This window comes from Myotis yumanensis, unplaced genomic scaffold (genome assembly GCF_028538775.1).
Source record: "Myotis yumanensis isolate MYYU_CA2020_CCGP unplaced genomic scaffold, mMyoYum1.0.hap1 SCAF_9, whole genome shotgun sequence".
NCBI classification, from domain to species: domain Eukaryota; kingdom Metazoa; phylum Chordata; class Mammalia; order Chiroptera; family Vespertilionidae; genus Myotis; species Myotis yumanensis.
In genome coordinates this window covers 5356546-5478441 of record NW_027223760.1, presented here as the reverse complement: position 1 = coordinate 5478441, position 121896 = coordinate 5356546, and the positions used below count along the sequence as shown (strand labels likewise).

The 121896-nt window shown below is 42.6% G+C and overlaps 4 protein-coding genes across 7 annotated transcripts; 2 read left to right on the top strand and 2 right to left on the bottom strand.

The window, feature by feature from the left end:
* Positions 1 to 814: 814 nt before the first annotated feature.
* On the top strand, positions 815 to 28016 carry LOC139016091 (GTPase IMAP family member 4-like). The gene is made up of 3 exons (XM_070423703.1): positions 815 to 889; positions 22964 to 23035; positions 26240 to 28016. The coding sequence occupies exons 2-3, from the start codon at positions 22978 to 22980 to the stop codon at positions 27175 to 27177; spliced, it is 996 nt and encodes a 331-aa protein (XP_070279804.1). The 5' UTR covers positions 815 to 889; positions 22964 to 22977; the 3' UTR covers positions 27178 to 28016.
* Positions 28017 to 40259: 12243 nt separating this feature from the next.
* On the bottom strand, positions 40260 to 47885 carry GIMAP6 (GTPase, IMAP family member 6). The gene is made up of 3 exons (XM_070423704.1): positions 47699 to 47885; positions 45614 to 45698; positions 40260 to 42853 (listed from the first exon to the last, which is right to left on the bottom strand). The coding sequence occupies exons 1-3, from the start codon at positions 47810 to 47812 to the stop codon at positions 42060 to 42062; spliced, it is 993 nt and encodes a 330-aa protein (XP_070279805.1). The 5' UTR covers positions 47813 to 47885; the 3' UTR covers positions 40260 to 42059.
* A 7614-nt stretch (positions 47886 to 55499) lies between these two features.
* GIMAP2 (GTPase, IMAP family member 2) lies at positions 55500 to 61826 on the top strand. Of its 2 annotated transcripts, none has more exons than XM_070424951.1 (3): positions 55500 to 55768; positions 59369 to 59404; positions 60522 to 61826. In XM_070424951.1, the coding sequence occupies exons 2-3, from the start codon at positions 59377 to 59379 to the stop codon at positions 61499 to 61501; spliced, it is 1008 nt and encodes a 335-aa protein (XP_070281052.1). In that variant the 5' UTR covers positions 55500 to 55768; positions 59369 to 59376; the 3' UTR covers positions 61502 to 61826. The 2 variants fall into 2 exon arrangements, with proteins under 2 accessions (XP_070281052.1, XP_070281054.1); XM_070424953.1 differs by lacking the exon at positions 55500 to 55768 and adding an exon at positions 58839 to 58861.
* Positions 61827 to 99001: 37175 nt separating this feature from the next.
* On the bottom strand, positions 99002 to 113207 carry LOC139016089 (GTPase IMAP family member 4-like). 3 transcript variants are annotated; one of them, XM_070423700.1, is made up of 4 exons: positions 113106 to 113207; positions 109823 to 109953; positions 104627 to 104698; positions 99002 to 100790 (listed from the first exon to the last, which is right to left on the bottom strand). In XM_070423700.1, exons 2-4 carry the CDS (start codon positions 109866 to 109868, stop codon positions 99862 to 99864), a joined length of 1047 nt encoding a protein of 348 aa, XP_070279801.1. In that variant the 5' UTR covers positions 109869 to 109953; positions 113106 to 113207; the 3' UTR covers positions 99002 to 99861. The 3 variants fall into 3 exon arrangements, with proteins under 3 accessions (XP_070279801.1, XP_070279802.1, XP_070279803.1); XM_070423701.1 differs by lacking the exon at positions 109823 to 109953; XM_070423702.1 differs by lacking the exons at positions 109823 to 109953; positions 113106 to 113207 and adding an exon at positions 109656 to 109786.
* Between the last annotated feature and the right edge of the window lie 8689 nt (positions 113208 to 121896).

Here is a 121896-nt window from a genome sequence, read left to right as displayed (position 1 = left end):
TGCATTTCTGACACCTCCACAAAGATTCTTAGTCACTTAAGAACACACCAGAAACAAAATAGTCTAAAAAAAAATGTTGCCCCTTTATCTTCAGAGCTGAATGAGTTCAGCTCATTTATATGGCAAAGATTATTTTTGCTCAAACTCTCAGCAATTCCAATTGAAAAGCCAAAATCAAAACCAGCCACCCATTTTTTTCCTCCAAGCCCAGCTTAGCCTGGGTTCTGTCAACCCTTAACCTGGGGTTCTGTCAACCCTTAACCTGGGGTTCTGTCAACCCTGGTTCCACCTCCAGGATTTTAAAACAGCTCAAATAAAGTCAGACCCTCTACCAAAGCAAAGGGAAGGTCCTGAATCCGAGATAACTCACTCATGTTCACCCAATAGGTGGAGAACCTGCAGGCTCAGTGGGCCCTTTGCTGGATCCTAGCACTGAGTGCGAGTCCAGGGGATGGTCCTGGGTGAGTTTCTTTGGAATCTTGCCATGACTATGCCAAGCAATGTTAACATCAAAAAAAATAAATAAATAAAAATATTGAAACCTGTAAATATTTTTGTGAGTTTATTTTAACTAAACTGTCGACATATGCCAGGAAGCAAAACCTCAACAAATTGAGATAATGCTCCCCTAAAGTCCTCTCTCTCTTTAGGCCAGACACTGTGGACTCTCCGGGACTATTCATATTTTTTTTAATCCTTTGTACCATTCAGGGTGGGATCTGGGTGTGGCTGTATTGGTTGCCTGGAGACTGGAGGGAGGGGCTATCTCTTCTTGGGCTCAGGTATGACTCAGCACCAGACTCGCTGCCACTCGTCCTGGATCTCCACTTCTCCCCAGTCTCTCCCCAGACTCCACAAGCCCGCACCTTCTCCCGCACCTCAGCCACAGGTAAGTGTCTGTATCTGAAAGGTCCTATGAACTAGGTTCAATAAAGAAAGGCACAGGCCACAGAGAGGGGAAGGACTGCACCTCTGAAAGCTCCTCTCCTGAAAACACTGTGTGGTCTGGTCAGGCCTTCAGGCTTCCCCTTCTAGGCTCAGCCTTTCGTGACTGTGGACCCAGATATAGAATGCCCTGCCTCCAGCGGTCCTGTGGACCTTCTTTCCACAGTCGACGCTGTGCCTGTCCCCAGGGACATGGCTCGGTGCTGTGCGGTTTCCTCCTGACCCTCTGGGCTCAGAGGTCTCGCAGACTCTCCTGCCCAGATCCTTGATTTTACTTTTCTCCAGGGGTCCTCTGCCCTTCTCGGCTGCAATTGTCTCACTAGCTGAGTCTCCTTTGCCAACTCAAGTTGGATGTTATTCATTTCAGCTGCTCATTCTATTTGCTCCAGGACAAATCCGTCTACTCAGCCGCCATTTTGTCTCCTCCTAATATTCTGTTTGCCATGGTGAAGAAGTGAGTGAGCTTGTTGTTTTCATTTTCCCAAAAAGAAGGAGTTCCAGCTAAGGTTGTCCCCATAAGGGGCTGAAAGGGGCCTTTGGAATTGATCTGTGTAGTCCCAGTGGTGATGTCCTAAATATTTATAGAATGTATGAGGTCGTGGGAGGGGAGTTGGTGGCCGTTTGAATATAATTGAAAGTTGCGACTTTGCCATGGGAAATAGCTAGTGCAGGAAAGGGGTTGCTCTAAACAGAACTGGGAGGTATCGGTCATTGGGAAGGTCTCTGAGGTGATGGGCCAGGTTGAGAATCAAACAGTTTTTAGAAAAGGGGCTGTTTGGTGACAAAATAGCTAGCCCAGCTGGAGGAAGCTGAAGGTTGAGAGTGAAGTTGCATAGGCATTGATCAAGATTCCCTAAACCTTTCCTGCAGGGAGTGTTCTGTTGATGCAAAGAGGAGCCAGTGTTGGTTGTTACTGGTCCCCACTGTCCTAAGAGGGGACTTGTTTGATGAATGTTTGGTTATGTTGTTAAGTATGACTGGAGTAATTGAACGGCACTGCCTGTGAGTGTTCCTCTTGTCATTTCTGTAATTTGGAAGTTATAAAGATAATTGAGGCACATGAGTTGGAATGGGGGCCCTCTGTGTGTCTTTTAGTGGAAGGATAGACTGGAGTTGGCCCATGTGTCTAAGGAGGTCGGAACTGCTGTGTAGCTGGTTGATGAAAGGGGAAGAAAGGGCCAGCAGTCTCCAATGAGAGTGGTATTGGTGGTTGAGGGAGATGTAAACCAGTGGAAATTACATAAATTTTTCCTAATGTTTTAGTAGCCACCCAGTGATTGTAACACCTATCTTTAACATATCAAAGCCTAACGGTTATCTACATTTTTATCTTCCTCTTATACAACAAATTACTTTGAACATTTTAATTCTATTCCCACCCTCTACCCCAATTATATATTACTCGAGGCCCGGTGCACGAAAATTTGTTCACTGGGGGAGGAGGGGGTCCCTCAGCCCGGCCTGTGCCCTCTCGCAGTCTGGGACCCCTCTGAGGATGATCACCTGCTGGCTTAGGCCCGCTCCCCGGGGGAATGGGCATAAACTGGCAATCAGACATCACTCTGGCAGGCTGGGAGCCCTCAGGGGATGTCCACTTGCCAGTGGGGACCAGGCCTAAGCTGCAGTCTGACATCCTTAGTGCTGCTGAGGAGGTGGGAGAGGCTCCCACCACCACCGCTGTACTGGCAGCCTTCAGCCCGGCTTGTGGCTGAGCAGAGCTCTGCCTGTGGGAATGCACTGACCACCAGGGGACAGCTCCTGCATTGAGCGTCTGCCCCCTGGTGGTCAGTGTGTGTCATAATGACCAGTCAATCGCAGTTGTTCTGCTGTTAGGGTCAGTTTGCATATTACCCTTTTGTTATGTAGGATAGAGGCCTGGTGCACAGGTTGGGGCTAGCTGGTTTGCCCTGAAGGGTATCCCGGATCAGGGTGGGGGTCCTGCTGGGGTGCCTGGCCAGCCTGGGTGAGGGGCTGATGGCTATTTGCAGCTGGTCACACCCCCTTCATGGTGGGTGTCCCCACTGGGGTGCCTGGCCAGCCTGGGTGAGGGGCTGATGGCTGTTTGCAGGCTGTTCAAGCCCCCCCTGCGGGGATCCTCACCCCATGGAGGTTTGGCCAGCCTGTGTGAGGGGCTGATGGCTGTTTTCAGACTAGCCACACCCCCTTTAGGGTGGGAGGGGTCCCCACTGGGGTGCCTGGTCAGTCTGGGTGAGGGGCTGAGGACCATTTTCAGGCTGGCCAAGCCCCCCTGGCGATGGAAGCTCCCAGCCTCTCCTTTTTTTCTTTTTTATTCTGGGATTTATTTACCTTCTATAATTGAAACTTTATAGCCTTGGGAGGAGCTCAGAGCCAGCCAGGGCAGGAAGGAGGGAAAGCCTCCTGCTCGCTCCAGCTCCGTGGCCACGGCCGACTGAAAGCAGGTATCTGGGGTTTATTTACCTCCTATAATTGAAACTTTGTTGCTTTGAATGGAGCTCAGAGCAGCCACGGCAGGCAGGAAGTTGACTTCCTCCAACTTTGGGGCAACCAAGACTCCTGCTCACTCCAGCTCCGTGGCTGCGGGCCGCCATCTTGGTTGGGTTAATTTGCATATAGCCACTCTGATTGGCTGCTGGGCATGACTTAAGGCATAGCGAAGGTATGGTCAATTTGCATGTTTGTCTTTTATTAGTGTAGATAAAATAAAATTTAATAAAGCTGTGAAATTGCAGCCATTTAGGTACAATTGGATGTAACTAGAATATTCAGTTGTGGTAGATTGATTGTAAAATGGGCCAAAAATTGTCACACTGCCTTCTGTTGGTGCCCTTTTACAATGTGAATGTGTCAGTTCCTGTCTATTTCTGCACCTATTTTTTTAATGTATTGATTTTTTTATTAGAGTGAGAGAGAAACCAGTTTGCAGTTCCACTTATTTATGCATTCAGCATTTTACCTTATTTTTTTTTCCTTTTATATTTTATAGGTTGTTTCTATTATTTTGTACTGTTTATGTTAATTTAGATTTACTCTTTTCTTTTTAAATCTCTGATTTACTACTTGGGACTACTTTCCACTTGTCTCAAATACATTTTTTCAAAATTACTTTAATGACATTGTTAGAAATAAGGTGAGCCTCCCAAGTCAGGGGTCCTGGTAGAACACAAAACATACTCAGGAGCCAGGCAGCGAGGCAAATATCTTTACTTCTAGGTAGAAGGATGCCCACACATGGTCTGGAAGCACATGCACACCGAGCAGGTGGGCTGCTTGCCGTTATAACCTCTGACGCACGTGACCTGTCCTTTGCTCTTGATTTGGAGCTCAGGCACACAGTCTTTCGCGATTGGCTAATTCAAAGGGAGGGGTTGGCCTTTGCTGTTTTAAGATGGCGGCTCCCAGGGGAGCTGCAAGCCATGTGGCCAACATAGCGGCTGTCTAAACTGTTCTTTGACAGAAAAGATGACTTGTTTATTCTCACAACAAGGGAAGAGCAAACCAAAATCCCTAGAAGATAGACAGCCAACATTATATTGCACACAAACAGGAATCTCACTAGCTGTTTCTGGTGGCTGAACTCTGAGAGGGAGAGCAAGAAGAACCCCCAAGATTAAGAATTCTTGGCAACTGCTGGGACGTTCTTGCCATCTCTCTCATGCTTTCAACCCCACCACACATAACCAGGCTTCCCCAAAGCGGGACTTGCCTCTTCTCTAAATAAATTGAACAACAACAAAGAGGCACAAAACATCGACACTCTTATACAGGCGCGCGCAGAACACACTAAAAGTTTACGCCAGAGAATGTCCAGCATTAAAAATTACCAAAGCAGTGTCCTTTGTCCCTGGTTCAGGAACTGCCCTCTCTAAAATTTCAGTATATTCCCAATGGGCTATTCAAAAAATGGGCTGGGGTGTTTGTAATGTACCCCGCCAGTAATAAGCAGGACGCAAAACCAAATCAATGAGTCATTTCATCAATAACGCAGTCCCAAATCTTGCTGTCCCGAATGCCCATAGCATTAGGCTTATATAGGCAAAACTCACAAAGGTAGCAATGACATCTTTAACATTGGTATGTGGAATTATTATGCAAAAGCAGTGTGTGCAGAAGCAGAATTGAGCAAGGTTAGTAATCTTGAACAATTATCTATAGTCTTGGTTCCTGGAACTGGAACCAGAGCCACTGGGTCACTGGAGAATAATTATGTCCTCGGGCACAGGAGAAGAGTGTATTCTGAGACTCAGCAGCACCTGGGCTGATGACTCAGCCCAGGGTGTATTTTTTTCTATTCTTTTCCTTAGAAGCTTCTAATTTCCAAGTCAAGATATGCTTCCCATATACTCATTCAGTTTAATTTCAGAGCCGGCATTTTCTAATTTCTGCATGCAAAATATTAACATAGGTGTCCCCCAAAAACTGCATTTTGGGCCATTTCTGTTAATATTTTCCAGTTAAATATTCCCATTTCTGTAAAGTACTTGCAAGTAAAGGCTTCCTATCAGGAGTATTAAATGAGGGCTGGGGTTTTGGGAGCTTCTGGCCTTGGAGGCACAATTTCCCATGTTAATTTTTTTATCTCTAGCCTGAGCAAACTTTCTAGGCATGTTATGTAGTGGCTCAAATGTAGCCTCAGTGTCTCTCCCGGCTGTCTAAAACCACAGGAAAGGTTTGGGGCCCGGGCAGCCAAAGCTTTATGGTGGCCCCCCAGATGAGTCATTTAGTTCATTACAGTTGCATTGGGACTTCCAAATGGGGCTCCTGCATTTCTGACACCTCCACAAAGATTCTTAGTCACTTAAGAACACACCAGAAACAAAATAGTCTAAAAAAAAATGTTGCCCCTTTATCTTCAGAGCTGAATGAGTTCAGCTCATTTATAGGGCAAAGGTTATTTTAATTCTATTCCCACCTTCTACCTCAATTATATATTACTAGTGGCCCGGTGCACGAAATTCGTGCACGGGGGAGGGGGGTGTTCCTCAACCCGGCCTGCACCCTCTCCAATCTGGGACCCCTCGAAGGATGTGCTATTGCCGGTTTATAGCAATAGGGCCTAAAGTGGCAGTTGGACATCCCTCTCGCAATCTGGGACTGCTGGCTCCTAACTGCTCTCCTGCCCACCTGCCTCCTCATTGCCCCTAATCACTCTGCCTGCCATCCTGCTGGCCCCCATCTTCCCTCCTCACTGGCCTGCTCTCCCCCAACTGCCCCCCTCTGGTCTGTTCACTCCAAACTCCCCCCTGCCCCCCCCCCGCTGTCCTGATCACCTCCAACTGATCCCCACTGATGGCATGCTTGCCCCCAATTGGCCCCCTGCTGGTCTTCTTACCCCCAACGGCCCCACTCCCCACCAGCCTGATCAGCCACAACTGTCCTCCCCTTTTGGCCTTTAACCGCTTCTACTTTGGCCCCACAACCATGGCTTTGCCCAGAAGAACGTCCGGAAGGTCTCTTGGATGGTCTCCCAGTCTACTTAGCATATTGCCCTTTTATTAGTATAGAGAGAGGCCTGGTGCACGGGTGGTGACTGCTGGTTTGCCCTGAAGGGTGTCCCAGATAAGGGTGGGGTTCCCATGGGGCGTGGGGCAGCCTGGGCGCGGGGCCTGTGGTGGTTTGCAGGCCGGCCATGCCCCCATTGGGTAAGGGTCCCCACTGGGGGGGCATAGCCAACCTGGGTGAGGGGCTGAGGGCTGTTTTCAATCTGGCCACACCCCCTTCAGGGTGGGGGTCCCTGCTGGGGTGCCTGGCCAGCCTGGGTAAGGGACTGATGACTGTTTGCAGGCTGGCCAAACCACCAGAGGGGACCCTTACCCCATGAGGGTGTGGCCGGCCTGGGTGAGGGGCTGATGGCTATTTGCAGGCTGGCCAAGCCCCCCAGCAGGGACCCTCACTCCATGTGGGTGTGGCCAGCCTGGGTGAGGGGCTAAGGGCTGTTTTCAGGCTGGCCACGGCCTCAGGCAACCCAGGCTTCCAGACCCTTCTTGAGTGGAGGCCAGGCCAGCTGGAAGCAGGTATCTGGGATTTATTTGTCTTCTATAATTGAAACTTTGTAGCCTTGAATGGAGCACAGGGAGGCAGGGCAGGCAGGAAGCTTGGTTTCCTCCATCACCAGGGGCAACCCAAGCCTCCAGTTCACTCCTGCTCCCTGGCCGCCGCCATTTTGGTTGGGTTTATTTGCATACTCACTCCTGATTGGCTGGTGGGCATGACTTGTGAGTGTCGCAGAGGTATGGTCAATTTGCATGCTCCTCTTTTATTAGATAAGATTGTGTATTTTGCCTTAATTTTTTTCTTTTTATATTTTATAGGTTGTTTCTATTATTTTGTATTGTTTATGTTAATTTAGATTTAATCTTTTATTTTTAAATCTCTGATTTACTAACTGGGACTACTTTCCACTTGTCTCAAATGCATTTTTTAGAAATTTCTTTAATGACATTGTTAGAAATAAGGTGAGCCTCTCAAGTCAGGGGTCCTGGTAGAAAACAAAACATACTCAGGAGCCAGGCAGCAAGACAAATATCTTTACTTCTAGGGAGAAGGGTGCCCACACATAGTCTGGAAGTGCATGCACACCAAGCAGGCGGGCTGCTTGGCTTTATAACCCCTGATGCACATGACCTGTCCTTTGCTTTTGATTGGAGCTCAGGTGCACTGTTTTTCGCAATTGGTTAATTCAAAGGGAGGGGTTGGCCTTTGCTGTTTCAAGATGGTGTCCCCCAGGGGAGCTGCAACCCATGTGGCCAACATGGAGGCTGTCTAAACTGTTTTTTGACAGAAAAGATGACTTGTTTATTCTCACAACATTGTGCTGGTGGCAGGGACTCTCATCTTTGTTGTCTGTGATGTACTAGTTTTAAGTGCATTTCTGACAGCTATTTTCCCTGAGTATAGAGTTTTCAGCTCACTGTTAGCTTCTCTCAACACATTGCAAATCTGCTTTCCCAGTTCATTGGCTTCCTTTGTTACTAATAAAACATCAGTGCAGTTCCAACATCTCCTCCTAGTTAAGTGATGGCAAACCTTTTGAGCTTGGCGTGTCAGCATTTTGAAAAACCCTAACTTAACTCTGGTGCCCTGTCGCATATAGAAATTTTTGATATTTGCAACCATAGTAAAACAAAGATTTATAGTTTTGATATTTATTTTATACTAGAGGCCTGTTGCAGGAAGAGATTCTTGCAAAAGGCCTTCCCTTTCTTTGGCTGCTGGCACCAATTTGCCCCTGGCATCGGGGACCCAGGCCTTTGCTCAGGCCAGGCTCTGGCCGGAGCAGCCCTGGAATCGTCAGGCTTCGCTGCTCTGTCCCCGGGGCCATCAGGGTTCACTCCACCTCTTGGAGCCTACATATGCAAATTAACTGCCATCTTTTTTGGGTTAATTTGCATACTCTCCTGATTGGCTCATTAGCATAGCGAAGGTACGGTCAATTTACATGTTTGCCTATTATTAGGTGAAATATTTAAAAGCCATTTAACAAAGAAAAATCAACCAAAAAATGAGTTTGCATGTCACCTCTGACATGCGTGTCATAGTTTTGCCATCACTGTCCTAGAATGTCATCTGTCTGTTTTTCTGGATGTTATTAAGAACTCTTTGCTTTGATGCCCTACAGTTTCACTCTTATGTGTTAAAGTGTGAATTCCTTCTTAATTATCTTCTTTGGGATTTGTTAGATATTTTTGAAATTGGACAAGAGTGTTTCAGAAAAACACTCAATCATTACTCCTTTAAATATTTTCTCTATGGTCTTCTCTTTTGTGTTTTCTCCACAAGTATCTTTTGCCTGTTTAAATTGTATTCTGGCCTGTTTTTGTTCTTGTTTTCAAATCTGTCCTCCACTCACCAGAATATAATAAACACCATAAACTGATGAACAAAAATAGTTATAGAGACAGAGAAGCATTGAACAGACTGTCAAATTTCAGTGAGAAGGCAGGGTGGAGGAGAAGGGTTGAGATAAACCAAATGAGTGTATGCATGCAGATAAGCATAACCAACGGACACAGACTAAGGGGGTGAGGGCATGTGCCTGGGTGTGGAGGTGGCCAAGGGGAGGTCAGTGGGGGGAAAAGGAGACATATGTAATACTATATGTAATATTTTAAACAATAAAATAAAATTAAAAAGTCACTGACATTATTGAGAAGTTAGCTCTTTGGGGTTTATGGTAAAAGTTCCCGTGAGACCCCTTTTGAATCGGCCCTGGCCTTTGACTCTCATGTCAGTGTGGCTTTGAGGAGCAAAGTTTAAGTCCTCCATGTTTGGTAAAGTCCACCCAGCTGCTACACTTCACCTATGGGTCTGAGTTTCCACCTTCACTTTGCTACATGCCTGAGAAACTTCATTTTATTGCTCGCTCATGCATGCTTAAAAAAATATATATATATATTTTGATATTTTTAGCTGACTTCAGTGGGATGGTTAATAACATAGATACCTGAAAGAGAATTTTACTTTTATTTGTTTGGTTAATTTTTCCCCTGTTTTTGTTTCCTGAGTTAATGGCTCCCTTTAAGGTAATATTTTTCTGTTATCTTTCTCTCTTCCCTTTCTCTTTCAAATGTCAGTTCTCCCTGGTTGCCTTTCATGTTGAGAGTAAATGGTTAGAGGAGCTACCTGGAGGTAAGGTCTGAGGGTTGTTACTGCAGGCTTTCCCTGAGGATACAGGGCAGGAGAGGCTGTTATGTCAGAATGCAGACGTTTTCCTTTGGAGATGTTCTAATGTTTAGAAAGGACCCCTCTTCAAGTGTGGGGTTCTGAATTGGGGAGAAGAGAGGAGATCATAGAATCAGCTGTCTCATTTTTATATCTTCAGCTCATTCCTTCTGTCAGCCCAGGTGTCCTATTGCATTGTAACTGAAATTTCTGGAGCCCAATCTACTGGCTGCTCCAGTCAACACCTGTAGTCACCTCAGCTACAGAGAGATTGTGTTGACTGTGGATGATATGCCCCAGGTCATTCTTCATCCCTGTCTGCCTTGCAGAAACAGGTTGAAACCTCTTGTCAATGATGCTCACACTCGCAAGTATAGGAGGAGATGCTGAGAAATGAACTAACATCAATGGTAGACCACAGACTTCCTGGGGACTGTGGTGTGATGTGTGTGAAAATCATCCTCTGGTCTCTTTACCATTTAATTTCTAGTAAAGTGGTATAGGTACTTTTATATGCATGAGAAGGTAAGACATGGGTTGGAAAAGGGTATAAAATTGTGAAGAAAACAGGAAATGTTTGCAACACTGGAAATCATTGAGAACAAAACTGCAAAGACTTTAATGTTTCCAGCTTCAAGTTGTGCAGAAATACCCCTGGTGAAGCAGCCCATTTGGTGAGAGCAACATCTTTCTACCCAAGGTTGCAGGTTCGATCTGAGGTCAGGGCACATATGAAAGCCACTGCTGAATGCATAAATAAGTGGAACAGCAAACTGGTTTCTTTCTCACTCTAAAAAAAATCAATACATAAAAAAATAGGTGCATAAGTAGACAGGAACTGACCAATTCATTTTGTAAAAGGGCACCAACAGGAGGTAGTGTGACAATTTTTGGCCCATTTTACAATCAACCTATCACAACTGAATATCCTAGTTACATCCAATTGTACCTAAATGGCTGCAATTTCACAGCTTTATTAAATTTTATTTTATCTATACTAATAAAAGACAAACATGCAAATTGACCATACCTTCATTATGCCTTAAGCCACGCCCAGCAGCCAATCAGAGTGACTATATGCAAATTAACCCAACCAAGATGGCGGCCGGCAGCCACGGAGTTGGATCAAGCAGGAGGCTTGGTTACCCCAGTGATGGAGGAAGCCAAGCTTCCCAGCTGCAGCTGGCTCTGAGCTCCACTCAAAGCAACAAAGTTTCAATTATAGAAGGTAAATAAACCCCAGATACCTGCTTTCAGTTGGCTTTGACCATGGAGCTGGAGCCTTGGGTTGCCCCTGGCGATGGAGGAAGCCAAGCCCTGGATGGTTCTGAGCTCCACTCCAGGCTACAAAGTTTCAATTATAGAAGGTAAATCAATCCCAGAAAAAAAAAGAAAAAAAGGAGAGGCTGAGAACTTCCGAGGCTGGGGAGGCTTGGCCAGCCTGAAAACGGCCCTCAGCACCTCACCCAGACTGACCAGGCACCCCAGTGGGGACCCCTCCCACCCTAAAGGGGGTGTTGCCAGCCATCAGCCCCTCACCCAGGCTGGCCAAACCTCCATGGGGTGAGGATCCCCACTGGGGGGGGCTTGAACAGCCTGCAAACAGCTATCAGCCCCTCACCCAGGCTGGCCAGGCACTCCAGTTGCACCCCAGTTGGCACCCTCACCCTTCTGGGCAAACCAGCCAACCCCCACCCATGCAACAGCCCTCTATCCTATATAATAAAAGGGTAATATGCAAACTGACCCTAACAGCAGAAAGATTGGGAATGACTGGTCACCATATCACACACTGACCACCAGGGGGCAGACGCTCAATGCAGGAGTTGCCCCCTGGTGGTCAGTGTGCTCCCACATGGAGAAGCTCTGCTCAGCCACAAGCCAGGCTGATGGCTGCCAGTACAGCGGTGGTGGTGGGAGCCTCTCCCGCCTCCTCAGCAGCACTAAGGATGTCAGACTGCAGCTTAGGCCTGGTCCCCGCTGGCAAGTGGACATTCCCCAAGCGCTCCCGGACTGCCAAAGTGATGTCTGACTGCCAGTTTAGGCCCAATCCCCCAGGGAGCGGGCCTAAGCCAGCAGGTGGTCATCTCCCGAGGGGTCCCAGACTGCTAGAGGGCACAGGCCAGGCTGAGTGCACAATTTTTGTGCACTGGGCCTCTACTTCTAAAGAAAGTAATGAATTTTATTTTATACTAAAGGCCCAATGCATGAAATTCGTGCAGTGTGGTGAGAGGGGGTGTGTCCTTCAGCCCAACCTGCACCCTCTCCAATTTGGGACATCCCTCTCACAGTCTAGGACTGCTGGCTCCCAGCCGCTCGCCTGCCTGCCTGCCTGCCTGCCTGCCTGCCTGAATGCCCCTAAACGCTTCTGCCTGCCAGCCTGATCACACCCCAACCACTCCTCTGCCAGCCAATTGCCCCCAACTGCCCTCCCCTACTGGTACAATTGCCTCCAACTGCCCTACCCTACCAGCCCTGTCACCCCCAACTGCCCTCCCCTGCTGGCCTGGTCCCCCACAACTACCTCCCCCTGCCAGGCTGAGTGCAAATTTTTGTGCAATGGGCCTCCAGTCTGTATATATAAAAAGCTAAGTGACGGAAACAACCGAACAGACAACCAAACAGGCTGTGTGGGGCACAAGATGGCTGCCACTATGTGGGCACAAGATGGCCAGCAGAGGAGGGCAGTTGTGGGCAATCAGGACAGCAAGGAAGGGCAGTTGGGAAGGACCAGGCCGGCAGAATGAGGTAGTTGTGGGGGACCGGGCCGGCAGGGGAGGGCAGTTGGGGGTGACAGGGCTGGTAGGGTAGGGCATTTGGAGGCAATTGGACCAGTAGGGGAGGGCAGTTGGGGGTAATTGGCTAGCAGAGGAGTGGTTAGGGTGTGATCAGGCTGGCAGGCAGAAGCGTTTAGGGGCATTCAGGCAGGCAGGCAGGCAGGCAGGCAGGCAGGCAGGCGAGCGGCTGGGAGCCAGCAGTCCTAGACTGTGAGAGGGATGTCCCAAATTGGAGAGGGTGCAGGTTGGGCTGAAGGACACACCCCCTCTCACCGCAGTGCACGAATTTCATGCATTGGGCCTCTAGTATAAAATAAAATTCATTACTTTCTTTAGAAGTTTCAATAATCAATTTTGTGAACATATTTCCAACAAGTCTTGGTATTTCCAGTTAGCTTACATATGTGTATATACTGTATTTTGAAATGTGTATTCATTTTATATTATACTAGAGGCCTGGTGCACAAAAATTTGTGCACTAGGGGTGTCCCTTAGCCCAGCCTATGCCCTCTTCCAGTATGGGGCCCCTCAGAGGATGTCCACCAGCTGGCTTAGGCCTGCTCCCTGTGGGATAAGCCCAAGCTGGCAGTCAGACATCCCTCTGGCAGCCCGGCAGCCCTCAGGGGATGTCCACTTACCAGCAGGGAGCAGACCTAAGCTGCAATGTGACATCCTTAGTGCTGCTGAGGAGGCAGGAGAGGCCACCACCATTGTGCTGGCAGCCATCAGCCTGGCTTGTGGCTGAGCAGAGCTCCCCTGTAGGAGCGCACTGACCATCAGGGGACAGCTCCTGCATTGAGAATCTTCCCCCTGGTGGTCAGTGTGTGTCATAGTGACCAGTCATTCCCAGTCGTTCTGCTGTTAGGGTCAGTTTGCATATTACCTTTTATTATACAGGAGTGCCTGGCCAGCCTGGGTGAAGGGTTGATGGCTGTTTGCAGCTGGTCACACCCCCTTCAGGGTAGGGGTTCTCACTGGGGTGCCTGGCCAGCCTGGGTGAGGGCCTGGTGGCTGTTTTCAGGCTGGTCACACCCCCTTCAGGGTGGGGGTCCCCACTGGGGTGCCTGGCCAGCCTGGGTGAGGAGCTGATGGCTGTTTGCATGCTGGTCAAGCCCCCTCCAGTGGGGACCCTCACCCCATGGAGGTTTTGCCTTCCAGGGTGAGGGGCTGATGGCTATTTTCAGACTAGCCACACCCCCTTTAGGGTGGAGGGGTCCCCACTGGGGTGCCTGGCCAGTCTGGGTGAGGGGCTGAGGGCCTTTTTCAGGCTTGCCAAGCCCCCAGGCAACAGAAGCTCCCAGCCTCTCCTTTTTTTCTTTCTTTTTTTATTCTGGGATTTATTTACCTTCTATAATTGAAATTTTGTAGCCTTGAGTGGAGCTCAGAGCCAGCCGCAGCAGGCGGGAAGCTTGGCTTCCTCCATCACTGGGGCAACCAAGACTCCTGCTCACTCCAGCTCCGTGGCTGCCGGCCGCCTTCTTGGTTGGGTTAATTTTCATATAGTCGCTCTGATTGGCTGGTGGGCATGGCTTAAGGCATAGTGAAGGTACGGTCAATTTGCACGTTTGTCTTTTATTAGTGTAGATTTTATTTTAGTTTTTACCTTTTGGTCCCTTTCAACCATTTCTCCCACTCTTGCCTCTGGCAACCACCAGAACATTATCTGGATCTATGGGCTTGTTATTTTTGTTGTTGTTGTTTTTGGTTTTTGTTAATCCTCACATGAGTATATTTCTCCATTGATTTTTAGAGAGAATGGAAGGTAAGGGAGAGACACAGATAGAGAAACATCGTTGTGAGAGAGACACATTTATTGGTTGCCTCCGGCACACTCTGCAGCCAGGGCCAGTAATCGAGCATGTACCTGCTAGACATCTGTATGTCCTCAATGGAAATATGTCTATTCAGATTTTTCTCCCTATTCTTCAGATCAAATTGTTTCTTTTTGCATTTGAATTGCATGAGTTCTTTACATAGTGTGGATATTGTAAATATTTTCTTCCATTCAGTACGGTGCCTTTACATTTTGTGAATGGCTTCCTTTTCTGTGCAAAATCTTTTTAGTTTGTTGTAGTCCCACATGTTTGTTTTTGCTTTTGATGTCAGATTCAAAAAATCATCACCAAGATCTGAGTCAAGGAGTTTACTACCTATGTTTTTGTCTAGGAGTTTCATGATCAGGTCTATGTTTTTCAAGCCTTTAATCCATTTTGACTTAAATTTTGTGTCTGGTGTAAAACAGGGGTCAACTTCTATTCTTTTGCATGTGACTGCCCAGTTCTCTCAACATCTGTTATTGAAGAGACTGTTATTTTTCTATTTTATATTCTTGACTCCTTTGTCATAAATTAATTGCCCATATATGAATAGGTTTATTTCTGGGCTATTTTGTTTCCATGATCTAGGTATCTGTTTGATGCCATTGCCACACTTTTTTAATATTATAGTTTTGTAATTAAGTTTAAAATGAGGTGGCATGATGCCTCCAACTTTGTTCTTTCTGAAGATTGCTTTGGTAACTCCAGGTCTTTTGTGTTTCCATACAAGTGTGAGGATTATTTGTTCTATTTCTTAGAAAAATGATTTCTGTCACTATAGTTTTGTCTTTCCTAGAATTTCATACTATTGTAATGTAGAAGAAGCAATCATTTGTACTCATGAGTTTCACTTAGCATTTCTGTTAAGATTCATCCATGCTGTGTCATGTATATCTTTTTGTTCTCTTTCATTGCTGACCAGAATTTCATAGTATGTGTATTGGTATCCTAGGGCTGCTGTAACAAACTACCACAAATTGGGTGACTTAAAACAACAGAAACTTATTCTCTCACAGTTCTGGAGGCTAGGTGTCTTCTTGGCCATGCCATCACCGTGGGCTCTGGGAGAGAATCTGTTCTTAGCTTCTTTCTTCTTTTTAAGGTTCTGGTGTTGCCAGTAATCCTTGGTGCTCACCGACTTTATATTCATCATTCTGGTCTCTGTCTTCATTGTCACATGGCATTCTCTTCTTGTAAGGACACCAATCATCTTATTAAGGCACTACCCAGCTCCAGTATGACCCCATCTGAACAAACTATGGTATATCTCTAAAGGACTGTTTTCAAATAAGAACACATTCTGAGGATTCAGGTGTAAAAACTCTAATATATCTTTTGAGGGGCCACAATTTAACCCACAACAGTATGGATATAGAAAGATTTGTTTATTCATTCATCAATTGAAGAACATTTGGGTGCTTACAGTGTGAGCTATTATGAATATTACTAGAAGCCCGTTGCACGAAGATACGCACAATAGGCCTTCCTTCCCCTTGCTGCCTGCACTGGTTTTCCTCCAGCACGCGGGACCCAGGCATTTGGTCCGGCCTCAGTGGATAAGCCAAGCCTCTTCAGTCTTCAGTCTTTAGTCTTCACTCTGGCTGGAGCCTTCGGTCTTTGCTCCATGCCTGCGTATGCAAATTAACCACCATCTTTGTTGGGTTAATTTGAATACTCATCTGACTGGCTGGTGGGCATAGTGGAGTGACACCAATTTGCATGTTTCTCTTTTATTAGTGCAGATAATAAGGAGGCATTCACATACAAGTCTATGTTTTTATTTTACTTAAGAAAATTTCTAGAAGAGGGATAGCTGCTTTGCATGTTTAATTTTATGAGATACTGTCTACCCCCTGCCCCCCAATGTGGTAGCCTTTTCTTTTTCTTCTTTTCTTTATTGAAAAATCTTTATTGTTGAGAGTATTGCAGATGTTCCACTTTTCCCTGTATTGGTCTCCATACACCTGGTCCCATCCCACCCCTGGTCTTCACCACCCTATTGTCTGTGTCCATAGTTAATGCATATATGCATGTAAAATCTTTGGTCAATCTCTTTCTGCTCCACCTCCTCCCTTCCCTCTGAGATTCCTTCATCTGTTTCATGTTTCCATGCTTCTGATTCTATTTTATTTATCAATTTATTTTGTTTATTAGATTTCTTGTTGCTTTATTTGGATTCGTAGATTCAATTGTTAATAGATATGTATTCATTGACATTATCACTAAGAGCCTTGAAAGTGTCACTAATGCTCTGATGCTTTCTTTGAGTCCCTTGAAGCTCTCATTAAGATCCTTGAGTAACCTTATAGCCATGGTTTTGAACTCTGTATTTAGGAGTTTGTTTGCTTCCATCTCTTTGATTTCACATGTTTCTTTGTTTCACATGTTTCTTTGTCTCCACATTTTGGATTTCTTTCTATGTATTGTGTGGAGCTGATATGTCTCTTGGAATTGGTAGAGTGGCCTTGTGTAGTAGATGTCCTGTAAGGCCCAGTGGCTAAACCTCCCCAGTCGCCTGAGTTGAGCACTGTAGGTGTGCTCTTGTGTGGGCTATGTGCACAATCTTGTAGTTGAACCTTGATTGCTGTTGGTGTCCCTTGATGAATTGACTCCATGCCAATTGGCTGTGAGGACCAGCTGTAACTACAGTGGAAGAGAAGCTGTGCAGGAGATACCCCTAGGGATCGGAACTTGCTTCAGTGGGGCTTTGTTGCTCACTGAGTCTGCCACTTGAGTGTGTTGCTTATGGATGTGTAGAGTTGTAATCTGGTATGGTCTGAAGCTGTCTACTAGGTGCACTGGCTCTGTGGTCACCCAACAGGAACTGAAAAGAAGTCTGTAGATAGCTGCTATCTGTACTGGACTTGTGAAGTACCCAGGCGAGGCCCACCTGTGAAGTAAGGCAAGCTGGTGCTAGTGCTGATTCTTAGGTCTTTTATTGAAAGTTTGGGGCATGCTGATGGCAGCTGTTGCTTGTTTCAGAGATTTGAACAAAGTCTGAAGCCTGAGGGATTGAGTTTGAGTAAGTTTGTGCAACAAACTTTAAAAGCAACACCTGGGTCTCCAGTAACCCCATGTCACTCAGCCACAATCCTCCCTGGGTTTTACAGCCTGAAGTTACCTGGACTTGTGTCCCAGCTCTGGAACACTGGGGTGGGGGTCTGGTTTAGGACTGGGACCTGTTAATGTTAGCCATTCTGGCAGGTGTGAGGTGACAACTCATTGCCATTTTAATTTGCATGTCTCTGACAATGAGTTACTGCTGAGCATTTTTACATATGTCTCTTGGTCATTTGTATGTCCCCTTTGGAGAAGTATCTAGACAGGTCCTCTGTCCATTTTTTAATGAGGTTCTTTGTCTTCCTTTTGTTGAGTTGTATGAGTACTTTATATGTTTTGGGAATTAACCCCTTATCAGATATATTGTTCTCTCATAATATGGGTTCACTTTTCATTTTGATACGGGTTTCTTTTGATGTACAGAAGCTTTTAAATTTACTCGAGTCCCATTTGGATATTTTTTTCCTTTGTTCCTCTTACCCTAGGCCCATAGTCGGCAAACTGTGGCTTGCGACCCACATGGCACTTTTTGGCCCCCTTGAGTGTGGCTCTTCCACAAAATACCACGTGCGGGTGAGCACAGTGTGATTGAAACTTCTTGACCCATGTGCAGAAGTCTGTTTTCGTCCTGGGCGAGTCTATTTTGAAGAAGTACTGTTGATATTTGGCTCTGTTGACTAATGAGTTTGCCGGCAAACTCATTAGTCAACAGAGCCAAATATCAACAGTACAAGGATTGAAATTTCTTTTGAGAGCCAAATTTTTTAAACATAAACTATATAGGTAGGTACATTGTTATTAACGTAATTAGGGTACTCCTAAGGCTTAGGAAGAGCCACATTCAAGGGGCCAAAGAGCCGCTTGTGGCTCGCAAGCCGCAGTTTGCCGACCACGGCCTAGGCCATGTGTCTGTGAAAATTCTGCTATGTGTGATGTCTGAGATTTTGCCTGTATATTTTCTACTAGGATTTTTATGGTTTCACAATTTACATTAAGGTCTCTTGATCATTTTGAGTTTATTCGCATGTATGGAGTAAGTTGGTGGTCTAGCTTCATTTTTTGCATGTATGTACTTGTCCAATTTTTCCAACATCATTTATTAATGAGACTCTCTTGACTCCATTATATGTTCTTGTCTCCTTTGTCAAATATTAACTGAGCATAATGGCTTGGGTCCATTTCTGGGTTCTCTGCTCTGTTCCATTTATCAACATGCCTGTTCTGTGCCAGTACAAAGCATATTGGATTACAGTGGTTTTGTAGTAGAACTTGATATGCAGTATTGTGATCCCACCAACATCTTCTTTCTGAAGATTGCTACAGCCATTAGCAATCTTTTTTTTGGTTCCATATGAATATTTTTAGCATTTGTTCTACATCTATGAAATATGCAGTTAGTATTTTAATAGGGATTAAATGGAATCTAAAGATTGCTTTGGGTAGCATGGACATGATGTTAATTCTACCAATCCATGCACACGGTATATTCCTCCTCTTGTTTATATCTTCCTCTATCCCTTTTTATTAGCGTGCTGTAGTTTTGTGAGCACAGGTCTTTTACCTCCTTGGTTAAGTTTATTCCTAAGTATCTTAATTTTTTTTGCTGCAATGGTAAATGGGATTGTTTGTTTATTTTCTCTTTCTGAGATTTCATTATTGTTACTAAAAATGCCATGGATTTCTGGTTGATAATTTTGTATCCTGCTACATTGCTAAATTCATTTATTAAATCTAGTAGTATTTTGGTGGAGTCTTTAGGATTTTCTATGTACAATATCATGTCATTTGTAATAATGACAGTTTTACTTCCTCCTTTGGAATTTGGATGCCTTTTTTGCTTTCTTCTTGTCCGATTGCTGTAGCTAAGGCTTCCAGTACTATCTATAATAATAAAAGAATAATATGCTACTTAGACTGGAAAACCAAATGACCTTCGTATGTCCTTCTGGATGACCTTCCAGATAAAGCTGGGGCTGCGAGGGCTGAGACCTTGCAGGAATTTCATGCATTGGGCCTCTAGTGTTGAATGAGAGTGGTGAAAGCTGACATCACTGTTTTGTTCTTGTTCTTAGGGGAAATGCTTTTAGTTTTTGCCCATTGAGTATGATGTTGACTGTAAGTTTGTCATATATGGCCTTTATCATGTTGAGGTATGATCCCTGTATTCCCACTTTGTTGAGAGTTTTTATCAAAATGGGTGTAGGATTTTGTCAAAAGCTTTTTCTGCATCTATTGATATGATAATGTGATTTTTGTCTTTTAATTTGTTTATGTTAGTGGACGGCAAACTCATTAATCAGCAGAGCCAAATATCAACAGTACAAGGATTGAAATTTCTTTTGAGAGCCACATTTTTTAAACTTAAACTATATAGGTAGGTACATTGTTATTAACTTAATTAGGGTACTCGTAAGGCTTAGGAAGAGCCACACTCAAGGGGCCAAAGAACCGCATGTGGCTCGCAAGCTGCAGTTTGCCAACCACTGGTTTATGTGATGTATTGCATTTATTGATTTGCAAATATTATACCAGCCTTGCATCTCTTGAATAATCCCACTTGGTCATGGTATATGATCTTTTAAATATATTGCTGGATCTCATTTGCTAATATTTGGTTGAGGATTTTAGCATTTATGTTCATCAGGGATATTGGGCTATAATTCTATTTCTTTGTAGTGTCTTTATCTGGTTTGGGAATGAGAGTAATACTGGCCTCATACAAAGCAGTTAGAAGTGTTTCTTCCTCTTGGATTTTTTTTGAATTATTCGAGGAGGATGGGTATTAGCTCTTTTTTGAATGTTTGTTAAAACTCCCATGTGAAGCCATCTGGAGCAGAGCTATTGTTAGTTGGGAGTTTTTAAAATTACTTCTTCAATTTCATCAGTTGTTATTGGCCTATTCAGATTTTCTGATTCTTCCTGATTCAGTTTTGGAAGATTGTATTTTTCTAGGAATTTTTCTATTTTATCCAGATTGTTCAGCTTATTGGCATATAGTATTGCAGAAGACCAAAGAAAAACCAAACAACTTTTAGAGAAAAGGAGGGACCCTGTTTATTAACACTAGCGGACTCAGGGAATAACTTCCAAATCTGAGTAAAGAAACATGCGGGGGATTCTCTTTTTATATCCTTCTGGGGTCTTTGTCCTACAGCTATGGATTATGCTTCTGGTCCCTTTAGTGGGTTTGGCAAGTAGGCCCCCAGCTGTTGGGGGTCTCCAGGCCATATCTGATGGTCTGGCCTGGCACCAGAGATAATAACCCTACCTCCAGGGCAGTGCACTGTTCACAGTTTTATGGCCTCTGTATTTAGATAACAAGTTCTGCAAGACCAGTTTCTAGGACAGAAGTAGTCACTTAATTATAGGTTATCAAGAATGTACACTGAGCTTGCTGGCCTGGATTCAGATTGCTAGACCCCCCCAAATATCAGGAGCCTTTTAGCCTCCTCAATAGTTGTTCACATCTGTATTTCTGTGGTGTAGGTTGTTACTTCACCTTTTTCATTTCTCACTTGTCTTATTTGGGTCCTCTCTCTTTGTTTCGATGAGTCTGTCAAAAGATTCATCAATTTTGTTTATTTTTTCAAGAGCCAGCTCTTGGTTTAATTGATGTTTTGTACCCTTTTTTAAGGGTTTTTTTTTGTTTGTTTGTTTTTGTGGGTTTTTTTTAGTTTCTGTAACATTTATTTCTGCTCTGATCTTTATTAATTCCATCCTTCTACTTACTCTGGGATTTTCTTGATGTTCTTTTTCTAATTATTTTAGATGTAGTGTTAATATTTTGTTAGAACTTTTTCTTATTTTTTGAGGTAGGACTGGAATGCTATGAACTTTCCACTCAGGACTGCTTTTGCGATGTCCCATAGATTTGGGGTTGCTGTTTGTTCATTTTTGTTATAGTTTCCAGGAAGTTTTTTCTTTCTTTTTTGATTTATTTATTTGGAAATGCATTCATTGCTTAGACTCCATGGGTTTGAATGTTTTTGAATGTTTTTATTGTAATTGATTCTAGTTTCATGCCATTGTGATCCGAGAAGATTGTAACTTTGGGATGAAATATTTTATAAATGTAAATTAAATTAATCTGATCTAGTGTTTCCTTTAGGGTCACTTTTACCTTGTTGATTGTCTGGGAGATCTATGCAGTGATGTCAGTGGGGTGTCAAAATCCCCTACTGTGACTGTATTGCTGTCAATCTCTCTTAACATCCTCTAGAAGATTTAAAAAATATGTTTAGATGCTCCTTCTTTGAGTGCATATTTATTTACCAGGATTATATCCTCTTGTTGTATTGATTCCATTAGTGTTATGTGGTGGCCTTCTTTGTCTCTTGTATCCTTTTCTTTGAAATCTATTTGGTCAGATATAAATATTGCTACCCTTGCCTTTTCTGTTTCTATTTGCATGGAAAAAATTTTCTTATCCCTTCACTTTCTGTCTGTGTGAATCATTTGTTCTGAGGTGGGTATCTTGTAGACAGACATATATATGGCTCATGTTTTCTTATCCATGCAGATGTTTGTGTTTTCTGTTGGAGTATGTATTCTATTTACATATAAGGTCATTATTGATAGGTACTTATTTCCTGCAATTTTTTTTTTTTTTTTTACTGGTTTATGTATTTTTTTTTATTTTTATTTTTTATTTTTATTTTTTTTATTTTTCGCTTAAAGTATTACAAAGGGTATTACATAAGTGTCCTTTTTTCCCCCCTGCCCTTGACACGCCCCTGCCCTCCCTTACCCCCCCAGTGTCTTATGTCCATTAGTTATGCTTATATGCATGCATACAAGTCCTTTGGTTGATCTCTTACTCCCCTCCCTCCTGCCGCTTTTTCGCCCTCTTCGCCTCTGGCTGCTTGTTGCGCCGGCCGCATCCTGCAATTTTTATTTATGCCTATGTTCTTTTCTCTCAATTTCTTGTTCTTCTTAAATCATTCCCTTTAACATTTTCCCCATTGCCACTTGTTTTTAAGTTGCAAAGAGATAAGGTATTTAAAACATAATAGAATGTTTTTATGACTCTAAGCAGGTGATGGCGAACCTATGTCAGAGGTGACACGTGAACTCATTTTGGGTGACACGCATCAACAGAGACAAAAAATTGCATAATTCAAATATTTGTCTCTTGCAATGGCCAGAGTTGGGCATCACTCGAGTAATATTATTACTCACGTTACTCATGATCAATAATGCAATTCTAAAACCGGATGTAAACATGTACATCGGTATTGCGTAGCATAGATACATAGTGAAAACATTCAAGATACATTGTTCCAATATTGACATTTATATAAAAAGGTTAAGAATTGCACTATAAAGAGATTAATCTTTACTCATGACATTTTATTTTTACTCGAGTGACAAAATGCCCAATTCTGGAAACGGCCTCCTTATTGTCAACATGTGCCTCGGGTAAGCTTCCCGTGTGTTCGGTGCATTCGGCAAACGGACGCACTTGATCGCCATGTTCCTTAGGAAAGGCGCCCAGAACCAGGGCTGAGGAAGCACTTGAAGTATGTTTGTGTAGAGAAGAAGCACCAAGTGAAAACGAAACTGACAATGGGGGGGGGTGGGGGGGTGAGGAGAAGTGCTGGGAAACAGGGAAGGTGAAATCAAGTAGCAAGTTTATGAAAAATAGAAAAAACTGTTGGCTGCAAGCGGCTTTGGTTTGCAGGTACTATCCATTTCCCTAAAATGAGTTCTGTTTCTTATCTACAGAAATCGAAACTACGATGGCAGCTCAATTGGACATTATTCCTTCCAACTTCAGTGAACCCAGGACCGGCCATGGTGAGAGGGTGCTTGGGTTTCCCAGACCAGATGGGATGGAGGGAACCTGGCAGTGGGTTCTCCTGTCCTCTCTGCCAGTCTTCATCTGAGCAAGAACAAAATATTTCTAACCCCATTTCTTATTTTCTCTTAATTAACTCAGCTTTTTCTCGGGAATTTCTGCACTGTCTCTTCATAACACAGCATAACCTCTAAGAGGAAGAGAGATTAAAGTATCCTGATTGATCCCAGGCTAGTTAGGTTTCTTATTTCCTACTTCAACAATGTGGATACACCAGAAGGGCCAGTTGTAGCCTCTCTAGTTCTCTGCCAGTCTCTTCCGCCTGAGAGAAGACTGGAAGGAGGAATGTGAGAGGAATTGATTCATTCAGGTCCTAATTTCCCTGCTCCTGGAGGCATGTTTTGGAGGTAGAATCCATTTGGAGGTAGAAACCAACAAATTCAACAGGCTGGCTCACTCACTTTCTCATGCAACCCTCCTTTTACTTCCTTATCTATAGAAATCAACTGTATCAGTTGAACTTTTGCTGGTTTGGTACCACACCACAACACAACTTAGTGCCCTAAAACCTGACCCATGACTTTGGCAATCAATTTGGTAGACAGATGGGCATTTTTTGGTTCTGGGCCAACTGGGCTCATCTCATCCAGACTTGCTCATGCACCGGTGCTAAGCTGGTGGTTCAGTACACAGCTGGATAATCTTTTTTTCAGATTAAATTAATTGTGGTGACATTAATTAATAACATTATGTGCAATTCTATACTATATCATCTGTGTGTTGCATTGTCTCCTTCCATCACCATATATTTCACCCCCTTTACCTGCTTCAACCTCTTCCCAGCCCTCACTCCCTCTGGTAACTGTCATATTGTTGCCTGCGACTATGAGTTTATTTGTATTGTTTGTTCCCTTGTTGCTTTCTATTTTATATCCCATATGTAAGTGAAATCATATAGTTCTTGTTCTTTGTTCATCTGACTTATTTCGCTTAGCATACCGGTAATATTCTCCAGATCCAGCAACTGGATACTTTTGAATGGATAGTCCCATGGCCATGTCTGGTGGTTAGCAGGCTCTTGGGCAGGCCAGGGTGATAGGGATGACCGGGCCTTGTGTTCTTCATCATCAATCAGTTGCAGGGTTCTGAAGAGCAAGAGACATCAAGCCCCAGGGCATCAGCACTTTTGCGGTGTACTAGCATCATGCTTCTACTGCCCTATTGCCCAGACCAAGTCACAGGGCCCACCCAGATGCAAGGGGTGGAGAAACAGACTCAGCACCTTGTGGGAGGAGCTGCAGATCCACATGCTAAAGAGGCTTGTGTACAGACCTGGGATTAATTCATGGCCATATCTGTAGTCTATCACACAGACTGCCATATGCTATCAGCATTGGCAAATAGTTGCAGTGTTGGAGCTGGCCTTTGGTGACTTTTCATTTCACCTCCCATGATTTTCCTACTTCTCTCTGGATGACCAACTAATGCCCACAGGATATCCTTAGGTTGGAGTCTTACACTGTGGTGCTAAGTAATAATCTGAACTGCCACCACATTTTCTCTTATCATAGCCATCTTGTAGCCACTGCTCTCAGCTTCTGGAAATTTACTTCTCTCATCTCAGAATTCTAGTTATCAAATGTGGGATACTCTGCCTTAGGAATGGTTTTGCTAATCCTTGGATTAGCAACAGCTTCACCATAAAGTGTGTGTGAGAGGGAGAATAACTACTGATTTTTTGGAAGACAGAGTGGGGGTTTCTGCAAAATCTCTCTTCTGTTTGATTGAAATTTTTGAAAAATCATTCCAATGTACAGAATAGAAAAAGAGGGCACAACAGAATTAAAGAGACCACTTAGGGGACTGCTGAGTCATTGATGGTGATGGTAGCTTGGGCTAGTATGATGGTCTTCAAAATGGAGAGAAGGGGCCAGATTTGGGAACTTGCCGACGGGTCAGATCTGGAAGGTAAGGGAAAGAAAGGAATCCAGGGAGATTCCCAGTTTTGTCTGAGGAACTGGATGAATGGTGATGATATCTCTAAAAAATAAAATGGAATTTACAATCATGTCAGCAATACTGTCAGTTTGGTGATGTATGCATCGACTCAAAGCAGAGACAGGTCATTGTAATACAGGTTTCCTCGCTCAAGAGTTCAGTTTTATTAAAGGGCTGTGCTGACAGAGTCTTCCTTCAGGTAGAAACAGGCTCTCAGATGTGCTCGTCAGTTGACTTCTATGGTCCCTGTCTGTGCTGAACAAATTCTGAAGGCTTCAACTTTATAGTCACATGGAAGAGATAAGCAGAGAATTACTGACTAGAAAGAGGAAAAAGACCTATATAGATGATTTGGTGTTTAACTTGAGACACAGTGGTATTTAAAATATCATTCAAGTGGTAGGCTATGCTGTTCTTTTATTAACTTCCAGGTGTCCTAGAAAGTAGACATGTCTAACCAAGTGAAACTAAAAAAGTATAACTCAACTGATGCTACTCTGTCTAAGTTGTTATTACTATTATTTATGTCAAAGGATTTTAGAGTAACTCCAGAGAACTCTCAATACTTTCTGGATAGAAGTCTTCTATATACTAATTTAAGATAGGAAAACTTCATTAGATTTCTACATTTAGGCATAAATTAAAAGTATGGCATTTTGCTCTCCTATGGTTCAGAATCCCTGAGAAGATGGATGCATATGTGAAATATGAAGGAACACTTTGCCTTTCTACACATGTGCCCTTTACTCCCTTTCAGGGTGGGATGGTTGAATCAACCACCTATGTGACTTCTTAATGGAAAGAATGAAAGTTCCATTTTGGATATCATTTGGGGGAAGGGGATCTTCCACTGTGATGTCCCAGAGTCAGATTTTGTGTTATTTCCTACATTAGCTTATGAAGAACAGCTACCAGCCGTAGCTCAGAGTTCTTACTTGTACCATTTTGCACCTTCTTCCATAGGCACTTAGCTTCCACAGGTCAGAGAGAGCAGCCCAAGGGACCCCTGAGAAGTTCCCAGCATTCCCCACCTCCTTTAGGAGGGAGGTGAGGCCCAGGTGTTCCACAGACCTCCTGCGAGTATAGAGGTGGCTCACTGACAGGACACTAGTGGGCAATAGAGAAAAACCAGTGGGCAGGGCCTTTGCAACGGGAAAGTTTGGAGGTCCATCCTAATGCTGTGCTTTTGTTTCCTGATATCCCAGGGATTGGAAACCAAGACCCCAGAGATTCACAACTGCGACTTGTCTTAGTGGGTAAGACTGGAGCAGGGAAAAGTGCCACAGGGAACAGCATCCTTGGAAAGAAAGCATTTCATTCCAGAATGGCAGCAAAATCCATCACCAAGGTCTGTCAGAAAGAGAGAACCATGTGGAATGGGAGAGAAATTGTCGTCGTGGACACACCTGGCATTTTCGACACTGAGGTACCGGATGCTGACACACAAAGGGAGATTGCTAATTGCATCCTCCTGACTTCCCCTGGCCCTCACGCTGTGCTCCTGGTGGTCCCGCTGGGCCGGTACACTGAAGAAGAGAATAAGGCTGTGGAGAAGATACTGTCAATGTTTGGATCCCAAGCTAGGCGATACATGATTCTCTTATTCACCCGGAAAGATGACCTAGATGGCATGGAGTTCTGTGATTACTTAGAGGAAGCTCCAAAAGTCATTAAAGATCTGGTGGAGCAGTTCAGGGGTCGTCACTGTGAGTTCAACAATAAGGCAACAGGGGCTGAGCAGGAGGCTCAGAGGGCACAGCTGTTGGACCTGGTCCAGAGCATGGTGATGCAGAACAAGGGAGAATTCTACACTGATGAGATGTACCAAAGAGCTGAGGAGGAGATTCAGAAACAGGTTAAAGTGAAACAAGAAAAATACATAGCTGAATGGGAGAGAGAAAAAAGGCAAGAAAGAGAGAAATATAAAAAACAAATCAGAAACCTGAAGGATAAAGTGAAGCAAGAAACGAAAAAGAGAGAACTGGACAGGGAATTGGCAGAAAGGGAGATTTGCCATCTAAAAAGGATGCAGGGAGCCAGAGATGAAGTTGAGAGTCAGAACGATATTATACTTAACATAATCAAGGATATAATAACAGTGATCGCTTTACCTTTTTTCTTTACTCTATTAAAGTTAATTTAAGCTTTTTAAAAATCTGTTTCCTGCATATTTTCAAGTGTTCCTTCCCATATAACTCATTCCCCAAAGTCAGAGTTCTCTGTTTCTGTTATTTAAGTTGTCAGGACTAGGTGTTTAGTAAAGTTTCTTATTGGCAATTGGTAGATATCTGTTTGATTTATTTAACAGGGATGAGACACATTCTCAATTTTTAAAACTCCAAAATAGAAAGTATGGATGCTCCCTATTCTAAACTCTTTCTTACAGACAGAGAGAGGGAATGCAGGAGACCAAAAGACAATGATTCTCTAGCATCTTTCTAGATTGGAACATAATCTCTGCTTGTGGCTTCTACTCCACATTTTTGCCTTTGGGATGACATTGACCTTTTTACCCATATGGTTAAAGAAATCAATTATTTGTATTAGGTAATGGATAGCTAGAATGCTTATAGAATTCTTTCTAAATGAACATAAATTTGTTGAATTACATTCTTTTGAAGGACTGAAATAGTTCCTTATCATCTGTCCACTCAAGAAAAAAGAGTTGTCTGAAAAACAGATTTCTCAGAACTCAAGTAAGTGAAATGCCAGAAAGAGTAAAAGACAGAGATTCAACAGCTAAGAGAACAATGTTCAGTATATTCAGCTGTTTCTGTAGAAAGTCTTTGAGCAACCTCAAGGTAACCACTTTTCTGAATAACTAGTTCTCTCCTTTTCTTGTGAAATTAACTGTTGCCACTGCAACTCCATCACCCCACACCTTGATTACTTACTGCTAGGTGGGTCATCCCCACACTGCTTCCCCTTCCCACTTCAATTGTTTGCTTATTGTTACTATAATAAAACTTTTCTATTTTCTAATATTTGTGCAAAAATGCAATTTCTTTTATTTTGGGAAATACCACTAATACTTCTTATAAGAATACAGAGATGAATTTCACTTTTTGGTAAAACTACAAGACGATTTTGGAGCTTGTCTTGGTCTACCCCTAAGATCTCTCCCATTTCTCCGGAAAGCTTTGTTAATGTAAAAACATTGAAACCTGTAAAGAATTTTTGTGAGTTTATTTGAGCCAAACTGTCAACAGTTGCTGGGAAGCAGTATCTCAATGAATTGGGATAGTGCTCCAGAGAATGGCAGGCTTTCATCTATTTTTATACATTGCAATCAAAGGAGGGGACATAGGTGGGTTACATGAATTCCATTGGTGACAGATTAGAGAGGAAGGAGAAAGCAAAAGGGGGTGCAGGGGGTAGGGGGAGGGGAACACTTGGGATTGGATAAAAAGTAAAATGATAGACACATACTTAGGTGGATGCAGGATAGTCAACAATTAACATGATAACAATAACAATGAAGGACCCCAAGGGGTCCGAAAAAAAGGAAGTTACCAGTTACCCAGACATTTCAAGGGAATGTTATCATAGACACAAAAAGACAGATAGGCTCAGTGAAGGTAAAGGTTGACCTTGTCAGTGAAGATACAAGCCTAGGAGGTAACTACCCACCCTAACTGCTTTTAGTTAAAGTTTAATTTCAGACCATTTTTTTGTGGTTACTTTAGGTCTCTGAGTTTGCAGGCCTTCCCTGAGTTTGTCAGGTTAGTATGTGGCCCCTTTCGTCCACACATCCCCCTTCTGGTCATAAATCAATCCAAAGGATACATCCATGACCAACATTTTGGTTGGATAATGGAGTCCCAGGGTGCTAGGAAGGCTTATTCCCAGGATGTGTCAGTGTCAGCATGTCTTGCTGAACAGGGTGGACCACTAGGGATGGGGCGAGATCATAACCTTAGATGGCACTTAAGGTCGAATTGTTATTTTTTTTTTTTAAAAAAGCAGGTGAATGGGAGGCAGTCAGATCCTGTATGTCCTTGTTAAAAAGTATTCTGAATTATTTCTAATTTCTTTGAGTCACCATGATGCAAGCCTTTTTGCTGTTTGTCAAGTTTTGTTTTTCTGCATCTAGTATAACAATATACCAGGAACAAGAGTAACAATAATAAACCAGTAACACTGATTAGGAACAGAAAATGTCTAATATTAGAGAAGGAAGAATCTGAAGAGGCTATTATTATCCAGAAGTTCCAATTTTTCTTTTGGCCAGTTAATTTAGCTTATTCCTATATTTAGTCAATATTCATTAAAAATATTCATCTAGATTAGACCCATATATAATTCTACCAGGGGAATTATTAGGGAGGTGTTCTTGGAGAGGTTAGTTCAAGATAGGTCCTTTATAATAGATGTACCAAAGCTTATATTGATAGTGGAAGACCACCAGTGCGTGGCCAAGAAAATATTAACTTCATTATCATAGCTGATAATCAGAATATCACTATCTAGTAGGTGGGTAAGATTAGCAGGTACCCAAGTTAAATTTTTTCATGTCCAATAGGGGAAGGGATCTAGGGAGACAGATATTGTTTCCACTAGGAAATCATAAGGAGGATAATAGCAATATAAAAATAATATTATAATCAATAACAATTAGGCGATATAAGAACAAGGTTTGAGCAGCATCAATTTGTGAGCATACGGGCCTTGTTGATGTCTTGGGATGGCTGTCTACCTCCTCCATAGTTAGCAACTTCTCATTTTTGAGATGAAGGTGAGTGTCAGAGACAGGGGAAAATGTCCATTCGTGGTTAAGTACCTGTTAAGATAAGGTCCCTTTAACACTGTTGGAGAGAGTCTTTCATTAATGTGTTTCCCAACGGACAAAAATCTCCAGTTGCTATAGTCTTTGAATCTTTTTATCATGGGAGTACTTTGAAATGAATGTTATTAATTTGTTAGTTCCTACAATGCAGAATGTCTGCTTTTTAGTTTTCCTTATATTTGGGGAACAAAATATTAAAAAATTAACAATATTTTAAACAGTCATGAGAATAATTATTTTTAATTCATTTAATCCCATAATTATTTTGTTTATTCTAATTATTTGCCAGTAGCTTTTTCGAATTCAGTTATTTCTTGAAGTTCTATAAATTGTCATCCAGTTCAAAGACATGACCTGCTTAGAAGTGTACAAGTTAGAGTAGGTCAGAGTCCTTTTTAGTCCTTCTAAAGACATAATATACCTGTAAATGCATCAGAGTAAAGCAACACCTGTCTATGAATGACAAAATTTAAAAGTGGCATGGTTATAGATTTGATTATAATGGAAAAAACCTTTGATAAAAAATGCTTTGCTTTTCTGTAAGATATAACATTCCAAGACAACAATTTCTTGATGAACAATAATTACTGTAAAATGGCATAGGGAAAAACATAAAATTTGTATATATTTAGGTTCAATATATAATTTCAGCATATAAAGAATAATAAGGCCCTAACCGGTTTGGCTCAGTGGATAGAGTGTCGGCCTGCGGAATCAAGGGTCTCAGGTTCGATTCCGGTCAAGGGCATGTACCTTGGTTGCGGGCACATCCCCTGTGGGGAGTGTGCAGGAGGCAGCTGATCGATGTTTCTCTCTCATTGATGTTTCTAACTCTCTATCCCTCTCCTTTCCTTTCTGTAAAAAATCAACAAAATATTTAAAAAAAAAAAAAAAGAATATGTCAGAAGAAACCAAGATGGCGGCATAGGTAAACACCAGAAATTGCTGCCTCCCACAACAACTTCAAAAATACAACGAAAAGACAAAACGGACATCATCCAGAACTACAGGAAGGCTGGCTGAGTGGAAATTCTACAACTAGAAGGAAAGAGAAAAGCACACCGAGACTCAGAGGAGCTGCGGACGTAAAGTGCAGAGGTACGGAGGATTGAGCATGCGAGGAAAGGGACTGGCACCTGAGGACGCGGCTGTCTTTTTGAATCTGGAGGGAGTCACAAGCTCCTGACTGCTCTGAACTCAGGTTCTGGGAAGTCTCTGGGGACCCAGGACTCATACGGTGAGAAACTGGACTGTCTGGCAGCAGGCAGAACTTGGAACTTGAGGGTGGCTTTCCCTCAGAGATGCTTGCAGCAATTACCAGGACACTGAGACATGGGGCCCCGTAGGGCAGGGCTGAGGATCAGCCATAGCTGCTTACTCTGCCCTGTTGATTCCCTGAGACCCCGCCCAACCCAGGCTGCGGCAGAAGCTTTTGCATATGAATGCCCTGGCCCTTTTCAACCTGAAAATTACCTAACAAATTGCAGCTGGGCCAGACAGACCCAGAACTTCCAAGAGAAGGCCCAAGTCCCCACAGCAGCTTGCATTGCTTCACAGCTGGGCCTCATCTGGGCACCTCCAAACCCCAAAAAAGGAAGGGGAATCTGCAGATCTCTTCATAGCTCCTGCTGGGTAGCCTCAGGCAGAGGCTAAATTAGCACCTCTTTAGAGATCCAAGAGCCAGTGTACTCAGTGGTCAGAGTGGGACCATCCAGATTACAACTCCTCAGATCCATAAGGGACACACTCAGGGGGCAGACTCAGTGAGCACCAAAGCCCCACTGAAGCAAGTCTTGCCCCAGAAGGGTGTCTTCAGCACAGAAGTTCTCCCACTGCAGACACAGCTGATTCTCACTGCCAATTGGCCTGGAGGTCAATTCCTCCCAGTGATACCTACAACAATCAAGGCATAACTACAACAAGACTGTGCACAAAGCCCACAAGGGGGTGCACCAAGAGTGTCCACCTCAGGTAACTGGGGAGGCTGAGCCACTGGGCCCTATAGGACACCTAGCACACAAAGCCACTCTAGCAACACAGGGAAGCATAAAAAATGCTGAGACAAAGAAACAGGTCAGAAATGACAGAAATGGAGGAAAGCAAACGACTGGATATAGAGTTCAAAACCACGTTTATAAGGTTTTTCAAGAATTTTATGGAAACTGCCGATAAATTTAGTGAGACCCTGGAGGATATGAAAAAAGATCAACTAGAAATTAAGCATACACTGACTGAAATAAAGAATAATATACAGAGATGCAACAGCAGACAAGAGGATCCCAAGAATCAAGTCAAAGATTTGAAGTACGAAGAAACAAAAAATACCCAACCGGAAAAGCAAAAAGAAAAAAGAATCCAAAAATCTGAAAATAGTGTAAGGAGCCTCTGGGACAACTTCAAGCATACCAACATTAGAATTATAGGGGTGCTAGAAGAAGTGAGAGGGCAAGATATTGAAAACCTATTTGAAGAAATAATGACAGAAAACTTCCCCTACCTGGTGAAAGAAATAGACTTACAGGTCCAGGAAGCGCAGAGAACCCCAAAATAAAGGAATCCAAAGAGGACCACACCAAGACACATCATCATTAAAATGCCAAGAGCAAAAGACAAAGAGAGAATCTTAAAAGCAGCAAGAGAAAAACAGTCAGTTACCTACAAGGGAGTACCCATACGGCTGTCAGCTGATTTCTCAATAGAAACCATGCAGGACAGAAGAGTGTGGCAAAAAATATTCAAAGTGATGAATAGCAAGAACCTACAACCAAGATTACTTTATCCAGCAAAGCTATCATTCAGAATTGAAGGTCAGATAAAGAGCTTCACAGATAAGAAAAAGCTAAAGGAGTTCATCACCACCAAACCAGCATTATATGAAATGCTGAAAGGTATACTTTAAGAAGAGGAAAAAGAAAAGGAACTCTTACCATTTGCCACAGCATGGATGGAACTGGAGAGCATTATGCTAAGTGAAATAAGCCAGTCAGAGAAGGATAAATACCACATGATCTCACTCATTTGTGGAATATAATGAACAACATAAACTGATGAACAAGAACTGATCCAGAGATGGAGAGGCATTGATTGGACTGTCGGGCCTTGGAGGGAAGGTAGGAGAGGGTGGGGGTAAGGGGGAAAGATCAACCAAAGGACTTATATGCAAGCATATAGGCCTAACCAATGGACATGGACAACAGGGGGCAGGGAGGGCATGAGCGAGGGTGGGGTGGTGGGGGGTAACGTGAGGATAAGGACACATATGTAATATCTTAATCAATAAAAAATATATTAAAAAAAAGAATAATATGTCAGATTTTAAAACGTGGCACATGGCTTATTTCAAATGGTGTATTAAACATTGAAAATAATTTATAAACCCCTAATATGTGAAACACAAATATCCAGAGTATTAATGGCAGATGCATAGAATTATCACTTCTGGCTTGTCTGGTGTCTCTGCCTGAACACACACTATACCTGAAAGTTTCCTGTTTGAACTTGGCTCTGAATCTTTGCAAGTTTCTTTCTGAAGCGATTTTCTGAAAAGATTTCTATAATCATTTTAATAAAACATCTACACTAATAAAAGACAAACATGCAAATTGACTGTACTTTCACCATGCCTTAAGCCAAGCCCACCAGCCAATCAGTGATTGTATGCAAATCAACCCAACCAAGATGGCGGCCAGCAGCCATGGAGCTGGAGTGAGCAAAAGGCTTGCTTGCTCCAGTGATGGAGGAAGCCAAACTTCCCGGCCCCCTGTTGCCTCTTCTCAAGGCAACAAAGTTTCAATTATAGAAGGTAAATAAAACCCAGATACCGCTTCCAGTCGCCATGGCCATGGAGCTGGAGCAATTAAAAGAAAAAAAAGGAAAGGCTGGGAGCTTCGGTTGCCGAGGGCTTGGTAAGCCTCAAAACAGCCATCAGCCCCTCACCCAGGCTGGCCAGGCACCCCAGTGGGGACCCCCACCCTGAAGGGGTTGTGTGCAACCTGAAAACAGCCCTCAACCGCTCACCCAGGCTGGCCAGGCACCCCAGTGGGGATCCCCACCCTGAAGGGGCTATGGGCAGCCTGAAAACAGCCCTCAGCTGCTCACCCAGGCTGGCCAGGCACCCCAGTGGGGACCCCCACCTTAAAGGGACTGTGGACAGCCTGAAAACAGCCCTCAGCCCCTCACCCAGGCTGGCCAGGCACCCCAGTGGAGACGCCCACCCGGAAGGGGGTGTGGGAAGCCTTAAAATGGCCCTCAGCCCCTCACCAGGCTGGCCAGGTACCCCAGCCGGACCCCCACCCTGAAACAAGACACCCTTCAGGGCAAACGAGCCAGTCCCCATCCATGCACTAGGCCTTTATTCTATATAATAAAAGAGTAATATGCAAACTGACCGTAACAGCAGAACGACTGGGAATGACTGGTCACTATGACACACACTGACCACCAGGGGGAAGATGCTCAATGCAGGAGCTGCCCTCTGGTGGTCAGTGTGCTCCCACAGGCGGAGCTCTGCTCAGCCACAAGCCAGGCTGATGGCTGCCAGCACAGTGGTGGTGGTAGGAGCCTCTCCTGCCTCCTCAGCAGTGCTAAGGATATCTGACTGCAGCTTAGGCCTGCTCCCTGCTGGCAAGTGGACATCCCTGGAGGGCTGCCGGGCTGCCAGAGGGATGTCTGACTGCCAGCTTGGGCCCGATCCCCCAGGGAGCAGGCCTAAGCCAGCAGGTGGACATCCTTCGAGGGGTCCCAGACTGCAAGAGGCCATAGGCCAGGCTAAGGGACCCCCCCTGAGTGCACAAATTTTTGTGCACTGGGCCTCTAATATGTGTATAAATAGAACACTATTAATTTTTATTTGACACAGCTTCCCACATGATTTCAAGTACATTAAATTGGCCTAATTTAGTTCAAACATATTTCTCCTGAGAATAAATCCTTGAGTTATTACAGGGCCCATTAGAATGACTCAAAGTCATCTCTCAGTTAAAGTCTTAACATTTTAACTTTGGAAAGATTGTCAAATATACTTAACCAAAAATATTATATCATAAACTCTTTGTAAATCTAGGATAAAACATATATTTTATGGTAATAACTCTAAAAGATATATTTAGTCAAACTGAAACTGGTTTTTAATATTAAAAATTTGGTTCAGACCACAGAATTCTGCTTAATTTATAAGTATTTGGTATTTTTTTAATCAGGCCAATAAACTATTATATCCTAGTAATGACATTTGGAAGCTGAAAATTTACCACACATAATACACAAACACATACCATACAAAGACCATACATATAAAGACTACATCATAATTCGAATTACTAGTTTTTTCAGAGAAAATGCAAGAATTATTTTTCTCAAAAATGAATTTCAATACTTCATTCCTTTTATTATCATAACCATATAACTTTTCACAACTTAATTCTTAGAAGCCTCAAATTTTAGATAGTAAGTTAAGTACTTAGCATTTCTCAGATTAGTAATACATTCATATTTTTAAAGATATATTTCAAATAAAATACAAGACATATTCAATTAATAGATTCAAACCTATCCTCTGCATTATCCATACAAGGCAAACTCAGATTAATTACTGTTTCAGTATCCTGTTACTTCAAAATACCTAGGTATTATTTTGACTATTATTATTATTATTATTTTACTATCTAACCCAGCAATGCTGCAAAGCTTTTAAGTTACCAGTTAAGCCTCTGAGGCTGGAGAAAAGGTGGAGGAGGGAAAGGAGCAGGCCCTGCAGCCTCTTCTAGGAATGCAGTTTCCAGGCCCCCAGCCTCTTGCATTTAAAACTGCCACATTTTTCCTTAGAGATAACATGCTAAAGTTTGGGTATAATGAGTTCAGTTTCTGGTAGTATCAGGACTGTTAAGTAAAGAAACTGTTCTTTGGAAAGGGAGGCGGGGAGAATGCTAGCCTTGGGATCTAAAGGCTCAGAGAGGGGTCCCTTCGTTTTTCTCTGTGACCCATATGCTCCTCTTCTTGTCCATATTGTTGTGGCCTCTGTTTCTGGCCCTCGGGGCCAGCCCTTCCCTGGGCCACTTGTTTTACAGTTGTGAGCATCATGTTAGCTTTCTGTTTCTGCCTCTCTCATCTCTACATACATAGACCTTCTGAGCCTCTTTTAACAGTTCTTCTTCACTTCTATCTTTCCACTTCTCTAACTTTTGTAGTTTTCTTAAAATTTCAGGCCAACTATTGGTGACAAAATATAATTTTAATATCCCTTGGCCCAATGGGTCCTCGGGGCCTGGCCCAGAGTACTTTCTCATTTGATCTTTTAGTCTTGGTAAATTCGGAAGGCCCTTCTTCTTTGCCTTGCTGAATATTAAAGTCTTTATTTAGGTTCTGAGATCAGGGAACTGCTTCCCTAGTCCCTTAAATTATTAGTTCTCTGGTATCTCTCATGTGTCCCCTACAGCCTTATTATGGTCCCACTAGGGCTTCCAGGTTTGGAAATGTTACATCTTCTGGAAGCACTCTAGGGCCAGCCAGTTGCTCCCTCTCCCAGGTAGCCATAGCCCACCTTCGAATCATTCCCGTTTCTTCTCCTGAGAATAGTATTCTCAAGATAGACATTAACTCGGTCCATGTATACACTGTGGGCCTAAAAATGGGTCTAGCTGGTCAGCTAAGCCACATGGGCTTTCAGCAGAGGCTTTAACTTCATTTTTTTTTTTAACAGGAATAACTCACAGGCTTATTTTTCTTTTAAAATGGGAGTGCCTTCCTTCCCGCTACTATTTCTCCAGCCTGCAGAGCTGATCCTTCTAGGAAAAAGACATGGGGGGTTTAGAAGGTTTTATTTCCCATATTTTTCTTTCTGAGTAGACTGTAATAACATGAAATTTAAAAAACAGAAACAAACAAGTATTTTTTTAAAAAAAACCCTACAGTAAATAAATGAGTACTTTCAAAAGGATGGACTGGGACATTAGCCTTAGAATCGTAGAATCTTAATCAGCACAGAAAAATAACCTTTGGTTCTGAGTGGCACAAAGCCCACACAACTCAGAGACAGAAGATTTCCTATGTTCATAAAATGGCAAAGAGTGAATTATGTTAGCAAAGAACATTAGTAACCAAAGTTACATTACAGACACACAGACAAAAAGTCTCTTAAAATTCAAACCCTGAATTTCTGACTGTTGATGTCTTAAAGTTGCTGCAATCCCTGCTACATGTTCAGCCTGCCAACAAACAACTGGGCCCCCTGCAAAGTGGGATGTGCCCCATCTTTAAACAGATTGATCCAAACAATAAAGACATAAAACATTAACAGAAATATTCTTATACTAGAGGCCCAGTGCACAAAAATTTGTGCACTTGAGGGGGGGTCCCTCAGCCCTACCTGTGCCCTCTCGCAGTCTGGGACCCCTCAGGGGATGACCACCTGCTGGCTTAGGCCTGCTCCCCAGGGGATTGGGCATAAGCTGGCAATCAGACATCCCTCTGGCAGCCCGGCAGCCCTCGGGGGATGTCCACTTGCCAGTGGGGAGCAGACCTAAGCTGCAGTTGAACATCCTTAGCTCTGCTGAGGAGGCAGGAGAGGCTCCCACCACCACCACTGTACTGGCAGCTGTCAGCCTGGCTTGTGGCTGAGAACAGCTCCCCCATGTGGGAGCGCACTGACCACCAGAGGGCAGCTCCTGCATTGAGCATGCTGCAGTGGTCAGTATGTGTCATAGTGACCAGTCATTTCTAGTCTTTCTGCCGTTAGGGTCAGTTTGCATAGTACCCTTTTACTATATAGGATAGAGGCCTGTTGCACGGGTGGGGGGCAGCTGGTTTGCCCTGAAGGGTGTCCCGGATCAGTTTGGGGGTCCCACTTGGGTTCCTGGCCAGCCTGGGTGAGGGGCTGATGGCTGTTTTCAGGCTGGCTGGTGACTGAAGCTCCCAGCGTCTCCTTTTTACTTTTTTTTTTAAATTCTGGGATTTATTTACCTTCTATAATTGAAACTTTGTTGCTGTCACTGCTCTGAGGCCAGGGCCTGCTGAAAACAGGTATCTTGGGTTTGTTTAGCTTCTATAATTGAAACTATGCTGCCGTCACTGGAGCTAAGAGCCTGCTCCAGCTCCATGGCCACAGGCGCTGAAAGCAGATATCTGGGGTTTGTTTAGCTTCTATAATTGAAACTTAGTTGCTTTCAGAGCTCAGAGCCGGACTGAGGCAGGCAGGGAACCTTGGCTTCCTCCATCACTGGAGCAAGCAAACCTCCTGCTCGCTTCAGCTGCGTGGCTGCCGGCCGCCATCTTGGTTGGCAGTTAATTTTCATATCGCCCTGATTAGCCAATGGGAAGCATAGCGAAGGTATGGTCAATTAGCCTTTTTGTCTTTTATTAGATAGGATACAATACATACAAACACGTATGACCCACAGACACCATAGAATGCTCTGCATTAAAAGAAAGTACTAAAGAACCAGTCCACTGTGGTGACTAGATGGATGATATGTTTATGTTAATACTACAATGCATTGTGATACAACAATAACATGCGATACAACACTTAGATCAAATGTATTTCTACCCAAAACAACAAGGCTGTAGTTCATGGAGAAATGACTGGTACTGCTTCAATTTTAAAGTAAAAATTAGTTATCCTTAGATAAAATTTAAAATTCCATTTCTCTGGTACACCCACTATATTTCAAGTGCTCAATAGCCACATATGGCTAGTGGCTACCATATTGGATACTGCAACTTCCAGAAAATACTCAAATATTTGGAAATTAAGCACATACTTCTAAGTAATGCATGAGTGAAAAAAAACATCACAGAGAATATAGAAAATATTTAAACTGAATGATAGTGAAAACAGAATATGCAAAAAATTGTGAGCTATAGATAAACACGCATAGAGGGAAATTTTAAAGCTTTCTAGCCTTATGTTAGAAAAGAAGAATTTTTAATACTTTACAGGATCATGTAGGTAATATGCTGGTAGAGACTCTGGATATTATTATCTTCTAAAGAATGTTGAGTTTATTTTCATTTAAGCAGACACTCAAATTATGGGCATATCCCTTTGACCTTGGAAAGGGTGGGTTTAGATGTCATTAGCCAAGGACTACAATTTACCTCTTCCTGTAGGCAAATCCCTTAACCCTGATGTGCTATTTACTCCTAAAATATGACCCTTTGGGATTTCAGTGGAACTACTCCAATTTTGTTTGCTGTTGACATCTCCGACCTGCTCTTCCTGCCTTCCAGGACAATTTTCCCTGAACCCTTTGGAGGTTAAAGTCCCTGGATCAGCCAAAGGTTGGAGGAGTAATTTATGTGCAGAATTTCTAAAGCCCCACTCCCTCCGTAGCTCTGTTCTTCTGGGAGGTTCCCCATCATTGTCTACTGGCTCTGGCTGCCTCCACACTCCAACCACCTTCTCTCCAGTCACTGTGAATTTCTGCCTGAGGGTTATTCCTGTGTCAGCAGGACAGGAAGACCACATGAATGTGGCAGTAGTGTGGTCTCTTTATCTTGGCCACTGGATATTGACAAAGGTTCGAATCCCCTGGGGTTGGTCTATATTTGGTCACTTCCCAGTGCTTCCAAACAGTTGCTTTAAAATTATTATTTTGTTATTGTGTATTTTCTCCTTAGTTCATCAATGTTGTACCAGGAGAAGTGGGAGGGAGAAACCTTCCCGGAGACCTTTAGCAGCTGATGTGATCCACCAAGGAGGAAACAAGTGTGTACTCACTGGGCTCTTCAAACTACACAAGTCTCTGTTTCTCATGCTTTACTCCAGTGTTGAAATATTTTTTGAAAATAACGAATTCTGAAGTTCACTATTTTCACAGCCTGAACCAAAACAATCCTCTCTCCCCAGCGCCCCGCCCACACCATGTCTTTCTTAGTGATACACAGACTGTGGAGTGTCCAGACAGGCCCACACCTGCCTGCCCCACTCTCAGAGCCCCCGGAGTGACAGCAATGGAGCAGCATCTGTCTTGCCTACTGAAATGTTGTGGGCAGCATCTTCCCTAATTTTTAGTAATAAAGGAGAGGAAACACCATGTCTGCTATGTTTTGAGTGACTTATCATTTAGAATCACTGTACGGGTGTCACTTGGTGAAAAAATGTTTGTATTTTCTGTTATGAAATGAATTCAGCTAATATTAAAACAACAACAATTACTGAAGAAATTTATCTTGCTATCCTAATGGAAATGCAGATGGTTTTAACTTTTACTCCATAGCTCCGAAGTTGCGAGTCTGCTCACTTAGAAACAAGATGACCTTGGTTCATGTGTCCTTGAAGTATTTACTATGTATCCCAAACGTAATACAGAGATGTGACACAATTCCAGCTGGAATGCCATTGAGGTTCTTTTCTGACACTTAAACCATTGATTTAAATTCTCACATAGAAGAATAAATACCTAAGAATAACAAAGGAAGTACATAAATGAGGAAAGCAAAGCCACTGTAATCAAATCAATATTTTATTCATAAGGAGAGAAAGTAGAAGACAGGAATAGAACTGGAAATCCTGCCATGGATCTTGGGGAGTATAAAGACTTAATAGCGCTTTGGTCATGGGAAGTGGAGTGCTAATGTAATCAACGGATCACACATGACTGTCTTAGGTGTGAACCAAAAGAAGTCTCCGTTCTGCCTTGAGACACTTTCCTGAAACTTTCAGCACAACAAATGCTCTGGCTTTCTTAGGCGTCCCCAGTATGTGGGTCAGGGGGTGTCATGGCCTCGAGATTGGGAGACCAGGCTCCCGAGAGAGCCTCTGACAGGAGAGGATCTCTGACCAGCAGGTAAGCATCTAGACAGACTTGAGGCTGCATCTCCGATTTCTGAGTGTCCCCCAGCACTGTCACCCCCACCTCCACTTTCCACCCCTCCCTGAAGAAGGGAGCTGGAGACCCTCTGCCACATGGCTTGACAAAGGTAAAGAGGGGTCTGTAGCAAGGTATTTCCCTGTTCCCTCCTATCCTGTTTCCATCATTTGGTCAGACTACACAGAGAAGTTGAGGTTCATCTGAGATGTGCTGGGCTCTTTGTAGCATTACATGGCACTTCCTTTTCAGAGGCCAGGCACAGACCAACATCCACTGTCTTTTGGTACTGGTCCACCTCGCTTCCCAAGGCCCCTGTCTGCAACCCTCCACATCAACCCATATGACATAGACCCCTCCCCTCACCAGGCAGGCTACTTCCTACAATGTTCACGTCACTCACCTGCCACCTTTGCAGGTTCCCTTTCTTCTCTGCCTCCCTCCATTTAACACTCACACATACCTTACTGGGAACCCCACTACACACCCATACACTGACTTCATGCATCCTTCTCCCCACTGTCAAGGAGAAGGGAAAGGGTTGCAGATAAGGCTGAAAATCGTCTTTTTCCCCCATAATCAGAAGGCAGATATATGAGAGGGGACCCTAATTAGAACATCCCTAATCTATGTCAGCTTTAGGGAAGTGCTCCTCCTCTGCCCAAGCCCCTTGGTACATCCTGAGGTCTCCAGATCCTTAGCCAAGTCTAAGGGCCACCTGCCTGACCAGGCCTGGCTCCTTGGATAACCCACCCCACTTTTCTCATCATTCCTACCAGTTCCCACAGGCTCCTTTGTTGTGGTCCAATGGCCTCTTTCAGAGGTGACTAAAAGGGCTCCTCCTTTCTGATTCTCTCTTTCTACCTGCTTTCCCCCTCGAGCCAAGCAGCTGTCCTTCTTCTCATGTCTCAGAACCATTACAATGTCGTGGCCCTACCACACACCGTAGGTAACTTAAAAAGTCACTATGCCTGCCTCTTTGTGGGCAAGGACATAGTCCAGGAGGTGTGAAGTCACCAGACCAACACCCCACACTGATTGACTATCATCATTTAAGGAGTGACTCCAAAGACCAGGATGCTGTGGGGGTTACATGTAAGAATGAGGATGATATACCCTCAGGAACTTTCATTCTATCAGGGTAAAGATAAGAACTTCAAGAAATGCAATGCCAATGCAATGTGAGGTTCCATATGAGAAAGCGTGCTGGGGGCAGGGAGTAGAGAGGAGGGAGGGTCCACGTGCACTGAAAGATGAAATGAAGGACCTGGATGGTAGCTGAGAACTCAGGAACCCACCCCCTTTTACCACCTGGAGACTGGCATGGTCAGTGACCTGTGGGATGGAGAGGACAAATGACTGGCTGGAAACTGGGCACAGGGCTGAAAGGAGCTCATAAGAAACAGCTGTCCCTCAGTGGAGTCCAGCATATGCTCAGATAGGTGCCCTCTTCAGGAGATATTTGTGAGTTTCCTCAGATGCCTTCTGGATTCGGCACAATTCCTCCACCAAGGACTCCCCACTGGGCCCTTCCTCAGAGCCTTGCCCCTCGACTATATGGCCTTCCTGCACTTCTGTGAGACGAAGGTTTTGCTGGGAGAACTGGTAAGCCTTGTTGCTGTAATGATGGCCTTCATTTTCCCACAGGACCATGTCTATTTTTTCCATGAGCTCCTTCAACTGGGCCTCCTGCTCTGCCCCCTCTGCCCTATTGTTGAAGCCACAGTGGCGCATGGAACAAATCTTGGCCAGGTTGGCAAGTTCCTGGTTGTCAGTCTCTTTCACATACCCATCCAGAGAGTCACCATCCAGGTCTTCCTTTCGGGTGAACACCAGGATGGTGTAGGCCAGGACTCCCACTCCAAAGACCTCCTGGAGGCGCCTGACCACCAACTGGTCTTCTTTTGTGAACCTGCCCAGCTCTGTCACCAGGAGCACCGCGTGTGGCCCTGGGGAGGAGAAGGCGATGGCTTCCAAGGAGCCCCTACCTGCCAATTCCTGTGGAACTCCAGGGGACAAAATATCGGGGGTGTCAATCACCTCAAGTTCCTTCCCGGCCCAGTCTCGGCTCCCTCTCTGGAAGGTCTTGGTCACTGGTGTAGCACTGAGCTTGGACTGGAACACTTCCTGGCCAAGGATGCTGTTTCCTGTTGCACTTTTCCCACTTCCGGTTTTCCCCACCAGGATGAGCCTCAGCCTCTTTGGGGTCTGTTCCTTCTCCCTCAGATCTAGAAGAATCAAGAGAAAGCAGAGGGATTGGGGTTTAGAGCCTCACTCCTGGGTCTGCTTCATGACCTCAGGGCAGACTGTCCTCTGAGGAAAGACAGATTAACATCTGTACCTAAGACCTGCTCTGGGCTCACATTCTATTCTTTTTAATTGTTTTATTGTGGTAAAATATACAGAAACTAAAATTACTGTTTTCACTGTTTTTAGGTGTACAACTCAGTGACATTGAATACCTTCACATTTTTGTGTAATCATCACTCTTATGCATCTCAAGACTTGGAGATGCAAACTAATATTTAAGAATTTAATGTTAAAATCACCCCAAACAGAAACTCTGTAGCATTGAAACAATCACTTCCCATGCCTCCCTTCCCCAAACACCTGCTAACCACCACTCTACTTTCTGTCTCAATGAATTTTACTATTCTAGGGACCTAGAATAAGTTCCTGCAAATTTGACCTTTTGTGTCTGATTTATTTCACTTGACATAGTGTTTTCAAGGTTCATCCATACTGTAGCATGTGTCAGAATTTCCCTCTTTTTCAAGGCTGAAAAATATTCCATTATATGGATGGGCTACATTTTGTTTACTCATATATGGACATGAGTTGTTCCCACTATCCACTATTGTGAATAATGCTGCTTTGAACATTAGTGTACACATGACTATTTAAGTCCCTGCTTTGACTTCTTTGGGGCATATACCCAGAAGTGGAAATGCTGGATCATATGGTAGAATACCACATTTTATCTACAGGTTTTGAAACTTCTCAGGGTCACCTGTTCTCACCCAGGTGGAAACCAGCCCTTCATGAATATGAGACCCTGAGCTTTCCTAGGTATCCCTGGGTGATGAAGATAGAAGTGTGTGGGTCTGTGTCTATGTCTTGTCCCTGAAGTGACTGACCACATCACCTCCTTCAGCTGTTCCAACAAGAAATATGGGGAATATGGGATCTTTCAACCAGATCCCGGGCTCAAAGCACAGAGGCACACTGAGGTCACATTCTTTGTCTATATCCTTGAAATTTGGGCCAAATATTCCCACCCAGATGAATATAGGAACTATTGGTCAAGAGAAGACTTGAAGATGCCAACTAATATTTAAAAATCTGATGTTAAAATTTTAGAAATGACTGGGGCTGAAGGACAGAAAGAGAATTCCATCTCCTGGCCTTTGAGGTCACAGATCCAGAGCACAGAAAAAGGTCCCAAAAGGCAGCTCTGGTTTCCAAGTCTGTTCCACATTGAAGACATTGATGTGTCTCAATGATAGAGCCCTAACTTTACCTCATAGAGACAGGATTAGCATCCTTGGCTGGTGGACACACCAACCAATTCTGACTGTTGACTTTGGTACCCTCCAGCTTCCCCCACTTGGCTTTGAAAGGAATCTGAGTGAGTGGGTGGGAGTTTCAAGGAAACAAAGAAGGTGGAATGTTCATCCCTGCCCTCCCAGCCAATCTGAAGCTGGGTGAAGACAGTACCGACTCCCCTCTGGGCAAGCCTGGAGCCAGTGCACCCCAAGTACATTACTCAAATGCTAGAGAGGATTTTAAAAGTAATATTTAACTTTGATTGCCATGAGAAAGGGAAAATCATGTGTCGGCATGTTTATTAATATGGCTTGCTTCCAATGGCTTAGGCCAGTGGTCGGCAAACTCGTTAGTCAACAGAGCCAAATATCAGCAGTACAACGATTAAAATTTCTTTTGAGAGCCAAATTTTTTAAACTTAAACTATATAGGTAGGTACATTGTTATTAACTTAATTAGGGTACTCCTAAACTGGCCTTAGGTGAAAACGTCCTCAATCTGATTGAGGTACATTCGCTGAGGTTGAACCCTTCCAACTTTCCCATCCTCAACTTGTGCATGAATCGCGCGCACCTCCCCTGCGCTGCGTATCCTGCCTGCACCGCGTCTCCTGTCTCCCACGACCAACCTATACCCCCCATTTATTCTAAAGCCACTTCTTCAAAATAGACTCACCCAGGCCAAAAACCGACTTCTGCACATGGGCCACAAAATCGCACTGTACGTGCGCGCCCGAATGTGGTATTTTGTGGAAGAGCCACACTCAAGGGGCCAAAGAGCCGCATGTGGCTCGCGAGCGGCTGTTTGCCGACCACTGGCTTAGGCCATTGAAGTCGATATAGTATAAAAATCATTTGTGTTCAAATACATGATGAATCATAAATAAATTATCCTGTCCAGGAAAATGGATAGATTGCGAAAATTCCTAAACTCTGTCTCCCTGGGATAATGAAGAAGTTGAGGCCATGACTGTTAAGTACCTGACCCTAATGCAAGAGCTTTCGGGGGCGATCCCCTTGAGAAGGGCCAGCCCAGTTCTAAGGCAGCCACTCACTCACATGGTGCTTTGCAGCCTTTTTGACCCTCAGTGCTCCCACATCTGAGCTATCAAGCACCCACATAGGGTTTGTTGGATTGCAAGCCCCCACCAAGGCGAGTACAGGTATCCCTGGGTAATTCCTGAGTACAGGATTAGTTCATATTCTCTCTCTCTCTCTCTCTCTCTCTTTCTCTCTCTCCTCTTTTCCGCACCTTTCTCCCACTGTGCCTGTTGGGGGCCTTTCTCTCTTATTAGGTGGGTTTAAGTAAGGCCCCACCAAAGGGCCATCTGCTGGTGCAGCTCTGACTGGGCTGCACTCTGCTGCCTCTCCAAGGGCACCCTGCACATCACAGTCCCCATCCACACCTGCCTCAGGTTCAGGTACACTAGGAAGTCATTTTACCTCCAGACACATCTTGTTTAGGATGCTGGGCCACTGCTCCTGAGGGATTGTCCGGGTCAATCACCTCGAATTCTTCTTCCTCCACCTAGAGAAAATAATATGTCTGATTTTTCAACTAGTTCAAGGGGCACCTGACTTTCTCTTGTCAGAAGGAAGTTTTTTACATTGCTTTGGGGGGAGGGGTATGGCTTGAGTGAGGAGAGGAAGGTCTAAGACATTATCTCTTTTAGGGGCCCTGTTTCTCTCTCTCTCTCTCTCTCTCTCTCTCTTTCTCTCTTTCTGTCTCTCTCTCTCCTTTGTAGTCTGCATTGTGAGTTTAAGCAATTTCATGGAAAAGGTAAGATGGCCTGCAGCCTGAGGAACAGATGGCGTTTGGATGGACAGAAGGTCCTGGAGCTATCATGTGAGGAGGAGAAAGGAGCAGAGACACAGAAGCAGGTCTGACACTATGTCCCAGGAGCAGTGGAAGGATGTGTGGACAGAATGTTCTGGAAGGTGGGAGCAGGACACTGTGGTGAGGGGCTGGCTGGGGGTGCAGTGAGGTCCTGGTGCCAGGATGATCCCTGAGGAAGGCCTGGCAGTGAGGATGGCAGAGGACTGAGACATGGGTGGCCGGGTGCTGTGCTGAGGAGGCCAATAGCCTCAGCACAGGAACTTCATGGCTCCGGGACAGTCCTGCTGGAGCCAGGAGACCTCAGGGCCCACCTTTAAGGTCGCACTGCCTGAGCCTCAGTGTCCCCTAAGCGTGAATGCTGGGCCTGAACTAGGTGTCCTGTCGTCCCTTTAACATTCTAGCACATTTTATGACATTTTCTAGTGCAAGTCCTAGCCTTTGCAAAGATGGCCTTGTCACCCACCAGAAACTCCCGTCATCTTTCAGGCGAGAGGGCAGTGCACCCTGCTGCCACCCGCACTGCCTCACCTCAGGGACTAACATTGTTCCCTGTTCCAGGAGTCCATCCTGGTGTGTGGGTTTGGGAAGGAAAGTGTGAGGCCCCAGGACTCTGTGCTGGGACACGCAGGACACCTGAAGACATTCACAGTCAGGGACCTTCTCCAGATGAAGGGTCCAGGGTTTGGGGACACCTGACTTGCAGGTCCCTAGATCCAGCCCTGAACAGCGCCTCATACCTTTGCCGCACTCGGTGGTTTTGTCTCTGACATGGAACACGGAGAAGCTACACCGCATGGAGAAAGTGAAACTCATGGAAGCATCTTCCCCATATAAGCAGGGAGTTTGCGAAGAGCACAAGGCACACAAAGTTCTCCTGACTTTTTAGTCACAGCCCTTTCTAATATACCACAGACACACACATTCACAACACACACACACCACTCACACAGTACAACCACAACAACACACACATACACTCACAAACATAACACATACAGAAACATGACATATACCACTCACACATACACTTAAACACAGTACACATACACCCACAGACATAGAAACACAAATATACACAACAAACATGCATACACACAAACATACACATAGAAACATGACACACACCATCCACACATATACACTGAAACACAACACATACACTCACAAATATACAAACATACATATACGCAACACACATACATGCACACAAACATAACACACACAAAAACACAACATATACCACTCAATAATACACTCAAACACACATACACTCACAAACACACAAATAGACATTTACCCAACACACATGCATACACACAAACGCAATACTCACAAAAACACAACACACACAAGCCACACAAAGAGGGTGGGCCAAAAGTAGATTTATGGTTATGAGTACTCTAAACAGTTTATTCTTGTATTACTTATTAATTATTGAATAATTTCCATATGAACAACTGTAAACCTACTTTTGCACCACCCTGTATACACTCAAACACAGTGCCCACGTATTATACTCACAAATATATAAATACGCACAAGCATAACACATACAACAACACAATACACACAACTCACACACATACACTCACAAACACAACACACACACACAAACATACACACACAAAATATATACAAACATAACACACAAACACAGATACACACACACACAGATATACTCAGAGACTTACCTCCTGTGAGCTCTTGGCTTTTTCTTTTGGGGTCGACACATTGTAGGCATCTGGGGGCCTTGACTGGAGGAGGTCCCAAAAAGCATCGTAGGCACTGGAACAGAAAGGCAACATTGCTGGTACTGTATTTTTTCAACAAAATGTGACCGAAAACTCAGCTAAGAACTGCTCTAGGCAAAGTGGCTGTCTGCTGTGGGTGGAGAAGCAGGAAGTGGGAGGGAGCACCCGGGCCAGGTCTTCCTGAGTCAGAACCTATGCTGTGTGCACTTTGCAGCCTTAGTGAGACAAACAGGAAGAACAAGAGCACGAGACTGTTATTATTTTTATCCTGACCAGCACAACCAGAATTTAGAGGCTTAACAAAAGGCAGCAGACCCTTCAGAAAATGTTATGCCAGGGCAACAATTTTCAATGTTTTTCATCTCATTGTACACACAAACTAATTACAAAAAACATATGTTTTGCCAAACTGACAAAAAGAAATAGGTGTCATTTTGATTCATTCACACAAGATGGCTATTGTGTCAACTGCTTTCATTTTTAAAAAAGTATATTTTGTTGATTTTTTACAGACAGGAAGGGAGAGGGATAGAGACTTAGAAACATTGATTAGCTGCCTCTGCACACCCCCTATTGGGGATGTGCCTGCAACCAAGGTACATACATGCCCTTGACCGAAATCGAACCTGGGACCCTTCAGTCTGCAGGTCGACGCTCTATCCACTGAGCCAAACATGTTAGGGCTTCATTTTTTAATTTGACCGTCTAAGGCAGGGGTGGGCAACCCCTGGCATGTGTGCCAAACATGGCATGCCAGTAACTTTTGCTGGCACGTGAAACCCTCTCTTATAATCTTCCATTTACAATTGTGAATCTTTGTTCTCAGTGATGAATTTTGTTAAGTCTCATAATAGGAGTAGCCTGACAGATGAAAGTAGTAGCTCGTGCATATCTCTGAAGGTCACGAAATATAAACCTGATGTAAAATCTCTGTCATCAGTGATGCAGCAGCAAAAGCCCCACTGGTAATATCAAACGGAGTCATAAAGTTTTCTGTCAGACTATCAGTGTACATGTATACATTAAAAAAATAAATGTATTTTTCATCATTGTATACTGTGTTTTTGTCGCTCGAATAAATTTCATTATTTCTTCAAGGTTCTTCACATACGTACACTTTAAGAGATATCAAGTAAGTGTAACATGTTCTCAAAAAATTAGGGTTGGCACGCAGAAGAATTTTGAGTCAGAGATTTTGCTGGTTTTGGCACGCACTCACAAAAAGATTGCCCACCCCTGGCCCAAGGGAATGCAGTTAGGCCCCTGACTAAATAGTCAGCTGTGAAATGTTTCAAAAATTCTTGCGGAACATCAGTTAAAAATTGCTGTGCTGGAAGAATGATTTTTTTTTTTTAACTAATCTCCCTTCTTTGAGAACAGCCCAATTCCTGCAGCTATCCTATGCCTTCACTATTGTGACAGAAATTCATTGTCTCTTTGCTTTCCCTAACTCATCCTTCCTTTAAATATTTTCTCCCAGGAAAAGGCCTTGGACTAGAACTGAGTCTTGAACGGAAAGTCTTCAGAAGGTGGGAACTGCACCACTGGCTCTCCTGGGTCTCTGGTGAGCTGACTGGAACTTGCGACTATTAACTCCATAGTCAGATGGGCCAATTCCTTATAATAAATCATGTGAGCCAATTTTGTATAATACATAAATATCCTTTATAATAAAGAAATCTCTTCATATATGTGTGTGTACACAAACACACACACACATTCTGTGTCTGAAATTTCCAAAATCTGTGTCATATCTGAGTGGCTCTAATATTTGCTTTGTGTCTTCAGACTGTTTTTTTCCGCCTATTACTAGGCCTTGTAATGTTGAAAGCTGGATGTGATACAACAGATATTAGGAACTAAAGTCAATAGGCCTGTAGAATTTTGTCTCACCTATTGTCTGTGGGGTTCCCTAAGGACCCCCTTTTTTAAAGCTTTGAAAACTTTATTACATTTTTTTTCAGTTACAGTTGACATTCAATATTATATTAGTTTCAGGTGTATAGCATAGTGGTTAAACACCTGTATACCTTATGACGTGATCCAGTACCCACCTGGCACCATACATAGTTATTATATTATTGACTATATTTCCTATGCTGTGCTTTTCATCCCTGTGACTGCTTTGTAACTGCCAATTTGTACTTCTTAAAGGATTCCTTCTTAAATAGAGTCTGTCCCTCATAGTTCCTGCAGCTTCAGTTTACTGTTGCCATCCCAGAGCCCTGTCGATGTGGTGGTCAGGTGTGAGGGAGGGGCAGCGTGGTCTTGGAGTTAAATCACACCCTCTTAGTGGGTCTGTGTCCTGGGGCTGTGATCATCACAGTTTGTTGTTTTTTCGCTTTCCCTTTCCCTTACCCCTTTTAGGTGACACGGCCAAATACGATTACTTCCTGGATTTTCCTCCTCATTTCATTACAGAGTCTTTTTTCTCCTCTATGCTCTGGCCTTGAAGGACCCCCTTCAGTTATTTGAATGCTTCATCTCGTCTTTTTGCTCTGGAACAGCTGTGAAAAGATGGAACTAAAATGTTCCTCAGAGAGTGTATTCTATCATAAAAATATTCTGATAAAGATTTTGAAGGTTTAATAAAGTTTGGAGGTTTAACATGTTCACCATTAACACTATTTTAAATGTTTTTTTCTGAAGGAAATACAATCATGTGCCGCATAACGACATTTCAGTCAATGAGAGAGAGCACATACAATGGTGGTCCCACAGGATTACACTGGAGGTGAAAAAGTTTTATCACGTAATGACATCGTAGCTGTTGTGACATTATAGCTGTTGTGATGTCATAGCTGTTGTAACATTGTAGTGCACGCTTTACTCACGTGTTTCTGGTGATGCTGGTATAAACAAACTCACTGCACTGCATATGAAAGAACAGTGTACCACACATGTACTGTACCTTTCCTATGTTTAGATACACAGGTAGTTACCATTGTGTTATTATTGCCTACAGTATTCAGTACAGAATCCTGCTGTACAGGCTTATAGTATAGAAACAATAGGCTATACCATATAGCCTAGGGGTGTGGTAGGATGACCATTTGGGTTTGTATAAGTGCATGTTATGATGTTTGCACAATGAGGAAATAACCTAAGGATGCATTTCTCAAAATGGATCCCAGTTGATAAGTGATGTATGACTGTATGCAATAAAATGAAATTGCATGCATATGAAACATAAAGATGTATCTAAAATTATCATCTCATCACCCATGAAATCAAGAGAATTAACTGATAAGTTTTCTAATTACAAATGTGATGGGTACAACATTAAATAAAAACCATACAAGTTAACTAACATACAAACAATAGCCAATTAGAAACAACATGTGATTTTTTAAAGTAACAAAAATAAAATGCCTAAGAATGAAGCTACAATTGTGTAAAAAAAATCTATATAGAGAGAACTTTAAGAAACTTCTGAGGATATGGAGCAGAACTCTCACATAATGTTTATGAAAGTGTAAATAGGCAGGATCACTTTGGGGAGCTCTGCGTAGTATCTAGGAATCTGTACTTTTTATAACAGGACACAGTTAGAAGCTGAGTTTATTAACCAAGACTTTGACTGGACTGTCATGGTTGAGAGAAACACGCCTAGACTCTGGATGTTACCAGAAAGCTTTAACGAATTAAGGTTGATTTGGGAAGCCGATAAAAGCCCCTTTTATAAACAGCCTGGAGCCTTGCTTATTTACATGGTTCATGGCAGTTTTTTCAGCTAAGGACTTAAGATTGCTCTCCTAGGAGATGACAAAGAAAGAATCTCAAAACATTTTGGGAATCTTGAGAACTTAAGGAATTCACCCAAATCTATAGATATTGCAGGAAAAGTCTGATGGCAACTGTGGCTTGGCTTCTTTGCCCTGAGATGCTAATTAAAGCTTAATCTGGAGATTTCTTATGAGATTCCAGCAAAGCAGATTTAAAAGAGCCTATATGATTAATTGCTATTCTTGTTGTATTCATGCAAATAATCAGGCCAAATTGAAACTAGACTTAATGCAGTAAATAGATTAGTCTTAATTTGGCTCTTTTGATTTGAAATGAGAGTGACTTTAGGGAGAGAAATTGTGTTTTTGTGGCATACACTAGAGGCCCAGTGCATGAATTAGTGCACGGGTGGGGTCCGGCCAGCCCGGCCCCAATCAGGGCTGATCGAAGCTGGGCCTGTCGGGAGGAGGAGATGGCAGGAGGTTGGCTGGCCGGCCAGCCTGGATCAGGGCCCAATCAGGGCCCCTGATCAGGGCCTACTCAGCTGGCGGAAGGGGCCCACAGGCGATTGGCTGGTGGACCCTGCTCCCCATTGGGGTTGGGGAGGGCCAATGGGGGGTAGGGCTGGCCCACCAGTCACAGCCCCTCCCCATGGCCAACCCCGCCCACAATGGGGTTGGTGGGGGGGGTACCAATTGGGGGCCAATGGCCTGGGGGAAGGGCCACAGGTCGTTGGCCAACCAGCCCTGCCCTTGATTGGGGGGTGGGAGGGCCCATCTGGAGTGAGGCCTGGTGGGAGGAGGGCTGCAGGATATTGGCCAGCCAGCCCTGCCCCCTATTGAGGTAGGGTGCCGATCAGGGGTGGGGCTGGCTAGGGGGTGGGGCTGCAGGCTGATCAGGGTGGTCGGGGCTCATTGGGGGCGTGGCCGACCAAGGGGAAGGGCTGCAGGAGGTTGGGGTCGCCCAAATGAATTTTCACTCCCCGTTGGGGTGGGAGGGTGTGATCAGGGGTGGGCCGGCCAGGGTAGGAGCTGCAGGCTTATCAGGGTGGGGTGGGCTGATGGAGGGGGAAAGGAGGGGGGGTTTGGCCAGCAGGCCTGGCTCTTGATCAAGGTGGGAGAGTCCAATCAGGGACAGGCCGGCAGGGGGGAGGTTGGCTGCCGGCCCCACCCCTTAATCAGGCAGTTCGCTGGCCACAGTGGGCGTCATAGGGACCGATTGTTAGGTCGTTATGGCCTTCTAGAGGCCAGGTGAAAGAAATTTGTGCACAGGAGCAGGGGGTCCTTCAGCCTGGCCTGCACCCTCTCCAATCCGGCATCCCCTAAGGGCTGCTGGCACCTAACTGCTCACCTGCCTGCTGGTCTGATCCCCCTAACTGCTCTCCCCTGCTGGCCTGATCCCTCTAACTGCTCTCCACTGCCTACCTGCCTGATCACCTCAAACCACCTCTGCCTCAGTCCTGCCACCATGGCTTTGTCCGGAAGGACGTCTGGAAGATGTTCAGTCTAATTAGCATATTACCTTTTTATTAGTATAGATACCACCTTGCCTAAAAATGCAGGTTGTTAGCAAGTTTTCCTGTGTCTCTGCTCCTCCATCCCAGCGGCAGCGCTGACCAAGCAGGCCCAGAGGCCCTCCATCAGTGGGTTGGGGCAGAACGCCTGTGTCATTGCCAGGCTTTGCTCAACCAGCCTGGGGCCATCAGGCTTTGCTCCGCTGCTTGGAGCCTCTGTATGCAAATTAACCGCCATCTTTGTTGCGTTAATTTGCATACTCTCCTGATTGGCTGGTTAGCGTAGCAAAGGTATGGTAATTTACATGTTTGTCTATTATTACCTAAGATGGTAGCCGCCTTTTTATATAGAACATTAGACTCTAGTTCAGTTAGTTGTCTTACTAAACCTTTTCTTGAGCTTTACAATTTCTAAGGTAAGGCCCAAGGCATACTTAATCTTAGTAATAGATACTTGCTGCGATGCTCTTTTTCATTGGACCATTAGTCATAATTTTTGTCATGCTGGCTTTTGCCCAAATAATATTAAGATTTATAACATAATTTGTCTCCACCAGGTTATGAGCCCTATTTGTACTCCGGGAATCCCACCCCTCGCTGACACTAGATACCATTGCAACCTCCTCCTGTCCCCAGGCCTCATCTCCCTCTGACAGAGAGCAAGGATCTTTTGGCTTTGAAGGAAATGTCATTCCTCGTCAGCAAGAAGCAGCTACAAGAGGGACCCTGCGCCCTATTCCCTTAAAGAATTCAGAGCCAAGATTCCTTGGGGGGAAATGTAGTAGGCAGTTGGATAGGGATGAGCAGAGTAGGAATGGTGGGCATGGTGCAGAAAGTCCCCAACGCAGAGAGCCCTGGGTGCCTAGAAAAACCACAAGCCCTTGCATGACTACTCCCTTAAGCACTAACCCCTGGAGTTGACACCTAATACTAAGCTGTGTTTCAGCTACAGGCCCAGCAAAGCAGCAAAACCAGACAAGCGAGCCATGGCTGACATTAGGACCAGCTGCATTGACTAATGACCCTCTGCTAGGCACCAACAACCAGTTGAGACCAGGACCCTGAGGAGATATGCCTGGAAAGCTGATGAAGATTCTATTGAGATCCTCCCCTGAAGCCCCAGATAAAAGCCCTCAGGAATGAGGACCCAGCATGGCTCTCTCCACGGAGCACACCCTGCCTATTCCCATTCCTTTCTTTCCTCTCTCAGGGTGCATCTCTAGTCTCTGAGGTCCTTCTTCTGCCTCTCAAAGGATGCTTCTTTTGTCTATGTAACTTGTATTCTGAGCCCATTTCTTCTACGGCTCACTTCACTTTTACTTCCATGTCTCTAAATAAACTTTTTCTTATAATTTCAGTCTTGGGTTTGAATTCTTTTCTAAGCCAGTACCGATGTTGCTGAACTGAGGTCTAACACCTAGTGCCATTTTCACTACTAACAATATGACATCCCCAATCTGATTTTCAAAACGTGCTCCCAACAATTTGAAGCATATATTCTTAGAGAGGTTCAATAGTTTTTCCTTTGATTCTGACCTTTTCATCTCTGTCCCCATTAGATAACACAGTGCCTGGCATGTAAAACGGGATCAGCAAACGTGTGGAAAATGAATGGTGACATTGACTTCCCCATACCCCTCTATATACGAGGCTCTAGTTACGGACTTCTGACCATTGTTTGAACTTTCTAGCACCGGCATCTTCTTATAAAACAGCTGCAATCCACCATTCCATCTAGTAGTGTTCTTTCAGGCTGTGCTTGAGAGGACATTTTCCCCCTGAGTTCAAGGTTAGACCCTCTGACCTCACTTATGTAAATCCTTGGTGCTATAAATCAATTTCTTGTATAATAATCAGTATAAAACAGCACCTATAGGAAAAGCTTTCTTGACTTGTAAATATTCCAAATCAAAACTATTGGAATTGACCAACAGAATGTGGGAGCCTAAGCCCAGATTGTGTTCTCCATCTCGCTTTGCAAGGTAATGTTCTGTGTTCACTGCTCCAGCCTTAAATGTGTGGCCAGTTAATAAACAGAGGAAGGACAGCCCTGCTCCCGGCTGCCCATACATTACACTCCAGTCCTTCTGAGCCCCACGGGCTGCTCTGTCCCATGGCAGAGAGGGGGCAGCCAGCACCTGCGGCTGGGGAGCCCATCAAAGTCGTGTCCTTAGAGTTGGTCTTCCAGGCCCTCTGTGGACCAGCGGTGCCTGTGTGTCCCTAGTGAGCAAGAACATTCTAGAAGCAGAGCCTGGAGAAGGGCATGGGGAGTAGGGCTAGGCAGGTGTTCCTGGGATGGGTGCTGAGGAGAGTGTTGGGGAAGGGGTGCCCCATGGGAACTCCTCTGTCACAGGGGCTGTTTCTGATGGGGGAGGAGGGTCCATCACTGCCTGCATAGCCTCTTCCTCCACGTATTGCTTATTTAACAAATCATAAAAAGGAAATGGGAGGTGCCTGGCAGCGGGCAGGCTCTGACAGGAAGCGTCCCATTAAGGGGGGACACAGCAAGGGCCGCTCGCTGGTCTCCAGGTCCTGTTTACAGCAGTTTTCCTGCCCATCCAGAGGACCTGTCCCCCATCTAAGGGGGCCACAGGGTGCTCAGCAACCTCTTTCTCCTTGCTGCTGGAAAGCCACGTGTCCTGAAATGCTGGACCTGCAGAGGGCTCCTGTGTAACAGTGTCTGCCTGGCTTCCCACGTGCCCACCTGCATCTTCCTGAGGCTACAGAGCACTTTCCTGGGGCGGCAGAGCCCCACTGGCAGCGCCTGCCAGGTAAGGGGACACCGAGGAGCCTTAGAGGCCATGGCCCAGCCACAGCCACTCACTGCCGGGTGATCTCACACAGGTTACCCTACTTCGGGGCTCCCCCGTTGCTGAAACAGGACAATGATGGTGGCGCTGGGGGCCACAGCGGGTGGATAGTGGGGGAAACAGTCGGAATCACAGGCTAAACAAAGTGTACTACCCGGACTTGAAAATAAATGAATTAAATGTCCATAACCAGCATCACTGTTAATGATAAGATTTTTTGATGCCCTAAATTTTAGGGCATCTAAACAGGATTTTTTTTATAAACCAAAAGTATTTTTTGGTATTCGGAAAAGCATTGTTTTAAATTTCTTGTATTGAAAGCAAAATGGAATGGGTGCTCTATGAATTTTATATATGCTGTAAGAAATTGCTGAGCTTTGAGGTTGATGTATATTGCATTATTTTTGTTTTACATATTAAAGTTAGGAAATAGCTCCCTGTTAGTACTTTGGGAAAATAAACGCACATTAGCTCACTTTTTATAAGATAACAACCAGCCCGGCCTCGGGTGGCTCCGTTGGTTGACCATCATCCCGTGTACCAAGAGGTCGCTGGGCTTCCAGCTCCAGTCCAGGTGGGGCTTGCAAGAGGCAGCCCATTGATATTTCTCTCTCCCTGTCCTCTCTCTCCCTCTCTCTAAAACAAATGAAAACATATTTAAAAATAAATAAATGAAAGGTAACAACCAATGTAATTAAATAAGAAAAAGCAATAAGAGGTATATATTTGGAAATAGGGGAATCAAGTATCATTATTTGCAACCAAGTCTATGATCAACCTAAAAATTCCAAGATAATCAAAAGGAAATAAAACAGTATTTTTTAGAAATTCTAGAATAAGTAAATTGGATGGTTTTAAAATTAATGTATTAAAATTTTTTTATTCCTTCATACAAAATAAAAACTCTTTAGAAAACTCTTTTTTCAAGGAAAAATTCTGATTTGGAATGGCAACAAATTCTGATTTGGGGCTAGCATGTGGCTTTAATAACCGAGTTATTCTCAGGAGTAAACTTATTTATTTATTTCTCTCATGATTAGTTTATTTTATTTTAGTGAGATTCTCAGGAGTAAACTTGGCAAGAAATGTGTGTACTCTACATGGAGAAAGACCTAATCTATAATAATAAAAGCATAATATGCTAATTAGACCAGATGTCCTTCCAGACCAAGCCAGGGCTGCGAGGGGCGGGCTGGTCCCGGGTGCCTGCCATTGGCCAGAGTGAAGCCTGAGCCCCGGGTACCAGAGGGAAGCCGGTGCCAGCAGCTGGGGGAGGGAAGGCCTAATCTTGCACAGATTTCGTGCATCAGGCCTCTAGTACTCTAATAAAGGACATAGAAACTACCAGACATTGTCCCAAAATGGTCTAATGTTTTACACTGTCACCAACAGTGTTTTGGTTGCTCCCCAGCCTCGCTTGCTGTCTTTTTATTTTCCCTCCAGCTCTATTGAGGTATAATTGGAGAACAAAATTATATATATTTAGAGTGCACAATGCAATGATTTGATGTGCGTGTATTTTGTGATTATCACCATCAGGTTAATTGACACTCCCATCAACTCACACACATAATTATCTTATTTGTATGTGTGAAAACCCTTAAGACCTGCTGTGTTAGCAAATTTCAAGTACACACCACAGTATTAAACTGTACTCTCCATGCTGTAGCAACATGAATTTTTGATACTAGCCATTTGAACAGGATTTTTTTTATAAATCAAAAGTATTTTTTGGTGTTCAGAAAAGCATTGTTTTAAATTTCTTGTATTGAAAGCAAAATTGAAAGGGTGCTTTATGAATTTTATATATGCTGTAAGAAATTGATGAGCTTTGGGTTTGATGTATATTGCATTATTTTTGCTTTACACATTAAAGTTAGGAAATAGCTCCCTGTTAGTACTTTGACACAGACGGTTGTATTTTTAGGAATAGAATACTGACATTAAGCAGGAGTTGGCAGTTTTGTATTGTACTTTAAGCACCCTTAAGAGGCTGCCCAGTGAAGAAGCAAGGACAGATTCAAAACAAGGTGATAACAGTGTGTAATGGAAGTGGTGTTCACCCATGTCGACGGCTCCCCTACATGTCCCAGCCCCCCGATAGTGAGGCCAGGGCCCGTGATTATTCCTCATGGATGGCTGGGGACAGAGAGCAACACGCCTCACTACTAGTCTGGGAATTCAAAGGCAATCTAAGTGTCATAGTCTGTCTCCCCTGCTGTGATGATTGTCACGTAAACAAGGAAAGAGAGCATCTGAGGGATTTCAACTTTAACTCTGTGAATTGATCGTCCTGAATGCAGACACTGCACATTATTATCGTAGACACTACTTACACCTTTATCCCCAAGAGATGTGTTCCCTGAAATGACAGAGCTGGACGGGAAAGAAAAGCAGGGGTGCTAGGGACTCCACCAGTGAGTTAAATTCACAGTGCTGGGGTGGTTAGTGTCTGTTACTGTCCACCTGACTCTAACAACCCAGCTTTTCTCAGGCTTCCCCTTCTGTCCCGGTCTCCCTCTGCACTGTCCCCGTCTCCCTCTGCACTGTCCCCGTCTCCCTCTGCACTGTCCCCTCACAGAGGTGTCCCCTGACCCATGCTCTCTCTCCTCCCCCCAATGGCTGCCTTTACAACAGTCACTGCTACCAGCTGTGAATGAGGTTGAATTCTTTCTCAGGGCACCTTAGCATTTAGGAGGCTTGTGAGTGTGAGGACACAGCCCCAGCGGCAAGGACCAACTTCCCTGGGGTCCCTGCCTTTCTTCCCTGTCCAGTTAAAATTGTTTTCTCTATTGACAAGAAATGGCAGTTGGGCCACATGATAGCAAATAACTCCTGCTTACATTTCCCATTTGAACTCTTCATTCTGCTTCTGTGGCGTGAGAATTTCAGACAGACTCAGGTGGGGCTGTTCTGCAGTGGGGAAGCTCAGCGGAGATGACAGAGAAGAATACAGAAGCAGGTTTTTGTTTTGTTTTATTTTTCTCTTGGAGCTGAACTGCCGATGCACAGTTTTGAATGGAGAGCCATCTGTGTCTTTTATCAATCAGTCAGGTAAGCCCACATTTGGGAAAAGTTCTGCAGTTCCCAGGCTGTGCCCAAAAAAAGACATTTTAACAACGAATTCATCCTGTTTTAAGGGAAATGGTTTAGAGTGACTGCCTTTGGTTGAAGGGAAGCCAGTTTTCAGGAACTGTAAACTTCATGTAACTTAGTTTACATGTTACTGGCAAAGAAGGGTTCCTTAGCACAAAGCCGATAAATTGTGGGCACTGGGAAGAGTTCGGGCGTGAATGTGTGGCCTGCGTTTTCTGTGCCTTATGGCTTTGGATGTGCTGCCAGATTCAAACAAGATGCTCTCTGGGTGACTTTAGGCAAATGACCTGATTTCTCTGTAAAATACCTAGTAATTCTCTTTCCATTCACCTTGTCAGCTTCATGTAAACAAATGTGGCATGGCTGCAGAACCTGCTCCAGAAATATAAGGGTCTTTCATGATTCAGAACTAAAAGTAATAGGTTGTTGTTGCTGTTTTATTGGTCTCCTGTCTCTGTCCCTCAGGAGCCGCAATGGACCAAAATGAATGCAGCTACTCGGGTAAGAAAGTGACTTCCGGTGTGTGTGACTGTTCTGCCATAGTCTGTGCCTACTCTCTGTAAATATCATGCTGTTCTCTCTAAGCAGAATATAAGCTATGAGCTGTTTATTCATTAGAGCAGGGGTGGGCCATATATGGCCCTCAAAATCATTTGGTCTGGCCCTGCCAAGGCATTAGGGGTGAGTTAATTAAATGTTTGACCAAATGTAGCAGTTGAATTATCAACAAAAGTTGATAATATTGTATGGCCTGATAATGATGCTATAAATATCCAAATGGCCCTGGGCCAAGAAAAGGCTCCCCTCCCCACCCCCGCATTAGAGAATCGTTTTACACTGCTCATCCCCATATTTCCCTGGTCCAGCCATTTCAATGGTGGTCATGACCACACCTCTGCCCAGTGGAGAGCAGAGGAGCTCTCTCTGGCTTTGGAACCAAGTCAGGGTACTTAACCCACCTAGAGGTGGAACCCACAGTTTGGCACCACTTCTCTGATCCTCAGAAAGTTAGTTTCAGAGGGGCCAGAACAGAGCAATGCAGGCAAGCCTTGCTTGATGAAATGTGTTTCTAAATCCATCTTGTATCTCCCTCCTTAAATATATTTGTCTAGGATCCAACATGGCAATATGCTATAGTCCTAGAGAAACCCATAGAGGGGATAAATGACGATGGGAAAAAAATAAATTAAATTTATAAAAATGAAAACAAAAAGGCCCATAATTGATTTATTTTATTTGATAGTTAGTTAGCTACTATTTCACAAATGCAATATATTGTGAGAGTATCTTTTCCCATAATGTGAGACTAACACCTGATCATTAAAAATATTCCACTGGGCCCTGACCGGTTTGGCTCAGCGGAGAGAGCATCGGCCTGCGGACTGAAGGGTCCTGGGTTCCGTCCCTGTCAAGGGCATGTGCCTTGGTTGCGGGCACATTCCCAGTGGGAGAGGGTGCAGGAGGCAGCTGATCAATGTTTCTCTCTCATCAATGCTTCTAACTCTCTATCCTTTCCTTTTCTCTATGTAAAAAATTCAATAAAATATATATATTTTTAAAAAAATATTCCTTTGGCATGATCAGTACAATAATAACACAGTAAACTTGCTCTCAACAGGACCCTATATAAAGAACCAACCCAGCAGAGGATCAGAGCTGAGAATCATCCTGGTGGGCAAAACAGGAACCGGTAAAAGTGCCACAGGGAACAGCATCCTGGGGAAGCAAGCCTTTGTGTCCCAGCTGTGTGCCCAGGCCTTCACTAAGACCTGCAGTGAAAGTCGAGGAAGCAGGGGTGAGAGAGAGATGGTCATCATTGACACACCAGATATATTTTCTGAGAAGGGCCACTCTGATCTGTACACAGAGGTGCAGAGGTGCTACCTGCTGTCGGCCCCAGGACCCCATGTGCTACTCCTGGTGACGCAGCTGGGCCGATTCACCACCCAGGACCAGCAGGCCGCACAGAGGGTCAAGGAGATCTTTGGAGAGGATGCCATGAAACACACAATTGTCCTCTTCACCCACAAGGAAGACCTCGATGGAGGCTCCTTGATGGATTACATCTACGACTCAGAAAATAAAGCCCTAGGCAAGCTGGTGGCAGCGTGTGGGGGGCGAGCATGTGGCTTTAATAACCGAGCAAAAGGGAGTGATCAGGATGACCAAGTGAAGGAGCTAATGGACTTGATTGAGGGCCTGATGATGGAGAAAAGAGGTGACCACTATACCAATGAGCTTTACAGCCTAGCAACAGGGTCAGAATGTGGACCTGAGCAGTCAGAGGAAAGATTAAAGGATTTCACTGGGAGTCTTATAAAGTACATGGAAATTCAGAGACGTCGCACAACCATGGCCAAGGAGAATTGCCTAAAAAGAGCCCTAATGAAAATACTACCGTGTATTCTCATTTGTATTTGGTTGTTTGTCAGATTGCTAATTCTGATATTTTGCATATTGCTCAGAATATGCAATTTTTTTTACTGCTTATTCTGTAGTATGTGCAATTTGTTCGGTAGCTTATTGCCCATTATCCTCAGAAAATTAATGATAATTCCCAGAAAGACCATTGGTGTGGAATGCAAGGCTCCTAGATGACAGTGATGGATCAGTAACTATTTATCACTGGGATACAGTGGTGATCACAGGGCCTCCTCTGTGATATTCAGTGCCTGACACCAGTAAATATTTAAGATTCTGTGAAGTGTTAAATCTTAACATCACTCAATTTATTAATGAACCAAATTATTTTAAGTTACTGTTTGTTTTGACATATAATACCAAAACCTTTTGAAAGCTGTAAATATAACATTTCTCCTATTTGAAAATGTCTAAAGCAGATTTATGTCCCTGGGAACTCCTTTTGTTCTTTAAAATACTATGATTGTTACTGAGTGTAATAAAATAACAACAATAAGTAAGCTGTAAAGCTCCTGAGATCCCATGTCTTTAATTCTGTTCTTTCAACAATGATACCAATTATGCCCACTAGCTACACACAGACATACTTATGCATCTGATATCAGTTATAAGAGTGTTGACTTCTACACACAAAACAATTAATCACATAAGAACCAGGGGAAATATTCTGAAGGCTTGGCGAGGACAAGGGAGAGAGGAGGGGGTTTCTGCAGAAACATGAACACCTTTGGATTGAGGACGAGGCCAGCTCATCCATCCAAGTCAGTGGTTCTCAACCTTCTGGCTCTTTAAATACAGTTCCTCATGTTGTGACCCAACCATAAAATTATTTTCATTGCTACTTCATAACTGTAATGTTGCTACTGTTATGAATCGTAATGTAAATATCTGATATGCAGGATGGTCTCAGGCGACCCTTGTGAAAGGGCCGTTCGACCACCAAAGGGGTTGCGACCCACAGGTTGAGAACCGCTGATCTAAGTCTTTTGACCTGAGACAAGGTATTCAGCCTGTGTCTCCCTTGGCTACTCCTTGTGAGGTGCCAACAGGACAGAATTCAGTCTTGTTCTGCCTGCTATTTGCCAGGCTCGAACTCAGGCCAGGCAGGACCCACAGTGCAGATCTAAACATGCAGGTAACTTGGCAAGAAGGGAACCTGCAGCTGAGCAGCAACTAAAACTTCCTTCCACAGGAAGCCTGTGGCTTCAGAAGAGTTTTAAAGACATAAAACTGAATACGGTCAACTTTCAAAGGCCCAAAGTGCACTTATTACATTATGTCTCCCTTTTGATTATACGTATGCAGTTTTATTTATTTATTTTAATATCCTTTTTATTTTTGATAGTATTGCAGATGTCTCCCATTTCCCCCCTTTCTCACCTCCTTCAAGCCCCACCCACCCACGTCTTCACTACCCTATTGCCTGTGTCCATAGGCTATAAATATGAGGCTATAAATATAAGGCTATAAATATAAATATAAGTATACAAGTTCTTTGGTTTATCTCTTTTCATCCTCCCAACCCCACACCGAAGTATGTCAGTTTGTTCCATGCCTCCATATTTCAGGTCTTATTTTGTTGGTTAATTCATTTTGTTCATTAGATTTCACAAATAAGTGAGATTATATGATATTTGTCTTTCTCAGTTTGGTTTATTTCACTTAGCATAATATTTTCTAGGTCTATCCATGCTGTTCCAAAGGGAAATAGACCCCTCTTTTTTACAGCTGCATAATATGCCACAGTGTGCCAAAACTGGTTTGGCTCAGTGGATAGAGCATCGGCTTGTGGACTGAAAGGTCCCAGGTTCGATTCCGGTCAAGGGCATGTACCTGGGTTGCGGGCACATCCCTAGTAGATGTGCAGGAGGCAGCTGATCGATGTTTCTCTCTCATCGATGTTTCTAACTCTCTATCTCTCTCCCTTCCTCTCTGTAAAAAAATCAATAAAATATATTAAAAAATAATAATAATAATAATATGCCACAGTGTAAATGTCCCACTGCTTTTTTATCCACTCATCTGCATACTGATTGGAGACTTGGGCTGTTTCCAAGTCTTAGCTATTGTAAATAACACTGCTCTGAACATAGGGATGCATACGTTTTTTCTGATTGGTGTTTTGGGGTTTTTAGGTTATATTCCCAAAAGTAGGATCACTGGGACAAAAGGAAGTTCCATTTTTTAAAAAAGGATAATAAAATTACCCCCTGATGTAACCTCAAAGAAGTGTTCTGATGATTTTATTGATTTTTTACAGAGAAGATGGGAGAGGGATAGAGAATTAGAAACATGGATCAGCTGCCTCCTGCCCACACCCTACTGGGGATGTGCCCGCAACCAAGGTATATGCCTTGACCGGAATCAAACCTGGGACCCTTTAGTCTGCAGGCCGATGCTCTATCCACTGAGCCATTATCCTTTTTAAAGCCTAAGAAGATGCAACAAAAATATAGTGACATTCCCAAGGTCACACAACAAATTAGAGACAAAATTGAGAGAAGGCAATTTGTTTCCTTAAAAAAAAAAAAAATACTGTTTTCCATAGTGGCTGCACCAATCTGCATTCCCACCAGAAGTAAGCTATTGTTCCCTTTTCTCCACATCCTTGGCAACACTTGTTTGTTGATTTTTTTTCTTTTTTTTTTTAATTAAATCTTTATTGTTCAGATTATTACATTTGTTCCTCTTTTTTTCCCCCCATAACTCCCCTCCTTCCAGCTCCCACCCCACCCTCCACCCTCACTCCCCACCCACTGTCCTCATCCATAGGTGCACGATTTTTGTCCAGTCTCTTCCCGCATCTCCCACACCCCTTTTCCCCCCAAGAATAGTCAGTCCATTCCCTTTCTATGTCCCTGATTCTATTATAATCACCAGTTCATTCTGTACATCAGGTTATTTATTCACTTGATTCTTAGATTCATTTGTTGATAGATGCATATTTGTTGTTCATAGTTTGTATCTTTACCTTTTTCTTCTTCCTTCTCTTCTTAAAGGATACCTTTCAGCATTTCATATAATACTGGTTTAGTGGTGATGAACTCCTTTAGCTTTTCCTTATCTGTGAAGCTCTTTATCTGACCTTCAATTTTGAATGATAGCTTTGCTGGATAAAGTAATCTTGGTTGTAGGTTCTTGGCATTCATCACTTTGAATATTTCTTGCCACTCCCTTCTGGCCTGCAAAGTTTCTGTTGAGAAATCAGCTGACAGTCGTATGGGTATTCCCTTGTAAGTAACTGAGTTTCTTTCTCTTGCTGCTTTTAAGATTCTCTCTTTGTCTTTTGCTCTTGGCATTTTAATTATGATGTGTCTTGGTGTGGTCCTCTTTGGATTCCTTTTGTTTGAGGTTCTCTGCGCTTCCTGGACTTGTAAGTCCATTTCTTTCACCACGTGGGGGAAGTTTTCTGTCATTATTTCTTCAAATAGGTTTTCAATATCTTGCTCTCTCTCATCTTCTGGTACCCCTATAATTCTGATGTTGGTACGTTTGAAGCTGTCCCAGAGGCTCCTTACACTATCTTCGTATTTTTGGGTTCTTTTTTCATTTTGCTTTTCCGGTTGGGTGTTTCTCGCTTCTTTGCATTTCAAATCTTTGACTTGATTCTTGCTCTCCTCTGGTCTGCTGTTGGGAGTCTGTATAATATTCTTTATTTCAGTCAGTGTATGCTTACTTTCTAGATGGTCCTTTATCACACCGTTGAGGGTCTCATTAGATTTCCTGTACATCTCATCAAGTTTATCGACAGACTCTAGAAGCTTCTTGAGAAACCTCAAAAGTGTGGTTCTGAACTCAATATCCTCCCTTGATAGTTTTGTCCTGTTTCTTTGTCTCCGCATTTTTTACTCTTTCTTGGTACACCCCCTAGTGGTCTTTGTGCGCAGTCTTGTTGTAGTTAAGCCTTGATTGTTATAGTTAATACTAGAGGGATTTGACCTCCAGGCCGACTGGCTGTGATAATCAGCTGTGTTTGCAGTGGAAGAACTTGTGTCCTCTAGGGAGGTGCTAATCTAGCCTTTGCCTGAGGCTATCTGGCAAATGGCTCTGTGCAGGGCTTGGGAGGGGCGGGTCCCACGGGATCAACAGGGCGGAGGAGGGAGCAGTTATGGCTGCTCTCAGTCCGTCCCCAGGGGCTCTGCCTCTCTGTCCCAGCAACAGCTGCAAACCTCGGAGGGACCGTAGCCAGACAGTCCTGCTTCTCCCGTTTGAGTCTGGGTCCTTAGAGACTTGCCCGGATCTGGAGCTCTGAGTCTGAGGCTCCCTCCGGATTGAAACAGACAACCACGCCCTCACCCACCAGCTCGCGCCGTGCGCACTCCGCACCTTAGTATTTTACTTCAGCACTGCGCCTCCTCTGATTCTCTTTTCCTCCTAGTTGTAGAACTTCCACTCAGCCAGCCTTCCTGTGGTTCTGGATGATTTCCGTTCTGTCTTTTAGTTGTATTTTTGAAGTGGTTGTTCGAGGCAGCAAACTCTGGCGTTAACCTATCCCGCCATCTGGGTTTCTGTTGATTTTTTTTATGATAGCTACTCTGACAAGTATGAGGTGATATTTCATTGTGGTTTTAATTTGCATTTCTCTAATGATTAGTGACTTTGAGCATTTTTTCATATCTCTTGGCCATTTGTATGTCCTCTTTGAAGAAATGTCTATTCAAGTCTTCTGCCCATTTTTTATTTTGTCTTCCTTTTGTTGAGTTGTATGAGTACATTATATATTTTAGATATTAACCCCTTATCAGATGTATCATTGGCAAATATGTTCTCCCATACAATGGTCCCCTTTTCATTTTGATGGTGGTTTATTTTGCTGTGCAGAATATAAGTTCAGAGAGAAGGAAGCAGCAAGGAGGAGTGAGAAGAAGCAAAAACACTGAAACCTGGCAGCCACATGAGGCAAGACGTCAAGGAGGGTATTATCTCCCAGCCAAATATTGCTCATAGATCAAATAAGATACAGACTGGGAGTTATCACTTCTGGCTTTATTTTTCTGATAATTTCACAAAGTAATATATTTACACTTCTCTCCTTTTTTTCATCAAGTACATCAGTAATGATCTCTGATTTTTGAAGCAAAAGATTTGTCTTATACTCACATTTTTAACCCTCTTTATAAGTCATGCTATATTTAGCTTAGTGGGTGCCAGGGGGCTCCTCCTTGCTCAGCATTTTGGACTACATTCCTGGTGTACAGGAGGCACTCACTAAATATTTGTCATCCTACCCTGTGGAGATTTGGGATACTTGGTTCAAGGGACAGTTCCAAAGCATAGAGTTCCAAATATCTCTTGCTCTTTTAGGGAACTTCCTGAGCTCACTTCCTCTTGCTTTATGTTCTCAATCACATGTCACTGCCCTCTGCCTGTTTTGAACTTCACTTCTTTAGCTGGTTTCCATAATGACAACATGTACAAAGCATTCTGTGGCCTTTAGCTTCTTTAGTGGAGATTTGGGAAGTCACAGGGAGGGTCCCACCAGAAGCCCTGAGCATTCCTGCACCAAGCTGACCATTGTCCTTTAGAAGAGGAAGAGGTTATCCCCCCACATCCAGGAGGGAGAAACCGTGGGTGACACTTCATCAATTAACTCCTTCACCAAAAGGAAAGGGGCTGGTCTCTTTCAGGATGCGAGACCATTCAATGCTATTTTTTTTTTTTTTTTTTTTTTTGGCCGATCGTGTGCCTTCATACTAATATATTTTACTTTGGAAACACAGGAAACAGACTATCCTCTCTCCATTGGGCCAGTTGTGACCACTTCCTAATATTATTTTTTCTTTCTGAAACAGGAAACAGACTGTCTTCCCTCCCTTTTAGCCAGTAGAGACCAGACTTGACCTGCATTTTGGTTTCTGTTTCATTCTCTAGGCAGACCAAGAAGTTCTCTTTGGGGGGGGGTTGGGGGAATCCCTGCTGTGGTCTCCACTCCCCTTTAGTAGGCAATCCTAGACTTTAATGTGTCTACTTTTCCTCCAGATTTCTGGAGGAGAGAATGGTCTTTGGTGTCCTGGAAGCAGCTGGTAACACTGGGATATGCCTGGAACCTTATGAAATGACTTTCCCTTTTTCCTTTTCACACACGGGACATTGGCTCCAATGCAGCTGCTCTCAAGGTGTGGTCCCCGAACAGCAGCAATGCCTGGGAACTAGTTAGAAACACAGAGGCTTGGTCTCACCCCACACCTACTGAATTAGAAACTGATTTTAACAAGCCTATGTGGCTCTGATGCATGCCCATGCCTCATAAAATACAGGGGGAAAACATACTGAAGAATCAGCTTCTAATATTATAACTATACACAGGGCTTTGTCCACAGATGACAACCTTATAAACTTGGGTGTGTTCTTTAGAATAGATTGTCTATATTCTATCACTTCTACAGTTTGCAGAACAAGGCCTCCACTTCATTTGCTAGGAACTAACATTTTATATAGTGGAAATCCAGATCCTAAGAGTGGGGAACACCCCTCCTCTTAGAGTGGAAAAGAAGCAGAAGGATAGAACAATCAGATGTATGTCCAAAATTTTGTCTCTCCAGGTTCAGAAAACAAGAAGTATTTTGGATAATGAACTTCTGGTCACTTCTTGAACTGTTGTCTGGGGAGTGCCCTCAAGGGAAATGTTTTTTCAACAAGGGTGTCACCTTATGTGGTTCTTTTTTGAAGGATAGGTGCACTTTGAGTTTCTATCTGGTTTTAGTTACTTTCTATTGCTTTCCAGTATTTAATGCTTAACAATTCTCCCAAAGTTTATCTGTGGCCCATTTAATCTGTTATTTTTGAAACAAGTTCTAAGGTTTTATTCTCTTGTCCTTTCCATGGCTTGTATGTAGAATGAATAGGAGTTGAGAATTATATGAAAGTTCGGTCTGGAATTTGTCAAAGGAATTGACCACAAGGGTGAGAGTGAGGTACCTCTCGATCAAGAAATGGAGCAAATTCTCCAGGTTGCATATAGCACATGCTGCCATTCATCTGCTCACTAGCCATTTCCATCCTCTTCCTTCCTAACAAAACTACAAACTTGGTTATAAAGATGTTGTGCCCAGGTGAAATACAGTGCTCCTTGCAGCTGAGTTAACCATAGGACCATGAGACATATGCACAAGTCCCCTTGAGATTTCTGGTTGGCTTTGCTTTTGTAATACTAAGTGCTATTCTGTCTCCATTATTGTTTCTACCTTCTTCCTATCTGTAATTTTCACATGAGGCTGAAGGTGAAGAAGCCATCTTGCCACTTACAAAGAGTGGTGGAGCAGATAGGGAGAGAAAATGAAGTTCTTTGGATCGTTACATCAGCCCTGGACTTACCACTGTAAACTCCTTGTTGCATAGAATTCGAACCCTTTGTGTGTTAAGCCACTTCAGCGAAGGCTCTCTTACCTGCATCCTGAATCTCAAGGTGACACTCTGGGACTGAAGGAGAGTCACCATCAGAGCAGTCACAGAGCATTTCAGACCAGCAGGAGCCGAGTTGTGGTGAAGTCAGCCAACGGGCATCGCAAAGGGCACTGCCTGATTGAGAAATCCAACCTGGGTCACACCAGCTTATGGCCTTCCTTGTTGGAGTTCAGGAGGACTTCAGAGACCTCATAGGTGAGGAACATCACCCGACAAGCAGCAACTCAGAGGTTGAGGTCTGAGAACCCCATCTTTCTCCACAAACTACAATGTCACAAGGCATTCATCCAGACTGAGGAGGAGAAATACGATGGTTGGGAGAATTGCTCTCTGTCACGTGATTAGGAAGACTGCACACTATGTAAAGGAACTCCTTAACAGATCACATTGGACAGGTTTAAACATGATTAAACATTTAGTTATACTTTTCTCTACAAGTAATGGATGGAAGCTAGGACAGATTTTAAAAATTAAAAATTTGTTTATTTTTTATAGTATAAAATGAGCCTATGCTTAATTTTGCAATGGAGGTTGTTTCCAGTGAATTCCAAATTATTCCACAAAAACTAAACATTCATTCATTCATTGTGTGGTTCATTCCCACAAGCTGTTTGAATTATCTTTACTACAAAAGCAACTATTGCCTCTAAAGGAATTAAAAATAAAATTAATATTCCCACATATCATTATCCTCTCTCACAAATTCTATATCAGAGATACAATGCTTAAGAATATATATATATTACACCAGCCCAGCTGGTGTTGCTCAGTGGGTTGAGCATCATCCCATGCACTAAGAGGTCACCTGTTCAATTCCCTCAGAGCATATGCCCGAGTTTCAGGCTCAACCCCCAGTAGAGAGTGTTCAAGAGGAAATAAATCAATGTTTCTATCTGTCTCTCCCTCTGTATTCCTCTCTCACTAAATTAAAAAAAAAATGAAAAATAAGTTTAAAAAAAGAATATAGCTGTATATGCACTAAATAACACAGCAAGCATGTTCATAAAATATAAAATGTAGGAAATTCAAGGACATACGAATGAAAATGCCCTAATAATAGGAAGCCTTAATACACCATTTCCTCTACAAGACAAATCGAGTAGACAAGACATAAGTAAGAAGCTGGAAGAATTAAACAACATAATAAAGGAAGTATATCTCATGGGTATAGAAAAAATAATTCCTTTGTAATAATAAAGAATACACCCTTGTTTTTCAGAGACACATGGATCAGTCACAAAAATTCATCACCATAATCTAATCTAATAAAAGAGAAACATGCAAATTGACCGTACCTCCACTGCTCCCACAAGCCATGCCCACCAGCCAATCAGGAGCAAATATGCAAATTAACCCAACTAAGATGGTGGGGGCCCCCAGTGATGGAGGAAGCCAAGCTTCCTGCTTGCCCTGCCAGCCCTGAGCTCTGCTCAAGGCTACAAAGTTTCAATTATAGAAGATAAATAAATCCCAGATACCTGCTTCCAGCCCACGGCCATGGCCAGTCTGAAAAGGGCCATCAGCCCCTCACCCAGGCTGGCCAGGCACCCCATAGGCACCCCCACCCTGAAGGGGCTGTGGCCAGCCTGAAAACTGCCCTCAGCCCCTCACCCAGGTTGGCCAAATCCCAATGGGGTGAGGGTCCCCACGGGGATGCTTGACCAGCCTACAAACATCCATTAGCCCCTCTCCAAGGCTGGGCAGGCACCCCAGTGGGGACCCCCACCCTAAAGGGGGTGTGGCCAGCCTGAAAATGGCCCTCAGCCCCTCACTCAGGCTAGCCAGGCACCCCAGCGGGAACCCTCCCGCCACCCTGAAGGGGCTGCAGCCAGCCTGCAAACAGCCATCAGCCCCTCACCCAGGCGGGCTAGGCACCCCAGGGGGAACCCCCACCCTGAAGGGGGTGTGACCAGTCTGAAAATGGCCCTCAGCCCCCCACCCAGGCTGGCCAGGCACCCCAGTGTGACCCTCACCCTGATCCAGGACACCCTTCAGGGCAAACCAGCTGGTCCCCACCTGTGCACCAGGCCTCTATCCTATATAATAAAAGGGTAATATGCAAATTGACCCTAACAGCAGAACGACTGGGAATGACTGGTCACTATGACACACACTGACCACCAGGAGGCAGATGCTCAATGCAGAAGCTGTCCCCTGGTGGTCAGTGCACTCCCACAGGGGGAGCTCTGTTCAGCCACAAGCCAGGCTGACAGCTGCCAGTACAGTGGTGATGGCGGGAGCCTCTCCCACCTCCTCAGCAGTGCTAAGGATGTCTGACTGCAGCTTAGGCCTGCTCCCCTTTGGCAAGTGGACATCCCCTGAGGGGTCCCAGACTGTAAGAGGGCACAGGCCCGGCTGAGGGACCCCCCCCCCAAGTGCACAAATTTTTGTGCACCAGGCCTCTAGTAAACAATAATAAGCATCAGTGTATTCCATAAAGTAGAAATACTACAAACAACACTTTCTGATAACAATGCAATAAAACCAGAAATTTCTCTAGAAAAAAAAAGTTTCTTCCATCTGAAAATTATAGTAACTTCTTATAAACAACTCTTTTTAAAAAATTTTGATTCTTTATTGTTTAAAGTATTACATGTCTCCTTTTCCCTCCAATGACCTCTCCCTGGCCCCAGAACATGCCCTCACTGCCCTATTGTCTGTGTCCATTGGTTATGCTCATATGCATGCATACAAGTCTTTTGGTTGATCTCTTACCCCCCTGCTCCCCTGCCTTCCCTCTGAGGTTGGACAGTCTGTTTGAAAACAACTCTTGTTGAACAAAAAAATACAAACTGAGACTAGACTTTCCTAAAAATCACAATAATAAAAATAATGAATATCAGATGAAAGAATATAAGATTAATTTAAAGGAGTGATCAGAAGAAAATACTTTGCATTAAAGACTTTTACAATAAAAATAAAATAATAAAAATAAAATAAATTCTCAGTTCACAAAAAAATACTAGAAGTACAATAAAGTAAACCATAAGAAAGCACAAGTATGGAAATCAAAACATAACGCAGTAAAGAATAAAAAATCTTTAGACCTAGTTAATAAATCATAATCCTGGTTTATTGGAAAAACAAAATAATTAGATTATCCAAGCAAAAACAATTAAAACCTCTTTGAAAATAAACTTGAAAACCTAGACGAAATGGATAATTTCCTAGGGAAACACAGATTACCATAATTGTCTCCAGTAGAAAAAAATGTAAATAATACAACTGTCATGGAAGAAATAGAGAAAGCTCTTAAGGAGCCACACTACAAAGTAAGTACTAGGACCAAGCTGTTTTTTCATGGGAATTTTTCTAAACCTTCAAAGTCCAGATAGTTCCAATGCTCTTCAAATTGTTCCAGAGCATTGTAAATGAAGAGAAATTTCTTCATTGCCTTTTCAAAGCAAATGTAACATTAATAACCTAAGCCCAACAGTGACAGTGTAAAAAATTAATCTATACACCAATATCTTTCATGAATATCAATGCAGTAGCACTAAATAAAATATTAGCATGTAGACTCCAAAACTACATGAAGAATATGATACATCTGATCAAGTGTAACTCAAAACAAAAATGAAAACCTGTCAATAATAAGAAATCTTCTAATATTACTAACTTATCAATAGGTTTAAAGAAAGAATCATAAGATTATTCACATAGATGAATTTTAAAAGCTTTTGACAAAATTAATTGTTGTGAATGATAAAAACTCTCAAGAAAATAGTGATTGGGGGATACTTGCTTAATATAATTACACACACACACACACACACACACCATATACTCCTGTTTTCCAGTATCTCAGTTACTTAACTGAAAAACACTGAGGGCATATCCAGCAATACAGCAATACAGCAATATGCCCATTTACTACAATTCAATATTATAATGGAGATTTTAGCCAATGCAATTAGACAAGAGCAATCAATTAGGGGTGTTAAGGATAAATAAAGTAGAAGTGATAAAGAAACTGTGGTATATCCGTAAAGTGGAATGCTACCCATCAGTAAAGGAGAACAGCTATTGATATAAAAAGCATGAATGATTCTCAAAATCTTTATGCTAAGTGAAGGAAGCCAGTCTGAAAAGGGACTTTATTTTACTTTCTCTAGATTCTCAGTGTCTGGTACAAAATCTTCCGTTAAGTTCAAACAATCACTGACTGTTAGTGGAGGGATGAATAGGTGTAATCACCCAATAGAAAAAGGAACATGACTCATTCTTCCAGCCTATTAATCAAAATGTATGGTATTTATCAATATTTTCTGTCTGCCTTCTGCTCTGGGAGACAAATGGGTAACACTGCTCTCAGGGTTTTGTACATGGGCTTCTCATCTCCTCACAGCTTCTCAAGAGCATAACCTGTTGCTTTGCCTCATCTACAGCATTAACCTGAAGGCAAGGATAAGAATAAGTGAGTGCATTTACAAGAAAGTAACTACACAGCAGTTAAAGACTTTTTCATATTAAACCTGTATTTACATTTTTCTTGCAAGGTATGTGTGGCTCTCTGGTTAAGTATGTGCTTCTAGCAGTTTGTGATATAATAGGATGTTTCATCACTGGAGTTTAGAAAATTGTCTGAAACTCCAATGATAAAAACAGTGCAGTGGGCCCCATATTCTGCAGAGTGAAGCCAAACCTATCTTACTGTGAGCTACTATTTCTGAAAGAATCATGAGCTTCTTTCTGTGGTGCTTCTCATATCCTTGAGCCTTTGCTAGCCTTTTAAAATGTGTAGTCTAAACTGATTTGTCTTTGGGGGAAATAAGGAAGAGGTTTAAGTCCTATTGACAGCAAAATTGGGTGAGGCATGAAGTTAATTTCAAGTGGGCAGAGCAAGGACAGTAGCATGTGACCACCAAGACATGCTGGTAGAATGTGGAAATGTGCTTTGGGAAATCCTATAAATTATGAGGGTAGGAGTATGCAGTAGAAGAAATATAGACTTCACCTACTGTTAGCCACATATTAAAAGGATTTAAAAATATATACTTACTGTTGAAAGTATTACACGTGTACCATTTTATCGCCCCATTGACACTTTACAGCCCGCTGTCCCAGGCCTTCACCACACTATTGTCTGTATCAAGAGGTCATGCATATATGCATAGAAGTTCTTTGGTTAATCTTGTCCCACCCACCCCCACCCTCCGCCTTCCTCCTGAGAATCAACATTCTATTCCATGGTTTTATGTCATTAGATTCCACATATGAGTGAGGTCATGTGATACTTATATTTTGGAAATTAACCTCTTATCAAATGTATCATTGGCATATATGTGCTCCCATGCAGTGGGCTCTCTTGTCATTTTGTTGATGATTTCTTTTGCTATGCAGAAGCTTTTCATTTTAATGTAGTCCAATTTCTTTGTTTTCTCCTTAGTTTCTTTTGATCTAGGAGATGTATTGGTAAAAGTATTTTTAAGAGAGATGTCTGAGATTTTGATGCCTATGGTTTCATCTAGAATTTTTATGGTTTCAAGACTTACATTTAAGTCTTTTGTCCATTTTGAGTTTATTCTTATTTATGGTGTAAGTTAGTGGCCGAGTTTCATGTATCCAATTTTTTTTTGAAAATTTTCTCATTTATTGAAGACTGTCTTGGGTCCATTGTAAATTCTTGACTCCTTTGTCAAATATTAATTGAGCATAATGGCTTGGGTCAATTTCTGTGTTCTCTTTCCATTCCATCGTTCTATATGTCTGTTCTTGTGCCAGAAACAGGCCATTTGAATTTCATTGTGATCCCATCAACATCTTCTTTCTCAAGATTGCTTCAGTTATTCACAACCTGTTTTGTTTCCATATGAATTTTTGGAGTATTTGTTCTATATCTGTGAAATATGCAATTAGTATTTTAGTAGGGATTGCATAGAATCTATAGATTTCTTTGGGTAGTATGGACATTTTAATGATGTTAATTCTACCAACACATGACATGGTATATTCTTCCACTTGTTTATATGTTCCTCTATCTCTTTTTTCAATGTCCTGTAGTTTTCCAAATACAAGTATTTTACCTCCTTAGTTAAGTTTATTCCTAAGTATTTTAATTTTTTGTTGCAATGGTAAATGGAATTATTTGTTTAGTTTCTTTTTATGAGAATTTATTATTGGTGTCTAAAAATGCCATTGATTTCTTGGTGATAATTTTGTATCCTGCTACATTGCCAAATTCATTTATTAAATCTAGGAGTTTTTTGGTGGAGTCTTTAGGGTTTTTTGTGCACAGTATGCTATCTTCAAATAAGGAGTATTGTAGTACCTCCTTGCCAATTTGGATGACTTTTACGTTTTCTTCTTCTCTGGTCACTGTGGATAGCAGGTCCAGTACTATGTTGAATAAAAGTGGTGAAAGTGGACATCTCTATCATGTTTCTGTTCTCAGGTGAAATGCTTTTAGTTTTGCCCATTAAGTATGATGTTGGCTGTAGGTTTGTCATATATGGCCTTTATTATGTTGAAGTATGATCTCTGTATTCCCACTTTGCTGAGAATTTTTAACAAAAAGGGGTATTGGACTTTGTCAAAAGCTTTTTACGCATCTATTGTTATAATCACTTGATTTCGTCTTTTAATTTGTTTATGTGATGTATCATGTATAATGATTTGCAAATATTGTACCACCCTTGCATCCCTGGAATTAATCTGATTTGGTCATGGTGTATGATTTTTTAAAATATATTGCTGGAGCCAATTTGCTAGTATTTTGTTAAGGATTTCAGCATCTATGTTTATCAGGGATATTGGCCTGTAATTTTCTTTCTTTGTAGTATTTTTATCTGGTTTTGGAATTAAGATAATGCTGACCTCATAAAAAATGTTTGAAGTGTTCCTTCCTCTTGGATTTCTTGGAATAGTTTGAAGAGAATAGGTTTAGTTCTTCTTTGAATGTTTGGTAAAACTCCTCTGTGAAGCCTGGTCCAAACCAAGGCTTTTTTTCTGGGAATTTTTAAAATACTTCTTCAGTTTCATCAGTTGTATTGGCTTATTTATGTTTTCTGATTTTTCCTGATTTAGTTTTTAAGAGTGTATTTTTCTAGGAATTTGTCCATTTCATCTACATTGTCCCACTTGTTGGCATATAGTTGTCCAAAGTATTTGCTTACAATCCCTTTTAAGTCTGTAGTGTCACTTGTTACTTCATTGCTTTCATTTCTAATTTTATTTATTTGGGTCCTCCTTGTTTTTTGATGAGTTTGGCCTGTTTTTTTTTTTGTCTCTGTGTGATTTATTTCTGCTCTAATCTTTATTAGTATTTCCTTTCTTCTACTACTTACTCAGGATTTTTCTTGTTGTTCTCTTTCTAATTTTTAAGTTGTAGGGTTAAATAGTTTATTAATTTTTCTTTTCTTTTTCCTCTCTTTTTTTTTGTTAGTTAGGCCTGTAATGCTATGCAGTTCTCTGTCAGTACTGCTTTTGCTGTGTCCCAGAGATTTGGGGTTAGTGTGTGTTCATTTCCATTTGTTTCAAAGAAGTTTTTCTTTTTTAAATTTATCTCTTGATCTCATTGGTAACCCACTCATTATTTCATAACATGCTATTTAGCCTCCATATGTTTGAATGTTTTTGAGTGTTTTTGCTATAATTGATTTCTAATTTCATGCCATTGTGATCTGAGAAGATGGTTGATACAATTTTAATCTTTTTGAACTTGTAGAGACTTGTTCTGTGTCCTACCATGTGGTCTATCTTTGTGGTCTTTCTCAACATGTGCAGTTGAGAAGAATGTATGTTTTGAAGCTTTGGGCTGAAATGTTCTGTAAATGCCAATTAAATCCATCTGATCTGCTAGGGCTGACCAGCAGACCCTGAGTGACAGATGAATGATTACTCCAACACACATTTCTGTGAAAGAGAGGGCTAAGGAACTGCCTGGCTAGAGAAACCAAACATCCCCATTCACCTGTCACCTCAGGCTTTTATTGTAACAGCAGCTTGAACCAAAGTAAACTTTTAGATACTATGAGCAGAGTAAGCATTCTTTAGAAGACACATGTATCTGCAGTGTCCTTTAAGCAAGGACATCTAAAGATTAAGCAAAAAGATTCCAGTAAACCCCCGGGGGCTCACACATACAAGGATATGTTTGGAAAGGTCAAAGAACTTTGCCTTCAGCGAACTGCCTTAGGAGGTTCCTACCTTTCAGAGTTTCCTCCTTACAGATTTTCCAACCAAGTCCCATGCTTCCCCATGTCGATCCAGTGTGTCCTTGTGAGTCACAGTTTTCTTGTTAATTTTTTTTTTTCTGGAAGATCTATCCAGTGTAGTCAGTGGGGTGTTAAAGTACCCTATGATTATATTGCTGTTGATCCCTCCCTTAAAGTCCTCCAGAAATTAAAAAAGAAAAAAACATATATTGCCGAAACCGGTTTGGCTCAGTGGATAGAGCGTCAGCCTGTGGACTCAAGGGTCCCGGGTTCGATTCCAGTCAAGGGCATGTACCTGGGTTACGGGCACATCCCCAGTGGGAGATGTGCAGGATGCAGCTGATCGATGTTTCTCTCTCATCGATGTTTCTAACTCTCTATCTCTCTCCCTTCCTCTCTGTAAAAAATCAATAAAATATATTTAAAAAACAAAAAAACAAAAACATATATTTAGATGCCCCCATTTGGGTACATAAATATTTACCAGGATTATATCCTTTTGTTGTATTATGTAGTGACCTTTATTGTCTCTTTTAATGGCCTTCATTCTGAAGTCTATTTTGTCAGATATGAGTATTGCTACCCCAGATTTTATTTGTTTGTTTGTTTCCATTTGCATGGAAAAAAATTTTTCCATACCTTCACTCTCATCTTGTGTGAATCTTTGGTTCTGAGGTGGGGCTCTTTTAGGGTCATGTTTTCATGTACATTCAGCTGCCCTATGTCTTTTCATTGGAGCATTTAATCCATTTACATTTAAGATTATTATTTTTTTTTAATATATTTTTTATTTATTTTTTACAGAGAGGAAGGGAGAGAGATAGAGAGTTAGAAACATCGATGAGAGAGAAACATCGATCAGCTGCATCCTGCACATCTCCTACTGGGGATGATGTGCCCGCAACCCAGGTACATGCCCTTGACTGGAATCGAACCTGGGACCTTTCAGTCCGCAGGCCAACGCTCTATCCACTGAGCCAAACCGGTTTTGGCTTAAGATTATTATTGATAGGTACTTATTTGTTGCCATTTAAATTCTTTATGCCTATGTTTCTCTCTTGCTCTCACTCTCGCTCTCTCTTTCTTCTTCTCAGTACAGCAGTTGCTTTAGCATTTTTTGCAGTTCTGGTTTGGTGGTGATAAACTCTTTCAGCATTTCTTTTTAAAATCTGGGAAGCTCTTTGTTTTACCATCTATTGTGAATGATAGTCATGCTGGATATAGTAATCTTAGTTTCAGATCCTTGCTTTACATTACCTTGAATTCTTCATGCCAGTGCCTTCTAGCTTATAGTGTTTTGATGAAAAAAATCAGCTGACAGCCTATAGTAGCTCTTTTGTAGGTAACAAATTGATATTCTTTTGCTGCCCTTAAGATTCTCTCTTTGTCTTTAACTGTTGGTATTTTAATTATGAAGTGTCTAGGCGTGGGCCTCTTTGAGTTCTTCTTGCTTGGGATTCCTTTGCCTCCAATTTGTGTGATTTTTTCATTTCCCAGGTTCGGGAAGTTTTCTGTCATTATTTTTTGAACAGATTCTCTGTCCCTTGCTTGGTTTGGTTAGTTCACCTTCTGGCAGTCCTATGCTATGAATATTGTTATGTTTCATGTTGCCCAAAAGCTCCTTTGAGCTGTCCTCCTGTTGTTTTTTTTTTTATTGTTTTTTTTTTCTTTTTGGTTTTCTGATTGAGTGATGTTTTCTACCCTGTCTTATAACTCACTGACCTGATCCTTGTCTTCCCCTAATCTGCTGTGTATCCCTTCTTATGTGTTCTTTATCAGTGCTATGTCATTCTTCATTTCTGATTGGTCATTTTTCATTGTTTCTATATCTTTTCTCATGCTGTTGAGCATCCTTGTAATCATGATTCTGAACGCTATATTTGATAAATTTCTCATCTCCATTTCATTTAGCTCTTCTTCTGGAGAATTCTCTTGTTCTTTCATTTGGGCCTGGATTTTTTGTCTCCCCATTTTGGCTGCCTGTTTGGATTTGTGTTTATGTATTAGGTAGATCTTCTATAATTCTCAATCTCTAGTGTAGGACAATATCAGACACTGTTTATGACTGGTTCTGAGTACCCTATTAGGAACTATCAGCAAACCACAGCATTTGGCTCACTCTGCTGGGGCTGCATACCTTTGTAATGGACCAAGATGTGCACAAAGGTCTGCTTTTCCTAGCCCTGAGCCCAGAAGTAGATCAGGCAAAGACTCAAAGCCTCCATAGACATGCCTCTGCCTGCAGTCTGATTGTCAATCTTTTATTTTTAAAAAATAATTATTTATTGTTGAAAGTATTACATATGTCCCCCTTTTTCCCCATTGACCCCCTCCAGACCTTCCTCCTCTCCCCTCACTCCAGGCCTTCAGCACCCTTTTGTCTATGTCCATGGGTTGATCACACCTCACCCACCCACCCTACCCTGTCGTCCCTCTAAGATTCATACTCTGTTCCATGCTTCAATGTCTCTGGATCCACTCCATTCATCAGTTTATTTTGTTACTTAGATTCCACATATGAGTGCAAACATGTGATCCTTGTCTTTCTCTGACTGATTATTTCACTTAGCATGATACTCTTCAGGTCTCTCCATGCTGTCTCAAAGGTTAAGAGATTCTTCTTTTTTTATTGCTGCATAGTATTCCATGGTATTTATGTTATACAGCTTTTAAATCTACTCATCTACTGATGGGCACTTGGGCTGTTTCCAGATCTTAGCTATAGCACATTCCAGATCTTAGCACATTCTTTCTGATTGCTGCTTTGCATTTCTTAGGCTATATTCCTAGAAGTGGGATCACTGTATCAAATGGCAGTTCTATATTTAATTTTTTTGAGGAAACTCCATACCATTTTTCATAATGGTTGTACCAGTCTGCATTCCCACCAGGAATATACTAGGGTTCCCTTTCCTACAAATCCTCACCAGCACTTGTCATTTGTTGATTTGTTGATGTTAGCCATTCTGACAGGTGTGAAATGGTACCTCATTGTCATTTTGATTTGCATCTCTCAGATGATTAGTGACTTTGAGCATGTTATCATATGTCTCTTGGCCATATGTATGTTCTCTTTGAATAAATCTCTCTTTAGGTCCTTTGCCTATTTTTTAATTGGATTGTTTGTCTTCCTCTGTTAAGTTGTATGAGTTCTTTATATATTTTGGATATTAACCCTTTATCAGATGCTTTATTTTAAAATATTCCTCCTATACAATGGGCTCTCTTTTTGTTTTGTTGATGGTTTTTTTTTGGCTGTGCAGAAGCTTTTTATTTTGATGTAGTCCCATTTGTTTATTTTCTCCTTAGTTTCCTTTGCCTTAGGAAATGTATCTGTAAAAATATTGCTATGAGAGTTTTCTGAGATTTTGCTGCCTATGGTTTTTTTCTAGGATTTTTATGGTTTCATGACTTATATTTGTCTTTTATCTATTTTGAGTATTTTCTTGTGTATGGTATAAGTTGGTGGTCTAGTTTCATTTTTTTTCACATGAATCTGCCCAATTTTCTCAACACCACTAATTGAAGAGACTGTCCTGACTCCATTGTATGCTCTTGCCTCCTTTGTCAAATATTAATTGAGTGTAATGGCTTGGGTTAATTTCTGAGTTCTCTCTTCTGTTCCATTGGTTTATATGCCTGTTCTTATGTGAGTACCAGGCTGTTTTGATTACAATGCAATGACTTTGTAGTATAACTTGAAATCTGTTATAGCGATTCCTCCAACTTTGTTTTTCTTTCTCAAAATTGCTGCAGCTATTTGGGATCTTTTTTGATTCCATATGAATTTTTGGAGTGTTTATTCTAGATCTGTGAAATATGCCAGTATTATTTTAATTGGGATTGCATTGAGTCTGTAGATTGCCTTGCATAGTATGAACATTTTGATGATGTTGATTCTACCAATCCATGAACACGGTATATTCTTCCACTTGTTTACATGTTCCTCTATCTCTTTTTTCAATGCCCTGTAGTTTTCTGAGTACAGGTCTTTTGCCTCCTTGGTTAAGTTTATTCCTAGGTATATGAATTTTTTTGTTGTAATGGTAAGTGGGATTCTATGTTTAGTTTATCTTTCTGAGAATTCATTATTGGTGTATAAGAAAGCCATTGATTTTTGGGTGTTGATTTTGTATCCTGCTATATTGCCAAATTCATTTATTAAATCTAGTAGTTGTTTGGTGGAGTATTCATGGTTTTTATGTACAATATCATGTCATCTGCAAATAATGAGAGTTTTAGTACCTCCTTTCCAATTTGGATGCCTTTTCTTTCTTCTTCTTGTCTGATTGCTGTGGCTAGGACTTCCAGTACTGTTGAATAAGAGTGATGAAAGTAGACATCCCTGTCTTGTTCCTGTTCTTAGGGGAAATGCTTTTGGTTTTTTCCCATTGAGTTTGATTTTAACTGTGGTTTGGCCTATGGCATGTTAAGATATGCTCCCTCTATTCCCGCTTTGCTGAGAGGTTTTATCAGAAACTAGAGGCCCGGTGCATGAAATGCGTGCATGGGTAGGGTCCCTATGCCTGGTTGGCGATGAGGGCAGATTGGGACCTTCTGGCTGCCAACCGAAGACTTCCTTCATTCTGTGCCACCCCCTGGTGGTCAGCGCATGTCATAGCAAACGATCAAACTCCTGGTCTCTCTGTCGAACTCCCAAGGGGGCAATTTGCATATTAACCATATATATATATATACTAGAGGCCCGGTGCACAAAAATTTGTGCACTCGGGGGGGAAAGGGGGTTCCTCAGCCCATCCTGTGCCCTCTCCCAGTCTGGGACCCCTCGGGAGATAATGACCTGCTGGCTTAGGCCTGCTCTCGGGTGGCAGAGGGCAGGCCCAATCCCTGGATGCAGCCCCTGGTCGGGCTCAGAGCAGGGCCAACTGGGGAGTTGGGACGCCGTCCCCTGTCATGCACAGAGCAGGGCCCATCAGGGGGGTTGGGGCTCCATACCCTGTCACACACAGGGCAGGGCCCAACAGGGGGTTGAGGAGCTCCCCCCTCTCACTCACAGAGTAGGGCCAATAGGGGAGTTGGGGCACCGCCCCCTGTCACACACAGAGCAGGGCGGATCAGGGGGTTGGGACACCACCCTCTATCACCCACAGAGCAGGGCCAATCAGGGGGTTGGGGCGCCGCCACTGTCACACTCAGGGCAGGGCCGATGGGGAGGTTATGGCTCTACCCCGTCACACACAGAGCAGGGCCCGTGGGGTGGGGGGGGGGGGGGGTTGGGGCGCCGCACCCTGTCACACACAGAGCAGGGCCGATCAGGGGGTTTGGGCTCTGCCCCCTGTCACGCTGATCTGGTGCCAGGAGGCCTCGCGGCTCTGCTGATCCCGGTGCTGGGAGGCATATTACCCTTTTACTATATAGGATAGAGGTCTGGGGGCCGGCTGGTTTGCTCTGAAGGGTGTCCTGGATCAGGGTGGGGGTCCCCACTGGGGTGCCTGGCCAGTCTGGGTGAGGGGATGATGGCTGTTTGCAGCTGGTCACACACCCTTCAGGGTGGGGGTCCCCACTGGGGTGCCTGGCCAGTCTGGGTGAGGGGCTGAGGGCTTCTTTCAGGCTGGCAGTTGATTGAAGCTCACAACGGCTCCTTTATTTTATTTTATTCTGGGCCAGCTTTAGCTCTGGCTCTAGCTCTGAGAGCAGGTATCTGGTTTGTTTTGGTTCTATAATCGAAACAATGTGTAACTTCAGCTCTGAGATCCCGGCCTATATTTGTTAGAATGTTTCAAACTGCCAGCTCAGAGCCCGGCAAGTCAGGCGGGGAACGTTGGAGTCTGCAGTCACTGGAGCAAGCAAGCCTCATGTTCGCTTCCAGCTGCCTGGCTGCCGGCCGCCATCTACTATGACTATATTATTCTTGATCACTCTGTTGAACTCCTATAGAAGTTTTTAAAAAATATATTTAGGTGTTCCCATATTGGATGCATTGTATGTTAACCAGGGTTATATCCTCTTGTTGTTTGATCCCTTTAGTATTATGTACTAATCTTTGTTGTCTCTTGTGATGGCCCTCATTTTGAAGTCTATTTTATCAATATGAGTATTGCTACTCCAACTTTTTTTCTTTTCCATTGGCATAGAAAATATTTTCCATCCTTTCGCTCTCATCCTGTGGGTGCATATGTACTTTCGGAATGGTGTTTCTGGTTTCTTGGGATATAGTCCTAGAAGTGGGATTACCAAGTCAAATGGGAGTTCTATATTTAATTTTTTTTAGGAAACTCCATACTGTCTTCCATAGTGGCTGCACCAGTCTGCATTCCCACCAGCAGTGCAGAAGGGTTCCTTTTTCTCCACAACCTCTCCAGCACTTCTCATTTGTTGATTTGTTGATGATGGCCATTCTGACAGATGTGAGATGGTACCTCATTGTTGTTTTGATTTACATCTCTTGGATTATTAGTGAATTTGAGCATGTTTTCATATCTTTCTTGGCCTTCTGTATGTTTTCTTTCAAAAAGTGTTTATTTAGGTCCTTTGCCCATTTTTTGATTGGATCATTTATCTTTCTTTTGTTAAGGTGTATGAGTTCTCTGTAAATTTTGAAGATTAAACACTTATCTGAAATACCATTGGCAAATAAGTTCTTCCAAGCAGTGGGCTTTCTTATTGTTTTGTTGATGGTTTCTTTTGCTGTGCAGAAGTTTTTTATTTTGATGTAGTTCCATTTATTTATTTTCTCCTTAGTTTTCATTGCCCTAGGAGCTGTATCAGTAAGGATATTGCTACTACATATGTTTTCTATGAAGTCTTGTAGGATTTTTATGGTTTCTCATCTTACATTTAAGTCTTTTAGCCATTTTGAGTTTGATTTTGTGTATGGTGAAAATTGGTGATCTAGTTTCATTTTTTTTGCATGTATATGACCAAATTTCCCAACACCATTTATTGAAGAGATTGTCTTGACTGCATTGTATGCTCTTGCCTATTTTGTCATATATTAATTAAGCATAATGGCTTGGGTTGATTTCTGGGCTCTCTGTTCTGTTCCATTGGTCTTTATGTCTGTTCTTGTGCCAGTATCAGGCATTTTGAGAACCGTGGCTTGGTAATATAACTTGATATCTGGTATTGTGATCCCTCCAACTTTGTTCTTCTTTGTCAGTATCGCTGCAGCTATTTGGGGTCATTTTTATTTCAGATGAATTTTTGGAGAGTTTGTTCTAGAGCATTGAAGTATGCTGTTGGTATTTTAATGTGGATTGCATTGAATCTGTAGATAGCTTTGAGTAGTATGGACATTTTAATGATGTTGGTTTTACCAATCCATGAACATGGTATGTTCTTCCATTTGTTTATGTCTTCCTCTAGCTCTATTTTCAAAGTCCTGTAGTTTTCTGAGTACAGGTATTTTACCCCCTTAGTTAAGTTTATTCCTAGATATCTTTATTTTTTGGTGCAATGGTAAGTGGAATTGTTTGTTTGTTTTTTTCATTTCTCTTCTGTGAGTTCATTATTGGTGTATAAAAAGGCCATAGATTGCTGAGTGTTAATTTTGTATCCTGCTACATTGCCAAATTCATTTATTAGGTCTAGTAGTGCTTTTTATAAAGTCTTTGAGGTTTTCTATGTACATATGATGTCATCTGTGAATAATGACAGTTTTATGTCTTCTTTTCCAATTTGGAAACTTTTCATTTCTTCTTCTTGTCTAATTGCTATGGCTAGCACTTCCAGAACTATGTTGAAATGGAGTGGTGAAAGTGGGGATCCATGTTTTGCTCCTGTCCTTAGATGAAATGGTTTTAGTTTTTGCCCATTGAGTATGATGTTGGCTGTAGGTTTGTCATATAAGGCTTTTATTATGTTGAGGTATGATCTCCTATTCCCATTTTGCTGAGGGATTTTATCAAGAAAGGGTGTTGGATTTTGTCAAATGCTTTTTCTGCATCAATTGACATGACTATGTCATTTTTATCTCTCAATTTATTTATGTGATGTATCACATTTATTGATTTGTAGATATTGTACCATCCTTTCATTCCCTGGATAAATCCTACTTGGTCATGGTGTATGATCTTTCTGATGTAATGCTGGATCTGATTTGGGAGAATTTTGTTGAGGATTTTTCCATTTATGTTCATGAGGGATATTGTCCTGTAATTCTCTTTCATTGGGTTGTATTTATCATGTTTAGTCTTAGGGTGATGCTGTCTTCATAGAATGAGCTTGGAAGTGTTTCTTCCTCTTGAATTTTTTGGAATAGTCTGAGGAGGATAGGTTTTGGTTCTTACTTTAATGTTTGGTAATACTCCCCTATGAAGCCTTCTGGCCCCAGACTTTTGTTTGCTGGAATTTTTTTAATGACTGCTTCAATTTCCTCCATAGTTATTGGCCTATTGAGATTTTTAGATCCTTCCTGATTAATTTTTGGAAGGTTGTATTTTTCTAGGAATATGTCCATTTCCTCTAGGTTATCTACTTTGATGGAATAGTGTTGTTCATGGTATTTTTTTTACCAATCCTTTGTATTTCTGTGGGGTCTGTTGTTTTTTTCTCCTCTTTCCTTTCTGATTTTGTTTATTAAGTTCCTTTCTCTCTGCTTCTTGGTGAGCCTGGCTACAGGTTAATCAATCTTGTTTATCTTTTCAAGAACCAGCTCTTGGTTTCACTGATCTTTTGTATTTTTTGTTGTTGTTGGTTTCTTTTTTTTGGTCTCTATGTCATTTATTTCTTCTCTGATCTTTATTATCTCCTTCCTTCTTCTCACTCTGGGCTTTTCTTGTTGCTTTCTTTCTAATCCTTTAAGTTGTAGTGTTAGATGATTTATTACCATTTTATCTGGTTGTTGTTGTTTTAGAAAGGCCTGTAGATCTATAAACTTCCCTCTCAAGACTGATTTTATTGTGTCACATAGATTTTGGATTGCTGTGTTTTCATTGTCATTCATTTCCAGGATGTTTTTAATTTCTTCTTTGATCTCTTTGGTAACCAATCATTTTTTAATAGCATGCTATTCAGCTTCCAAGTATTTGAATTTTTTTATTGTTTTTATTGTAGTTTATTTCTAATATTATGCCATTGTGGTCTGAGAAGTTGCTTTATATGATTTCATTCATCTTGAATTTGGGGAGACTGTGCTTGTGACCCAATATGTGGTCAATTTTTGAAAATGCCCCTTGTGCACTTGAGAAGAACATTTATTCCTTGGCTTTGGGGAGAAATGTTCTGAAGATGCCAATTAAGTACATCTGATCTAGTGAGTCATTTAGAATCACTGTTTCTTTGCTGATTTTTTGTCTAGAGGATTTATCCAATGATGTTCGTGGTGTATTAAAGTCCCCTGCTATGATTGTATTGTTGTCAATCTCTCACCTGATACCTTCCCAAAAATATTTTATGTATTTGGGTACTCCTGCATTAGGTTAATATATGTTTATCAGGGTTATATCCTCTTGTTGTATCTATCCCTTTAGTATTATGAAGTGACCTTCCTTTTCTCTTGTTATGGCCTTCACTTTGAGGTCTATTTTGTCAGATATAAACATTGCTAAACCAGCTTTTCTTTCATTTCCATTTGCCTGAAAGATATTTTTTCATCCTTTAACGTTCAGTCTGTGTGAGTCGCTTATTCTGAGGAAGGGCTCTCATAGATGTGGGAAACTGTTTATTGTCTTCACTAGCTGATAAGCGTAGACAGAGAACCCCCCGAAGACTGGGTACCTTTGAAGCCCTAGCAAAGGTCGGACCTGCATTGCCACCATTTGTCCACCATCCAGAACTGAAATATAATTGCTGACATGTACACATAAGGAACTGTCTGACATTGAAACTTGGACTCAAAACTGTTGGACATTGAAATTGGGACTTAAACATTTTTTGTTCTTATATGTTTATTTCTGGTCTACAGATACAAGATTTTTAAGGAAAATATAAGGGGGAGATGTGGGGAACCATTTATTTTCTTCACTAGCTGATAAGTGTAGACAGACAACCCCCCGAAGGCTGGGTCCCTTTGAAGCCCTAGCGAAGGTCAGAGCTAGGTGCCACCTCTGTTTGTCCAGACAGTGGTAGCTGAAGTAACTTATTTATTTATTATTATGTAAATCCTTTTTATTATTTATTTATTATTTATTATTATGTTTATTATTATGTAAATCCTTTTTTAAATTTATTATTATGTAAATCCTCGCTGATGTGCTAGTCTTGTTGTTGTTGGTTTCTTTTTTTTGGTATCAAAGAAGATGAACCCCAAAAGACCCACACAAAGACACATCATAATTACCATGGCAAATGTGCAGGAGAAAGAGAGAATCTTAAGGGATACACCCTTAGGCTATGCTATGGGTGTATCCCAGACCAATAAAAGGTTGGCACGGCCTGAGCACCAGTGGAGGTCCTTCCCCTTGAGTTGGACTTGCCTGCCTGGCCCCCCAATATTTCCAATTATCTCTTGTCTTTTCTCTTTCATTTGTGTGCAGCTCCGCTTCCAGGTCCTGAACCCTGAACCACGTGGGACATGGAGGGAAACACACTCAACACATAGACAGCATATATATGGGTCATTTTTTTTTTTTTTATCCATTCAGCCACTCCATGTCTTTTGATTGGAGCATTTAGTCTGTTTACATTTAAAGTTATTATTGATAGGTACTTGTTTGTGGCCATTTTTATTTTTTGTGTCTGTGTTCCTTCTTCCCTTTTTATTTCTTCTTTTACACCAGTCTCTTTAGCATTTCTTTCATTGCTGGCTTGGTAGTGATAAACTCTCTTAGTTTTTTTGTTTGTTTGTTTGTTTGTTTGGGTGTTGTTTTTTTGTCTGTGAAGCTCCTTATTTCCCCTTCAATTTTGAATGATACCTTTTCTAGATAGAGTGTTCTTGGATTCAGTCCCTTGCTTTGCATTACTTTGTAAATTTCCTTATATTCTTTTCTAGCCTGATGTGTTTCTGTTGAGAAATCATTTGATAATCTAATGGGAGATCCCTTGTATGTAACTTTCTTTCTCTCTCTTGCAGTCTTTAAGATTCTCTCTTTCTCCTGCACATTTGTCATGGTAATTATGATGTGTCTTTGTGTGGGTCTTTTGGGGTTCATCTTCTTTGAGACTTTCTATGCTTGTGTGACTTTTTTCTTCCCCACATCAGGGAAGTTTTCTGACATTATTTCTTCAAATATGTTTTCTAATCTTTATGGAGCACAATTACAGTGTTTTGGCTAAGTCCAAGCCTCAAACTAATGGAAGGACGGGGTCCTCTCATTGCCATGTGCAAGTCCCAGCTGGAGGGCAGGGCCCTCCCAGCACAATTATAGCCAACAGCTATGGTTGTAAGCTTGAACCTATGGTCCAAACACGTGGACCCACATGCCTTGTGGTAGAGTTCAGGTGCATATAGTTGAGTGAGGTTGGAACTCACGAGAATGCTGTAAACAACGTGATCACGCCCCTACTTTGTCTCATGGCATCTGCTATAAAATAAAGACATGGCTTGTGGGCGCTGGCGTTGTCTCCTCATCAGGGAGGCAGCGTCCCACTGAGACCCAGCTCTTATTCTCTTGTCTGTCTTTTCCATAATCCTTTCACCCCCCACTCAGTTTACCTTTGGCTGCAACATATGGCGCCTGAACAGGGACTGAGTTCAAGGGAGATAAAAAAGTTGGTCAGGTGAAAGGAGGCTACAAGGTGCGCACAATGAGTAAGCGTAAAAAACAAAAGTAAGAAAATAAGAAGTAAGCTTAAAAAGCAAAAGTGAGATAAGGCCATAAAACAAAAAGGTAGGGAGCCGAAGTGTGGTAAATGTTAGCTCAGTGTAAAACTTGGGAAATTCAGAAAATAAGTAGAAATAGAGAGTAAGTTTAAAAAGCAGAAAGTTATGCTAAAAGCTGAAAGTTAGGCTAAAAGCAGAAAGTTAAGCTAAAAGCAGAAAGTTAAGCTAAAAGCAGAAAGTAAAACAAAAAACAATGCTTATTGGAGCATTTTTAAATTCCTAAGGTAAAGCAGACGCATTTTTAAGCAGTAGAAATAAGAGGTAGAAATCTCTTAGGTGTTGTTAAGCTAAAGATAGGTAAAATAGAAATAAGCTATAGAAATAGAGAAATAAGTAGAAAATAAGCTCAGTAGAAAATAAGCTGTAGAAATAGAGAGTAAGAAATGAGTTGTAGGAATATAGAAATAAGAAGTACAAAATAAGCGGTAGCAGTAGAAAATAAGTATAAATAAGCTGTAGAAATGTAGAAATAAGTGGGGGTTGCAACCCAGGAAAGGTTTGGGCAATGGCGGCCAAACCTACCTATAGTTCATAGTTAGAGGTAGAGAAATAAATAGAAAATAAGCAGTAAGAAATAAGCTGTAGAAAATAAGCAGTAGAAATAAGCTGTAGAAGTAAGAAATAAGTAGAAATAAGCGATAGAAATAGAGAAATAAGTAGAGATAAGTAAGGTAGAAATAAGCTGTAGGAATAGAGAAATAAGTAGGAAATAAGCTATAGATATAGAGAAATAAGTAGAAAATAAGTGAATAGGAAGATACAAAATAAGGTAGAAAATAAGTAGAAATAAGCTGTAGAAATGTAGAAATAAGCGGGGGTTTGCAACCCAGGAAAGGTTTGGGCAAGGGCAGCCAGGCCTACCTATGGTTCTGTAAGTGGGGGTTTGCAACCCAGGAAAGGTTTGGGCAAGGGAAGACAAACCTACCTATAGTTCATAGTTAGAGGTAGAGAAATAAGTAAAAAATATGTGGTAGGAAATAAGCTATAGAAATAGAGAAATAAGTAGAAAATAAGCTCAGTAGAAAATAAGCCATAGAAATAGAGAGTAGGAAATGAGTTGTAGGAATATAGAAATAAGAAGTACAAAATAGGAGAAACCAAGATGGCGGCATAGGTTAACGCCAGAGTTTGCTGCCTTGAACAACCACTTCAAAAATACAACTAAAAGACGGAACGGACATCATCCAGAACCACAGGAAGGCTGGCTGAATGGAAGTTCTACAATTAGGAGGAAAAGAGAATCAGAGGAGGCGCAGTGCTGAAGTAAAATACTAAGGTGCGGAGTGTGCGTGCGGCGTGGGCTGATGGCTGAGGGCATGGTTGTCTGTTTCAATCCGGAGGGAGCCTCAGACTCACAGCTCCAGATCCGGGCGAGTCTCTAGGGACCCAGACTCAATCGGGAGAAGCAGGACTGTCTGGCTACGGTCCCTCCGAGGTTTGCAGCTGTTGCTGGGACAGAGAGGCAGAGCCCCTGGGGACGGACTGAGAGCTGCCATAACTGCTTCCTCCTCTGCCCTGTTGATCCCGTGGGACCCACCCCACCCAAGCCCTGCACAGAGCCATTTGCCAGATAGCCTCAGGCAAAGGCTAGATTAGCACCTCCCTAGAGGACACAAGTTCTTCCACTGCAAACACAGCTGATTATCACAGCCAGTCGGCCTGGAGGTCAAATCCCTCTAGTATTAACTATAACAATCAAGGCTTAACTACAACAAGACTGCGCACAAAGACCACTAGGGGGTGAACCAAGAAAGCATAAAAAATGTGGAGACAAAGAAACAGGACAAAACTATCAAGGGAGGATATTGAGTTCAGAACCACACTTTTGAGGTCTCTCAAGAAGCTTCTAGAGTCTGTCGATAAACTTGATGAGATGTACAGGAAATCTAATGAGACCCTCAACGGTGTGATAAAGGACCATCTAGAAAGTAAGCATACACTGACTGAAATAAAGAATATTATACAGACTCCCAACAGCAAACCAGAGGAGCACAAGAATCAAGTCAAAGATTTGAAATGCAAAGAAGCGAGAAACACCCAACCGGAAAAGCAAAATGAAAAAAGAACCCAAAAATACGAAGATAGTGTAAGGAGCCTCTGGGACAGCTTCAAACGTACCAACGTCAGAATTATAGGGGTACCAGAAGATGAGAGAGAGCAAGATATTGAAAACCTATTTGAAGAAATAATGACAGAAAACTTCCCCCACCTGGTGAAAGAAATAGACTTCCAGGTCCAGGAAGAGCAGAGAACCCCAAACAAAAGGAATCCAAAGAGGACCACACCAAGACACATCATAATTAAAATGCCAAGAGCAAAAGACAAAGAGAGAATCTTAAAAGCAGCAAGAGAAAGAAACTCAGTTACTTACAAGGGAATACCCATACGACTGTCAGCTGATTTCTCAACAGAAACTTTGCAGGCCAGAAGGGAGTGGCAAGAAATATTCAAAGTGATGGATATCAAGAACCTACAACCAAGATTACTTTATCCAGCAAAGCTATCATTCAGAATTGAAGGTCAGATAAAGAGCTTTACAGATAAGGAAAAGCTAAAGGAGTTCATCACCACCAAACCAGTATTATATGAAATGCTGAAAGGTATCCTTTAAGAAGAGGAAGAAGAAGAAAAAGGTAAAGATACCAACTATGAACAACAAATATGCATCTATCAACAAATGAATCTAAGAATCAAGTGAATAAATAACCTGATGTACAGAATGAACTGGTGATTATAATAGAATCAGCGACATAGAAAGGGAATGGACTGACTATTCTTGGGGGGGGGGGGGGAAGGGGTATGGGAGATGCGGGAAGAGACTGGACAAAAATCGTGCACCTATGGATGAGGACAGTGGGTGGGGAGTGAGGGTGGAGGGTGGGGTGGGAGCTGGAAGGAGGGGAGTTATGGGGGGGAAAAAGAAGAACAAATGTAATAATCTGAACAATAAAGATTTAATTTTAAAAAATTACAAAAAAAGTACAAAATAAGCGGTAGCAGTAGAAAATAAGTAGAAACAAGCTGTAGAAATAGAGAAATAAGCAGGGGTTGCAACCCAGGAAAGGTTTGGGCAAGGGCAGCCAAGCCCTCCTATAGTTCATAGATAGAAATAGAGAAATAAATAGAAAATAAGCGGTAAGAAATAAGCTGTAGAAGTAAGAAATAAGTAGAAATAGGAGGTAGAAATAGAGAAATAAATAGAAATAAGTGGTAGAAATAGAGAAATAAGTAGAAATAATCGGTAGAAATAAGCTATAGAGAAATAAGTAGAAAATAAGCGGTAGAAAATAAGAAGTAATTAGGAAATATAAAATAAGGTAGAAATCTCCGAGGTTTTGTTTAAGCCACTGTAAAGCAGAAGATGGCTGTGGTTGATGATGTTTAAGGAAGTAATTTTATTTTAGACCTAGATTGTAAGCTCTTGCAGCAGTTGCATTGTTTCTAGGCTTTGGTTATCGTTCCATTTGCGACCAGATAGCTCCCTGGGACTTTGGGTCTGTGTGAAACGCCAGACTCAGAATTGGAAGTCTCCAGCTCTGCAGGACCAAGGATTGCTCATTTCCATGCAGCAGCGGCTAAAGAAAGAGGCTAAGAAGGGACCAGACTTCCAACTGCGTGGACGAGGCTGATTTGACTGGGACTGGTGCGGACTCAGTGTTGAGGTCAACCGTCCAAACAGTGTGATCCAGAAGGACTAGTTTTGCATCAGCGACATCTTTGCATAGGCGAGATATCAGCATTGAGTCAGCTGAAGAAGATGGTGACTGGGGCCAAGAAAGCAAGTGGAAGCTGTGCTAGCATTGGTGAACTGTCAGTTTTCTGTAAAATCTTGTAGAGCTAAATCTAAGGACTTTGAGTAAGATGTCCTGAAAATGTTGACATGTTTGTAGCTTGATTTTGCATTGGTATTTCTTTGTTATTAGCCAGAGTTTTGTTCTCTTGGTAACATTGCTGTTTATGGTTTTGTTAATAGCCAGAAGTTTGCTGTGATGTTTTGAATAATTTATTTAGAGTTTTTTGAGAATATAAATAGGCGTGTCTAAATACAAAAGTAAAGGGGGAGATATGGGGTGCAATTACAGTGTTTTGGCTAGGTCCAAGCCTCGGACTAATGGAAGGACAGGGTCCTCCCATTGCCATGTGCAAGTCCCAGCTGGAGGGCAGGGCCCTCCCAGCACAATTATAGCCAACAGCTATGGTTGTAAGCTTGAACCTATGGTCCAAACACGTGGACCCACATGCCTTGTGGTAGAGTTCAGGTGCATATAGTTGAGTGAGGTTGGAACTCACGAGAATGCTGTAAACAACGTGATCACGCCCCTACTTTGTCTCATGGCATCTGCTATAAAATAAAGACATGGCTTGTGGGCGCTGGCGTTGTCTCCTCATCAGGGAGGCAGCGTCCCACCGAGACCCAGCTATTATTCTCTTGTCTGTCTTTTCCTTAATCCTTTCACCCCCCACTCAGTTTACCTTTGGCTGCCACAAATCTTGTTCCGCTTCCTATGGTACTGGCACTCCTATTATTTATATGTTGCTTCACTTCATGTTGTCCCAAAGCTTCCTTAGACTCTCCTTCTGTCTTTTAATTTTTTTTCTCCAATTGCAATTCAGTTTGGATGTGTTTTGCTTCCCTATCTTCTAATTCGCTAATTCGTTCCTCCACTTCTCCTAGTCTACTGTTGAAACTTTCCATGGTGTTTTTTTATTGCAGCTCTATTACTCTTTATTTCTTCTTGATTCTTACATAAGTTTTTGATTTTTTCACCAATCTGGTTTATGAACTGTATGGCCCTTATTATAAATTCTTTTTCTAACATATTGCATGCCTCTGCTTCACTTAGCTGCTTTTCTGGTGATTTTTCCTTTTCTTTCCTTTGGGGGTTCTTTGTCTCTCCTTTTTTGCTCTCAATGAAGGTTCCTAGGTGTTGAGTCATGCAGGGGCTGCCTCTTTGGTGGCAGTGGCTCCCTGGGTGGTGGCTGCTCCTTAGGCAGTAATGGCAGCAGTTGCTCCTCTGTTGGTGGCAGCTCCTCTGGTGGGCGCTGTTCATAGCAGTGGTGGCTCCTCTGGCAGGCAGGGGCAGACTTCTTATGCAGGTGCTGCCCTCAGACAAGGGTGGGCTGCTTGTGTGGCTGCTGCTCCTCGGATGGGGGTGACCTGTGTACAAAGATGCTTCTCTTCGGACAGGGGGAGGCACTTGCACAGCTGCTGCTCCTCGGATGGGGGTCAGCTGCTCACATGGCTGTTGCTCCTCGGAAGTGTGCAGACTGTGTGCCGCTGCTGCTCCTCAGACAGGGGCTGGTTACATGGGGCTCCTGGGTCATGGGTGGGTTGCTTGTGCAGCTGGTACTCCTTGGACAAGGGTCGGCTCTTCGTGCATCTGTTGCTCCTCAGATGGGAGTTGGCAGCTCATGTGGCTACTGTTCCTCAGATGGGTGTGAGCTGAATGCGGCTGCTGCTCCTCAGATGGAGGCTGGGTACATGGGGCTGCCACTCTTCAGATGTGGACAGGCTGCTCACGTGGCTGTTGCTCCTCGGACAGGGGTGGGGTGCTCGTGCAGCAGCTGCTCTTTCAACTCGGGTAGACTGCTCGCAAGGCTGCTGCTCCTCAGATGGGTGTGGGCTGCATGCAAGCCTGCTTATCCTCAGATAGGAGCTGGGTCACTCAAACAGATGCCGTTCCTTGGATGTGAGACAGACCACATGAAGCTGCCGCTCCTCAGCCTGGGGTGGGCTTTCCCAGGGCTGCTGCTCCTCAGATGGGTGCAGGCTGCTCACGTGACCTCCACTCCCATGGTCACAGTGCCCTGGGCTAAAGAGTTGGGCTGGTCAGAGGGGAGCGTGCTTCAGAACACACAGGAGCCTGCGATGGGAGTAGCTGGAGTCTCAGTGACCATGGGACCGCAGCCAAGAAAGCAGGTCCCTGGTGGGGGTGACTTTAGAGTTCTGGGTGTTATCTGAAGGCACCCTGGGAGCAGGTAAGGCTGGGCTACCAGTCACAGCAGCTCTCCCCTTCAAAAAGGTGAGGCCTCTGCTGAAGAGCCGGATCCTCTGGAACTGTTTGCAATGATAGCAGAGGCTGCCTGGTTAGGAGAGCCTGGTCGCCAGCCCCTGAAGGTCCTGTGGGATCTAACTGTGCCACACACACACACACCACCACCACCACCACCACCACCACATCCACACACTCCTCTTATGCTCTCTCACTCACTCACGCTCTCTTCTTCACTGCCGCCTTCTTCCTGCCTCTGTAGTTGTGTCTGCAGTGTTATTGACCCGTTCATGGATGGAGTCTCTTCTCTGGGTGTCTGGTTATGTGGCTGTATCTCTACCACATTGACCAAACAGGACAAAATGCAATTTGGCAAGACATGACACAAAGGGAACAAAACATAAATGTACTCATGACACTGATAACCCCAATATAAGTGACCACCAGAGAAAATAGAATTAAGGGAGAGAAAAGGGAGCACAAATGATATTGAAGAGAGAAAAAATGGTATGAGAGATAAGAAAAAAAAGGAAAAGGAAGAAAAAAGAAAAAATATATATATGGGGAGGAAACACCAGAGAACCAACAGATAAACAAAACATACAAATACCAAATACCCAGTAAAGTGGGTGGGGCAGAATCTTATATACAGAAACTAAGGTTAAAAATTGGATGAACATGGGGAGGACCTCAGTTCAGTACAGAGGATGTAGAAAGAGGATGAGTAGATAAGAAGAAAGAGTAAGAGAAGGAAAATAATAATAATAAATTTTAAAAATAGGATAAAAAATTAGAATGATGAAAAAATAATGCAAAAATAAAGAAACAAGCAAAAAGAGAAGATAAAGGAAAAAAGATAACAAAATAATAATATAGTAAAATAAAATGAAAAAGTAAAGTGTCATTCCTTTCTGCCGATTATAATTCCACTCTTCTGTACTGTCTGCAGCTTCTCAGTTTCCTGTTGCTGGGACTGAAGGTCTTTCTTTAGGCCAGTCCCTGTGGGCTCCCATGGACCATTCAGATTTTTTTTTTTTTTGGTGTCTTTTGTGCCACTCAAGGTGTAGACTGGGTGTGGCTGTATTGGTTGCCTGGAGACTGCAGGGTGGAGCTATCTCCTCAGGAGAAAATGCCTGCCTAGGTCCTGCAAGTCAGGTATGACTCCTCGCCAGACTCACAGCCATCTCTCCCCAACCCCTCCACTCCCCAGCCTCTCCCTAGACTCCATAAGTATGCACCTCCACCTGCACCCCAGCCACGGGTGAGTGTCTGTGTTTGAAAGGACCTATGAACTAGGTTCAGTGAACAAAAGCAAAGGCCAGAAAGAGGGGAAAGAGCTGCACCACTGTGATCCCTTCTCCTGCTGGCATGGCGTGGCCTGAGCAGCTGTCCCAGCTGCCCCCTCTGGGCTCAGACTTTCATGGCTGTGGACCCTGATCTAGAATCCCCTGCCACTAGCAATCTGCAGACCATGTTTCCACAGTCAGATGCTATGCTATGCCTGTCCCAAGGGACATGGCCTCGGTGCCGTGTGGTTTCCCTCTGACCCCCTGGGCTTGGAGGTCTCACAGTTCTCTCCAGCCCAGATCCCTGATTTTACTGTTCTCCAGGTGTCCCTTGACCTTCCCAACTGCTAATTGTGTCACCAGCTGTGTCTATTTTGCAAATTCGGGGTGGATGTTATTTGATTTAGTTGCTCGTTCTATCTGCTCCAGGACAAGGCTCAGGACACATCCGTCTATTCCGCCACCATTTTGTCTCTCATTTTTTGTTGTTGTTGTTCACTTTTTAAAAATATTTTTTAATCTCCTGGTAGCCTCAGACCAAAGAAGTGTCCAGGGTCTCTTGATCTTTGGGAATCCCTGCTTGCCAAACCTCATAAACTATGCAGCACTTCAAAAATGCCTCACAGGCCTTTCTGGAAGCCGCTGCCATGAGAGAGCCAGTCCTGGGTGCCGAGGACCAGCCGCTGCTGCTGCTGCTTCCTTGTCCACCTAGGAGCAGCAGCCCCAGTACTCGCTCCCAAAGCCGGCCCACTGCATCCCCTACTGGGCTGCAAGGCCACCTCCACCACACAGTGGACCCTGAGTGTGCCTGTGAGTAGCCGCAGCCTGCTAGGAGCCCTGTCCCCGGGCATGCCTCCCCAGTAGCTCCCAGCCACACCTGCCGCCGCAGCACGCACCTTGCTTTCACTGAGGTCATAGCACCCAGGCTGTTGCTGGCCCATGTCACCAACTAGAATGAAGGTGTTTCATAGGAAAGCACTAGTGCTGTGCACAGGCTATGCGCTGCTGCTTGTGCTCACCATGCTCAACCTCCTGGACTACAAGTGGCACAAGGAGACACTACCTCAGATAAATTTCTTATCTCTGCTTCATTTATCGCCTCTTCTAGAAAATTCTCTTGTTCTTTCATTTGGGGATTGTTTCTTTGTCACCTCATTTGGCTGTCTGTTTGCATTCTGGACTATGGATTAGTTAGATCCTCTATGCCCCTCAATCTCTAGTGCAGGACAGTGTCAAACACTGTTTCTAACTAATTAGATCAGTCAAAGACTCAAAGCCTCCAGGAACCACCTCTGCCTACAGATGATAGGATTCAAACTTGAATGGCCCCAAGAAATTGTCCTCAGGTGTGGTGAGAATGTTTTCCAACAGAGTGGGACAGATGCTTCTGCCTGGAGGCTAATTGCTATTTTTGGTCTCTTAAGTGGCCTCAGGGCAAGGTGTTTTCCAATAGAGTGCCTCAACTGTCTTTCCCCCAGGCAAGGCAAATGTCTGTGTCAGAAAGATGTCCTCTGCTGTGTGAGGGAATGACTCGGCACAGAAAACTGGGGATGTCTGACATCTGAGCTATAACCCCCAAATCACCAATCCTGGCTTCAGTTCATACAGTTCCAGCCCACTCTGCCCTCCCTCTACCAGAGCACAAGGTGGGTGGCTCCACAGAAAATTCTGTGCAATGGCCATTTAAAATGGTGCCTGAATTTTCAGCCATCACTCCCTAGCAGACAGCAACCCCACTGCTTTTCACAGCCAGATGCAATGTGTGTACCCTCTCAGTTGTAGTGCTCTTTTCTGGAGAGACCAGCTTGGGATTTAGATCCCCAAGTTCCCATTGGAAACCCCCACAGCTGAGATATCTTTCTGGAACTTCAGTTGCTGTCTGTGGGTGCTTGGCCAGCCCTTTCAAGCCTACATCCCTCATACCAGTCTTTATGTGGTCTCCACTTTCAGTCCTCAGCTGTGAGGGTTTTCTCCTGTGAGTCTTCCATAAATAATTCAGGAAGTTTTCCTATATTTTAGTTGTAATTCCAGTTTGTTCCTGGGAGCATGTCCGTGAAAAATCCATGTACTCTGCCTCCATTTTTGTTCCCTTGATCATTATTCAGTCTTTATTAGTCTCAGGCTATTGACTCCAGAGTTCGAGGAGAGGTTTTCCAACAGGGTGGGACAATTGCTTGCCCACCACCCCTCCACCCCCAAGGAAAAAGCTGCCTGAATGGTAAATATCTACCTGAGAAACATGTCCTCTGCAGTATGAAAGAAAGATTCAGCACAGGAAACTAGGGCAGCTGCCTTCTGAGCTCTTATCCCAGAACCCCCAAACCTGGATTCTGCTCACAAGGCTCTAGTCCACTCAGCCCTCCCTCTGCCAGAGCCCAAGGTGAGTGGCTTCACATGAAATTTTGTATGTTGGTGCTTTAATAGGATACCTGAATTTCCTGCTGTCTTTCCCTGGCAGACAGAAACCCCACTGCTTTACACAAACAGTTGTCATGTGGGCACCTTTCTCAGTTCTGGTGCTGTGGGTGGGGGCCCAGCTTGGAATTTAGACTCCAGAGTTCTCAGCTGAGGAACCCTCACAGCTGAGGTATCTTCAGTTGCAGTCTGTTGGAGCCAAGCCAGCCTTCTCATGACTTCACACTTTCTACCAGGCTCAATGGGGTCTCCACTTTCCACCCTTGGTTATCAACATCGTCTCCAGCTAGTCATCATTTGATTATTCAGGATGGTATTTCTGTATTTTAGTTGTAATTCCAGTCTGGTCATGGGAGAGTGTCAGTGTAGTTTCTACTTACTGCTGCCATTTTGGAACCTAAAGGGTTTTATTATTATTTTTTATGAGAAAGCACACAAGGTTTTCAGAAACCTCCATTACACATAATTTCTTTCAGGAAATAATGAATGAATCCAAGGAGAATGTGGTCTTTGTTGAAAAGAGGGGTTAAGAACATGGTTCAAACTTTCAGGAGAAATCAGAAAGGTCTTAGGGGTAGACCAAGCCGAACTTCAAAATCATCTTGATCTTTTACCAAAAAGTGAAATTTATCCCAGTGTTTTTACAAGAAGTATTAGTGGTATTTTCCAAGATAAAAGAAATTCCACTTTTGCACAAATACTAGAGAATAGAAAAGTTTTATTATAGTAACAATGAGCAAACAATTGTAATGGGTGGGGGAAACCGTGTGGGAATGAAGCACCTCGCAGTAAGTAATCAAGGTGAGGAGTGATGGCAATGTGGTGGCCACAGTGAGTTTCACAAGAAAAGGACAGAACTAGTTATTCAGTGAAGTGGTTACATATATGTTGCTCAAAGACTATCCACTGAAACATCTGCATATACTGAACATTGTTCTCTTAACTGTTGAATCTCTGTCTTTTACTCTTTATGACATTTCACTTAGTTGAGTTCTAAGAAATCTGTTTTTCAGAGAATGCTTGGTTCTTCAGTGGGAAGGTAATAAGGAACAATTTCAGTCTTTCCATAAGAAATTAATTCAACAAATTTATGGTCATTTAGAAAGAATTCTATAAGCATCTCTAGCTATCCATTACCTAGTAAAAATAATTGATTTATCTAACAACATAGGTAAAATGATCATTGTCATTCCAAGGTTAAAATGTGAAGTAGAAGCCACAGGTGGAGATTATGTAACAATCTAGGAAGATTCTAGAGGAGAAACGGTTACTAGGGATAAATACAGAAAGCTTGGAGTCACCGTCTTTTGGTCTCATGCATTCCCCTTCTCTGTTTCTGAGAAAGAGCTCAGTAGATAGGGATTATCCATACTTTCTGCTTTGGAGTTTTACAGATTGAGAATGTGTCTCTTCTTATAGAATAAATGAAATATCTACTAATTGACAACAAAAAACTTTACTACAGTCCTGAGAGCTTGAGAGATAGAAATAGATTTTTGGGGAATGAGATATGTGGGGAAGGAACACTTGAAAATATGCAGGAGACATAGACAGATTTTCATTAAGCTTTACCTTCCTTGAACAGAAATGAGAATAAAAAGGAAGCAACATTTAATGCTGCCAAGATTATGTCAAGCATCCCTTTCTGACTCTCAACTTCACTTCTGGCATTTTGTTGCCTTAAAACATAGTGACTCTCCCTTTCTGCCAATTCCCTCACCATTTCTACCTTGCTCTTTTCTTGCTCCAGTTTATCCTCCAGCTTTCTGATTTTTTCTTCATACTCCTTTTTTAACTGCCTCTTCTCTCTCTCCAACTCTTCTCTGAGCTGTTCTTGTATCATTTGAATTTGTTTCTGAATCTCCGCCTCAGCCCTTTGGTACATATTATTAGTATAGCATCCTCCCTGGTTCTCCATCACCATGCACTGGACCAATTCCAGCAGCTGTGCCCTCTGAGCCTCCTGCTCAGCCCCTGTCGCCTTATTGTTGAACTCACAGTGACGACCCCTGAACTGCTTCACCAGATCTTTAATGACTTTTGGAGCTTCCTCTAAGTAATCACAGAACTCCATGCCATCTAGGTCATCTTTCCGGGTGAATAAGAGAATCATGTATCTCCTCGCTTGGGATCCAAACATTGACAGTATCTTCTCCACAGCCTTATTCTCTTCTTCAGTGTACCGGCCCAGCGGGACCACCAGGAGCACAGCGTGAGGGCCAGGGGAAGTCAGGAGGATGCAATTAGCAATCTCCCTTTGTGTGTCAGCATCCGGTACCTCAGTGTCAAAAATGCCAGGTGTATCCACAACAACTATTTCTCTCCCATTCCACATGGTTCTCTCTTTCTGACAGGACTTGGTGATAGATTTTGGTGCAATGCTGGATTTAAATGCTTTCTTCCCAAGGATGCTATTTCCTGTGGCACTTTTTCCTGCTCCAGTCTTACCCACTAAGACAAGTCGCAGTTCTGAATCTTGATTTCCAAGACCTGGGACATCAGGAAACAAAAACCACAGTATTAGGATTGACTTCCAACATTTCCCACTGCCAGTGCCCCGCACTGTTGGGAGCCATTATAAATCACATATACATCTCCAGCTTACAACAATAGGTTTCTGGCTCCTCCAAGCCAACTCCCGATTTGGCCTGGAGTTAAAAGTTAACCTTGCGATTTAGCCTGGAGTTAAAAGATAACATACCCTCACCCTAAGCACAAAGCAAGCTACATCTCCGCTGATAAGCTGCGACATTCCAAAGCCTGTTACATCCTTAACGACTTCCTTTGCCCACCCCCTTCCTCTAGAAACAACATAAATACCACCCGCTGTAAAAAATAAAACTGAGGCTTGATCAGAACTTTGTCTTGCCTCCATTTCTTCGCGTCTCCTATCAACTCATTCCTTTGCAAGATTTGGTGCGGTATACCCACGAAGCGTGCCCTGCAGGTCGGGGCACCGCACACTGGTTTTTCTCTATTGCCCACTAGTGTCCTGTCACTGAGCCATCTCTGAACTCACAGGAGGTCTGTGGAACAACTGGGCCTCACATCCCTACTGCAAGACTTGGAGAATGCCAAGAACTTCTCAGGAGTCCCTTGGGCTCCTCTCTCTGACCTGTGGAAGCTAAATAACTATGGAAGCAGGCCCAAAATGGTTCAAGAGAGAACTCTGAGTTACTCCTGGTAGCTGATATTCATAAGCTAATGTAGGAAGTAACACAAAATCTGACCTTGGGTCATCACAGTGGAAAATCCCCTTCCCCCAAATGATATCCAAAATGGACTTTTATTCTTCCCATTAAGAAGTTAGATAGGTGGTTGATTCAAGCCATCCCACCCTGAAAGGGAGTAAAGGGCACATGAGCAGAAAGGCAAAGTGTTCCTTCATATTTCAATGTATGCATCCAGCTTTTCAGGGATTCTGAACCACAGGAGAACAAAATGCCTTACTTTTAATTTATTACCAAAATGTAGAAATCTAACGAAGTTTTTCTATCTTACGTTAGTGTATAGAAGACTTCTATCAGAAAGTAGTGACAGTTCTCTGAAATTATTCTAAAATCCCTTGATACATAAATAATAGTATTAACAACTCATATAGAGTAGCAGTAGTGGAGTTACACTTCATTAGTTTCACTTGGTCTACTTCCTAGGACACCTGGAACTTAATAACAGAACAGCATAGCTATCACCTGATATTTTAAAGATCACTCTGTCTTAAGTTAAACACCAAATCATCTATATAGGTCTTTATCCCTCTTCCCAGTCAGTATTTCTCTGCATATCTCTTCCATGTGTCTATAAAGTTGAAGCCTTAAGGATTTGTTCAGCACAGACCAGGACCATAGAAATCAACTGACAAGCACATCTGAGAGCCTGTTTCTACCTGAAGAAAGACCCTGTCAGCACAGCCCTTGAGTAAGACTGACTCTTACAGGAGGAAACCTGGATTATAATGATCTGTCTCTGCTTTGAGTCAATGCATACATCACCACACTGACAATATTGCTGACATGATTGTAAACTCCATTTTATTTTTCAGAGATATCATCACCATTCACCCAGTTCCTCAGACAAAACTGGGAATCTCCCTGGATTCCTCTCTTTCCCTTACATTCCAAATCTGACCCATTAGCAAGTTCACAAATCTGACCGCTTCTCTCCATTTGAAGACCATCATACCAGCCCAAGCTACCATCACCATCAATGACTCAGCAGTCCCCTAAGTGGTTTCTTTAGTTCTGTTGTACCCTCTTTTTCTATTCTGTACATTGGAATGATTTTTCAAAAATTTCAATCAAACAGAAGAGAGATTTTGCAGAACTCCCCACTCTGGCTTCCAAAAAATAGGTAGTTATTCCCTATCTCCCACACACTTTATGGTGATTCTGTTGCTAATCCAAGGATTAGCAAAACCATTCCTAAGGCAGAGTATCCCACATTTGATAACCAGAATTCTGCAACGAGAGAAGTATATTTCCAGAAGCTGAGAGCAGTGGCTACAAGATGGCTAAGTTGAAGAGAAAATGTGGGATCAGATTATTACTTTTTTAGAACCACATTGAAAGACTCCAACCTAAGGATATCCTGCGGGCATTAATTGGTCATCCAGAGAGAAGTAGGAAAATAATGGAAGATGAAATGAAAAGTCACCAAACGCCAGATCCAACACTGCAACTATTTGCCAATGCTGATAGCATATGGCAGTCTGTGTGATAGACTGCAGACATGGCCATGAATTAATCCCAGGTCTGTGCACAAGCCTCTTTAGCATGTGGATTTGCAGCTCCTCACACAAGGTGCTGAGTCTGTTTCTCCACCCCTTGCATCTGGGTGGGCCCTGTGACTTGGTCTGGGCAATAGGGCAGTAGAAGCATGATGCAAGTACACTCCAAAAGTGCTGATGCCCTGGGGCTTGATATTTGTTGCTCTTCAGAACCCTGCAACTGATTGATGATGAAGGACACAAGGCCCGGTCATCCCTATCACCCTAGCCTGTCCAAGAACCTGCTAACCACCAGACATGGCCATGGGACTATCCATTCAAAAGTATCCAGTTGCTGGATCTTGAGAATATTACCGGTATGCTAAGCGAAATAAGTCAGATGAACAAAGGGTGAGAACTATATGATTTCACTTACATATGGGATATAAAATAGAAAGCAACAAGGGAACAAACAATACAAATAAACAAACAAACTCATAGTCGCAGGCAACAATATGACAGTTACCAGAGGGAGTGAAGGGTGGGAAGAGGTTGAAGTAGGTAAAGGGGGTGAAATATATGGTGACAGAAGGAGACAATGCAATACGCAGATGATATATTATAGAATTGTACACCTGAAACTTATATGATGTTATTAATCAATGTCACCCCAATTAATTTAATCTGAAAAAAAGATTATCCAGCTGTGTACTGAACCACCAGCTTAGCACTGGTGCATAAGCAAGTCTGGCTGAGATGAGCCCAGGTGCCCAGACCCAAAAACTGCCCATCTATCTACCAAATTGATTGGCAAAGAAATGGTTGAGGTTTTAGGGTACTAAGTTGTATTGTGGTGTGGTACCAAACCAGCAAAAAATCAATTGATATAGTTGATTTCTATAGATAAGGAAGTAAAAGGAGAGGTTGTATGAGAAAGTGAGTGAGCGAGTCTGTTTGTTGGTTTCTACCTCCAAATGGATTCTACCTCCAAAACATGCCTCCAGGAGCAGGGAAATTAGGACCTAAATGAATCAATTCCTCACATTCCTCCTTCCAGTTGAAGAGAGGCTGAAGAGAGTGGCAGAGAGACAACCAGAGATGCTACCACTGGCCCTTCTGGTGTGTCCACTAGGAAATAAGAAACCTCATTAGCCTGGGATCAATCATGATACTTTAACCTCTCTTCCTCTTAGAGGTTATGCTGTGTCATGAAGAGACAGTACAGAGATTTGTGAGAAAAGCTGAGTCAATTAAGAGAAAATAAGAAATGGGGTTGGAGCCAAAACCGGTTTGGCTCAGTGGATAGAGCGTCGGCTTGCAGACTGAGAGGTCCCAGGTTCGATTCCGGTCAAGGGCATGTACCTGGGTTGCAGGCACATCCCCAGTGGGAGATGTGCAGGAGGCAGCTGATCGATGTTTCTCTCATCGATGTTTCTAACTCTCTATCTCTCTCCCTTCCTCTCTGTGAAAAATCAATAAAATATATATTTAAAAAAAAAAAAGAAATGGGGTTGGAAATATTTTGTTCTTGCTCAGATGAAGACTGGCAGAGAGGACAGGAGAATCCACTGCCAGGTTCCCTCCATCCCATCTGGCCTGGGAAACCCAAGCACCCTCTCACCATGGCGGGTCCTGGATTCACTGATGTTGAAAGGAGTACTGTCCAATTGAGTTGCCATCATAGTTTGAATTTCTGTAGATAAGAAACAGAACTCATTTTAGGGAAATGGATAGTAACTGCAAACCAAAACCGCATGCAGCCAACAGTTTTTTTCTATTTTCCATAAACTTGCTACTTGATTTCATCTTTCTTGTTTCCCAACACTTCTCCTCAACACCCCAATGTCAGTTTTGTTTTCACTTGTTGCTTCTTCTCTACACAAACATATTTCAAGTGCTTCCTCAGCTCTGCTTCTGGGCACCCTTTTCCCTCCATTGAGTAAATTACTGCTTTGAATGCCATTTGTATGTACTCATAGCCTAGACCCTCCTCAGTATTTTGAACTTTTATATCCCATTCAACTTCCCCATTGGGCAAGTTCATGGGCATCTCAAACAGAACTCGACAAAAATGGAGCCTTTGCCCCAAACTCCAGACCATGTAAATGATTCTGCCCCCATTTTGGTAGATGCTAACACCATTCAGCCAGTGGCAGCTGCAGAACCTTGGGGGTCAGCTTCGTCTCCTCTCTCCTCACTTGCTCGTAAGTCTACCATCAAATCCTATGGATTTTAACTCCAAAACATGTAAAATTATCCATTATTCCCACCTTTACCCTAATCCAAGCCACTTTTATTTGTTTGCCATGCTTACAGACTCCTAACCAATCATTTCATCTTCATCATTTCATCTTCAATCATTTTTCTGCTCTATAATCAAGTGCTTTTTTAAAACTAAATTTTATTTTTTATTTCCTCCAATGCCTCTTCCCCAAACACCATTACAAATTATATATATATATATATATATATATATATATATATATATATACAGCTGTGCTGAGGTCCACTTGCTATTTGCTCTAATTATATTCCCAGGGGTTCCAACAGAACACATCCCACAGTAGGAAGCTGTTTGTCTGTTTTTTACTATACCCTTTTAGGTTCTGAGCTTTGTGATGATAATAGGATCATCTGTGTCTTTCATTTCTCTTATTACCTGGGATAAGCACAGTATTGGACAGAGAGTGGTTCTCAATAAATATTTGTTAATCCAATAAATCAGTCAAATATCTTTCTGATTTTTTGCTTCCTTTCTGATATTTCTGCCCAGCATATATCTGTGAAAAAGTTTATTCTTTTCTTATTCAATGCTTAGAGTCATAAAAAGATGATATTACAGTTTAAATACTTTTTCTCTTTGCTACTTTAAAACATTTGGTAATGGGGAAAGTGTTAAAGGGAGTGATTTAAGAAGAACAAGAAATCGAGAGAAAGGAACATAGGCATAAAGAAAAATGGCCGGAAATGATTACCTATTAATAATGACCTTAAATGTAAATAGATTACATACTCCAACAAAAGACACAGACTATCTTCATGGATAAGAAAACATGAGCCATATATATGCTGTATACAAGATACCCACCTCAGAACAAATGATTCACACAGACAGAAAGTGAGGGATGGGAAAATTTTTTCCATGCAAATGGAAACAGAAAATGCAAGGGTAGCAATATTTATATCTGACCAAATAGATTTCAAATAAAAGGATATAACAAAAGACAAAGAAGGCCACCACATAACACTAATGTTATCAACACAACAAGAGGATATAACCATGGTAAATATCTATGTGCCCAAAGAAGGAGCACCTAAATACATATTTTTAAATCTTCTGGAGGATGTTAAGAGAGAGATTGACAGCAATACAGTCATAGTAGGGGATTTTAACACCCCACTGACATCACTGCTTAAATCTTCCAGACAATCAACAAGGTAAAAGTGACCCTAAAGGAAACACTAGATTAGATTAATTTAATTGATATTTACAAAACATTTCATCCCAAAGTTACAAACATACACTCTTCTCAAGTGAACATGGATTATTCTCAAAGACAGAGACACAAAATAAGTCTCTACAAGTTCAAGAGAATTGAAATCATATTAAGTATCTTCTCAGATCACAATGGCATGAAACTAGAATCAATTACAATAAAAACATTCAAACCCATGGAGGCTAAGCAATGAATGGGTTACCAAATAAATAAAAAAAGAAAGAAAAAACTTCCTGGAAACTATAATGAAAATTAACAAACAACAGCCCAAAATCTATGGAACATCGCAAAAGCAGTCCTGAGTGGGAAGCTCATAGCATTCCAGTCCTACCTCAAAAAACAAGAAAAAGTTCTAATAAAATATTAACACTAAAATAACTAGAAAAAGAACATCAAGAAAATCCCAGAGTAAGCAGAAGGAAGGAATTAATAAATATCAGGGCAGAAATAAATGTCACAGAGACTTAAAAAAAAGTACAAGACATCAGTGAAACCAAGAGCTGGCTCTTGAAAAGATAAACAAGATTGATGAACCTTTTGACAGACTCGTCAAGAAACAAAGAAAGAGGACCTAAGTAAGACAAGTGAGAAATGAAAGAGGTCAAGTAACAACCTACACCATAGAAATACAAATATGAACAACTATATGCCAATAAGCTGAACAACCTGGATGAAATGGAAAAATTCCTAGAAAAATACAATCTTCCAAAACTGAATCAGGAAGAATCAGAAAACCTGAATAGGCCAATAACAACCGATGAAATTAAAGAAGTATTTTTAAAAACTCCCAACTAACAAAATCTCTGCTCCAGATGGCTCCACATGGGAGTTTTACCAAACATTCAAAAAAGAACTAATACCTATCCTTCTCAAATAATTCCAAAAAATCCAAGAGGAAGAAAGACTTCTAACTGCTTTGTATGAGGCCAATATTACCCTCATTCCCAAACCAGATAAAGACACCACAAAGAAATAGAATTATAGGCCAATATCTGTGATGAATATAGATGCTAAAATCCTCAACAAAATATTAACAAATTAGATCCAGCAATATATTTAAAAGATCATATACCATGACCAAGTGGGATTATTCCAGAGATGCAAGACTGGTATAATATTTGCAAATCAATAAATGCAATACATCACTTAAACAAATTGAAAGACAAAAATCACATATCATATCAATAGATGCAGAAAAAGCTTTTGACAAAATCTTACACCCATTTTTGATGACGACTCTCCACAAAATGGGAATACAGGGATCATACCTCAACATGATAAAGGCCACATATAACAAACCTACAGCTAACATCATACTCAATGGGCAAAAACTAAAATCATTTCCCCAAAGAACGAGAACAAAACAGTGATGTCAGCTTTCACCACTCTTATTCAACAACAGAGGCCCAATGCATGAAATTCCTACAAGGGGCTCAGACCTCGCAGCCCTGGCTTCATCTGGAAGGTCATCCAGAACGACATCTGAAGGTCATTTGGTTTTTCAGTCTAATTAGCATATTACTCTTTTATTGTTAACGATAGTACTGGAAGCCTTAGCTACAGCAATCAGACAAGAAGAAAGCAAAAAAAGCATCCGAATTCCAAAGGAGGAAGTAAAACTGTCATTATTCACAAATAAGATGATATTGTACATAGAAAATCCTAAAGACTCCACCAAAATACTACTAGATTTAATAAATGAATTTAGCAATGTAGCAGGATACAAAATTATCAACCAGAAATCCATGGCATTTTTATATAACAATAATGAAATCTCAGAAAGAGAAAATAAACAAACAATCCCATTTACCATTGCAGCAAAAAAAATTAAGATACTTAGGAATAAACTTAACCAAGGAGGTAAAAGACCTGTGCTCACAAAACTACAGCATGCTAATAAAAAGAGATAGAGGAAGATATAAACAAGAGGAGGAATATACCGTGTGCATGGATTGGTAGAATTAACATCATGTCCATACTAACCAAAGCAATCTGTAGATTCCATTTAATCCCTATTAAAATATTAACTAAATAGATATAGAACAAATGCTAAAAATGTTCATATGGAACCAAAAAAAGATTGCTAATGGCTGTAGAAATCTTGAGAAAGAAGATGGTGGGATCACAATTCTGCATATCAAGTTCTACTACAAAACCACTGTAATCCAATCTGCTTTGTACTGGCACAGAACAGGCATATAGATAAATGGAACAGAGCAGAGAACCCAGAAATGGACCAAGCCATTATGCTCAATTAATATTTGACAAAGAAGGCAAGAACACACAATGGAGTCAAGAGAGTCTCATCAATAAATGGTGTTGGAAAAAAATGGACCAAGTACATGCAAAAATGAAGCTATACCACCAATTTACACCATACACATGAATAAACTCGAAATGATCAAAAGACCTAAATGTAAATTGTGAAACCATAAAAATCCTAGTAGAAAATATACAGGCAAAATCTCAGACATCACACATAGCAGAATTTTCACAGATACATGGCCTAGGGTAAGAGGAACAAAGGAAAAATTATCCAAATGAGACTAGAGTAAATTTAAAACCTTCTGTACATCAAAAGAAACACATATCAAAATGAAAAGTGAACCCATATTATGGGAGAACAATATATCTGATGAGGGGTTAATTTCCTAAATATATAAAATACTCAGACAACTCAACAGAAGGAAGACAAAGAACCCCATTAAAAAATGGACAGAAGACCTGTCTAGATATTTCTCCAGAGGACATACAAATGACCAAGAGACATATGTAAAAATGCTCAGCAGTAACTCATTATCAGAGACATGCAAATTAAAATGGCAATGAGTTGTCATCTCACACCTGCCAGAATGGCTAACATTAACAGGTCCGAGTCCTAAACCAGACCCCTACCCCAGGGTACCAGAGCTGGGAAAACAGGTCCTGGTAACTTCAGGCTGTATAAACCAGCCAGGATTGTGGTTGAGTGACATGGAGCTGCTAGAGACCCAGGTATTGCTCTTAAAGGGCCAGTGCACAAACTTACTCAGATTCGATCCCTCAGGCCTCAGACTTTGTTAAAATCTCTGAAAAAAGCAGCAGCTCCTGTCAGCATGCCCCAAACCTTCAATAAAAAGCCTAAGAATCAGCACTAGCACCAGCCTGCCTTACATCACAGCTGGGCCTCGCCTGGGTACTTCACAAGTCCAATACAGATAGCAGCCATCTACAGACTTCTTTGCAGTTCCTCTTGGGTGGCCCCAGAGCCAGTGCACCTGGTGGAAAGCTTCAGACCATTCCAGATTACAACTCTACACATCCATAAGTGACACACTCACGCGGCAGACTCAGTGAGCAACAAAGCCCCACTGAAGCAAGTTCCATTCCCTAGGGGTGTCTCCTGCACAGCTTCTCTTTCACTGTAGTCACAGCTGGTCCTCACATCCAATTGGCCTGGAGGTAAATTCTCCTAGGGAAACCAACAGCAATCAAGGTTCAACTACAAGACTGTGCACACAGCCCACACAGGAGCACACCTAGAGTGCCCAGTTCAGGTGAGTGGGGAAGTTTAGCCACCGGGTCCTACAGGACATCTACTACACAAGGCCACTCTACCAATTACAAGAGACATAGCAGCTCCACACAATACATAGAAATAAATCCAAAATGTAGAGACAAAGAAACATGTCACAAATGAAAGAGATGGAAGCAAGAAAACTACTGAATACAGAGTTCAAAACCATGGTTATAAGGTTACTCAAGGATCTTAATGAGAGCTTCAAGGGACTCAAAGAAACCATCAAAGAGCATTAGTGACACTTTCAAGGACCTCAGTGAGAATGTCAATGAATACATGTCTATTAACAATTGAATCTATAAATCAAAATAAACCAATAAGAAATCTAATAAACAAAATAAACTGATGAATAAAATAGAATCAGAGTCATGGAAACATGAAACAGATGAAGGAATCTCAGAGGGAAGGGAGAAGGTGGGGCAGAAAGAGATTGACCAAAGATCTTACATGCATATATGCATTAACTATAGACACAGACAATAGGGCAGTGAAGACAAGGGGTGGGGTGGGAACCAGGTGTATGGAGACCAATATGGGGAAAAGTGGAACATCTATAATACTCTCAAAAATAAAGATTTAAAAAAAGAAGAAAAGAAGAAAAAGAAAAAGCTACCACATTTGGGGGGGGTGGTAAGACAGCATCTTATAAAATTAAAAATGCAAAGCAGCTATCCCTCTCTAGAAATTTTCTTAATTGAAATAAAAATGTAGATTTGTATGTGAATGCCTTCTTATTATAATATTATTATAATATTCATAATAGCTCACACTGGAAGCACCCAAATGTTCTTCAACTGATGAATGAATAAACAAATCTTGGTATATGCATATTGTTGTGGGTTCAATTGTGCCCCCTAAAAGTATATGTTAGAGTTTTTACACCTGAAACCTCAGAATGTGTTATTTGAAAATAGGTCCTTTGGAGATATACCATAATTTGTTCAGATGGGGTCATACTGGAAAATGAATACAACCAGCTCACTGACTTCTTCACCATCAAAAACAGAAAATCAGGAAATCTTCTTCCTGTGTGGCACCAATACCTATCTCTGTCTCCAGGTAAACTGACCTGGGACCTGTACCCTAATTTATCTTGCCCTGGAAATAGCCATTGCCCCTAATAGTCCTTTGAGGTTCCTCTCACCACTTACACATGGACCACGAGAGACATCATGATCCTTCCTCTCCTTGCTGGCCTAGGAATAGCTACAGGTCTAGGCACTGAGGGACTGGCAATCTCCCTTTCCTGCTATCAGAGCCTATCCAAAGATCTTGCAGATAGCCCAGAGGAAATTTCCCAAAATGTTGTCTCGGTCCAGGACAAGATAGATTCATTGGAAGCAGTTACCCTCCAAAATCAGAGAGGACTTGGTCTTCTCACAACTGAGAAAGGGGGGTTATGCATATTCCTAAACGCCCCCCCCCCCCCCGCTCCTCCGCACCAATGCTCTTCCTGGCACACATCTTTGGCCTGTGCATCCTAAGAGACCTTTCCTTCTTCCTCCAAAACCACATGCATGCAATCACTAATAGACACACAGGGAAAATAATGCTATTCCAGACCTACACTAGATATCATCCCCTCCCTCAATCACTGATTAATTGTGGACATCTCTACACCCCACTTAAGCATGAAAAAGGTACAGAAGTCTGAGACTGGCTTCCCTCATCAACCCCAGCTCACAGAAGAAAAAGAAAAGCTGGAATATTAGACATATTCTGTACCTATCCCCTGTGATAAGTTTCTCCCCTGCACTCAGTATTTTTCCATTGTGCCCCGCTTGGGGCCCCTGCCCTCTCTAGGACTATCCAGTTATTCTCATTTAATGTGTTACAAGAGACAGCTAAGCAGCCAAGAAGAGTAGTTCGAGACCCCACTCCCTGCAACTACCTGAACTGGCATCTGGCTTAACGGTTCGCCTTGACACACGTAAGAGACATATAAATACCAACCCACCCTTCTCTTGCTTACTGACACCACTTTGGTCTCAGCCCTCCTGTTCACAGAAGCAACAATAAATTTATAAATTTTGCTTTTTAATTTCATTCGACCTGGTTCTTCTCAGCATCGACGTAAAAAGAACCACTACTGAATATTGTATAGGAAGCACCCTGATAAATGCTTTGTACTTTACCTTATTTACTCCCCAAAAGTAGCCTGAAAAATGATAATTTTATTTTTCTAACTTTTAAAATAAGGACTTTGATGTGACTCAAAAATACTGAGACACTTATCCACGGTCACAGTGCCAACAGGTATCAGGCAGAGAAGGGGTCCAATTCAAAGTCTGTCTGACTACCACTTCCCTCCTAACCACTGCACACAACAGCCTCTTAGTTCCTTCTCAGGCCCATGGTTCTAAAATCCCACTGAATCAGAGCTAGGTCAAGTGAGGGCAGGGAAGGGAGTTTATATTCTTTCCATAATGGAAGACTGGCAGGAAGCCTGTAACTAAGGAAGTTAAAAGGAGGGTTTCACATACATTGTTCCCCCAGAATAGCCAACCCTCTCCCCGCGACACCCCCTCCTCACCTCGCATGTCACACTATTTGGGTCATAGCTTCTCTCTGCTAAATGATGGAAAGGATTTAGCGAACCACAGTCCAGATTTCCTCTGCCCTTAGTGATGGCTACACTTAGAGTCGCCACACTCCCTGGGATCCTGCTTCTTTTTCAGTAAAAAGAGGGAGTTAGACAGAGTTGTCTCTAAATTGCCTTTGAGCTTTAAAGACCTGCCTTGGAGACACTCATTTCCTATCCATGGAAAAGAAGGGCTTGTTAGGCAGCCGTCAGTGTCTATCACAGCAGCAAATGCATGAAGGTGTGCCAGTCAGCACAAATGTGTCCTGTTCAATATGAGACATGTAGCATTGTGCTAATAAAGCTCCTGACTCCCCTCTCTACCCTCTGCCACTACCCTCTGAAAGCAGCCCTCCATACTGTGTTGCTGGCACAGAACCTGGTCCCTCCATGACCTGCACACTCCCTGAACTTACTGCCCTTATAATTCAGCCACTCAGGGCCGATTCTTAGCCAGACTCACCTTCTTTACAACCAGCTGATGAGCTCTCAGGTTTTCTCCAAAGAATCTCATAGGGTGTGGGCTTTTGCTTTGACTGTGAGGATGAGGTGTTTGCGCCTCTTAACCCGCTGAGTCAGGAAGCACATATTGGGTGGAGCCAGTGGAGGAACTGTTTGCCTTTAAAGAGACAGTAATATTGCCCCTAATTTGGTGGGTGCTTCAGATTTGCCAAATTGAAACCTTTTACTCCTTGTGCCCAATCTCACACCCAAATTTCCAAAGCTCTATTCGGTATTTTGGGTTATAGTGGTGGATCCAAAAGGCCATTATTAAAAGACCTAAATCTTGCCCAGAAAGCCAGGCACAGTGTCCGTCATCTTCCCTGGTGTAGTGGGAAACTGTGGGATCATTCTATAAGAAGAAAGTCGGCTTATGACTTCGTGAATCCTTGGGTGTTCACTGGGGATTGTACAATATTGGCTTTGAGTCTAGTCTTTTAGGAGGATCTCAAGTTACTCATTCAGAAATTAACAGGACTCAAGTACAAAGTCAAAAGAGTCCAAACCACTAAGAGCCAAGGAGAAAAGAGGAAGAGGAGGCCTGGAAAAATGTCTCCAGTGACCACACAGGCTCTTTGGTTTTTTTTATATGGTTCTTGCAAGATTGAAAGCCTGTATGACCTAACAAGTAAATAGGCACCTGGGGTGTGGATGCAACTTTCCCTCCAAACCTTCCTACTTTCTCCCACCCCAGGTCCAGACAGAGTCAATTTATCCTAGATTTACCGGTGGATGGATGCAACAGCCTCTGGAAATTGTTTTCAAGAGAGGCAAGCTGTCAAAACTCTCACCGTTGACATGATAATCTAGATGTCTGTTGCATCACTATGAAGATATTGATTTTTATTATATATTTTGGTTCACTAGGTTGAGAATTTAGATCAGGCAATATTTAAGCTTGAGGGTAGGTACTAAGAGGACCATATGTGGCAGGAAATAGTAGACAATAGGGTGACTATCAATGGAGGGAAGCAGCTGGATTTGGAAACGATGGTATTAATGACCATATCATTGGACCAATTATTATAGTTAATGACTTGAGTCATGTTGAAGGGCCCCAGGTGAAAGTTTTTCAACTTCGAATAAAGACACAGAACAGGACCAGCTACACAATTTGCAAGGACTGGCACAAAAGGAAAATGCCAGGTCCTTTGTTCAAAACTTATGAAGAATTTCAAGATGACATTACAGAGCATTAAACCTCGTGAGGGGCCCCTCTAATCACAGAGCTCTGAGAAACCCTAAAGGTCACACACAAGGGAGCTTACCTTGACAGGCTTCATATATATGAGTCAAGAGCAGAGCCAAAACCACATTTCTTGCTCAAAATATCTCCACCATTGCTCAGTTTCATTTCACTCTCCATATTTTTTGAATGAAACTTGTCCTACCAGAAGCTTCTTGGATTTTTCCTGATCAACTAATTGATTACACTCAAGTACACTGTTAAGTTCCTTAAAAGGAAGAGGAAAGTAATTATTCTCCCACAGTCTCTGTCTCTCTGCTGCTGGTACCCACCTGCAAGTCCATGAAGTTGCTCTCCCGCTCCCAGGATGCTGCTCCTTCCACGTAGTCAGAAGCAAAGAAATGAAAAAATAGAAAGCCACAGCTTCCTTTTATACATTTTCCCTTTATTTTTTATATTATACATGCTTGGCAATAATGATATATATGAATTTTTCAAAAGATTGGGGTTTATTAAAAAACATTTCTTTAATTTCTGTCAGAGTGTGCCTTGTGGAGCTCAGGGCTTTTTCTACTTCTGGGATCTAGAAAATGCAAAGCTCAAACTTACTACATTACGGAAATAATAATTACAGGTGAAAATAATGGGTTCCTCACACTATCCTGACTCTCCTACATATCAACAAGTAACTTTGGTATATCGTTGCCTATTGCTGCCATAATCGATTACCAAAAATGTAGTGGCCTGAGGCAATACAAATGAATTCTCTAGAGTTCTGGAGGTCAGGAGCCTGAAATTAGTCTTATGGAGATAAAATGATGGTGTCATCAGGGATGGATTTTCTGGAGGCTCCAGAAGGCAGTCCATCCCTTGCCACTTCCAGCTTCTAGGAGTTTCCAGAATCCCTTGTCTTACGACCACAGCACTCCAATCTCTGCTGCCATCATCACATTGCCTTCTTCCTCCTTTTATCTTCTTGCCTCCATCTTTTAAGGGCCTTTGTGATTACAGGTAGGACTCATTCAGATAATCCAGAACAACCTCCCCATTTTAAAATCATTCACTTTATCACATCTGCAATAAGATAACATTCACAGGTTCTGGGGATTAGGACATGGTTTACTTGGGGAGCAGGAGGAGCAGTGATTTTCAATTCTACCACATGTGGATAAGTTAGCCTCTCTGAAACTCACTTTCATCATCTTTAAAGTGGAGTATTTATTTCATCAGGTTGGTGTTGGTTGGGTGCTGTTGTTAAAAAATACTTAAAATGTGGAAGTGGTTGTGGAATTGGATAATACACAGAAGCTGGGAGAATGCTCAGGAACCTGATAGAAAAGACCTAGATTCCCTTGAAGAGACTGTTGCTGGGAATTTAAATATTAAATGTGAGATCTCAGTTCAAAGTGAAGACCATGGTATTGGACACTGTAAGAAAGGTGATACTTGATACAAAGTGGGGAGAAGTCCCTGAGTTTTATTCTATTGCTTGGTGGAAAGAAGATCTTGTAAGCGATGAACTTGAGTCTTTAGCTGAGGAGGTTTCCAAGCACATTGTGGGGGGTGCAGCCTGGTTTCTCCTTGTAAAATGCAAAAGGCAAGAGTACAGAGTAATGCATCCACCAGCCAAGTATCTCCAAGGATTGGCAGTAGGCACGAGGAGCTGGGAACCAGCATGGGAGGATCCTCCCCAGTGCCTTCAGAGAGAGCCTGGCTCTGCTGAACTTTTGATGCTGGACCCCTAGAACTATGGGAACATGTTCCTGTGGCTTTAAGCTACACAGTTCATGGTACTGTGCTACATCAGCCCTAGGAATCTCATACGACACTTTGCTCCTTTCTTCACATTCTCTCCTGCCCTCCTCATGTTCATCCTCTCAGCATCCCAAAGATTTCCCCTTCTGCATGAGCCTGTGTTTACTAGCGTAAACCTTCCCACCCCCACATCTGGCCCAGGAGGACCACGGAGGCTGCTGATGAGTCAAGTGTTGGCTTTCTCAGAAAGGCCTTTAAACTCTGCCTGACCTTGTTCTTGGAGATTTCTTGCTTCCCAGGGTTTCAGACCTAGATATGCCCTCACCCCATCCTTTCTACTTTTACCCTTTGTGGATGCAGGCCCTTTAGAGAAGAATATAGCAATTGTCAACAATTTATACAATACCAAAACAAAACCAAACAATTGTTTCTTTTTGAGAGAGATGGGGGAAATTAAGGACTCCTGGACTCTTAAGGGAAGGGGCAGATTGCCACCTAATGTGAGCACAGCAGGTCCTAAGAACATTTTTGCCTACCCTCAGGCCCACTGATAAGAGCTGACCTCACACTCCCACTGAACACCAAATTCACACAAAAGAAGAGGTTTACAAAACACAGAGACACAAACGACACTACAGTGGTTACCAGAGGGAAGGAAGGTCAGGGAGCAGTAAAGGGGGTCAAATATATGGTGATGGAAGGAGACTTGACTTTGGGTAGTTGGCATACAACTCAATATACAGATGACGTATCATACACCTGAAACCGATATAATGTCATTAACCAATGTCATCCCAATGAATTTAATTCAAAAAAGAATAAATAGACCCACAAAAAATTAAGGATGGCATTATCCCTATGAAATAAGACAAATGGCCTTTCATGCATTTAAATACATTGGAGACACCTGCCTCAGCTGGCAGCACAGGATGGCTAACATGTCTGACAGTGTGTCCCCTTCTGTTAGTCCAGTGACGCTTGCTTTGTTCCATGCATGAGCTTCAGAGCCAACTGTCATATTAGCACATAATTAGCACAGTGTCTGCCATTAATATGTGAAATGCAGTCAGTAAAGGTATGTGCTTTTGATTCTGCCACAATTGGATCTATGCCTTTGGACAAAACCATAACCCCACTGAGCCCAGGTATCTCTACAGATGAGAAGATAGGGAAGTGTCAGATCACTAAGTCTGACGCCACCTCAAGGATTTACATTTTACACCAATAGCTGGGCCTTGTGCCTAGAGAACAAGTCCCCAAACTCTCCCACTGGTTTAAATCCTAAGAACTGACCGCTTACCCACACTTCTTCTCAGATGTTGATTGGTTGTAGTGATAAACCTGTGACAGAGAACAGGGTTCCTCATGGAAGACCCTTGGAGGGACCAGTCCTAGGACTCTTGGGTGGAGGGGTCTGTGTGAAGGAGCAATATCACAGCGAGCCTCTGCTCCCATGTTTTGAGTGCCTGGGGTCATCAGAGTCATGTATAGTTACAGACAGTGAGAGATCCCAGCCCCATTACCATGTGGCACCAACAGCTAGGAAGGCAGGAAGCAGGGAAACAAGTGTGCTTCTCCCCCAGTCTCTGCCACTCTCAGCACACCCTCCACTCCCTTCCTTACTCACCTGCCAAGATGTTTGAGTCCCCCTTCCTCCAAAACCCACTTGTTTGTTTAAACAACCCTGAATTCTTAGCCCTTCAATGAGGAAAAGAGGCTCCTTAGAACAGGAACTGGGAAAGATTTCTGAGGCTGCTGGATCCATCTGGCAGCATTCAGTCACTTGCTATTTTTCTGGGATTTTCAGTTTTGTTTCCACAATTTCTGCTGTTTTCTGCATTTCATCCTTTTGGGTTTAGTTTGACCTTTTTTTGTTTGTTTCACTCTAGTTCTCACATAAATATATGTCCCTAAGTGCTTTATTACTACTGCTAAATGCTCTAGATGCATCTTTAACAAGGTGAAAAGGTGCAATTTTAATGTATATCTAAGCACATCACAGCACAAAATTTTTGGTTTTACATAATCCCATCTATTTCCAAGAAATGAGCTACAGGATGTTATCGTAAATTCAGTTATGCACAGGAAAGTATGCATCCTGCCCCACCATAGCACTTTCCGGACTCACATCCTCTTTATTCTGTTTAACTCATCACTTGAAGTTTCGGTCACAACACAGGCTAGAAAGGCTAGGCTACAGGGCCCACTCCCCTTATCTGTACCTGTTGAAGTGTTCAGAGGGATGAGAGGAGAAGGCTCAGCCAAGAAGAAACCTCATCATAGAGATCACCCTGAACAGTGTTTAGGATCTATTCGGACCCCGCCTAGGCTAGTGCTGGCCTGAGGATGAAATGGAGGAGTTTTCCTATGAGTCTCCAAACCCTCACCTGTTCCTCCTCCAGAGCAGGCACAACACTTAGTACTTTGACTCTGACACGAGCCAAACAAAATAAATTCTACTCTGAATTGAACCGGTGCTCATGGGTGTTGCCATCTTTCAAATTCTAACAATGACATTCTCAAAGCTTAACTTGTGAATAAACAACTAATTCAGACTCATTGTTTTGGAATATTTATTGAAGAAATATCACTTGGAAATATCACTTAAAATTAGAATTAGGGGACTCATTTCTGAGGTGAGAAAGACCATAAATGACCATTTGGAAATATAAGGAGACACCAGCATTTCTCCTATCCTCTGCAAGTATAACACATCTGCATTGATTGGAAAGCCTAGGACTCCAGATAAACATAGCAACCTGGAAGGCAATGGCACCTGTCACCTAGGCCCATTTAGCAATAGTTCATTCAACCCCACTGAACAACCACAAAAAGGGAAAACTAAACTATATAAAAACCATGCATTCAGCAAGAAAGAAGATGAGGGGAGCTAGCATGGTAGCCACCATTTAGTCTAAAACTACTGACCAGGTTTCCACTTGCGGACATCATCGTGCGGGGCCCTGCAGAATTATTGCTGGTGGAACAACCACATCTGGTGAAATCTTTGTAAAATTAAAATCTCTAAATGCTGCTCTAAGGTCATATAGCAAAAGAAGAAATGTTAAAATTTAAATATGCTAAATCTGAGTAAGAATAGTGAGAGTCTGTGTGGAACTTGACCTAAAACTTCCTTCCTCCATTCCCCACTCACCTTCAGCTCAGCTTAAAGAAAACTCCATTCTGGACAGATATGGTCAAAAGCTGGGGCTGCTGCTCCTCTCAATTAACCATCAAGTATATGCTACCTTACCAATAGGGGCAGGCTGGCAGCATTTCTCATGCCCTTTAACTCTGATTTGCAGGACTAAACTGGTGAGCACATCCAGCAGCACCCTCTTGCTTCTCTATTATAGCACAGAGGCTCTATCCCAGGCACAACAGGCTAAGAATACTGGGAACCCAGCTTCCCACACTCTAGTTCCCTTATATGATGGAGGGTCCATGCTGGGAGAAGCAGGTTGAGAAGACCAGAGTGTACCATCCCCAGCTCACAGGCCAGAACTGTGGCTCAGAAGTTTTGTAAAGGTTGAAAAGAAGTCCATAATTACAGAGAACTCCAAAATTCTCCTGAAAGGAAATGACTTTTTATTTGAAGCAGAGTGTTGGAAATTCAAAGGGCACTCTTGAAAACATTGAAGATTTTAATAGTAAGTAATGTAGAGGAGACTGGTAATCATATAAGAGCTATATGAGAAACCACAGGTCAGCAATTTACCAGAGAGAACCAGGAAAAGATACACTAACATAGGGTCCTTCTAGGGTCACAGAAAACCTGAAAGATTAGCCACAAAAACCAACCCTGAAAAGGAAACCAATTTTAATTATATCAAACTGTGGAGCAATTTATGCCCAAAGACATTGTCAAAAATAGGAAAGCAATCAGCTGGCAATTAATAGACCTAACAGCTGGGTATAATACCAATAGAGACACAGAACTTAACAGAAAGATTAAGGAAAGAGACAAACAAGGAGAGCACTGCTAAGACTATTGTCATTCGCGGTGACATCCCAAGGCTGCACCTTCTGAGGAGCATCATCAGAGGTTTCACACTGCAGAGGAAATAGACTTCCCCAGAAGAGTCCAGCCATGTCACTAAACAAACATGCAAATGATAGCAAATTGAGACCTAGAAAAGCAGAAGGTAAAACATTATTCATAGTTGCTGCACTACATTATTTAAAATACCTAGTTTTTAATGAAAACTGCAAAACATAGGAAGAAACAAGAAATTGTGATCCATATTCTAGAGAAAAATCAGGCAACAGTAAATACCTGTGAGAGGGCCAATGTATTGGATTTGAAGGCAGGGCTTCAAAACAGAAATTATAAATATCATTAAAGTACTGAAGGAGGAGGGATTCAAGAGAGACAAGATGGTGGCGGGATAGGTGGATGTGTCCCAAGGCTTGTCCCAGAGCAAATGGAATGAGCAGCTGAAACGAATAACATCCTCCCTGAATTGGCAAAGGAGACTCAGCTGGTGAGACAGTTTGCAGCCAGGAAGGTAAGAGTTCCCCTGAAGAAAGGTAAAATCAAGGATCTGGGCAGGAGAGTTTGCCAGATCTCTGAGCCCAGAGGGTCAGAGGGAAACCGCATGGCTGCCGTGTCCCTTGGGACAGGCACAGCCTCTGACTGTGGAAAGGAGATCCACAGGACTGTTGGCACTGGGTGATTCGAGACCTGGGTTCCATAATCATGGAAGACTGAGCCAAGAAGGGGCAGCTTGAAGGGCTGACCAGACCACGCAGTGCCAGTAAGAGAGGAGCTCAGAGAGACTCAGTCTTTCCCATTTCTGTGGCCTGCATTTTTGTTTTTTGTTTTTTTTCACTGAACCCTATTCACAGGACACTTTGAATACAGACACTCACCTGTGCTAAGGTTCAGGAAAAGGTGCAGACATGTGGAGTCTGGGGAGAGACTGGGGAGAGAAGGAGGTCCAGGAGAGATGGCAGCAAGTTGAGTGTTGAGTCACGCTGAGCCCAGGACCTGGGCAGCCATTTTCTCCTGAAGACATAGTCCCTCCCTCCAGTTTCCAGGCAACCAATACAGCCACACCCAGATTCCACCCTGAATGGTACAAAGGATTAAAAAAATCTGAATTTATTAAAAGAATCTGGCCTACAGAGAGGCCTTCAGTCCCAGCAACAGAAAAATAAAAAAAATCACAGACAATACAGAAGACTGGGATCTTAAACCAGCCAAAGGAACAACACTTCAATTTTTCATTTTTATTTTTTTATTATTATTTTGTTAGCTCTTTTTTTCTTTGTTTTCCTTTTTTGTTTGTTGCTTTATTTTCTATTTTTTTCATATTATTTTTCCATCTTTCTATTTTATTTTATTTTTACTTGCTATTTTCTATTTTTATACCATTTTTTAAATCAGTTTTTTTGTAAATATATTATTTTTTCTCCTCTTTCTTCTTATCCACTCATCCCTTTTCTACTTCCTCTATGCTGAATTGTGGTCCTCCCCATATTTATCCAATTTTAACCTTATTTTCTGTATATAAGCTCAGCCTCTACAGATTCTGCCCCCACCCTCTTTGCTGGGTGTTTGGTGTTTGTATTTGTTTGGTTTATCTATTGGTTCTGTATATATATATATTCTCCTTTTTCTTTTCTCTCTTATCTTTTTTTTCTCTCTTTGATATCATTTGTGCTTTCTTTTATCTCCTCTAATTCTCTTTTCTCAGGTGCTCACTTATATTGGGGTTATCGGTGTCTTGAGTACATTCATGCTTTGTTCCCTTTGTGTCATGTCTTGTTAAGGTGAATTTTATCCTGTCTGGCTAATGTGCTAGAGAGT

Excerpts from the sequence above, each read along its gene's own strand:
- LOC139016091 (XM_070423703.1), top strand. The coding sequence starts at position 22,978 with ATGGCAGCTCAATTGGACATTATTCCTTCCAACTTCAGTGAACCCAGG. Across the intron at positions 23,036-26,239 it reads TGAACCCAGGACCGGCCATG|GGATTGGAAACCAAGACCCC; the intron begins GTGAGAGGGTGC and ends CTGATATCCCAG.
- GIMAP6 (XM_070423704.1), bottom strand. The coding sequence starts at position 47,812 with ATGTTGCCTTTCTGTTCCAGTGCCTACGATGCTTTTTGGGACCTCCTC. Across the intron at positions 45,699-47,698 it reads AAGCCAAGAGCTCACAGGAG|GTGGAGGAAGAAGAATTCGA; the intron begins GTAAGTCTCTGA and ends TATTTTCTCTAG. Across the intron at positions 42,854-45,613 it reads TAAACAAGATGTGTCTGGAG|ATCTGAGGGAGAAGGAACAG; the intron begins GTAAAATGACTT and ends TGATTCTTCTAG.
- GIMAP2 (XM_070424951.1), top strand. The coding sequence starts at position 59,377 with ATGGACCAAAATGAATGCAGCTACTCGG. Across the intron at positions 59,405-60,521 it reads AAATGAATGCAGCTACTCGG|GACCCTATATAAAGAACCAA; the intron begins GTAAGAAAGTGA and ends TGCTCTCAACAG.
- LOC139016089 (XM_070423700.1), bottom strand. The coding sequence starts at position 109,868 with ATGGAACTTGCTTCAGTGGGGCTTTGTTGCTCACTGAGTCTGCCGC. Across the intron at positions 104,699-109,822 it reads TTGCTCACTGAGTCTGCCGC|AAATTCAAACTATGATGGCA; the intron begins GTGAGTGTGTCA and ends TCTTATCTACAG. Across the intron at positions 100,791-104,626 it reads TGAATCCAGGACCCGCCATG|GTCTTGGAAATCAAGATTCA; the intron begins GTGAGAGGGTGC and ends CTGATGTCCCAG.